The sequence below is a fragment of the Embiotoca jacksoni genome, unplaced genomic scaffold (genome assembly GCF_022577435.1).
Source record: "Embiotoca jacksoni isolate LCO1_2020_lvr unplaced genomic scaffold, fEmbJac1.0.p SCAF_25, whole genome shotgun sequence".
Taxonomy (NCBI): domain Eukaryota; kingdom Metazoa; phylum Chordata; class Actinopteri; family Embiotocidae; genus Embiotoca; species Embiotoca jacksoni.
Window position 1 is genome coordinate 3,399,183 of NW_027185376.1, and position 142,843 is coordinate 3,542,025.

General features: G+C 41.8%; 6 protein-coding genes and 1 long non-coding RNA gene across 16 annotated transcripts; 3 read left to right on the top strand and 4 right to left on the bottom strand.

Annotated features, from left to right (window-relative positions):
- The first annotated feature begins 5,108 nt into the window (after positions 1-5,108).
- LOC138204408 (uncharacterized) lies at positions 5,109-7,107 on the top strand. The gene is made up of 4 exons (XR_011178795.1): positions 5,109-5,189; positions 6,004-6,048; positions 6,727-6,813; positions 6,981-7,107. It is a non-coding gene; the product is annotated as an uncharacterized lncRNA (long non-coding RNA).
- A 307-nt stretch (positions 7,108-7,414) lies between these two features.
- On the bottom strand, positions 7,415-12,499 carry cdv3 (carnitine deficiency-associated gene expressed in ventricle 3). 2 transcript variants are annotated; one of them, XM_069159656.1, is made up of 5 exons: positions 11,966-12,499; positions 11,045-11,121; positions 9,825-9,961; positions 9,285-9,447; positions 7,415-9,209 (listed from the first exon to the last, which is right to left on the bottom strand). In XM_069159656.1, exons 1-5 carry the CDS (start codon positions 12,197-12,199, stop codon positions 9,083-9,085), a joined length of 738 nt encoding a protein of 245 aa, XP_069015757.1. In that variant the 5' UTR covers positions 12,200-12,499; the 3' UTR covers positions 7,415-9,082. The 2 variants fall into 2 exon arrangements, with proteins under 2 accessions (XP_069015757.1, XP_069015758.1); XM_069159657.1 differs by having other exon boundaries at positions 11,045-11,118; positions 11,966-12,497.
- A 2,910-nt stretch (positions 12,500-15,409) lies between these two features.
- Positions 15,410-65,134, bottom strand: tmem108 (transmembrane protein 108). 4 transcript variants are annotated; one of them, XM_069159664.1, is made up of 5 exons: positions 64,946-65,134; positions 33,449-33,532; positions 21,067-22,347; positions 20,457-20,608; positions 15,410-17,841 (listed from the first exon to the last, which is right to left on the bottom strand). In XM_069159664.1, the coding sequence occupies exons 2-5, from the start codon at positions 33,486-33,488 to the stop codon at positions 17,725-17,727; spliced, it is 1,590 nt and encodes a 529-aa protein (XP_069015765.1). In that variant the 5' UTR covers positions 33,489-33,532; positions 64,946-65,134; the 3' UTR covers positions 15,410-17,724. The 4 variants fall into 4 exon arrangements, with proteins under 4 accessions (XP_069015765.1, XP_069015763.1, XP_069015766.1 ...); XM_069159662.1 differs by lacking the exon at positions 64,946-65,134 and adding an exon at positions 63,467-64,274; XM_069159665.1 differs by lacking the exon at positions 64,946-65,134 and adding an exon at positions 52,634-52,716.
- Positions 65,135-65,408: 274 nt separating this feature from the next.
- Positions 65,409-78,268, bottom strand: topbp1 (DNA topoisomerase II binding protein 1). 3 transcript variants are annotated; one of them, XM_069159661.1, is made up of 28 exons: positions 78,069-78,268; positions 77,778-77,877; positions 77,554-77,688; positions 77,292-77,435; positions 76,928-77,109; positions 76,591-76,784; positions 76,210-76,386; positions 75,968-76,125; positions 75,651-75,814; positions 74,873-75,114; positions 74,440-74,768; positions 74,190-74,362; positions 73,577-73,788; positions 72,979-73,295; positions 72,697-72,882; positions 72,432-72,547; positions 71,783-71,906; positions 71,149-71,301; positions 70,848-70,944; positions 70,553-70,754; positions 69,777-70,009; positions 68,926-69,068; positions 68,707-68,803; positions 68,117-68,280; positions 67,346-67,474; positions 67,144-67,233; positions 66,257-66,418; positions 65,409-66,005 (listed from the first exon to the last, which is right to left on the bottom strand). In XM_069159661.1, the coding sequence occupies exons 2-28, from the start codon at positions 77,862-77,864 to the stop codon at positions 65,877-65,879; spliced, it is 4,539 nt and encodes a 1,512-aa protein (XP_069015762.1). In that variant the 5' UTR covers positions 77,865-77,877; positions 78,069-78,268; the 3' UTR covers positions 65,409-65,876. The 3 variants fall into 3 exon arrangements, with proteins under 3 accessions (XP_069015762.1, XP_069015761.1, XP_069015760.1); XM_069159660.1 differs by having other exon boundaries at positions 65,881-66,005; positions 67,144-67,474; positions 68,707-68,797; XM_069159659.1 differs by having other exon boundaries at positions 65,881-66,005; positions 67,144-67,474.
- A 1,894-nt stretch (positions 78,269-80,162) lies between these two features.
- On the bottom strand, positions 80,163-111,485 carry LOC138204413 (dnaJ homolog subfamily C member 13-like). Of its 3 annotated transcripts, XM_069159668.1 has the most exons (58): positions 111,313-111,485; positions 108,338-108,418; positions 101,981-102,056; positions 101,207-101,356; positions 100,701-100,742; positions 100,377-100,577; positions 100,051-100,260; positions 99,171-99,266; positions 98,823-98,914; positions 98,459-98,625; positions 96,579-96,658; positions 96,301-96,470; positions 96,167-96,199; positions 95,356-95,455; positions 94,647-94,754; positions 94,326-94,481; positions 94,119-94,175; positions 93,894-94,015; positions 93,646-93,721; positions 93,400-93,495; positions 93,157-93,297; positions 92,268-92,285; positions 91,211-91,293; positions 90,890-91,043; positions 90,551-90,654; positions 90,303-90,462; positions 90,131-90,193; positions 89,944-90,045; positions 89,699-89,803; positions 89,117-89,319; positions 88,852-88,936; positions 88,588-88,742; positions 88,317-88,362; positions 88,062-88,216; positions 87,732-87,933; positions 87,527-87,642; positions 87,266-87,344; positions 87,038-87,173; positions 86,693-86,877; positions 86,510-86,584; positions 86,288-86,407; positions 85,350-85,745; positions 85,153-85,266; positions 84,539-84,655; positions 84,136-84,313; positions 83,899-83,990; positions 83,709-83,808; positions 83,543-83,617; positions 83,340-83,452; positions 83,078-83,247; positions 82,886-82,928; positions 82,621-82,794; positions 82,343-82,522; positions 82,034-82,174; positions 81,810-81,953; positions 81,620-81,719; positions 81,252-81,356; positions 80,505-80,592 (listed from the first exon to the last, which is right to left on the bottom strand). In XM_069159668.1, the coding sequence occupies exons 2-57, from the start codon at positions 108,403-108,405 to the stop codon at positions 81,301-81,303; spliced, it is 6,780 nt and encodes a 2,259-aa protein (XP_069015769.1). In that variant the 5' UTR covers positions 108,406-108,418; positions 111,313-111,485; the 3' UTR covers positions 80,505-80,592; positions 81,252-81,300. The 3 variants fall into 3 exon arrangements, with proteins under 3 accessions (XP_069015767.1, XP_069015768.1, XP_069015769.1); XM_069159666.1 differs by lacking the exon at positions 81,252-81,356 and having other exon boundaries at positions 80,163-80,592; XM_069159667.1 differs by lacking the exons at positions 81,252-81,356; positions 96,167-96,199 and having other exon boundaries at positions 80,163-80,592.
- A 2,725-nt stretch (positions 111,486-114,210) lies between these two features.
- Positions 114,211-121,161, top strand: lztfl1 (leucine zipper transcription factor-like 1). Of its 2 annotated transcripts, none has more exons than XM_069159669.1 (10): positions 114,211-114,468; positions 114,739-114,863; positions 114,984-115,178; positions 117,385-117,442; positions 118,191-118,262; positions 118,377-118,442; positions 118,541-118,618; positions 118,915-119,091; positions 119,773-119,876; positions 120,056-121,161. In XM_069159669.1, exons 1-10 carry the CDS (start codon positions 114,466-114,468, stop codon positions 120,072-120,074), a joined length of 897 nt encoding a protein of 298 aa, XP_069015770.1. In that variant the 5' UTR covers positions 114,211-114,465; the 3' UTR covers positions 120,075-121,161. The 2 variants fall into 2 exon arrangements, with proteins under 2 accessions (XP_069015770.1, XP_069015772.1); XM_069159671.1 differs by having other exon boundaries at positions 118,933-119,091.
- Positions 121,162-125,784: 4,623 nt separating this feature from the next.
- LOC138204261 (C-C chemokine receptor type 9-like) lies at positions 125,785-128,518 on the top strand. Its single transcript, XM_069159383.1, has 3 exons — positions 125,785-125,848; positions 125,980-126,035; positions 127,160-128,518. The coding sequence occupies exons 2-3, from the start codon at positions 125,985-125,987 to the stop codon at positions 128,210-128,212; spliced, it is 1,104 nt and encodes a 367-aa protein (XP_069015484.1). The 5' UTR covers positions 125,785-125,848; positions 125,980-125,984; the 3' UTR covers positions 128,213-128,518.
- The last annotated feature ends 14,325 nt before the right edge of the window (positions 128,519-142,843 follow it).

Genomic DNA, 142,843 nt, shown 5'->3' on the forward strand with positions numbered 1-142,843 from the left:
GTCTAAAATATGAAAAAAAAGTCATACTATAACATGTCGTCTAAAATATGAAAAAAGTCACACTATAATATGTCGTTCAAAATATGAAAAAAAGTCACACTATAACATGTCGTCTAAAATATGAAAAAAAAAGTCATACTATAGCATGTCGTCTAAAATATGAAAAAAGTCATACTATAGCATGTCGTCTAAAATATGAAAAAAGTCATACTATAGTGTGTCGTCTAAAATATGAAAAAAGTCACACTATAGCATGTCGTCTAAAATATGAAAAAAAGTCACACTATAGCATGTCGTCTAAAATATGAAAAAAGTCATACTATAGCATGTCGTCTAAAATATGAAAAAAGTCATACTATAGTGTGTCCTCTAAAATATGAAAAAAGTCACACTATAATATGTCGTTCAAAATATGAAAAAAAGTCACACTATAACATGTCGTCTAAAATATGAAAAAAAAAGTCATACTATAGCATGTCGTCTAAAATATGAAAAAAGTCATACTATAGCATGTCGTCTAAAATATGAAAAAAGTCATACTATAGTGTGTCGTCTAAAATATGAAAAAAGTCACACTATAGCATGTCGTCTAAAATATGAAAAAAAGTCACACTATAGCATGTCGTCTAAAATATGAAAAAAGTCATACTATAGCATGTCGTCTAAAATATGAAAAAAGTCATACTATAGCATGTCGTCTAAAATATGAAAAAAGTCATACTATAGTGTGTCGTCTAAAATATGAAAAAAGTCAGACTATAACATGTCGTCTAAAATATGAAAAAAAGTCACACTATAGCATGTCGTCTAAAATATGAAAAAAAGTCACACTATAGCATGTCGTCTAAAATATGAAAAAAAAGTCATACTATAACATGTCGTCTAAAATATGAAAAAAGTCACACTGTAACATGTCGTTCAAAATATGAAAAAAAGTCACACTATAACATGTCGTCTAAAATATGAAAAAAAGTCACACTATAGCATGTCGTCTAAAATATGAAAAAAAAGTCATACTATAACATGTCGTCTAAAATATGAAAAAAGTCACACTGTAACATGTCGTTCAAAATATGAAAAAAAGTCACACTATAACATGTCGTCTAAAATATGAAAAAAAAGTCATACTATAGCATGTCGTCTAAAATATGAAAAAAAAGTCATAATATAGTGTGTCGTCCAAAATATTAAAAAAAAGTCATACTATAGCATGTCGTCCAAAATATGAAAAAAAGTCATACTATAGTGTGTCGTCCAAAATATGAAAAAAAAGTCATACTATGGCATGTCGTCTAAAATATGAAAAAAGTCATACTATAGTGTGTCGTCCAAAATATGAAAAAAAGTCATATTATAGCATGTCGTCTAAAATATGAAAAAAAAGTCAGACTATACCATGTCGTCTAAAATATGAAAAAAAGTCATATTATAGCATGTCGTCTAAAATATGAAAAAAAAGTCACACTATAGCGTGTCGTCTAAAATATGAAAAAAAAGTCATACTATACCATGTCGTCCAAAATGTAAAACATTCATACTAAAGCACGTCGTCCAAAATGTAAGTCATCCATATGACATTTACTATGGTATGAACCCGATTCTACTCGGATGTGAGATTTTCCGGTGAGGATCAGTCATTTCAGCCCACTACCGTTATCCCAGGTCCGCCTTCTTTTTCCTGTTCACCTGCTGTGGTTTTAGGACATCGCCACGGCAACGACCGCCACCACACGCACCCGCACTTTACCACCTGACCAACTGTGGAATTTTTCCAGGGTGAATAAATAAAAGCTACACGTGTTTAAAATCCAATGTCAGTCAGTGTCCTTACTGTCCAAACACTCCTTGTGTCCCTGAATCAAGTTTTCCTCTTAAAAAAAATAATTGAGTGGCCAAACTGGAATGTAAACAACAAACTCATCAATGCAAAATGGACTTTGTCTGAGAAATATCTCTTCTGTCTGCCTATGTAGGGTTAGCCGAGATTTGACTGACGCTCATTTAATGACGTCGTCTCATTGCACCCATTTCTTCTGCTGAGATTTAAAAGAACTTGAGTGGAGGACTTAGCACCACTATGGTACATTGTTTATTTTGATTATTGGCATCTATCATTGTCAGTCATTTCTCTGTATATATATCAGTAAAAGGCTTTGTGTAGTTAACTTATGTCATATCTACCCTATGCCATTGTTTTCCCCCAAATGTCCAAAGAGCACACAGGATTTGTATTCATATATTTCAATATTAAATGAAAATAAATGGCTATTCTTCTTCATAAGCCACATTATTAAACTATGACTAGGCTTATATATATTTGAATTACAAATAAATGTCAACTAAAATGTCCTGATTGCGACAGCCCTAGCGGACAAATGTGAAGATTAGAAAACTTTTAGAATACAATCGATGAAATCAACAAAAAAGGTTGGGGAAAAAAAGTTTGCAAGTGAGTTGGACTTTAAACTACAAGGGAAGCCCAGAATTCAAACTCCACCCCCTGACCATTTTACAAATAAGCAGGTTTATGGGGAGACAGAAGGCCAATTCATTTTCAAGATGAAAGTGCTCATACTGATGATGTTGTTTGGAATTTGTCTGGCACAAAATGCTGCTATTATAAATTTGAATGGCAATGTAAAAAAAAAGTTTACTTTATTAAAATACTAATCAATGACCTTTCCAGTAAACCCTGTGATGACTTTGGACTAAATTAAATCATTTATATTTCGAATTTTCAGTGGCCACCAGGACTCACAACCCCAACGGAAAATGAAGGGGGCTTTAACGGGACAACCAACTCCTCAGAGGTTTGTATACTTTTTGGGACTAACTTCACTATTTTGAGTGTTGGTTGTTCTTTGCGATGGTGGAGAGTTTGATTGTTTTAGATTAAATTTAATCTCCCAATACAAGATTAGGTGGGAGCTCCTGCAGAGAGACAAAGAAATTTGTTACTGGAACACGATTTGTTATGCATGTATATTGAGCTATCTACAGGATCTCTAGGAAGAATGAGTGTTTTTATTAATAATAACAACAGGTGTGAAACAAAAGTATTGATTTTGACACTAGAGTCTGGAATAAACCTGCTCTTCACATTTATACAAGTGTTAAACATCTGTTGAACAATGAATCTTTACATTTTCCTCTTTAAACATAGGACTGTGAAAGAACCAAAACATAGTCAAACTCATACAGACAAAGAGCAACGGGGCAGTTTATTCATTATGTAAATATAGAGTGTGATCTGAGTGCAGGTTTTTTTTTTTTTTTTTTCAGTTTCTGTCTGACACATCCTAGCGTGTGAGAAGTTAGTATTCATTTTCAATGTCATACTGCTGCTTGTTCTATGGCAGAGGTTAGTTTGATTATTTTGCTGCTCTGTTTGAAGGCCAAAGTTGACGACCTAGCAGGATTAAACAAACACACAATTCCAAAAATTGCATTCGGTAAATATCTTTATTCATTCCTGTTAAAGTGCAATGTCCTCCTATTGTAGGTAATCAAACCAAGCAGAGAAAATCCTGCGACTGTAACGGTATGTCAATTTAACTTTCATTAAGTAAAGGAATGACTGACATATAATGAAGTTTTCTGGAAAGGTGGGAGATAAATTAAAGATACATTGACAACATTAACAGACTTGCATCAATTTATAGTGTCGCTGATTTTTTATTTTTTTTCCATCAGTGGAACGGTACCATCGAGGCAGTTGATAATGATAGGGGGTTCCCCCCACGACGACCTGAGAAAGAGGACACCGAGGTAAGAAACTGAAGTCTTCACTTGATGTTGCAAGTCAAATGGCAGCTAATGAGAAAAACAACAACATTTTGTGTACTTACTAACCTAAATAATATTGTTTAGTGTGCATATACTAATGTGCGTTCCGGAAAAGGGTGCAGCATTTAAATAATTATTTTTTTTCTTTTTATCTCAAATATTTTTCATGTTATCTTTTCCAGTGAAATGCACAAAATTGAATGGTGGCAGAGCAAAGGGTTCAACAAAAGTCACGACTGAGATGTAAAGTCATCCGAATCAGGAACCACCTCACGACTTAGTCACTCTGCTGCCACTGCTTTAAAATAAACATTTCTTTAAAAGCTACTGTGTGAAATGTTCCTTTCAGTTCCTCTTTCATTTCCTTCATTTCATTTCATTTTCATTTTGTTATTTCATTTTAATAAAATGGCTCCAACTCTGACAAAACAAAATCCCACAACAACGGAAAGGACGAGATTGGCAATATATATTTACTATTATTTTCAGCAAAATAAATTAAAAAAAAACAAAATCAGCAATAAATTCATCATATTAATGCTGAAGTATTAGTAAACAAAATGTTTTGGCTTGATGAATTTGGAGCCTTCATCTCATCCTTATTACAATGGATGTTTTTATCTATTTTCTGACATTTGATAGACATAACAATCATAGATTAATCAACAACAACAAAAAATCATTAATTGCAGCACTGCATTAAAGATATCTATTTCTACTCAAAACTGTTCGTACAGTTTCGATACAGAATCAGTGTGTTTCCCGACATTTTTTATGAAAAGAATATACCCCATGTTGCCTTCATTGGATTGAACGAACGCTGATACAGACACAAAAAGACTGGGAAAGAGAGAGGGGTTTGACAAACGTGCTTCAACCAATAGGTTAAAAAAGTCTGACTGGTTAAAATATAAAAAAATAAATTTAGACAGTATTGATATTAATATGCGCAATCAACCTCAACAAATGAGCATTCAAAGTGGGTTCCTGTCATCGTTTTCTTGACTCTGTAAAGAATTTGTTGCCTCAGAATGGCTTTGAATTGGAAAAAAACCTTAATTACAATTGTCGTTACAGATTACAGTTAAATAGTTTTTGCTATTAATGTAATGTCTTTTACTTCTAGTGGGTAAAATAACTGTAAGAGTAAAGTTTGAAATTGGGAGACAGTTAACATTCAAAAGTCAACAGTGTGGGGTAAACACATTTCACATTTGCTAACAAATAGGTATTAAGTTGGACTTTGGTATTAAACAAGTGTTGGAGTTATAGAGTGACGGTGTAAGAGACACCACCTACTAAGATGGTCACTATAAAACAAGTGTATGAGCAGACAGGAGACTGATTACAGGATGGGAGGCCTTAAACTACTCTGTTTGCTCGGACTCATGGTTGCAGCTTCGGTAAGACAAGTGTCATATAAAGATCTTCCTCGATGTACTATAGAGGAAACAACTTTAATTGATGAATAATAATTAACACCATAATTATTACTATCTAAAAGCTTTCCGGGTTTAACTTTGATGTATATCTAACCTCTGAGCCTGGTTCTGTCGGAGGTTTCTTCCTGTTAAGAGGGAGTTTTTCCTTCCCTCTGTTGGAGGTTTTTCTCCCTTAAAGAGGAGTTTTTTTCCCCCCTCCTAGTTTATGTGGGAATTGTTGAATTGTTGGGTTTCTCTGTATAATATTGTAACGTCTTGCTGTAAGGACGTTAATGTGTTAAGTGCCATGAAATAACCTATGTTGTGACTTGGCACTATAGAAATAAAGTTGAATTGAATTGAATTGAATTAAACTGCTGAGGAAAACAATTCACTTTGGTACTTAATTTGCAACGATCTCTGTAACTTTATTTGTGTTACTTAGCGCTGCAGGTTATAGCCAAATAAATTCTATATTAATCCATCCAATTTTATTTACCGTGTTGTATTTTTGACATTGTAGGACTAATGTTTAACTAACAGACAGGTTAAATCCAGATTTTGACACAAGTTTGACTTCAATGTACCTTTTCAAAAAAAAAAAAACATTTTTTTTCAAAGAGTCAGCTGCAGCCTGATTGATTATTTTTCTGTTTTGTTTGATATCTGATGTCAGTGACCGCCAAGCAACGGGGTAAACAAACTGATGAAATGAAATAGTCCAAACGTCTAATGTTACACTCAAGTTCAGGGTTGTATACGTTTCAATTTTAAGTGTTATCTATTTCAATTTCAGGGGCTTTACGGAGATGCGCTGCCTGCAGCAAATATACAGCAGGCGGTAGGTGACAAGAAACATCAGGAAAAATATACTTTTAATAACTTCAGACACAAGCCTGGTCCTTCATGTTTACATTTTTAAAGTATTGGCACCAATTTTTCAAACATTAAAAAGATAAATAAAGATTTTAAGGTGGCTTGCATCAGTGCATATTGATATATTCAGGTTGTACCTAATTTAACCAAAGGGCAGTATTCAATCTTAAAACTCAAATTTCTTTTCTTTGGCTTTGGTGTTTAATTGTTACATTTTGTGTTGACTCTTCTTGATAAACAGTTTATAACTTGTTTTGGGAAGTGCTGCATAAATAAAGTTGCTTAGCTGGCTTACATTGAAAACATTTTATGCAGACTTATGCTTTTGCAGCTGTGAAGCGCGTTAGCCCGCTCTTTGAAAGCAGTTCTACAACCGGAAGGAGCTCTCGTTACTAATTACTCACGACAGCGACACCGTGTGGCCGGCGAGAGTAAATGCAGACAGATGCATATTGTGTATATTATTTCTCAAGTAAGACAGTAGGTAACTACGGATGAGGTTTTGAGCTAAATCTATATATATATATATATATATATATATATATATATATATACATACATATGGTTTAACCTTATTTAGACATTGAAGGGTTTGGAGTATAAAGTCCTGTAATTAAAATAATCTAATGTATATCAAATAAAGGACGATGCCAGCTACATCGGTTGGTGGAACAATCTTGGAAATGACCATGGTTTTGGAACTACACCAACTTATGGAGGCGAGGTCGAGGTAAGAATCTATTACAACAGCTACCACAAAAATTTAAATAGCATTTAATCTGTAATAAAATTGAAAACTACATTAAAGAGAGAAAGCGAGAGAAGAGGCAGAGAGAGAGAAAGTGGCAATTAATTGCAAGTATTTGATTTTGATCTGTGAACTTCTCATCTTTGCAGGGGAAGCCAAAATGAAAGAAGAGACACATCAGACGCAAACACCTGAATCCTGACAGAAACAGAAGACTATTGTTCTGGTGGTGTTTCGGTCTTTAAATAATCATTAAAAGTCTGTTATGTGAGAAAAGCTTAGTTTATTTGTTAATATACTTGGTTAAAGGTCATTTGAAATGTTTTTCTCTTTCTTTTAAGCACTGAAAGAACTTTTGATAATTTATCCACCATGTGTCAAAAACACCTACTCTGACTAAATGAGACAACCACAGGAATTAAGTTATTTGCAGGAGGGACAGCAGGTTGACAGAAGCCTTCAGTTTACAAACGGACAATAGCTTTTCTCGGGGGGGGGAAAAGAAAAAAAAAAAAAAAAAGAAAAAAAAAAAGACTTTGTATAAATCCAAATTTCCAACTTTAAAGATTCAGACAAGACTAAATTCACAAGGACCACTTTATTTTTTGGGTTAGGCTCTTCTCTTTTCATCACAAATGTCCCAGCGAGGGTCGATGCTCTGCGACTTATTTTATGGAAAGGACAAACATCAAACATAAATCCAGTTCTTCTTCACCTGTCTAAACATCACTATGCTTGTAGTAAAAACCCATTTGATTTTTAACTGGGCATACCACTGTTTTGTCAGTGGATAGGACTCTGTTGGTTTGATGGCAGTGTGCAATACAGATGAGTAGCTGCTGTAAATTAAGTTATGCACAAGCTGCCTGTTCTACACAGCTTCAATGAGAGCTGAGACGGTAAGATTACCAGTGAGGAAAAGCCTTGATTACAAAAAAAAAAACTGAGAAAAGTCGTTGAAACGTACCACTTTACAGCAAATTATAAAAGTTGCGAACTCAGGCCAAACAACCTCAAAAAAGATGCATTTAAAGTAGTTTCCCATCATTTTCTTGACACTGATATTTGTGGCTACCTGGTGTCAAGAAACACGTTTCAATTACTCCTTTTCTGATGTTTAAAGAGGAAAAGAAAGGGCAGCGTAATGAAACAGTGGATATGAAAGACAGTTAGTAGTTGTAATCATCAGGCAAACTACAACAGCACTACATTCTTGAACAGAAAAGTTTTGTTTCTTTTGCATGTTTTTTTTTTGTTGTTGTTGTTTTCTTTGTTGTTTTTTTTTTTTCCCACAAAGTGGTGAGATCAAGAGGCAGGCAACAGCCCGGGACACAACAAGCAGAGTTCTCTTCAGATGACAATGCGGTTTCTCTCTCTATCAGTAAGGCCACTTTTTATAGAAATTCTAAGTGAGGACCACAACCTATCGCTTCTTGTCCATAGATCTTGGCAAGAGTGTCATCATCATCATCATCATCATCATGAATGAAAAAAACAAAGCTTCAAAGTTTCTACATAAAAGAGCCTGATGGCCATCTTGTATGTGGGGGGGGAGGGGGAAGAGGGGTTGATGTTTGCCCCTTCACCACCACAGCGGAAAAAAAAAACAAAAACCAAAGATGTTCAGTCCACATTGTCACCACCAGCTATTCTGAGGAGGTAGTATCCCCGCTCCTGAAGCCCCAAACGCAACTCAAAAACCCACCTCAAAATAACCATGTGCGATTGGGTTATAACGATCTTGCAAAAAAATATATTTTCACAGAAGTTTGTAAAATCATCTTGCCTAAAGTCATCTTCGATCTTCTGTGGCTTTATCGAAGCAAGTTGAAGTCCAAAGAGAAGTTGCACCACACAAGTGCTGCTCCGAGTACAATCCACAAAAGGACGACTACGTCGCCTTTTGTTGCAGCTGCAGTGTCGTACGTTTGGGTGTATTTTGCTAATTCCGTTTCATTTATTCCCTCTTTTTTTTTTGTCAGCCCCTTCAGATGCAGTCCCTTCAGTTCTGCCAAGCAAATGTATGTTGAGTGTGTTAGTGATCTATTTAAAGGGAGTGTCACCGTATGTGCTGCAGTGGTACTGTTGTGTTTGGGGATCTATTGGGCTGTGTGTTTGTGTGAGCAACCAGTGTGGTGATGGTGGCAGCGTGAGCTCGGTCAGGACTGCAGTCCACACTGCTGGAGTTCAGCTTCCTTCAAGGGGCTGGGCAGGACCGTGCTGAGGGGCCAGGGGACGGAGGGAAGCGGCTCTACTTGTCCCCCAGGATGGCGTACTGGTTGTCGAGCTGCAATTGCTGCATGGAAGCGCCACCGGTCTCCTCTCTGCCACGGTTCCTGTGTTTCACCACCTCAAAGGTCTTCTCCATTTCTCTGTCCCTGAAACACCAACATACGTCACATCAGTCAAACATATCAGATGAAGGAAGCCATTCTCTCTTGAGCTTGACTTACTTGCGCGTCTCAACATGCTTGGCGGTGGCCAGTAGAGAGGGGAACTGTGCGTCACTATAGATCTCAGGAGGACCCTGGGTGTGGACTCGTTTGGTGGTGGACAGTCGGGCTCCTGGAGGACGATATACACCGGAGGGCTTCGCCTCAGGTACCTCTACTTCCTCTGTAGCAAAGGAATATCAATTAGACAAGAAAAGCATTTGTAATTTGTTAAAACTGATTTCGGCTGATTGTTTTATGATAAAATACATTAAAATATTGTAAATCAACCTTAAAGTGCTCTTCATGCATCCACACAAGTCTAAAACACCCCTATTAAGTAGGTGCATAACATAAAAACTCAGTTTAAATGACTGAGGTGAACCATAAAGAGTATTGTTTAGAATCAGTGCTACAATTAACCCAATTGTTTTTAATTTTACACAAATTCCAACATATTTAGCTCAAGCACACTCGCTGTCCTTTTATTTCCCGACTCTAGTGATTAAAAAAAAAAAGTTTAGATAACAAAACCAAGAGTGCTGAAGTTGGTTCACTCACCCTCGGGTGCAGCAGCAGGAGGAGGAGCAGCACCAGACTTGTTCCAGGGTCCGGACACTTTGTCTCCACTAACCAGAATGATCTCTCCATCCTCCCCCACCTCCTCCTTCTCATACTCCTCTTCCTCCTTCTCATCACTGCAAACAACCAGATTGGCAGGTGAACATATGCCGAGCTGCACTGGTTCCCCCGGACAGACAGACAACCTTTATATTCATTATAGCTGACCTTCAGGGTTATTCAGTTAAGTGGTAGGAAAGTCAGGAGCTTCTGTGTTTTGCGAGTAGATTTCTCACATTTCCCCTTAAATTTCCCTTCTGATTTTACATCAAGGCAGTCGTACAATCAGAAATCAACCAAATTTCCCAAAAGAGTGTTGTTTTCTCCTCAATTTAAGGTATCGATGGAACAAATCTTCTTGCTTGTCTCCTTCTGAGCATTTACATTAACTTTGTCAGCAATCATACAACACATCATTCAGTGTTGCTTAAATGTATCTGGATCAAATCTGGGGGGGTCGTCAGATGATTACTGGGAGAGGAATAAGAAAATTTGATTTTTTTTTTTTGGGGGGGGGGGGGGGGGGGTGAGCTATTGGATCATTTAGTGAAATGAAACCATTTGAGAAATTTAGAGGGGGAAAAAAAATAAATAAATCCCTATTTAGTGGTTGTTAACCATTTATGGACATCTGAAATGTGACCCTGATTACACGCCGCTGTTTGTAAGACGCCAGAAGACGAACAAGCTGAGAATCACTGATTTAATCTAAATAATCAATGTGTTGTATTTTAAAATCTTCCTACATTACCCACCGTGTCAAAATCTTCACCTCAACGTAAATCAAATTTGTCAGATGAATTTTGTGGAATAAAAAGGTTCAATATTTCCCTCTGAAATTTAGTGGAGTGAATTTTATTTTTTTTAAAAGTCGCCAGAAATGAAAATATTCAGGTTTGGTAAAAGTACCTCAAAATTGTACTTAAAACACAGTACTTGAGTATATTTACTTGGTTACTTTCAACCACAACCACTGCCCCCCCCCCTACCCCCGCCCCTCCCAGGTGTAGGACAATGGCACCTACACAGAAATACAAGGCGTGAGTGCGAGAGTGTTTCATCCCTTGCAAATGATGCAGAAGCACAAGCCACGGTTCAAATTATATTTCCCCCCCCCCCGGAGATGCAAATGAAACCACCAAAGATATTTTTCCTCTCACCTTATCTGTAGAGCTTGGAGGCGAAGCCCGCTGTAGTCCACTTCTTTCTGCTCAAACTCTTTCCATTCCTCGTCCTCCTTGGCGAAAGGACAGATTACTTGATGTACAACACAAGGTAAATTTCACAACCATCAAGCGTCATCAGTGGGATTTTTTTTTTTTGGTAAAGTGAAGCTCTTATGGGAGGAAGAAGAAGAAGAAGAAAAAAAAAAAGCCTTCCTTACTGTGGCCAATCTCAGAAATGGTTTCACAGGCCCCAACATTTAAAAAAAAATCAGGAACAGACTCAAAAGTGACACATTATTTAATCTACCCGATAGATAGCGCTTTTTCTTTTCTTTCCTCCCCCTCCCTAATCATATAATAATATCACCTCGCAAGCTACAAAAAAAAAAAGAAGCTGTTAATCCTGTAAAAACTCGTGACAAATGGCGGCCCGGCCTTGCTGCAGAGCCACGATTATACACCAGCGAAGGGGAAGACGAGGGTTTTTTTTTTTTTGTGTGTGGTTTTGACAGAAAACACACGCGTATCTCGAGTGTTTACGTCTCGTATTATGGATGATAAAACGGAGGCTTTGAACGCATCGTCTTCGTGAGCTTAAACGTTGTAAGAGAAGCACCCAAAAAAAAAAAAAAAAAAAAAAAAAAAAAAAACGCGTGTCGTGGCAAAAAAAAAAAAAAGTGTCAGTGGAAACCATATGCTGGCGGCCAACCGGCGTTTCCCTCCCCCCCCACCTCACCCACCCCATGTCCTCCCCCTGTCCTCACCCCTCCGTGTCCACCCATCCGTTATTAAACGCAACCGGCTGTGTTTTATTTATTTATTTATTTATTTTAAAGACATGCCGGTTCCTGGGGAGGGGGAAAAAAAAAAAAAAAGAGACGCCAAACGAGGCAGAAAGTTCCGCGGTGGTTTTACCTTCATGACCTGGGCGTCCTGGTTCTCGTTTTTAGTCGATTTGTCCTTTTCCCTCTTCGTCTTTTTCACCGCGGCCGACGTGGGCCCGCCGGAGCCGCCGGAGCCGCCGCCGCCGGCGGCGGCGGCAGCGGCGGCGGCGGCGGCCTCCTTCCCTTTCCCCTTCTCTTTCTTCTTCTTTTTATCCCGCTTGGCGAAGAAGTCGTCCAGGCTCTTCTCCGGTGGTAGATCCGCCATTTTCAAAAGAGCAACGTTAACTGCCGTTTACTTTTAGCTTTTTTTTTTTTTAACCCCGAAGCAATGACAAACGTGAAATTCCGCTCACTTTCGGAGGGCGAGGACAACCGGTGGGGTGGGGGGGGGGGAAACGACAACGAGAGACGGAGTTGCTTCTTTACTCTGACAGCGTAACTTCTGTTACGAGCTGATTTAAAAAAAAAAAATGTCCACCCGGGTGCCCCTGTCTGAATCGCTAGCTATCCTGTCAACCATGCCATGCACGGGCTATTTGACAAATCCGTACCGTCACCCGGAAACACTTCGACTCTGAACCGGATGTCACATGACGTAGGAACTATAGAGTCACGTTACCTTGTCTTTTTAAATAATTCTTTCAAACTCATTGCAAAATTTAAAAAAAAAAAGTTAAAGCAAAATGTCGTTTTTACATTTACTCAAGCGCTTAAGTATAATTTAGAGGTAGGCTACTTGTACTTTACTGTAGTGTTTATGTTTTTATTTGAAAGCTTTAGTTACTTTTCAGATCAACATTTATAGGCTGCCTAAAATATTAATTAATATTAATTAGTATTAATATTAATATACTCAAATTTGATGCTTCAATAGTATCATGGGTTGAAATTGCATCGATGAAGTAATATTCCATTAATTTATATACGATAAATATAACACTTTAATCTGAGCCATTTTGCCTAACAATGAATACTTTTATTTTTGATACTGTAAATGTACTTTAACTTAAGTAAGATTTTGAAGACGCAAATTCTGCTTAGTAGTTGACTGGGCTATATTTTCATTGTTGTATGCTATTTTCACTTGAGTAAAGGATGTGAGTATTCCTTCCACCTTTGTGTAAAGTGTAGATTCTGCGGTGGTGACAGAAATATTCAGGTCCTGTGCTACAGTAAAAGTAGGTCTCTAATACCCCACTGTGAAAACACTCCACTACAAGTTAAGGTCCCGGATTTAAAACCTTTCTTAAGTAAAAGTATGCAAGTATCATCAGCAAAATGTACATAAAGTAGCTTTTTAAAAGTAAAAGTACACACTGTGCAGTAAATGCTCCCTGTCAGTGTTTTACTGTGATATGTTTTTGGTTTAATGTTACTGTTGAATTAACGTGCATTTTAGTGCCGTAGTTATTTACAGTTGTGCTCATTTTAACTACTTTATTGGTTAGTTTAATCTACACTTCAGTAAAGTATCATATTCCTTAAGATTATCATATGTTTATATCGTTTCTGTTCTGTAAGGACCACATATCTCTAAAGTCTCAAGCTCAACAATGCATGTTCCAGCAAATTCAAGTGTGTTTTAAAAAAGAAGTAGAAGCATGAATCTGCATAAAATACTCAGTAAAGTACAAGTACATTGAATTTGTAATTACGTACATTACTTGAGTGAATGTACTTAATTACAGTGCACCACTGAGTTCTTTATGAAACATCTTATTATCATATACATAAATGTAAATTTATAGATACAAAACATGCTTTATTGCCTTTAGCAAAGAGTTAAAAAAAAATACAACTATTCAACTCAACAGTCTATAAAACAAGAAGCAATTAAAACCGTTACCAGCTTGCACAGCCACAAATACTTAAAATTATGAGATACTAATTCATGAATGTTGTATGTAATTTTATAACTTTATAACTTGTCCTTTTGACTTCAACAGTTGCTTTCATGTTTAATATTGTAAATTTGGGTTACAGGTAATTTTTCTTGTCGTTTCTCCCTTTAATCATTGTTTCCTGGCAAACTGTGGTTTCAAACATGCTTGTGTTTTAAGATCAAATACTTAAAGTAACATTACAGTTCAGCTACAGGAAAAAAAACACGTGTGTTGTTTTGAAAGGAGGGTAAATCAGAAACTCCCAATAATGTGTTTAAAACACGAGTTGGGCAATTTAAACTTCTTAATCTGACTGAATAAAACTTCCATCAGAATTTTAATAGCTGAAACCTCACATTCCTGCAGTACACCCTCATTAAAGTATATTTGGACTAAACTAGCCAAACATGTGCCCACTCATTTTATTTATAAACATTTAGAAAGATATACAAAAAAAAAAAAAAGCAAAGAAAACTTTTTAATGATCATGTTTTATCAGATTTGAACAGGCCTACAAATCTGTAAATAATGCTCACATCAAATTAAGCCTTTCCGCTGCAGCAAAGCAGGCTTGTAAACAGATTATTGAACTGACGTCAGATTCCCAGAGCCAGAGGTCACTTGACCGACGCAGCCCTGGTGCACAAAGAGAAACATTCCAACTCGCTTCATCAATAGATGTGCTGTGGTCGGCAGTACCGGTTACACTGCTCTGTTAAACCAGTAGGTATGATATCTGACTCGCGCATGCTGTAAAGTAGCTCTAATGCTCGACATGTGAGAAAATGTCTGCTGACTAAATCCAGTTTTCAACAGAATTAATCAGCCAAAGAGAGTAATCCAAGTCTTTTTTTTTTTTTTATTTTATTGCTCAGCAGTAAAAAGTACAGTGTATACTACAGTACAAAAAATACATAATGTTGAACACTGCTCCACCGTGCCACTGAACGTTTTGTAAAATATCCACTTTTTGAGCGTGCAAAACAACAAGCCCAGCTGTGAGCATCCGATGCAGGAAACATCAATATGTTTAACTGTGTTATTCAGCATCACCTTCTGACTCAGTGACTTCAGAACAACATCTCATAATGCAGAAAATCTTTAGCGACGATAGAGGCAGGCAGCATTGATTATTGAATAAAACGGCAGCAATGCAAAGTAAAAACAGATGACAGAAGGACCACAGGTTCATTAATGAAACAAAATATTCAGACGCACTTGAGTTAAACCGCCTCTGTATGTGCTCACAGTAAATATTCATTATTTGTCTCAGTGTTTTTATTGGTCAGGATTTCTGACAGCCTCAAACACATATGTGGTCCAGCAACTTATTCACAATCATCCAACACTTCAACAAACACAGTTTGCATTGACGGACAAACACGTTGTTGATGGAGGGAGACACTTAGCAAGGTCGGTCTAATTGTTTCCGACAGCAGTGGGAAATTCTTTCTCACACTAACCAGTAGCCACTCCACGATACAGACAAGTGACAAACAGACAGACACACAGAAACAGACGCACACAGAGAATCAGATCAAACTGAGCTGAAACTGAAACAAAGTTTTCTTAGACTTAAAGGAATCGTGATATTTGGTTTGGGGGGGAAGGGGGGCATCTCCACTCATCTGCTCACACACACAAACCTCAGTGCACACTTTCACAGTGTACCTACATGCGCAAAAGGGACATTCACGCACACATACTGATATATAAAGGGCCAAAAGAAGGAATTAAGACATCTATGTGGTCCCTCTTCAGAGAAGCTGGTGACACATGAGGGGGGAAGCCATTTTAAGTCAGCTCCTTTTGATTGAGAGATGAGTGTCGCTCACAACTTGTTGGACATTCGGACTCCAGATAAACTGCTCGAATTGACCAATAAAATGTCGGCCGGTATTTATCAAACTGCTGAAAGATAATATTCACTCACTTATGCTCCTAATCAAATTCACATCACACTTAAAAGTCTTTTTCAAATATTGTTTGATCTAAAAATGCAGCATGAATAATTTCAGCGAGATCCAGAGGTGATATATATATTTAACAGGATGTTACACTACAGTTTTTCTTCTTTCTGCATTTTTCTTTTATTGCACTTGTCAAAGAGGAACTAAACTTACTTTAGCACATGTAGGATTTGTCAGATGTACCTTATCTACCTGCAGCAGTTTTTCTTTTCCTCTCCAGTTTGGTTACATTTCATAACTTTTTCGATTTCATCCAATTTCCATTCATTTAATCCTTATTTATAACCAGTGGTGGAACGTAACTAAGTACATTTACTTAAGTACTAAAACTTTATTACAATTTAAAGGTACATGTACTTTACTTGAGTATTTCCATTTGATACTATTCTATACTTCAACTTTACTACATTTAAGAGAGAAATATTGTACTTTCTACTCCACTATATATATTTAACAGCTTTAGTTACTTTTAAGATGAAGATTTGACACGATGGATGATATAACAAGCTTTTAAAGTAAAACACACAACACATCGTTAAAGATTAATCTGCGGTTTTCAGCATCTTCTGATGACTTACAAAAATCAAAATGTAGTCAGGGTCACATTATAGATATCTATTAGTTGTTTACAGCTCCAACATATAGGGATTTATATGTTTAAATGACCTGATATCTCACCAAAAAAAAAATAAAAAAATCAAAGATCAGAACTTTGCTTTTTCTTCTTTCCTCTCCCAGTAATAATCTGACGACTTCTCACATTTATTTTCTGTCCCTGGATATAAAACTGGTTAGAAAGTGGCTCAATTTAACTACCAACATGCTTCTGACAATCTAATGCTTCAATATTAATAATCTAATGATGTCATATGTAATTTATAAGCCAGAGGGATCAAACCAGGACTTTAATAGCTTAACTATGTTTTGCTGTGAAAACTTTTCCTTAAGTGGGATTTTTCATGGAGGATTTTAACTGGTAATGAAATATTTTAACTTTACTATAAAGGTACTTTTACTAAAGTACAAGATTTGAACACTTTATCCAATAACGTTTATATTTTATGTTTAATTTTGCACAATTCTGGTATCTAGAAGATATTTGAAAATGCATCGTGTTTTGAGTATATTGGATTGCTCTTCATTTTACAGTTTAATTGTTTTAAAACTTAATAAACATTTCTAAAAAAACTAATAGCACACATTTTGACAGAATAACATCACTGAGTAAAATAAGATTTCTGTCAAAGAATGAACTGAGTCTCTGATTGGTTGTTTCTTCTGTGAGCATACAGGTGATTCATCAAATGATCATTTAAGAGTTGAGGTAAGGTCCTTAAATGTCTGTCTTTGCTTCCAGTTAATTACTTTTTTAGTTAACCTTTTACTCCTTAATTGGCTTTTCAGAGCATACTCATGTATATTTCTTAGAGGTTTGATAAATACAGGTCCTGATTTTAAATAACAGTATTTTTCCACACATCTGTTTCTCCCCCTAAATATGTAGGTGCTATATTCAAGTTCAACAGGCTAAGTATTTTGGGATTGATTTGAAAACAAATAATAAAATCAGTAAAGTACAGCTTTCATAGCACATTTTTCTCTCTCTAAAGCAGATTTTCATGTGGCAACATCCACAGTGTGCTCACCATGAAGCCACTGCCATGAAACAAAACCACATATACTCTGTATTTTATAAAGACAATAAAAACCTTTATCACAATTAAGCCTTTTGTAGAAAATGTACATCAGAAAAATATGCAGGTGCATCCTCATAGTAAATATGGTCTGTTTTGTTTACATCACTCCTCTCTCAGGTTGCTCTTTGTGTTTGTAATATACAGTATAAAGTCAAAGTCTCTGAATATTTACCACATATATAAAATAGACAACAACAGAAGAGGACGACCATCCAACAGTGCCTCTCTTTTTTTCTGTTTCTATATGGCAGAAGCTTTGTCTCTGTTGATGAAGAGGGTCTCCTGGCAGAAAGGGTTAACCAAGACCACGCTGCTGCCGCTGTAGTCTCCATTAGGGGGTAGACAGGTGTCATGCTCCTGCAAAAGCACACACAAGCACACAGAAAGAAATTAGTGCAGATGCTTAAGTGTTAAACAATTGCTGTAATTCATGATTCACGCTTCAGGGCTCACGCTGCAGTCTACTGTATCTAAGCCACTCTATGAGCAGACGGTTTAGCGTGGGAGCGCACAGAATAAAATACAGGGTTTGCTGCATCTGAGAGCTTTTAAAGGAGATGGTGAACAAAGATATGTGATGAAGCCAGATGAGCAGCGATACAAAGGGAGGTGGAGGGCAAGATGTAAAAGCTTCATGAGTGGAGAAACAAAAAGGGAAGAGATGAGTCAGAAGAAAGCAGGAGAGGGACTTAATGTAAAGGGGGGTGGTGATGTAGAAGTGGTTGTTGATGGTGAGTCAGCAGTAATGAGGTGGTGCTGAAAGGAGGGAGGTGTGAAAAACAAAATGATTTGCTTTACAGCAGGAGTGAGGTAATTTTTTTCATCAGCGAGATCCAATCAAATCAAAGTAACACCCTCATTTAAGTTTAGGATAATTTCTCCCGGAGCGCTGTCATTTACCTAGAGCACCAGGGAGGCTACAGTAAAAGGATTCTGCTCTACGCAGACAGGCAAAGCAGGTGGGAAAACAACACCTGGGTGTCACCAAGGGCATCCTACACATGATCCAACCTCAGCCTTCCTCTGCTGATACCCACCAGCGGCAAAGGAATGCAAATTGAGCAACGGCACGGAAGTAAAAGAGAGGAGACACACAATGAAATGGTCACTGGAGAGAAAGAAGACAATACACAAAAAAAATGCAAACAGAGAAAGCAGTGTGATATATAAAAATGAAATAAGTGCCCACTAAAATCTATACCACTGTTATATACTGACATTTCCAACAGATGGCAGTGTAATGCACCAGAAAACTAAGAAGTTGCACGGCTAGATTTCTCTATGTAGGAGAAGTATGGCAATCAGTAACTTAAATTCAATATGGATATTTTCCTCATTATAATCAAGAGTAATTTTCATGAAAAGATTTACCAAAACGTGCGGGCGATAGACAAAAAAAAGTAAACAGCTCATGGAAAAAATTCTACCTCTTAAAACTTACTTTCATTAGTTGATCGGTTATTTAAAAAATACTTTACAAACTAGATTTAAGTGTTTTCAAATAACCCATCTATCAGGATGAATTATGTGTAAAGAGTATTAAGTTAATGGAATGCTATAGCTATTAAAATTTCATATTTTAACATACAAGCGTTGTATAGCTTTAGTTAAAGGCTGGAAGCTAATTCAAGCTAATGCACAATATTACTCAACATGATCATATCAGACGGGCTGGAACAAAACAATTTTAACGATCCTAAAGCTACTTAATGAAAGTATAAAGGGGAAATTGTATATTTAAGGATTAAGCTCTGAACTTCATAGTTAGAAACACTTCCAGTCAGCAGAGTTTGTTGGTTCAAAAGATTTATGGGAGTTTTCAAAGCAACATGAGCATGAAAGAGTTTCTTTATGAGGCCAAACTTTAGGGTGAAAATATCAATGTGTTTGGAGCAAAACGTCACATCAACAACCATCATAATACATTGTATAAGGTATCACAAACACAGAGAAACGATGGACCAAGATATGACAAATATGAGGTTTACAATACATAAATCGCACAATATGTACAGTATGAAAATGTGCTGATCTGGTAACTTACCACTGGTAGACAAACAGTGTATAAAAAGACCTTACAGAAGAACATGTGCTTTATGTGCTTGTTTGTGGTGTTGAGGGTGTTTTTGTGTTCTCGTGTCACAGAAATGCTAGAAATCTGAAAATCATGGAAAGGTTCAGTTTAAGAACTCAGGATTTGTTTGTGTTTCCTCAAAGGTAACATGTTGAGGAAATGTTTTGTTTCGACAAGAAATACCGAAGTTGCATGGTGGCGAAGACCACATATCCCTCATACTACAATGTTTTATGATGATAAAACTCCACCTTTTGATATTCTGTTTTCTTAAAAATATGTGGATCTTTACATTGTTGGTGCCTTGTGAGCCCATATGGAGCGGGTGTCATTTGATGGAGGACATTTAAATTAACCAATCAATCAATGTCAGCTGAAGGTACTGATAAATATTGCTGTTCTTCCACTAAATATGAGCCACCCATTAAGCAGTGTTTGCGGTGCTTTATGTAATGTTATATTTAAACACCCTCAGGACTGTATTCATATCAAATAACTACTTTTACATTATACCCACCTAATAATGCTTTATTACCTGATTTTCCAACATTTAGTTGCTGCTATTCTCAGAAATTGAAATTAAGAGAAAATTCAATGTTAAAAAACTGTCTAAGAATCAGTACTTTAGTAGACATCCTGCAGGGAAATTTTCTTTTTACTTGTCCCAAATAGCATCCCTGTGACTCGCAGTAATACAGTGTCATGCTCGAGGGCGTTCCAGCAGGCCTCGAGGCTTGCTGACAGGCGAGTTTGGACACGGATCCTCTTGTTGTTTCCATACTCATTAAAAGCATTCTGCTGACTGATAGTGAAACATCAAGTAAATGTCCCACCACTTTAGCGTGTGCGGCGCTGAACAGTAATAAATTCGTAGTCACAGTGTGTCAGTAGTTTGTACCTCACTCTCCAGAGTGTGTATCTCTCTGGGCAGCTCAACAGCGTGCCTGCTGAAGTAGTCCATGGTGATGGCGTTGTTCCAGTAACTGAGGTTGTTCTCCTGACTTGACGACTTCTTCTTCCTCCTCATACAGCACACAGTCAACAGCACAGCTATGGCAGGCAGAGGCAGGAGAGGACAATGGGTTAGTACAGAAACTGGAATAGCTGCTGCTTCCAATAGCCTCTGAAGGCACCCACACTGCTCAGGTGGAGGCTGTCATGTTTCAGGACAACATGCCACAGTTCGAATAAACGGTGGTTGGCGGGAAAAGACGAAAGCCACCTTTAAGTACAGTTAGAAATTGGTTGTGTGTCGTGTAGTAATTTTGAGCTGAGCTGTCAAGTGTCGCGGTAAAAAAGGGCATTAACAGGTTTTCAGGAATCAGCTGTCAGTAGCTTAATATTTACTATACAAATGTGAGAGCAGTGTTCATTTTCTCATCTAAACTCGCTGCATTAAAACAAATAGGAAAACATTTTGAAATGCAGAACTATTTCTTTCAATGAAAACAAATGTTTTAACAGAATTTTTGTCTTTTTATATGCATTAATGTTCTGATTGTACTTACAACATGAGGACACAGGCACACTGATAGCCAGCACGATCCACACAATGTCCATCCTGCTCAGGCAGATGGTCATGCGGGACGGCGGGGATTCGACGGTGGGGCCCGAGCTGTTGCCGGGTGTCCAGGGGTCGTGGGTGGTCGCCGGCACCTGCCTGTTCAGGAAGTTCCCGCTGGGCTCGGAGCTGTTCCCCCGAGCAGGCGCATCCTCCACAGAGCTGCTGTTGGAGAACAGACCTCCATATGCAGTTACGTTCCCCGGGGGACTGCCTGTGCCGTTACCTTGAAGAACCAGACCACGACCCTCCTCAGTGGTGGTCTCGCTGGTAGCGGTGTGGTTGACTGGGATGTCTGTTGGATTTGGTGGCTTGAGGCTCGGTTCAGCGGACAGGGCTGCGGTGGAAGCAGTGGAAGGTAGATTCTCCGTCGGGCTCTGGGCTGGGGGAACAGACGCTTCCTTTGGCTCTACCACCAGCTCATCTGTGGGGGGCTCGTTCACGCCATGCACCTCCCGCTGGGTGATGGTGTGGTGCGCCGCCAGCTCTGGGGATCCTTTAGCATGCTCCCTGAGTTTCAGGCCTCGTGCAGCTTCACTGTCCACTGAGGAAGAGGAGAGGGCAGTCAAGGATGAGGGCTGCAGATCTGGAGCAGACTGCTGCCTGGGGTCACTGGGCTCCTCTACACTCAACTTCTGAGGCTCTGTGTGAAGTGGATCGAGTGTATCCCCTCTGTCGGATCCAGAGTTGGACGTAAGAGCCAAGGGGTTTGGAGCAGGTTCCACATCTATATTTGGGATCGCTGTGCTGGAAAATTTAGGGCTGCTGCTGTTGCTGCTGGCCTGGTTAGTACTGACAGTAACTAGGTTATGGACTTGAGGTACCCTGACAAATTTGTGCATAAGGCCTTGGTTTACATCATCAGAGCTGGGTTTCTGGGGCTGATTCACAAGGCTGTCAGTGCTCACAGTGTTTGGGGTGACAGTATTTGTGTCTGGGATGGGAGGATCCTCATGAGCCAGGCTGGAAGCTTTGGTGGTTTGAAGCAAGGCCAGAGGGGGAAGGGCAACATCAGGAAAAATTATATTTGTGGCTTGAGTGCCTGAGGATGACCATTCCCCGCTACTGGAGCCTTCTTGATGCCAATCCAGGGGTAGAGGTTTTGGGGGAGATGGGGGGTTGCTGTGGGTGGCTGCCATGGAAACAGAGTCCTGGGACGTCTGGCCGAGGTACAGCTCCTGTGCTGATGACACCAGTCCTACCTGCAGTGCTAGGAATGCGAGGACACCTGCAGAAAAATCAAGAGAAAGCAGATTAATAGCATCATAATAATACCGAATACTCTTTTAGCTTCCTGAAATACTGGATCATTTCCCGTAAATGTGCGTCTTCACCATGTCTGTCTGCCTATGCATCACTTCTCGGAGGCATCCTGCTTCGCAAAGCTAGTCAAGAGTGATGGCGAGCAGCTGAAGCCGACTGCTCATGTGTTCAGTAGAGACGTGCAGCCTTTGTCTTGCATTCATTATGCTTCTCAGCCTTTAATCTACTGAACCGCTGTGTCACTCACCTAGTTTAACTAGATTGCTTTATTACCTGCATTATTCACTAGGCGACACTGTGTGTAACTGTGCATGTGCTGTATAAGGTGGCAGCTGGGACGGAGAGCGTGTGTCTGTCTGTGGACCCAGAGATCAAACAACAGAGCAGCAGTTGTTATTGTGCAGAAATGCTGTGGAAATGCTTTGAGAGCTCTCTACTGAGGAAATAAAATAGCAAGCAATTATCTAACTCTATTGTCCAGATCGAGAGAATATTATTCCTACTAATACAGTCTCAATACATTTCCTCATTTTAAGTCTCAAGACATCCTTTGTTATCCTGAAATCATGTCAACAGACTCCAAAAAACACTTTTATTCTCAGTCAGAATACCTTTGAAGATTCAAATATTTTTCCATGCTCAACAAAACAATCTGCAGAGACGTTTTTACAATGACTGGATAGATTCATGACAAGTCTTAGTGTCAAAATGGCCTTACTTAACATGCTAAAACCATCACAGAGAGCCCGACACATTCGCTTTCTCAAGCTCAATCCCATAAGGAGGCTGTGTAGTGACAAGCCATTAGCAGGTGCCTGTGGGGAATATCGGTCCTATTAGGTTATCCAGACAGCAAGAAAATCATAGAGGGAGGAACGTGGAAGGGCTTATTAATTTCCCCTTTGCTCCCACCTCAACATCCCTTATTGACACTTGTAAACACAGCTAATGTGTCACATTAGCAGAGCTCCCACTGGGCGGTTTCTATGCATTCGGCTGAGAGCAGAACATGCATCAACGCCACGCTAACATCATCTAAGCTCCTGTCTGAACGAGGCTGTGGTGTGTTTTTATCACAGGATGCTGAAATGAAGATGTTAGATGTTGTGCCGAAAGAACATTTGCTTATTAACTAGAAGGAGGAAGCTAGCTTTATTTAATATTTATCTTATTGTCAACAAATACCATAAACGGACCAAAACCAGCATCGCTAACCTGCTTGTCTCACAACACCTCCTGTCTTTTTAAGGCCCTCGGCTCCAAGGCCATTCGTTCCCACTGAAGATGTAAATCTTTGAAAGGGGGACGCACATGTTTGGTTTCAGTTTTCTAAAAGGCAATTTATTTAAACATCTGGGCACTGAAGGAAAAGTGCATTAATTTAGGTATATTTTCAGGTCAGAAGTCACGCATATTTGTTTATGGCTGCAAGACGTTGTGTGTTCGAGTGATTTAAACTAAAGTTTGTTGGTTTATTTGAAGTTTAGTAGGCAATAAGAGAGCAGCCTTTGTCGCTCAGTGCAGCACTGAGGCTCTTTGATATGTTCTGTTAGTTTTTAGACAACAGTGGTAGAGAAGAATGAGCTGTATCAGCCTTTAGCAGGATCAGTTCAGATTAGTCAACAATAGAATTTTTTTTTAATAATATTTTCAGCCCTATCCTCTAAATACTACTCACTGAAAGAATGTTAAAGACTGGAAATTATTTCTAAATATAAGATTCATAAATTCCACAATGTACAGCAGGTATGCTGTTAAAACACAAACATGGACGGGCATCTTGCTTGTGACAAAGATAAAACCTCCAGGTGATGGGCAAAATGAAAAGCATGCTGACTCGAACCAGACAAAGAAAAGCAGAGGTGAGCTTCAATAAGGTCTTTGCATTATTGACCTTTCGAATTAAGAATCCAATATTTTGACATCCACATCCCCAAAAAACAAGAATATATGACAGAGTCTCAAGCCACCAATGTAACCGAGATGTTACGGCCATAGTTTAACTACAGTGCTCCCTAGGTAACTATGGAAACCAAATTTCCATCTCCAAGAAGGGCTAAAAAGGAAAAGAGAAAAGAAGTGTGAAAAGAAATCTGACTGACATGTAGAAAGACAAAATGATATATATTATATCAGAAAAAAATAACTAAAACCAACAGCCAAAGCAGCAGTTAATATCAGTAATAGCTTATTTCTTTGCCAAATGAAAATTCTCCATCTTTCAATATTGTTGACAGATGGATTTAAAAGACACCACAACAGGACCCCAAAGCTGACTATTAAAACTCAGCCTCTGAATCATTAATCATGTTCCTCCATACTCAATCACAGACTTCCAGGATAGAGGGTCCAGGCCCCCCATCTTCCATTAACCAAGTCTGTCACATCTCTAATCCGCAGTGCCCACTCCAGACCCATATCTGGGGAGACAACACACGTGGCCATTGCTGATTTATGACTGCTCATTCTTCCCTGAAATGATGCTTTAGGCAGGGGAATGAAACAGAGGAAACACCCGGCCCATCGACGGAAGAGTGTCTCGGCTTCTCTTGATCCTGAGTGATGTGAATCGTGGAGAACAAATTTAGAGGATGAGGCCCTTTGACACGCTCTCAAGACGTTCCATTTTACAAATTATTCTATACTGATGACAGTGCAGGAATAAAAAAAACTTCTAGGACAGAAAGATGTCAATAAAACTTAAGTTTTTTAATGCAAAAAAAAAAAAATGATGAAAGAGTTGATAGAGGATAATCAAGAGGGAGGATGCGGTCGTGATGTGATCTGGATTGAGTCATGCTTTTAATCACTGTGCAAACCTGGCAACCAGACACTCTGCTGCGAGGGAATAAATCATACCAACCAGACTCCTCTTTCTAATAAAAGTTATATTAAAACTAAACGCTCAGACACACATCTTCCTCACTCGTTCAGGTGATCAGAAAGTTATAAAACGTGTAGTTTCACTCTGATCTGTAAGCAACACGGAGATTAATATTCATTTGGGACTTTGAAGTTTATTTCAATTATATTTTATTAAAGATCACATCTAAAATGTTAAAGGGAGGGGATGACTTTTAAGTACAGCGAAAACAGATAAGTGACTGCCCAAATATTCATTAGTGCTGAATACAAAGTGAGGATAACACTGGCCTTTAGGTTCTGTAGCATACGCTGTATTGGGTCCGTCTCGGGTTAATTAGTTTAGAGTTTGTGAGTGAGACCTCTCATCCATCTCATTATGGAGGGTCACATTAAGACAATACGCAGGTTTCCAAACAACTTATCAGTGAGTTGCACACACATATGAAAATTATAGAAGATGGATGACTGACAGTTTATGAGGAGATCGACATGTTGTTGTTGTTTTAGTCCCTTAACCTAATGAAAATAACAGGTGGAAAATGTTCATTATCGTGAGAGGGAAACTTAACGGTTAGAGAAGAGTACAGCATTAAATATAGGCATATATTCGAAGCCCTGGCTCTTTCAATGAAATGGAAGCTGGAAGAAAGTTTCTGACAGAACCAGGAAATTTAATAGATGTTAGAGATATTATGTTTTATCTTGTGTGCGCAAAAGAATCTCTTGGTTGATAAATCATATTTATCAAACCCTGAATAATGGGTGAAGCCTGTATACACGGAATCTAATAGTGATATAATACTGACAATATGAATATAATATTCTGAATGAGGGCGCTGCATCAAGGTAGCGAATGAGGCTATTGAGTGTATAATGCTCCTTAAAAAAACGCCATAACCGACTATTCTATTAAAAAGTTTTCCATGGTATAGGAAAAGAAAGTTTCGGAAGGGCGACAACGAGGGTCACATACAAATGTATCTGGAAATAAAGCTGCTTTATTTCTACAGAGTCAGCCTGCTAATTAAAGTGGGAAAGTAACAAAAAAACAAAAAAACTTCACAGGTAATGACATGGCATGGTTGAAAGAAGCTGTCATCAGCACCATCAGTGTAATGGAGTGTCTCAGGTTAGCCTAAATGGGCAGATTTAATGGGAAAACAACACATGGCAGATGGTGAAAAAGAAGTATGTCCATTAATTTTCTCTAAAACATGCTAAAAGTGCAAGTCAGACAATAAAGCTCAACATTTATCAACCCGGACGACACAGAAAAGTCTCCAAATGCGAAATATATGGAGGAGTTATCCTGTTTTCTTTCTCCCTTTGCACCTGCATCTTGTTTGCAAACAGGAAATCCATCAATTGTGACCTCTACACTCTGCATTATATTGCTGAATTTCTGTGTGTGCGCGCAGTGCTTACACATATGTCTCTGTTTTTTTGACACATACAAACGGGTGTAATTTGTCACAGCAGTTGTGCGTCTGGCTGATGAAGTGAGAGGGAAAGCAGGGGTGAACGCGTACAGAGAGCCCCGGCTCGGCCTCGACAAAGATGTGCGGCGGAGAAGCAGGGAGTGAATTAACAAGAGAGATGAATGAAAAGACCCCAGAGGTAACCTGAGCATTATGAACACCCATTACTGAGTTGAAGCACCGGGAAGAACATGTTAAAATTGGATGGGCAAGGGGGAAGAATGGCGAGGTCGGATAGGGTAGGAAAACGTGCACAGATGAGGGCAGCGGTACAGCGCAGAGTGTAACAAAGGGAGATGTGTGGGTGTTTCATCAGGCTAAGACACAGATAAAGGCAAAAAGGTTGGATTAGACACCGAGGGCCGAAAAGGACATTCAAGTGAAAATAAGGTGAAAGGAGCACATAGGAGGCACATTGTGAAACATTTGTCTTGTTCAGCAGCTATCGTCTACTCAGCATGATTTTTTTTTTTTCTTCCACCATCGTACACGTTGGCTGTTTTTAGCCTGAAGTGATATCTTCTCACAAAAAACACAAAAAGAGTCCGACCAGGGGTGTAGCGCAAAATTATGGGCCCTGTACGTGAGCAGTCTCTGGGGGCCCCCTTCTCGATCCATGTCTTTAACACGTTTTAATGTGACGTTTTTTTAATACATACTTTAGCCAATATTTGTACACAAGAATCCTTTCATAACAACCCTCAGGCCAACGGGAAATGTCTGCTCCTGACGGACAGTCTGCAGGTAGCGCTCACCTTTCTTTTGATAAAAATTAGCAACTGTTTTTCCTCAGTTTGCTTTCTTTCTTTTGTTCTTTTTTGGTACCCCAGTTTCCTTCTCTTGGGGAAAGACATCGCTCATATCACAGCGAACCTTAGTCTTTGACAGGATCAGCATTCACGCAGCTTGGTTAGTTGCTTTTACATCTGAATCCCAGGTGGACTAAACCATTTCGGCCTTTTGACAGGGGGGGGAGAAGAGTGTCAGAGAGCCTACACTTTTGTTTTCTTGAATTATTCAGCCAATTTTTATTCAATCGTAACACTAACACAAACTATTAATCCAAAATTATAACCCCCCCAGCACTCCCCTCCACTGGTGGTCCCACTTTTCCCCCTTTTACAACACCCCTGAGTCAGACCGTTCTCAGTATGATGCTAGCAGTGAGGAGGACAGTTTTAATCTTTATGTGAAAGGGACAAAAAAAAAAAAAAAAAAAGATTCAATGGTGTCATTGATCTGAAAGTCTTTGTCCTTCTACAGATTTTATTGGGAGGGAGGGCGAAATACATCTAACACTGTTATCACTCACGCCAACCTGTTGCCCTCACTATCTAAACCACCCAGCTGATCATCTAATAATAGCACATGCTGATACCAGAGACCAACAATACCCAGGCAAAATTACAATAAGATAAGGCCCCCATATATCTGACTAAAGACGTCTAACTGTTCTCCATCATCCAAACACAGGATGGATGGACGGAGGGGCAATTTATGCAAGAAACCTGCTGAATTAGGGCTCTTTTGAATGCATGGGAAATCGGTGACATTCGTTGAAGTCCTCCACTGATGCCATCAGGGACATCAATAAATCATGTTGCAAAGCAGGATCCTGTGCGTTGATCCAAAGCAGGCTTTGTCCCACCAATCATTCACAATTACACTCAATGTCAGGGGCCCGAGCCGGCGTCACCGGCTCTACAGTAACACTGCTGGGATGGAAAACAACATAACATTTACTCCTGCTGATGAAATCCTGCATTAAGGTTCTGGATCCACCCGTGAGCTAAGACTCCAATCCCGTGGAACAATATTGTTCAGGCGCACCGCATCATGAATCTTCCAGCCTAATCAATCATACTTGAGCACTTAGTGTGCGGTATGCAGGCTATCAGTGCTTAGGCACTAGCCTGGCTGCATGATCAATCCTGGGGGTGGGGTTGGGGGGGCTACTTACTGTGGAGACTGGGATATTTATCTTTTCTTCCAGGGGTCACCTCACGCTACGTGCGATGGAGAGCGATGTGGCTCCAACGAGCGCAGCGACATTCTGCCTATGAGGCGACTTCTGCAGCCAGACCGGTTGTGCCGCATCATCAATGGGCAGCTGGCGATGGCACTATTCGAACTCGAGTCTCTACAGGAAGCCAAAAATAGGAGCTGCAAAATTGTCCGTCAATAAGGCTCGTTCGTCAGGCTGTGCTTCTGCTCTGTCATCTCGCTGCTCAGCAGCATGACGGGAATAAACAGAGGAGTATGTGCGGGGGACAAATACAAATCTGGCCAAGGTCACGTCTATGAATGACAAAACCTGAATTAAGATCAAATACCTGACAGTACGACAAGGTTCTCTTTCTATTTTTGCTCTGCATGCTATTGATATAATTCAGATTTATTCACACCTGAATGTTATTTGTGCACAGTAAAATAAGCAGTACAGAAATGAAAATGATGTAACATTTAATTGTAGTTGGTTTGTGGTTTGATGCACATTGTCAAGTCATAGAAATTTACAGGCTTAATAAGCATTATGTGAACTATTTAGGCAAAGGCATGAATATAATAAAAGTTTTTCTACATGTAGGAGGATTTGTACGACTTAAGAACTTTATTTTTAGGGACTAACTCCTCTTGTTCTAATCTGATATCACAAACAGGCACGAGTTACTTCTACTGATCTCACCCAAAACATTTTAATGCAATTAATCATTTAAAACCTCACCTCTAGTATGCCAAAAACAAAATCTAAAATTTTGAGCTCTCTCAAACTAGTCTCAGGTTGCTATACGGGCTGATACATCAAAAACATTTCTTTGTAAAATGATTAATAACTTTTGTCTGTTTCTGCTCTCAGTTTTCCAGAACCTGCAAAGATTATTTGTTGATTTATCTGACAAATAAAAACGATGGTGTTTAAATTATTATCATACTCAAACAATCTCTGTACATTAAAAACTATGTCAAAATGCCATTGAGCAATACGCAGACGTTCCGTTTGTGCTCCCGCTGTAAGTTTCTCTGAATAAAAGTATTCACTAAATGCCTGAGATGTAAATGTAAGGAGATTTACTGTCTGTCCATAATGTGTCATGATCTAATGAGATAAACATGCATAACTGCTGGTTTAGAAGTCCCTAAGGCACCGAACCACAGCCGATAATTAAAGATGTCCTGCTCACCGCCCGGCCAGCCTTCCTGTGGCATGATTCACATTTAGCCTCGTTTATGCTAATCACAACCACTCCACGGTAGCCGACAAACCTCTATAGGATTCCCCCCCCAAATCCTCTGGGGCAAATGGAAAAGGCTTTATATCTCCGGCCCTCATCAGAATACCAATGAGTCTGTATCACATCAGACCGGCACACACACTGCGGCTCCGCTCCCTTAATGCAAAATGAATCCATATCTCACTTTTGAGGAATAAAGGCTGATAGACCTGAATCAAAGTAATCATAAGACTTAAAAGCGGAGTTTTGTTGAAGGTAGTCCGAGCCCTTTAAATTAAAGCCCTGACGTGCTGTCAGAGCAGAGTTGCAGAAACAGATCAGATCCATCAGCTTCAGGTGGACAAAACCTTTTATCAGCAGGCCGACCGGAGCGCTGTCTGACTAACTGCTGGTATGATTGGATTATCACGCCTGGACAACGAGCTATTGGCACCGACTGATCCAGTGGAACCCACTGCTCTTCTATAACAATTACCACTACAGGACGACCGTGGTGCCACTACGACTGCTAACATAAGTTCCAAGTGCAAACTATTAGTACCACCAAAGTACTACAAGTACTTGTATCTTTATCAAAATCACCAATAAAACTACTCATAAAGTTGATAACAATACACTTATTAATATGAATATATGGGCAGTGTGGTGGTGGAGTGGTGAGTACTGTCGCCTCACAGCAAGAAGGTTCAGGGTTTGAGTCTCGGCTGGCGATTGGTTCAAACCTTGACTGAGGTGTGGGCCTTTCTGTGTGGAGTTTGCATGTTCTTCCTGTGCCTGCGTGAGTACTCTGGCTTCCTCCCACCATCCAAAAACATGCATATCAGGTTAATTGATCATTCTAAATTGCCTGTAGGTGTGAATGGTTGTCTGTTTTCTTTCTGTGTTGGCCCTGTGATAGACTGGCAACCTGTCCAGGGTGTTTGATCCAGTAGACAAAAGATAATTTAATGTTGTGAGTAATAACGCTGCACTGTTTTTTTGGGTTTTTTTTTTGGTGGTACTACTAAATACTTGTGATCTTTTTTTTCAGAGTCCCAGGTGACTTTGGTAGAAGGCTGGAGGGACAATGAGGGATATATTTGTGCCCGGGTGTCTAAATACAGCATCATCTTAACAGTGGCACAAACAGAAAAATTCCTTTGGTTTGCTCCTGGGTGTGTTCGTCTGCCGTTCTGGGCAGTGTCTGTCCCGAGAGGGGAAACAGACAGATAGGGCACATCCTGTAGACCGCTGGGACCATCCTGGAGGAGGCCTGGATGGGTGGAGTGGTGGAGAGGCGGAGCGGGGAGGAGCCCTACAGATGGGAGCCCAGAGATAAGAGGCAAAGCTTTCGTAACGGGATAATAGCTTCCTGTTTGAATGCTCCGCAAATTGTTTGTCAGGTTTCAGCGGCTTTGAACAGCAACGTGTTTATCTGAGAATCGGGCGGACGGAGAATGCGAAAACAAGAGCAACAAAGCGTCCTTTTGCTGTTTACTGGGGTAATGATTTAGCTACAGCGACTGTGACAGCAGCAAAGGATCTGACAGGAAGGGGAGACATTAAACAGGAAGTTGTGTGGAGTCTAGGGAGAGCACTGAACCGCAGTTATACTCCAACTCCATTACAGTCACAGACACTGCCGATATTTACTGAGAATTTCGACATTTCCACTGGTGACGGCAGCTTTAAAAAGACCACAAACTATTCTAACAACACAGTTTAAACACACAAGACAAGGCAACAACAGACTGGGAAGATTACTCAAGCATTGTGTACACATTTACACTTGACAGCAACTGGTCTTTCAAATTATTATCTATTTCTTCTTGAGCTCATTTCAACATGCAATTTGCACCATCTAAAGACATCTAAACCTGTCAGATGTTTTTTTAAGCTGCAAGACAAAACTTAATTTGCTAGAGACAAATTATAACTCTTCTCTACTGTTCCAGATGTATTGTCAGGACAACATGCTCACAGTACAAAGCATTGACATGGTGGAGGACAGAAAGCAAAAAGGACAGAACAACAAATGAGAGTGACCTGGGGAAAAGAGAAAAACTTCCTGCTCTGACATCTATTGTGATACAGGATTAATCCGACTTAATTCTTCTCCATCCGCAGCCTCTCTTCTCTCGCCTGAAGCCTGAAGACGTAAAGGCGCATCTGTCTTCTGCAGATGGCTCGCCCAGAGAGAGAAATGTGAAATGTCTCCGTGTTGCACAGACAAAGAGATCTTAGGTGGGTGTCTCAGCTCTGCAAACTATAAAAAGGAAACCCTAATGGAAGTGTAATGTGCCCGAGAAAACCCGCTAAAGTGAACATTGTGGTTTCAAAGACAAAACCAAAAAATATTCTCTGAAATGTGATTGTAATAGAAACTCTGTACAAAGCTGGTCCGCAGCTTCGACTCAGACTTTCCCTCTCTGGATGAAACCGCTGCATTGTGACCTCACTCCACCTCTGCTACAGCTTAAAGCACTTGGCTCACAGCAGTCCGGTCCAAGTTTATCACTTCTGAGGGATTGGGGCAGATTTGTCAGAGACAGCCTTTGGCACCGCTGCCCCAAAGTGGAGCTTGGAGGTGAATACCAGATATCATCAGGCTGTTTAACTAAATGTCCTGGAGCTCGCTGGGTCTCAGTCTGACCCCCATGTTCCATATTCATGTGACAATCTGTGCTGGTAGCCTGCCAGACCTTCGCACATCAACTCCCAAAGCTTTGATCCTACGCTGTGAATGTAAAGCAGCACAGACTTGAACTGTGACAAAAAATAAGAGGATGCAGCACTGTACGTATGGATTTATGTACAGTATCTGATGTCAACAAACTGGGGTTCCCTGAAGGTATTTTATAAGGTCTTAAGCAATAAAGGAATATTTTTTTCACTTTTTTTTAGGAGTAATGAAAAAGTTTCGAGACCTTTACTGTTGCGTATGTGAACAAAGCACGGCACAGTAAAGTGCACGGAGCAGGGGGAAGCCATAACCTTCATGAGTAAGTATTTCAAGTTACGTTGCACGCATGTTTTTGTGACCACAGGTACATTTGTAATTTTACCACAGATCTGAAACTTGAGAAAATCTACATGATGTCTACAATCTGGGACTGGGAAACTCTTGACTTTGTCTAAAAGCTCCTGGGAACAATCACAGCTGCCTGAAAACCAACTCCCAATCTCAGTTGTGGCTGACTGGTGCCTCGGATCTAATACAACATAACATTTGTATAAATTTGGCACTGTAAAAATACAAACAAGTAAATTAAATAGATTTAAGAACAATCTGGGTATTTGAATATGTATACTGCAGTGATGCATATATTCTAAAACATTTTCAAACACCAAAAAAAAAAAAAAGTGGAGTTTCTTCTCAGGTAACAAGAAGAAGCATACACTTTCTATTTTCTCTTTGCATATGAAACGTCCGCTGGCATGCTGATCCTCCGCATTCTCACCCAGGACAGCCCATTAAATGCCCCCGCCTCCTCTCCTCGGGTCTACTCACTCAGCAGCTGGCAGCGCAGGACCTGCAGGCTTGTCTTCATGGTATCATGTGGTCCGGCTCCTCCTCCACAGTGCTCATGGTTCTCTAGGAGAGAATGACAGGGAGCAAAAAAGATGAAGAGGAAAGGTGAGACTCAGTGCTCAGGTGTCAAAATCAGATTCAAGTCACGTTTAACTGCCATCAGTGTGATGGACTGTCATTATATCTGAGGAGGTTTTACAAGAACAGACACAGAAAAGGATAAAGGGATCCCGGACGAGATTGTCCAGCTTGACCTCGGCCGTTTCATCGTTGTAATGACGGCCACACAGCAGACAGCGCGAATTACACCCAACTAACGCGTCACAATGAGAGACCAGGTGGGACTGCAGTGGTGGTCAGCCACAGCTGTTCGGCTTCAAATCAGCATTGGCATCCTGCAGGCTGCGCTGGTCAGTAAAACCAATTACAGAGCATTAAACATTGACCAGTGAGCCTTGTTCTGAGACAGCGGCTGCGTGTGTGTCAGCGAGACAAGTACCCAAGGGGGCTCTTCAGGGGAATGACTCACTGATGGTCTTTTGCTAAATGAAAGGCCACACGCACACACACACACACACACACACACACACACACACACACACACACACACACACACACACACACACACACACACACATGTCTTTTCACCCCTGTATGAAGGTGTGCATGTGTGTGTGCATGTTTGCTTCCCTTTGTGAGATGCCCCTGGCAAACACAGTTGTCTGCACCACTCACCCACACTAATCTATAATACAGACAAATAGTTCTAAAGCAGTGTATGAGCAGATATACAGATAAACACACACACACACACACACACACACACACACACACACACACACACACACACACACACACACACACACACACACACACACCTAAGCACCCTTCACCCTGCCTGCATGAATTATGTGTGGTGAATGTGCCATGTGAAATAGGATTTGCGCCCCCCAGGATGAGAGGATGAGAGCTCTGGTTGCTGGCAACCTGTGTAACCGTGGGAGACGTGGGAGATGAGAGACACACAACAAGAGCACATGGTACTGATCCTTTCATAAGGCTTTATTTCTCATAAATGCCGCCCCGCTCTGGGGACTGAGAGGAGGCAACACACTACATCTGAGTCATCCACTTTATATTGCTGTCATTGTGGCAACCTTTTGATGCTTGTGAAGTATGTGGAGACGTAAATCTGAATTCAAGCAGAGACTATTTCCTGATTTTTGAAAGCTTAATTTAACTGCAAGTGATACTAAATGTGATGAGATGTTTGAACAGCCTCCACTCAGCTACAGAATTGGTTTTGCCTGGATATATTATTAAGCCCAGACGAAATGGGTTGCTAATAGAAAAATATTCAACAAATTGTAATATTTTTCTTTTGTTAAAGGGGCATGAAGAGTACTGAGGCAGCTGTAGAAATTCATCGGTATAAGTGCAGAACCAGAGCCTGTAAATAATAGTGGACGTAGTCTGCGGGTCTGAAAAATAAAGCCAAAATAAAAGTGTCTTCAAGTGCAATACCACTGAGGGCCACAAGGGGCTGGCAACAAAAAAAACCCATCTGGCTCCAACAGATTCCTATTTAAAGAGCATCAAACTCTCTCATGAAATACAAACCCAATAATTTATTTTTATAAGTCGTTACGTCGTTATGAGTCATTGGCTAAATGCATTCCTTCTGATCAGTGTTGTGTTGTGGTGGTCCTTCTGAAAGTAATTCCATCATTAATTAGATATTAAACGTCAAAGAGAGGAATGGGTGGCGTCACTGAAGGCTGCCACTCGTGCACAACGCAAAACTTCACCGAAAATCTTATTAGACTTCTGGTATTGTTTGCCTCTTAACAAGGAACAATCAAAAGCATCAAATAATGCCAGATGAAATTGGAAAAACAGCCGTGCTCAAATTCCTCTTCTTGTTCAAACTCTCCTACAAAGAAGAAATTGAGAATAAAATGAAACAAAACTGTAATGAAATAAACAACTAAACAGGCTGTCACAACACACTTTTAGATGACACATGCACACAATTTCGCTGTTCCTCCAAGTGTTTAGAAATCGAAAACAGAGACGTTCACCATTTTGCCGCTCTTAAAACACAGCTTTCACTAAAATGGTGCGCCTCAGTTATAATGTGGTAATTGCAGAAAAAAAATGAGGCTGCAAGAATACAGTATTAGCAGCAGAAAATAAGATTTTCCCAGCTTCAAATCAGAATAAGTGGCATGACAGCAGATGCGACCGTCCCAAACCCATCCTGAGATAAACACCATAGCAACGTCTTGATGCTCCAGCGGGAGCATCTCCTCGCCGCTGCAGCTTCACTCTGTCCCTGTGCTTTAATTTCTTTGAGCATCATGTTCTTTGCCTAATGAGCTCAACGGCGAGGCGCAAAGAGAGCAGCTGAGGCTCTCTACGGTTATTACGCCTCATCAGCGCGACCAGACCAGAGCAGCGCTCAACGACACACTCTTTAATTTGCAGGGCACTGAAGGGTGAAGCTGTGGTTGGGAGGACGGTGGGAAGAAGAGATAGTGTTTCATGCACACTTGTTATCACAGGCAAAAGGAGGGTTTTGTTGAAACTCTTCAGGCCACCTGCTGAGAAGCTGAATTCAGAGCTCTCAGATGTTGTGCGCAGGTTGACATTCAGAGTCGCAGCCCTGCCAAAACCTCCGACAGGCTGAGAGGTTCCCTGGCAGCTGCTGACAGTTTTGTTGCCGCGATGCTTTTCCACTCGCTCACCAACGCAGAAACCTGCAGTCAGTTCTTCCTCTCATGTTGAACTGAGGGTAGACTGAACACGCCGCAGCGACTCACCGTACCATCTTGTGGTACAAAGTGGTATTACGAGACGCGAGCATGCTAACTTCAGTCTTTGTAACACAATACTGGACAACTGTGACAAAACATCAACACTGATTTTTCTACACCAGCTGCACATTCAGGTTTGTATTTCGTTGTCTCACTTGGGCTTAAAACAACACTTAAAACACACTTTTGGTGAGAGTGCCTGGTAAAACCCATGGTGCGATCAACTATGACATCACCCATTGGTTTGTAAACGGCCGTTCTGAAGCCTCAAGTTCGGCATTTTTGCCGTCGCCATCATGCTAATTTGGAGCCAGGAGTGACCATATTTGGACAAGCTGGGGAGGTGCACGCGGTGAATTTGACTCCATCTGATTGGGAACCTGAGGACACGACCCCTAGTGGCCCTCGATGGTATTGCAGTTTAAGCCACTTCTGCATTGGCCTCACTTTTCAGACCTGGAAGCTACGTCCACTTTTTTTATACAGTCTATCGCAAAACCTGGAGGTGAAGAACTTCATGATCAACATGTGTTCATGCAGTTATGAAACTTCTCACTGGCGAGGGTAAAGAAGGCACCTCCATGTGTATCACAAAAGACAGATGGACGCCTGCATCCTCCCTCAGTCAACAATAGTATTAACAGTGACAAGGAGTGCAGTGCGGCTGCTCAATACTTTGCATGCAGCCGCCTAGCATTTAACTGGAGAGGAAAGAAAAAAAAAAAAAAAAAGTTGCATGGCAACTGACATGCACACGGACGGCAGCCGTCACCATAGCAACCCTAATGGTACATTATACTCAAATTCATCCACAAGGACATTCTGGGGCTCAAACGGAACGGGGAAAAAAAACAAAGAGGAGATTTGGATTTGTAAATTCTCGCTCACCACAGGTATGCGAGAAATCCAGCAGCACTTGGGGGGGGGGGGGGTCGGGGGAGGACTAGAGGCCAAAGCCAAGGTCACCCGAGACGGGCTCAAATTAAATAAGCCTGTCATTCCATTTGTTCTGTGGCCGGCAGCCGCGGGGATAACAATGCTTTTAATTTCGGACTTCCCTCCATTCTGCGGTTATGTATAGGGGTTGTGATAGCAGGCTGGCTGCTTGCCCACAGCGGCTGCAGCCTGAGAGCTTTTCCATAACAAGAGAGAAGGACGAGGGAAGGGAGGTGTGGGAGTCGATGAGGACGGTGTGAACCACAGTGTTGTGCTCTCACAGTCAACTGATAACTGGAGCTCCAATCACAACTGATGCTTCTCTCCTTCCAGTTTTTATGCTACACTCTCACGCTTTGCTTTCTCTCTCTGTTATTAACCTGAATGAGACGGAGAAACAGAATGAAGAAAGGTAAAGTGCGAAAGCTGTGGTTTGGAGGTAATTTGGACAGGTACATGCAGCACAGCGATCTAGAAATCTGGTTCTTTTTATCTTTCAGCATGTACAGCAGACTTACAGTCGGATCACCCTGTGCTCTGCCGTGTAAAAACCTGGTTACATCAGTGCTGAATTAATTGCATCAAAGTCCCTTTTGCTTGGCTCGGCGTTATCTCGGAGAGTCTAGCTCCATTTCAAGTTGTGCAAAACCGACTTCCCTCAGCGCCGCCCTTCCACAGCGACCCAGGGGATGTTACCCACACAGAGGGAGTCCATTTTTTATTTTCCTTTGATGTTGTTTTACCCTTTGATGGAAATCAGCGAACAGTCTCTGATCGGCTGCAGTCGTGCTCAGTCCATGTGTTTCCTGCGTTTGCATTAACGACGTGGTTGGACACTGACTCAGGAGTGAGGATTTACATCTGGGGGGGTGTTGACGCCATGTTGGTGCAAAACAACCACCTGCTTGGCATCAGTCGCTTAACATTGTGCTGCATTGTGCAACAGGAAAGCTGATTACTGATGAGGAATAATTCTGTTGTAAAACCATTTTTCATCAGTGGGACGGTGCAAAATCAAACGAGACAGTCTGTGGCTGACCTGCAGGGCTTTGATAACTTCATAGTCCGGCCAGGATACACAAAACAACTGAATGATTACAAGTATTGATCGGATGCAACAACGAGTCTAAATTAAATGCAAGCAGCGAAGCAGGTCCCTGGGTACGTTTCTAATCGTTCCACCCCTGAAGGCAGCCATATTGCCGAGTCACTGTGCTGGGTGAGAGCTGTCAGCGATGGTAAACCCGGCAGGATGAGTTGCTGGTGCTGCGTCACCAAGGCTGGCAGAGGTTGTGCAGGTTATCAATCAACACGTTCCCTCCAGGAACACACCAGCCATTAAAAGAACATTAGGCTCCCAGCATGCAGTTCACTCTGACTGTAAAGTAGTGACACATCACTCTCTCTCTCGCTCTCTCTCTGTCCCAACCAGTCCAATGGTTAAATATCAGTGAAAACACTGTTACACTGCATGTATGCACCTGGAAAAATTACCATGTTATCTTAAATATTGTATCTTTAAACAAACAGAGATTAGATGCCCTGAGGCAAACAGTAGAAGCACGCAAAGACGATGACAGGCATACAAAATGTTTGTCTGGAACTCCTTCAAAACGAAGTGAGGTTGATGTCGGACGAGTGGCGATAATTTTGGCCCTCGTCTTCGGCCTTTCTGTGCAGAAATGTAACCGCAAATAGTGCACCAACAATGTTTAAGATAGACAAAGGTGTACATATTGTTATACAGGTAATACAGGGGTCATGCAGGGGCGACCTATAGAAAAAGCAACTTTGAAATTTCTTCTAAACTGCTTCTGTGTCAACTGATTATTAAACAGGAGTGAAAATCCTGAATGTGCCAACGTCTTTATCGTAGTGACTAATGGACACCTGACCTTCCTATTATACACACAGAGGAGCTACAAACTGATAGTAATGAAAAGAATAAGTCTAACATGAGAGACGCCTGCAGCATCACACTCGTACGTCTCAGATTCCAGCATCACGCTCATATGGATTGATTTTATGTGCTCAGTGAGCAAGCTGTCCACTCGTATCCACGTCTTGGCCATGCTCCCCAGTTTAACATATTGTACATGTCAGTACTGAACAACCAGAACAGTGTAGCATTAAAGATGATGCGCTTGTCAATAGTCATTAATGTACACGGGAGCACGTCGAAGCATTTGAGCAGAAACCTACTTTGTGTGTTAGTTGCTATGTTATTGCAGATGTTAGTGGGATGGCTTTTTTTTTATTTTTTTTATCTTAACTTTGATGCCTCATTGCCATGCATGACAATACACAGAGTCTCCGCTTCATATTCACTTCACATCAACAATGAAAAGAGTTGCTGGAGCTCTTACAGGATGAATGAATTTGAAACTCGTTCAGCGGAGAACTCCCACTCAGAGAGAGCAGAGCACCTGTGCTCAGGGGGGCAACTGAGGAGGAGGAGAGCAACATCACCGGCCTCTTCATTACTCAGCACACACACACACACACACACACACACACACACACAATCACAGCCAGGACCAATGACTAAAGCAATTCATCAGAGGAATCATGGCCAAAAGCCCGATCTGTGGGTGTGTGAACACATGTGAGACACAGACAGAGAGATAAATGGGAGCCAACTAGAATTCCTGCCGATTTCTACAGCTGCCATAGAGTCCATTTACAAGCAGAACGTTTTACAGCACTGGCTTCCTGTGCAGTTCGGAGCAGCTTTAAAATCTCATGGGGTGGGGCCAAGTCAAGTCCCAGCTCTGTCAGAACAAGTCTAAAGTGAACGCTCATGTCCGTCAGCACCTGTCCGAGTCATACGCAAAGTGCAAGTCAGGATCTTTGAAGTCTCAAGTAAGTCGAGTCTCACATCAGTCAGGATGTAGTCACGTTGCAAGTCTTCTGTTTTGTGAGTTAGGCCCAACTCAAGTTTAAGTCTAAAGTTTAGTCCTAAAAGAAGTCTTAAGTGAGACAAGTCCCACAATGATGCAGTCAAAGTCAAGTCTCAAACCCTTACGCTGCCTTGAGTCTTCAAGAAATCCCATTTCAGAGTAGTCGAGGCATATTTGGCCTGACTTAATATGAAGTCAAATCTCATATAAATCGAGTCCCACAATCGTCCAAAGCAAATCTAAAATCCTCATTTTGTTAGCTACAGTCTGACACAAGTGTCTCAAGTGTTAACTTTTCGAGTAGTCAAGTCTCACAGCAGTCAAATTCAACTCAAGTCTTAAGTCCTCATTTCATTGGCCCAAGTCCAACACAAGTCAAAGCCTCACAACAGTCAAACACAAGCTGAGTCTTCAGTAAATCAGTTCCAAGTCAAATCTCAAGTCCTCCTTTGTTTACCATATTCTCAAGCAAGTGAAGTTAAATCTTCAGGGAGCTTCTTGAATACCTCAAACCTGTGAAGTTTCAAGTCCACCCTGCGTCAAACTCTCAAATAATGTTTATATTATTATTAGGTAGCTTGTCAAATCTGCTGCTTCTGTGAAGTCTCAAATCTCAAGTCTTGAGTCATGTCTCTAGGAAGCCAAGTCTCAAATATGTCAAATCACACTCACCATAATTTTGAATCAAGTTCAGCCTGCTTTTTAAGGCTTTAAGGAGTTTAGGTTTAAGTAAGATGTTTCAAAGCAGTAAAGTCAGTCAAAGTTAAGTCTCAAGTTCAAATCATGTCCTCATAAATCCAACCTGAGTCCAAGTCTCAAGTGGAGTGAAGTACGAGCATGTTGTACACTTTTTTTTTACACCATAACAGAAGGTGTCAGAGTCCTCAGGCAGCCCTGCATAACACTGGGAAGTCATTAAAACCAAGGAAAGGCCAGACTGTCTGACAGACAGACGCGCTGGGTAACACACACCTGAGGTCGGGTTTGGTACAACGAGTGAGAGAGGTAACAGAGCCCAGGGGAAGGACCTGTGACAGACTTGTTATATCACCGGAAAGAGGACACCGCACACTGACAATCAAGCAGTCGGAGTGATTGAGGTAGAGGAGCTGTCAGTGGACGGATCTGATTAGTGTTGGAGTCGGAGCTGATAGACAGGAGACACTTCATCAGTGAGGACCGTGTGCTTCTGTGACGTTATGACTTCACATTATAATAATGGAAAACAATGGTGGAGAACTGTCACTAGAGTCTAAGAGCAAGAGCTGATTATTGAGCACAAAAGTTCAACAGTAGGCGTTTTCTACAACAGCTCTAAAGACTTTCTTGAAAGGAATTATATTCCCAAAAGAGTTCGCCCGGAACCAAATAGGTTTTGAGGCCTTTTGCAGTTTGCATTAGCAACGCCGGTAGGAACTCTGAAATGACATACTATAGCATGACATAAACGGAGCGATTTTTGATATTTCTCCTTGTTGAATCAAAGTCGAGGGTTTTTTCCTCGGATGTGTTCAGGCTTAATAAGGCCTGGACTTTGTTTTCTGTCCATTTCCCAGTATTTTGTGCCTCCAATAGAAACTCTTATCTCTTCCGCTCTAAACAGCTTCATTCATCGCTGTAAAAGTAAAAGTACCACAAAACAGAGTTATAGGAACTTAAAAGGTTCGACGTTCCCTCTGTGCAGACACACTGAAAAAGGGGAACTCTCTCCCACCGTTCTTAGGACTGTGAGATAGCTCCTGCAGTCCGAAAAAGCCTCATCATCGTAAAAGATACCAGAGCAAAAAAAAGTCCATTACTGAACATCATTCCCAGATAAACTATTAGATGACAGCTAACACAGCATCCAGTCTGATCTCCAATAACACCTCCAGACTGGGTGATATTTGCCGTTTTTTTTTTTTTTTTATTTGCGTTGCCCAGACACTCACACACCTGAAGACCTCGAGACCTGCGATACCTGCAAATCTCTGCACAGACTTCTTCCAGCTCCCTTGAGAGTTATTGAGCCAGGCAGTAAAGGACCAGACATTGGGATGCAGCTCAGCCTCGCCACTGTCTGAGTCGTAAATATCCTCCTCTTCATCACTCTCTCCCTGTCTCGCTTTCTTCTTCTCGTCCTTACGTGACCCCTGACTGAGTGACTGCTGGCTCGCAGATGATGAAGAGCAACGTGACAATACATCGTGTCACGTCCCGCTACGCTTGTCACAAACCGATAACCGAGTCAGAAAATAACATCGCTGCAAAATAGGTGAAAGGGTTCTTCGCGATGACAGTTAATTTCACCACCCGTACTGAATGCGTAATGACACTTTCCTGGAGTGATCCAGTGTTTGATGCATCAGTCTGAGCACAATCCAGACACTCAGGTTGAGACGCTTGAGGAAATTTGCAGCACGGTCCCACTGGAAATAAAAATAATTATCCATCGTTTTCCATCCAACCACACCCCCTTGAATATAAATATTTGATCACACTAGAGATTATGACGTAATTGATATTCATGAAAAATTACGTAAAAAGGCACCAAAATAAATCGTTTTGAGTTCTTTCTAGCTTTGGTTCAGTCTGTTTTACAGGAGTTATTTGATTTATCTACGTAGTTTCCTTTGTGATTCCGAACCAATGAAGTGAAACTAGATGCTGTGTCGACAAAAGTGCTGCTTATTGGTTTGTTCGACAAAAAGAGAACAAGACCGGAGACAGAGCAGGTCAAAAGGCAGGATGAATAATGTAAAAAAAACAACTATCTTTTACAACAAGGCTTCTGATCAGCAGGCTTGAGAATAAGTGAATAATTAGCTGCGTACAGAGCCGAGTTGCCTTACCAAGCTAATACACCAATCTTTGCCCTTTTTTCTCTTTCAGATCTAAAAACACCTGGGGGAAAATATTTGATCAAAGACTCTTCTTTGGCATCTGTCTCGCAGCCAGATCTCTGTGGACCATTACATCTCGCGGTGCGGCCAGACATGTCGGGGCCAGCAGACAGATTGATATGTAAAGTCTCTCCTGCTTCGCCACATCGATTATTGGACCGGTATCGCTCGATGAGGCCACAGCAACACATAACGAGCACATGATCCTCCACGTAATGGCTGTCAAAGATCTAAATTTATACCAGGAAAATAGGCAGGGTGAGCTTTGATGAAGTATTTGACCTGATTGATCAAAGATTTTATCATCGCTGGATAGACGCGGCTCTGTAGACTCTCCGATCTCTAATCTTCTAAGCGTTATCGAGAGACACTATTTTCAGAATTGATTTAGTTTTGACTAATGTGGCTTTGACTGCTGCTTTGATTTAGCTTCCCACAGGCTGAGTCGACCAGTTTGTTGAGCGTCTGTTTGGTGATAACTTTACACTTTGTTTAAGTCACTGAATCTGGGAAATGTCAGGAGGGGAGGATGTTTCCGCTCTGTAAAGTGATCTCCATCACAGGACCAAGACCAAGATTGTTGTTGTTAACAAGACCACTTTATCCATTTCTTCATCTGGGATCTACCTTGAAAGCTTTTGATTCAGACAGAATTCCAAAGAAAAATGTAAACATTCAAAGAGTCAATGGGGAGCTACAGAAGAAACTCTACCAAACCCTGAAGACATAAACAGCATCACCTCAACACTGCAACTACAGTTCAAGAAGGCAGATGACGCCACATTGCAACACTTAATACTCATCACCTTGAAAACAAATTGGTGTCTTGAGCTATTTTGACAAAATGAAAGTGCTCCCGGACACTGTCACATTTATTCACATAGCTGAGCTCCACCAAATCAGCTGAATTAGCTTCTTTTATGTGAACAATAACAAATTGATACTCAACCAGTAGCTACTGATTGGAGACCCCTAATTTATGTGATGTCCTGTGATGAATCTTGTTTCATTAAAATTGTATTTGATTTCTCTGTATGCTGATGATGTACTGCTTTTTATCCAGGATGTCCCTCAGTCTCGTCCCCACCCTGTAAATATATTCAATAATTTCACCCACATCTCAGGATATAAAGTTAAATTAGTTAAATTAAATCATATAGATAAATCTGTTTTACTGCCACTCACATATGACCTCCACATCCAATATCCCTGTGGCTCAGATCATCAAATACTTCGGAGTGTCAATCCACCCCACAAAACATTATAAAAAACAAGGCACTTATAGCAGAGGTAGAAGCAGATTTACAAAGATGGAAAACTCTCCTGTTATGGTTTCCATTGCATATCTCCATTATTAAAATTAATGTCCTCCCAAGAATCATATTTATCAGCTGAATTACCACCACCTAAAGACAACTGGGAAAAATGTCTAGGTTTATAAGTGTGATTTAAAAGCCTAGTGTGAAACTTTAAACTCTCCAAAGACTAGTAGCTGAAGGGGGATGTGGTGTACCCAACTTGCAGTGGTATCACTGATCATTTATACTCTCCAAATGGACACCTATGGTGCGCCTTGGAACAGACCTCTCTCAACACATCAATTTCACACAGCTCTCAACAATTTATTCCATCTTGCGTAAAGCTAACCCCCTGATTAGAAAATTAATCTGGCAGAACATGCAGCTGTTTTCCCGGACCCCCAACCATCAGGTTATTAATCTTAATTTCATACACAGAACATCTTGACTTCGTATAGGTAGTGTGTAACACTGGGGCCGCCAATATACAGCAGGCAAAACCAGAAAACATGTCACACTGGAAAGAAGTTATTACTATGTGAAAATCCTTTATATAACTGTTGTCAATGTCCATAAAGTCCGGAGTTGATGGGGTGGAAGGAAGCCAAAGGGAAAAGGGTTGCAAAACAAATGCTCTTATCTCTTCTTGCTTGTCAATCTTGTGCTTCATAATATATGGACTTCTGTGATCATCTACTTCATTTCGGATCTATCAACTTGTAATTCCCCTGCTATATGACCATGTTTAAATACTAATAAGAATTGACAGCAGTTCTAACAGGGCCTAGATGTGGTAGAAAACCCCACAGCTGCATCTTCCATCTCTCTCTTTGCTCCCCACTTCTTTAATGTCATGTCATGCTTTCATCCGAATAAGTATCTTCCTCTATTCCCCTTCTCTCGTCTTTACTTCAAACTTGGTCTTCATGCTCTAAGTCCCTTGAAGCACAGAAAACATTTAAAAAGCAAGTCTGGAAGCTGGAAAATGGGATAAAAAAAGAAAAAAAAAGAAGAAGATGAGGAATAATTTAACATCTACAGGAAATCTCAACCTTTATGTTTTATTAATACGACGGGTGTGGGTCTGTGAGCAAGTGTTAAGGGAGCATACACTAACACTTTGGTAGTTGATATAAGAGACTGTGTTGCATTATTGTAGTGTAACAGGAGAAGATACCAAACAAGTGCTGATGGATGTTAATCAGTCTGTGACTTCAGGTCAGTAAGATATTACACTTTGATATTTTAAGCCCCGATAAATCCCGAGATCTGTGGAGCGATTTAGCGCCTTTCAGCTCATTGTTTTGGTTTTATGACTCCCGACTTGACTGTTCGGTTAACTCTCACTGCTCTCAGAATAATTTTCAGCAGCAGTAGGCAGCTGTTCCCAGTAATAAATCATCAGCGATCACTGACACCAGCAGCCGTAGTCCTCTAGTTTTCTGTGTTTTAGGCAGAGATTTTGACTGTATCTTATTTTTCTCTCTTCAGTTTGTAATTCTTTGGCAAAAGAAAGTGCAGAAAAACTTTTGATTGGCAGCACAAATCTGTCCGTGTGCATATACTGGGTTGTATGTCTGAGTGTGGAGGTTAGTACTACATCACATTTCCTGTAACGGCAGTGACGTGGTTTTCCTCCGTCTGACAGCCCATCTGCAGCAGGTCGAACACCTGTCACACCTCACTGTCCTTCAAGCGAGGTGGAGGCAGACCCGCCGGTGGCCGGACTGCCCTTCAGGGTAAACTGACATGGTTAGAGAGAGTCCATCGGCAAAGGCAGAATGACTCAGCTGGAGAAGCAGCACTTAATCAGAGAGCTCAGCATGAGTCAAGCTATATTTCTTTCCATCTCTTTCAAAAGGCTGAATCATTACATTCGTTCAATTTTGGGACTGACATTTGAGTGCGGCATTAATACGAATCTATTCATGCGTAACCGGTGAAAATTTCTGAGTGAATACACGCCCAGCAAAAAAAAAAATCACTGAACGATGCTGAAAGAGAAAAGAGACACTGTTCCTAAATAGCAGCCTGCACCCTTGCCTCACTTTGAACATAATTTCAGCACAGGAGAGGAAAGAAAAGGAAAATGGAAAATGTTCTGCATCTCACCATCTCCACTATCACAGAGGAAAAAACACAGAGACCGATCTCCGAATGAGGACTTTATCATTAAAAAAGGGAATCTTCAAAATGAGTCTGTTGCTAAATTGTGAATTTGCCAAGTACAACTTCAGATCCTGATTTTGATGGAAGAATAATAAGCTTCGTTTTCCTATTTTAGATCCCTCTTTTATCCGTCAAGTCGATCGTTAGCGACCTCCGGGAAATCACATATTGCTATTCCATCTGTTCTCTCCTCTGATTGGTCAGGCAGAAGGTATTTTTAGCTCCAGCCATTCAATAAAAGCAGACACTTCTCTTGAGATTTTAAATTGAGACAAACAGACAAGCCAAACACCACAGTGAAAAAACAGCATGACACGGCAGCAGCACTGCAACGCCAAGGGTGCTGTCAGCTACTATCCATCCTCCACCTTCCCAGCAGGCACCACAAGGCCTCCCTGAACGCACTTCACCCTCTTACACCGAGCAGGTGAATCGTTAAGGAAAGTCAGCGACACTTTATCACGGCGAGCGAGAACACAGGCGCAAACTTTGAGACAAACTTTTGGCCCAGTGTCACTAGAAGCACTTTTAGTGCACTGCAGCACAACTGCTGCAACATTAAAACTGAGAAGGATCATTTGTCCTGTGCTTCCCACCAGAAGTCCCCTCATGTGAAGCTGTTTCTGAAGCTAGGAGACTTAAGACTCCTCAACTGGCCTCAGAAGAAACGATGACCTGTACTTCGACTGACCTGAGCTGCCTCTACATCCAGACCAACTCGGCTAAAAAGACGAATTCAAAAGTGAATTCTCATAAGAAAGAAGGGCACAGTTTGCACTCAATGTCTAAATGATTCATGCCATCTAACAAAGTATCATGAACATGAAAGCAGTCTTATTTTCTTTGAGGGTGAGAGATTAAAAATGTAGTGAAAGATGACAAACAAAGGGTTGTGCCTTCTGGGCCATGTCCTGCTCTTTTTTTCGTTTTACATAATGCAAAACAAGAAGCCCAGGGTTGCCACCGTCACAGAGGGAATAATACCATAAACAAGCTTAATCCCTTTCAAATCAACATAAAATGTTAACAGGGCGGGACCCTTTCATGTAAGGGGGGAATGAGGGACAGAAAACAAATTCTAAGCAGTGTCAGTTTGAAGTCTGAAAGGACGCAAGTGATTGATTTCACTGTTACTATTGATGCTGCAAAATTTCATCAACTGAAAAGCAATGAAACAATGGACCTCAACCTTCAGGTAGGCAATCTGCATGGGGTCACTGTGTAGAGAGGTCATGACTAACTGGACTGGAAATAAGAGCGGAAACACATTTTACTTCCTTTTACTGTGAACTACCGAGATCCAGATAAAAGCTTAAAAAACAGTCCAGTATCATATAAGTGTGTAATATACCCATCAGTTCACTAGAGGATACCGTGTCAGCGTCACGTTTTGCATCACTGAAGCGTGAAAAGTACACGCACGTCTGACCAGGGGTGAAGAAGAAGGTCATGTGACAAAGGCCAAGGAGTGATAAAGTCACAGAAGGGAGCATTAACTATTCAACTTCTTCCACAAGTCATAATGGTGCAATATTGCGAAAGTCACTCCTTCTTATCAGACGAGCTGGGGAGGAGCAAGTGGTGGATCTGACTCGATCTGATGGAAACCCAATGACGTTACGTCCCGCCCACCGATAGCCGTAACCTGACCGCACAACAAACAGAAACGCCCCCCAAAACACTGCTTTTTGAGGCTTATTTTCTAATTAACGACAGTATTATTTTCAGATTGTCCACCAAAAAAAATAAATAAGCAAGAGGTACTTTAACTAACAATAACATAAGAACTTTTGGAAAAAAATGGAAAGACTTTGTATTTCATGAGAGAAGTTGAATGGGAGTCTGTGGAGCTGAAAGCTTTTTGAAACCAACCCCCAGTGGCTCTTGGTGGTATTGCAGTTTATGGCACTTCTGCATTGGCCTCATTTTATCAGAACTACGTCAACTTTTATATGAAGTCACTTTCCAAAGCAATTAAATGTTTTAAATCAGAGGAGAACAAAACTCTTTAACTGTTTGCAACTCATAAACATACAGATGTACATCACGTCATGTGATGAGAGGCTGATGCTGAACTTTTAAGGGACATGACCCTAAAAAAGTAAACAACTATAACAGAACAAGTGTTTGTCACAGTTGATACTTGAATACAAGTAAGGGAAATTACATAACCATGACAGGAAATAACTAACTTAGGAAGTCCTCGTGCTCCAGAACAATACCTTCCTTTGGAATTTAAAGATGTAAGTGAGCAAAAATCTGACAATAGGCAGTGGAATTCACGCTTTCCTTTGGACGCACTAGCCGACAATTTTACTGAGAGTATCTACGAACCTCACATGAGCTGCTTCCGGAGCGAGACAGGAAACAAGGCCCTTTGGCACATTCAGGAATGTCCATGAGGTAGACTCAGTAAGCCGATGTACCCGAGAATTTGCATTGCAAAGGAGGAAATACACATTGTTTGCACTGTCTCTCTACATTTCCTGCCTCAGTTCACGGGCTACAAACACAGCCTCTAACATAAGCACTAAAGCACAAACCTCAGAAACTCCAGGACCTTCCTTAGTCGAAACACACACACACACACACACACACACACACACACACACACACACACACACACATCTCTAATTTTACCCCTTGACGCAGCCTCTTGTCTGCTGACAATAGCAGGAATGAAAAAGGCGGTAGGAAAGGATGTTTTTTGAAGGCGTAGGGGGGGTGTAAGGTACCTCGTTTCCTTGAGCGGCGCAGCAGAGACCGCTGAGAGACAGCTGGGACGAGGGAACGAGAGGAGCAACATCCGTACAGAACATCCAAGGTCCCGAGATTTCCCGCCGAGCAACGACCACGTGTCCCGAGCCCAAAGAGCAAGAGAAACGGAGGGAAAGATGTTGTATTGTTCTCCTCTCTCTCCTCCTCCTCCTTCTCCTCTTCCTCCTCCTCCTCCTCCTCCGCATCAACCCCCACCATCAGTGAGACGGATTAACTCTGAGAGCTGCTATAGTACCGAGTGTGTCTGGCTCGCTGTATGGCAGACACACACACACACACACACACACACACACACACACACACACACACACACACACACACACACACACACACACACACACACACACACACACACACCAATTAGGCCTTCTCCATGTGATTCGGGTTGACGGACAAAGACAGATGCACTCTACAAAAACACAACAAGGACAATTGGCCTGAAACCGGAGAATTTACTTATGGATGAGCAGCACAGTTGCTCAATTCTCCAAAGAGACTAAAGGCCTAATAAGCCAATTACACAGAGTCTAGATAGTGTGTATGTGTGTGTGTGCCTGAGTTTGTGATCGGCACACTCTGGAGGTGATCCGGCTTCAGAGTGATGGAGACGGTGGTGACCCTTCTTCTTCAGCGGTGATTAAAGCGCCGGTGTTTGTTTTGAGGCTGGACATTTTGAAGGAGAGCGTAGCCGGAGCAGCTGTAATGACTTGAGCCTGCATTCCCCGCGGCTCTGGGACCGATGTTTACCTGGAGATGACAGAGGATATGACGGCACGGGGACCTGACAGGGTTGACATTTTAAAGTGAGATCCGACTGAGCCCGGTCCAGTGGGAGTCCGGTTACAGTGGAGGAGGTGTCGAAAGGGACAGAGTTGTGACACATTTTTTGGATTAATATCACGGAGCAGACGGCACCCCGTGTTGCAAGTTACTGTCATCAGGAAAGCAGCAGAGCACAAATTAATGTGCCAGTATCCCGAACAATGTCATCTCTCTAACGACTGGGATGACAAAGTATCAGGCGGACGAGCGAAAAAAAACTAAAAAGAAATAAAAATCCTGCACAATGTCGATCACTTGAAATCATTTTATTACTGTATTACATTAAGGTGATCAACAGTGTACAGGATTGTTTGGTTCTGTGACTTTTTGGAAAAGAAAAGGGTTGAAGATTTTTTTTTTCAAATGGCAATAAAATCTAATGAATAAAATCAACATTTCCAAACTTACACACACACAAATGAAAGATTTTTAGTTAGACTCAACCTTTTGTTCAGATATATCTTTGCAGTCTCTTTTTGTTATTTATAAAATAGTCTATTTGTTGAGTTATTCTTCACTAAGTTAAAGTGAAAAATGACCACCCATTTTTCAAGACCAGAGGTGACGTCTTAAAATTGTGTTTAAACCGGTCTGCGATGCTGCACTTTAAGATAGATTATAAAATAGAAAGATTTTCATTCACTTCAAGTAACTAAAAAAAAAAATCACCAAATGAGGCAACACAATGTTGATTAAGCATATGAAAGCCTTTATATTAGCAGTATTACCAACTGAATGGGCCGGGTGTCTGTGTTCTCCATCAGTCTGCAGTGGTTGCTCTGCCAGAGAGGGTGGGCGGAGCTAATGCAGCAGGCTCGCTCTTCAGCTGCTCACCGACTGATGTCACATAGGTGACACTGTCTGGTTCTCTGTTAGGTGAACCAAGACTGTATATAAAAATGGACGTAGTGTCCAGGTTTGAAATGAGAAGCCGACGTGGAAGTGCCTGAAAATGCAATACCACTGAGGGCCACTGGGGGCTGGCTCCAAAAAAAAATCCATTGTCATTCAAAAAACTTCCACTCCTCTCGTGAAATGCAAAGTCAATACATTTTTTTCCACAACTCTTTATGATGTCATGAGCTAAATTCACTCCTTCTGATCGATGTTCTTGGTGATTATTCTGAAAATAATTCCATCATTAATTAGATACTAGGTCTCAAAGAGAGGTATGTTTGGGGGCGTGACTGGTTGAGTTGACATGCCTGGTGTGCAGGTTGCCGGTAAAGGTGGGCGAGCATTATATCCTCCTTCCCAGCTCGTCAAAGTATAGTCACTTCTGGCTCCAAAAAACAAGATGGCGATGGCCAAAATGCAAGACCGGAGGCTTCAAAACAGCAGTTCACAAACCACTGGGTGACGCCATGGTTGATTGCTACTTGAAAGAGAAGAAAAGTCCAAAAACAATGCTGCAATTACTGCTTATTGCCAAAAGTACCGCCAAAGGGAATAAAATGGAGAGCTACAGGATTGTAAAATCTTGACCAAAGTGCTAAAATGCAGGAATAATGTTTTCCATGTTCACCACCTTTACTTGGCGTTTAGTTCACTCGAGTGTCTTGGTGTGAAACAATCAATCAACCAATCATTTCAGCACTGAATTCAAAGCACTAATCCGGACGTTAACAATCAAAATGCCCTTCAGAAACATCTACCGACCCTCAGTTTCAAACGCGCAAGTTGGCAATGTGTGAAAGCCATAATTACTCCCCGCCACTAATATCTTGGTGTGCAGAAATAATCCTTATGAAACTGGCCTGATAATCGCTGCTCACATCGTCAGGCTGAACCACGGAGAACAAAACAAGCCTTCTATTCTGAAACCGTTTTGAAGTCCTGAGCCCTGCTGATGAACCTCTGTTTCACAACACTGCCGACGAGCTTCAGCGTGTTGATGGTAAGTAACACACTGATGGTTATTCAAATTGAGGGTTTGGTGTTGCATTGGGTCTGATGCAAGGGGATGAAGCTCAGTGTGTAAGCTCTTTAAAGGAACATAACTTCAGTGAGTAGCCTTGTTGTTTATGGGTGAGAAGTGGCCGCAACATTTTAAAAGCTTCATGCACACAGAGCGTAAGAAGCTCATGGATTACTCTCAAACATGCAACATCCATCAAATATCTCTCAACACGCCTATCAGACGAATAATGAAGCAATCAGTGCAACCACTCAGCACGCTAATTACAAAATCCTAGCCCGGGACACCCACCGGCAGCTCCCCAGTGTGTGTGTGTGTGTGTGTGTGTGTGTGTGTGTGTGTGTGTGTGTGTGTGTGTGTGTGTGGGCGCGCGTGTGTGTGTGTGAGTTTTTATAATGCTTACCAGGAGAAAAATGTCTCACCAACAGACGTTTAATTACCAGAGGATGAGGAGCTTTGGTTGGCCCGTGCCATCATTCATGGCTGAATTCATGAATAGGTAAACAGTAGAGGAACAAGCCGGACTCAGCATGGTTTGGATGAGATCTGCCACCCCTCCCTCCCCCGCCACACACACACACACACACACACACACACACACACACACACACACACACACACACACAGTGAGTCAGCAGTGTTTACCATTATGGATGAAGCGGTGGTTCAACGCCACGGCAGGTTGGAGATGGAGCTCCGAAGAAGAGCAGAGCTGGTGTGTGATTTGTTTGGGGAGCTTCGGAGAGTCTGTGATGAAGTGATAAACAGGAGAGGATCCACACCCCTCAGTTCTTACATCAAACAGCTGAAAGAATGAACAACGTAGCGAGAATGATTGCAGTGTTTCATCAGAGACGTACGTGGGATTATCATAAATCTTGGCCTCCACCCATCGGAGGCTGAATTAATTATGAGCGACAAATTAAAGAACAAAACAACATGAAGAATCTCAGTAGGTCTCTGCACAACAGCTGCATTGAATCTCAGTGGGGATTTTTAAAGTAGCAGGAAGAATGAGCACCATAAGACATGTGATGATGGTGGTAGAGCGTGATGTCCAACAACTCTTCAAAATCAGGTGAAAGCATGAAAGCAACTTAATTTAAACAGAAGTTACTTCAATCTTTTAAAAAGAATCTTTCCAAAGCATGTTTTATTTTAATTTCTTTTTTTATATCATTTCATTGTTATTTTTTTACTTTCCTGTTCTGTAGTTTTAATTATCTGTTTTTGAATTATTTTTTATTTTGCGTTATAATCTTCCACTCAAATGTGCCAAATAAATGGTATATATTAATTCACTATTATTATATGATGTGATCTTTTACCATATAAAAGCCCAGCGGCCATAAATAATGCATTAAAAGTAGTCATATGTTTGTAAAACTTGGTGGACTGATCCTTTATCAATAGCTCCTGTTGTCACAGTATCTCTTAATGTATTTCATAATTCTTAATATCTACTTTTGTTATTATTGGCAGTTATTTTTTCCCAAATAAAATGTCAAAAAGCTGGATTTCTTTGTTTTTTGGACTGTTTGTCTGTCTTCACCTCGTTCTTCTGTGACCTCCAGTTTTCATTGTTTTAGTCACCAAATGAAGCTGTTTTTCAGAAGGTTGCAGACAGTGGCACATTCAATGAGGCCGCCTGGTGCCACTACAAATAAAATGGTTGCAGCTTTTTGTGCTTCGTTTGTGCCGCATCACATTTGTTTGAGTTTTAGCTTAGAATTTTTAGAACTGGTTCAAACATCAGCCGTGTCACTGGATTCTCTGTTATAAAGGCTGTTTTTTTTTTTTACTCTCCAATCAACAGTTTGGGTTAGACAGAAGTAGTTTTTCAGATGTCACTGTTGCCCGGCGATCGGGACAAAGAGACTCATTGTATGTCCAAATTATCCCATGTGTCTTTTATTCATAAAGCCTCATGTTGTTCATGTCGGCCTCAGGCAAACAGGGTTCACCTGCAATTAAAAAATAATCCTTAGTGCACGCACTGTGTTTTGTCCAATACTGTTTTTGCAATTTCTGCTAGTACAAACAACTATTGTCTTTACCTTTTATTGAAAGTATGTTGAGCTCACAGCTAAACAAAGCTGTGCACCTACGCACACAGTGAGGGCTGAATACTGAGATACTTTCCCCGAACACAAAGTTGCGTTTTCAAATCACTTTTGTTCAACACCTTACACCTAGATATATTTACATTTAATGATGTAAAACAAAGAAAAGCAGCACATTTTCACATATGACCACCAGCAAATGTTAGCTTTTGTATTTATATCACAAAAAAAAACCTTTCAATCAGAAAATTTGCTGCCAACACCTCCTGTCATTTTTTTTAAAAGGCAAAAACGCATCCTGTGGGGTTCAGTGCTGGTTTTAACCCAGGGAGTGAGCAGAGTTGCAGACAAAAAAAAAAAATGTGCCAGACAAAATGAATGTCAATGGCATTCCAGTGGCCTGTTTATGACTTTCGTTGTTAAATGTCAAATGCTCTGCCCCTCCGGGAGGCGGAGCTGGCTGGCAGAGAATTCACAGGTGTCTCCCACTCCATCACTCTGCTTCCTCTCCCTCTCTCTCTGCAATGTTGGACATGGGACAATATGGCGGGAAGTATAATTAGTGGAGGAGTTAAGAATGGGGCGAGGGCCCAGGGGAGTGCAGAGGAGGCAGCCAAATCTCACTCGTTATTTTAAGAGCTGCTGCCGTGATATTTTCTGCAGGAGATGAGTTTCTGTACCGCAAATGACAAAGCCGCCTGTGCGTGGAAATTTAAAGGACCATTCCAGTGGTTTTTCACTTTGTTGTAGATTACTGTAAATCACTTTAAAAAGACCAAAAAAAAAATAGCAAACCATTGTGTGAAAACACGCAAACTGAGCTATTTGTCTACCATCCCAGACATCCGGTGGTTTCAAGCGTTTTAATCAGTGTGACAAACTGGCTCAAACAATGCAAGTAGGGCGTCCAAGCAAGAGACTTAAATCAAACTAAAAAAAACTTATAAATAAACTAACACAAAAGGAGAGACAGAGTGAGCCTGGATGGGCCTCACACAACCCCCTCTTGGAGGACCTGTACTCCAGGATCCCCGTTATAAGGTAACTAGTATCATAGCATTGTTGATGAAAATAACACAGTATGACATGATGCACAACACAAAGTATTCCAAGCTTATAAATGATTTTCATTGTTGTGCTGAAAAAAAAATACATTTTTACTTTAAAATAGTCACGCATACAAAATTTGTCAAATCCCATTTTTGTGACCATTTCTAGCTTTTAACACAAACAGACATTCAGTGTATGTTATGTGCACTACCTCTCTTCTGTACTTTCCATTGTTAGTAGCTATGTTTGCTCTGTACCAATTGAAATGCCCAAACACATCAATACTCCCAGCACGTACTGGCCATGATGCCGTATAACTGTGTCTAATTACACTGTTGATTCTCAATTTAAGCCTTCTTTATTAAAACAGCACAATAACTCAGGTGGGCCCGCAGTTTGTGTCGCAGCACTGTAGACGTAATATGTATATATTTACATATATATTCATAGCTCTCAGGGGTGGATACACATTTAATCATAAATGGAACTCTGGGATATGTATAATTCATTTTGTATTATTACCAACACACTTTCTGTTATTGTCCTCTAATCACTTGTGTCACCAAATCAACCGGGCAAGTTCAGCACTTGCAAAAACGCCAATATGATCCTCGAACAGTGCAACCATAAAAGAAACAAGAAAGCTCTGAGTTTATTGTAACCGCACCAGATGCATAAACTCTCGTCTCAGAGCTGCTGAAAAGCGAGCAGGAAAATAATTGCGGCCGCTACAGCATGTTTGACATATCGTGTGCCACGGCGAGCTGCAGTGTTTACAGCACAAACAGCCGGCGCAGCGACTGGCGTGGCCAATTTATTTGCAGCTTCTGACAAACCCAAAACGTCAAGTCATCTTTTCTCCCCAAAAGGACAACAGTCTCCTCTTCGGGGAGGGGGGGGAGAAAGGAGGAGGGGGGAGGAGGTGTGTGTGTGTGTGTGGGGGGGGGGGGGGGTCAGTCCAGCAGCATCAGCAGCAGTTTCATTTGGCTCGTGCCACTCTCAGTACACACGAGAGATAATGTGTGAACGGGGAAATCTTGTGGATCAGCTGTCCTTGGCAAGAAACATGCGGCGTTATGAATGTGAAAAGGACACTTTCGAGATGCTATGTTTCCGAGAGCCGGTTTTTTTACGAAGCCAGAAGCCTATCAGGTTACTGTCCAGTAGGATTTAGTTGCTGCGATGTTGCCGCCAATCCTGTCACTCCAGCATCATCCCTCCAAGATAATGCCACTGTCTCCATGGTGACGTAGCTGCCACAAACCACCATCCCTGCCACAAACAAACCACGTTAAATCCCACTGGGTAATTTTTCAGCTCCGTGTATCAAAATTGATTTGCGGGGCCCACGCCTCGCTGCGTTTTATTTATTTACTATTAATGTTGTCTCAGATTACCAGGCGGCTTTCCATCGTCCCGGGAACGCAAATCTCTCAGACCAGAGAGCAAGACTGAGGAAGAAAACTGGAGAGAAACACGTGTACGCTGATGTGTAATTGGGGGAGACAAGTCCTGATGCTTTCGTATTTGAGGAGTTCTCCCAGAGGAGGTTAATGCAGTGATTACAACGAAATGTCAGCTCCCGTGACACAAAGGAAAACATCAGCAACATACTGCATCTGCATTCTGGTTTGCACGTTGGCTGCGTTCCAGTATCCACACTGCCATCCTAATTAATATGCCAGAAAAACATTTAGTATGTCACAATACAAAAGTACCAGGATGTCCAACTATTTTGCAGTCTGGCTGTTCTGAGTCACAGTCCTCTGTGGGGCGGATGATGGATGATACGTCACGTCGACTGAGACGCCGAGACAGTTGGTGGCGCCGATGCTCCGCCCACAAATGGAAGAAGTAGTACGGACTACAGGTTCCCTTAAAAAGTATGTACTGTTGCATGTAGTGTGTGTACAATTGGGACTTAGTACTTCATCATAAAAATGCGTCTTGAACTTTGACCCACTTTGTTGTTTGCAGTAGACAGAAAAAGGATGCGATTTGGAACGAGTAGGCTTCCTTTCACTGCCTCTTCTTCTTTCCTCCTCTTTCTTCCTTTTGCTGTATTCAGTACGCAGGGGTAAGAGCCAGTTGTAAAACCACATTTCCTGCGCTTTTGTTATAAAGGGCATTTCTTCCTCCTCTTCCTTCCATCGACTATATTTCCTTTTACCTCGCGTGACCCGGCCGAGGACTCGGCTCTCGCCTCGCAGAGCGCTGTCGACGAAGAGCATCAGCCGAGGCGCTCTTCAGCCCATCAATCAGACTCTCCGGCAGCCATGAAAACGAGCCATATTCGGCACGGAGAGAAAACAATGGTTGGATGTGCTCAGAAGCTCCTTTTTTTCCGCGGCTCCTCTTTTTCTTGGAATTAAAAAAGCTTGAGCAGAGGTAAGTCACGCAAAACAAACGCTGGTCTTGGCAGGTAATTATAAAAGTGTGTGATTGTGCTATTTGGAGAAAGAAATACTTCCCTTTGCAAAGCAGGGAAAGGTAAAGTAAAGATGACCAAGCATTAGAAGACAATGTAGGGCGAGTCGTTTTCTACTCGTCACCTCAATCCACCACAACAATTAGCTGCTGACAGTGACATAGCAGCCCAATAATAAGCTGTAGCGCGGTAGGAGGAGGGGGAGGAGGAGAGGGGGACTCTTCATTCCCGAGCATATGGTGCCACTTTAATCTACAGCCTCCATCAGACGAGTCTGGCTGGTAGACGAGGTTTGACTCGAGCTGAAATTAAGACGCTTCAATCCGAGATAAGAACGGATGACGCAGAACTGGAGCAACCGTGAGACTGGCAAGTATTCAAATGAAAAGGCTCTTTACGCCTTTTTCGGTGTCACGAGAAGTTCAGCGCTGATATTACAAATGTCAAGACAGAAGAAGTTACCAAGGAAACCGGAGACTAGAGCCTCTCTCGTTTCTTGTTGGTGCTTTTCTGAGATGATGAGAGGATGATGATTTGCTTCCTCGTTAGCTGCGGTGACAACCTGCCATCCATTGGAGGCTCTGAGTAATCCTCATAGGTGAGCCCGGCCTCAGACCCCGTAATCATCGGGCTGATACATGCTGGCATTGCTGCCCCCCCCCCCGCCCCCCTCCCTCTCATCCATCACATGACCCCCAGGGTCCGGACCAGGCTGAGTGTGCAGGGGTAACGCCTGTCTCCCCCAGGACTCCTTCTACGACTCCCACCAGGCCGTCTAATAATCCTATTACACCCAGTCATCTGCACGTCATTAACAAATGTGCTGATTGATCCTAAAACCAAGAAACCTCTTCATGCGTCTGGAGGTCGCCCAAAAAGGAGAACGCAACTCTCTCCGTGTTTCACTTTTCACATGCCGGCGTTACTCAACGTGAGCTTCCTCCTGGGCGTATTTTAAATAAAACAAATTTCTTTATCTGACAAAGACAGTTGGATTAAAGGCGCTCTCAGATGTTAACGACACAAACAAACACTCTTCAAATAGCATGAAGCAAGAAGACAAAGGGGTTGTGCAACTGGCTGTCAAGTTTAAAGGCCGGTGGAGAAAAAAAAAGAAGTTTTTTTATAGACTGCAGGGCTAAAGACTAGTTAAGCCAATCCTTATGACTTCCTTGTACAAGAGAACATGAGATTTTTTTTTTTTCAGCCTTTGCACAGAGCATTTAGTACATGACAAAAAAACAGTCCTTTGTAAAAGCTGCTGATTCAGTTTTATTGTCAAAAAAATAAATCTTAGTTGAATACTAAAGAAAAGTTACCATCATTACTTAGCTTATTAACATGCTTACATTTGCTAATTAGCAATGAATACAAACTATGAGGATGATTGTAACTTTTTAAGGTATTTGGACATAAATTTAAGTCCTAAAAGAACCGAAATTTTGACCTATAAATTGTCACAGTTCATCCTCAGGGGAACGTGAATGTCTGTACCAAACGTCACAGCAATCCATCCAATAACTGCGGAGACATTTAACTCAAAACCACAACTACACAAGGTGTAGCTAGAGGAAACGTTAGGAAGATCACAGAAAGTCATTGTGGATTCATCATCTGGGAACCATGAATAACTGTATAAGAAGTTTATACCAATTCAACCAGTAAAAACGGAGCTATTTCATAGAATAAGTGAAAACTATCAGTGGTTGGCAGGTTGGATACAAATTTGGGCCTTTTCAGAGTCATTAGGATTCATCATCTGGGGACCATGATGCCCGTACAAAAGTCAATACCAACCCTACCAGTAAATATCGAGTGAAAACAATGACTTGCTGGTTAAAAATTAGGACAAAATCATGAGGATGCATCCTCTGGGAACCATGAATGCCTATAAACGATTACATGGGACTTACAGACCAACCCAGTATCACCTCAAAGCATGTAATACACGTGCCAGTCCATTAGAGGGTAGCATGTTAGTGTGGTTGCCCCGTGTTGGCCTGAAAGTCCTTGCGGTTACGATTAGGGAAAAAAAACTCCACATTAGCATTACTCACCAAAACTACACCGCTTTACAGAAATCAAGGTTACCTACCCCTGAATTTAAACGAAGTTTGTGACTTGTCACGTGTTTCTAGCCAAAAGTGAGGCCAACCATCACAAAGATATTTACCGGCCTGTACAGACGGACCAACCAGCTTCTTGCTGTGACGGGGATGTTCCACAAACTATCGAGAAGCTTTTCCATCCGAAGAGCTCCGTCATTTTGCAGCGGACGGATTGTGTGGAACGCGAAAGATTTCAGGTTTAATCTCTCAAGTCTTTCATTCAACGCTAAAATAATATTCATGTGGCTTTTAGCTCTCCGGGGACTTGCTGTATAAGCTCTTTCAAATACCCCCCAAAACTCTCTGAAGCAACACTCCAAAACAAAATAAAAATAAAAATAAATCACCTTACATAACACATTTGCTGCAGCACCTCTGGTTTGTTTCACTGAAATGGAACCTATGGGCCCTTCTTTGGGCCCTTCTTTGGGCCCTTCTTTGGGCCCTTCTTTGGGCCCTTCTTTGGCCCCTCGGGTCCCTCTTGGCAGTGATGGTAACCATCAGTGGGTGGAAGTGCAGATTGGAGTGGCATGGCTGCAGCAGAGGAATGTGAGGAATTCCCCTTGTAAACACCTCATGCTCCAATGGTCCCTGCACTCTTATCTCCCCCCCCCCCCCCCTAGTACCCATCGTCCCCCTTTAATCATCAAGATGGTTAGTTATTCCTTACCAACCCCTCCCCGCTTCCTCTTCTATCTGCCTTTCCTGTGGTCTCTGTTTGCAGGTGGGTTTGCCAAGAATGCAAGTGTTTTGTTTACCCGAGGCGTAGTATATTATTTACTCTGATACCACCCCCCCCCCCCCCCCCCAACGGGCAAACAGAGCAGGTTCTGATCCTACTGTATACAGTACAATGGCTTTCAAATGTCAACACCTTGAAAGAAAAAAGGAGGTCGGGCAGTCCTGCTCGACTCATCGAGGCCCCTTCTGGTCCGATGGGAACACTCTTTAGCTGATAGCATCAAAAGTGGCTGTGGGGGAATTTTGTTTTATTTTTCTTCTTGGTTGAATAGCTTGCTTTTCAGCACCACTACACCCCCTCCCTCCCCCCCCTCCCCTCCCCTGTATTTCCTGTGCATGAGCCCCCTCTCAGCTTAAATGAAAGTCATTTTGAAAGCAGCTGAAGGGGCCTTTGTTAATACTGCATGGCATTTAGAAAACACAGGAAAAGAAACACAAGCTGCCATTCCTCCCCTCTTTTTTTTTTGACCCTGAGGTCAAAAAAAAAAAAATAAAAAAAAAAAAAAATCTCCTGTTTTGACAGCTTGCGGTTTTGTCAGGCTGGATGAAGGTGCGAAGTCCATCCTGAGTTCACACTGTGAGGCACGAGGGGCCGTGGTGGTGGTGGTGGGGGCTCTTACATTCCACCTCATGGTGTACCACTCCCTACCAGTCACAGTCACGAGGGACGCTTACTTACAAGCACCAAAACCCGCTCACGTTGTCGCCGTTCCCCCCCCCCCCCCACCACTTTCCCATCAGCTCGGACTTTCCGCCTGAGTCACAAACCAGATTTTTTTTTTTCCCTTTCCTGGAAATTCCCTGGTAAGTTTGTTTAAGAGAGGTCTGCTGCTCTGGATGGGATACACCATACGTTCCGGATGTTTTTCAGCGTTAAGGTAGACTTTTCGTGACCTTCCTGATAACAGATTGTTCAGCCGCTGACCTCCGAAAATTCCTCCCACTCAATAGGAAGGTGTTGAAATGACTGACAACAACTTCGGCCTCCGCCGTACTACAGTCTGCACATCAGAAAGAGGTGGCGCTGCTTTGTCTCGGTGATAATCTACGAGGGAAATCCTGCACACCCAACGGGGCTCGTGTCGCTCACTCGTGAGGTTTTATCTGGTTTTAGGGAGCTTGCAGCTTACAGAAATAAAGGCTTTCAAGTCCGTTACAGATTGTAAAACCCTCCGAGATGAAATTGAGATTTCGGTGGTATCCGCAGCGAGCACATGTTCTAATTGCTTTGTTGGTCCAATCAAGAGTCCAAAATTGAAATATATTCTGTTGAAAATATAATAAAACAAAGAAAAGATGCAAAAGAATTTAAAATAAATCATGGTCCCCAGAGGACGGCTCATACTGATTTCAATGATCTCTGAACTTATTTCTGTTGCACCGCGGAGAGGTTGACTTTTGAATATTTCAGTGAAACATCCTGATTCTTTAGTTTAGGAACTATTTACCTGTTAAACTAAAAAAAAACGTCAGTTGCTCATTGGACTTGCTGCTAATTGGCAAATGTTAAACTAAGATGGTCCAAATGGGGGAACAATTAACCCGCTTGAACGTTTGCACCTTGGCGTTGTCATTGTGACCGTGTTGGCGTGCTGATCTTAGCATTTTCCTGAAAGCAGAGCTGCTACCATGACGAATGCCTTCAATGACTAATCGATTATTAAAACAGATATGAAGGCGATTTCCATTGGATCTTCCGACGCTTAACTAATCGATTAAGTGCCTACTTTGAGTAGTATATTTCAGATACTGTACATAAACCTAATTTTTGCTTAAAGTTAACCTCAAACTCAGTAAGTAGATGGATAAAAAAACAAAACAGGATTTTGAACTATTAATGCCAACTGAAGGCCTGCTTTAAACAAGCATTCAAAATGAACTACCGCCTGACACAATTCATTTTTATGTCGCCTCTTATTTGCATTAAATAATTGATGAACAGCAGTATTACACATATCTCCTCTGGATGTACAACCTGTCCCTGAGCAACGTGCACAAACCATAAATGTCCTCATTAGTGTTAAGTGCTTTGCTCATATGTTCCCTAATACCCATTCACGGTATCACAGCATGTCAGCTCAGTCCGAGGAAGCTGTCAGCTACAGATGTCAATACCCCCCCCCCCCCCCCCCCCGCTGACCCCGCTCACCTCCCCCCACCACTGCACACATGGCACCGGAGGATTGTCCCCCCCCCCCCAGAACAAAGGAGCTGGGGGTGGAGGGTTCTGTGGAGAACAGGCAACCAAACATTCCTACCACAATGGGGGAGACTGCCCAGCAGGTTTAATTAGTACACACTTTAAACTGAGCTCCATACAAACCCACTGGTCCTCCAAACAAAGCTGAAGCTCCACACTCACACGGGGCTATTTGGGGATGCTTGTTTGTTCGTGGGGCTCGGAACATTTTTAAGAGAGTCTGCTCCTATTATGCGCTTTGTTGCTGCCATGTTTGCCTGAGAAATAAACCACTGGAAGGGCACTTGGGGCAGAGATCTTCAGGTTGAAGGATTCATGGCTTCCCAAGTCCTCGAAAAACTTCCATCAGCCCACAGCCAACCAACTGCAAGGGGTCTTTATTCTCTCTAGGAGTTAAGTGTCACCCAATGTCTAATGAAACACTCGAGGGGACATTTCTTTAATGGGACAAATTCATTTATTTTTCAAAGGATTTTTTTTTTTTTTAAGACTTTGGGGGCTGAGATCATCACAAAAAGTATCAACCAAAAACAAAATGATTCCTTATATCCTTTCCACTGAAACTGTAATTTTCCAGAGAACTAACTAACCAATCCAACCTGTGATGAAGACACACTCCGGTCTTGATCTCGTTCCCACATCATGCAATACATTACGGATGCTCGGAGCTGACAGGGTATCAACTGGGAAATGTTGCAGTGACATGTTCTGCAGCACTAACAGTGATTTGACGCTCAGACCTTCACGTCCGTCACCCTCACGCTGGATCTCAAACGAATCGGATGCTCAACATGATCAATAAGCAGAGGTATTCTCAGAGGAATCAATAAACCAGCCCGGAGGGTGAGCTGTCTGATCTGAAGCGGAGAGATAAACTGATGTACTTACCTATTACACAAGGTGCGCCGTAGCGTCGGGTACTTGGCGTATCCGAGAGAAACGCAAGCCCGGAGCCGCTGTGTCACACTTCACACCGTCCAGGCGCACATGTTGCCAGTCCCCCGCCGAGAAGTGTCAGAATCATGAGCCGCGAGCGGAAGCCAGTGGAGCCCCGGCAACGGACTGCAGGCGCGGATCGTGTCGTTGTGGGTCCCTGGAAAGCGACACAGTGCGTCCAGGAGTAGATGCGCAGGGCGCCACCCTCCGCCGGACCTCTGGACCTCTGCTCCCACCTTTTCTCTCTCTCTCTCTCTCTCTCTCTCTCTCTCTCTCTCTCTCTCAGCCCCCCCCCGACGCCGTAAACAACGGGACACGCGAGGCAACTATTCCGCCTCGAGGCAGCGTGATCCGCGGCCAGTGGTGACGAGACCGTGATCCGTGATCCGTGATCGCTCCTTAATACTCGGTGCGCAATTAAGAGGCGCGCAGGACGCCGGTGCCACCCACTACAGGAGGATTTCGTAGTGAGTGTACGGACAGGGAATTCTAATGAGGACTGCTGCAGAGTTTCCTCCCTGGTCGGAGAGTCGTGCTGAAATTCACTCGCTGTCCCATCAGCAAAAACCTTAAAGTTACCTTCCAGAAGAGCAGCGAGTGACGCAATGGCGAAACAAAGCGTCAAGGAAACTCAACTGTTGGCCACCGGCCAGCCGGCAGAGCGGGTTTTCAGCAGCCCACCTCTATGGGACACCTGTTGATTGGGAATAAATTAAGACATCCTCACCCAGTGGACACGCAAACCGACTAAACCGGAGTCAGCTGGGCAGTGAGACCTGAGAATCATATTACACCACTTCACTCCTGCAAAACCTTTCAGAGCTCTTTGTGCTGCAGGAACATCAGGCTGCGGGATTTTTTTTTTTTTTTCATAGATAGATAGTTCAGAGAAAGAACAGTGACAGGACACGCAACGTTTATGTGTGACGGTTGTTCAAATAATTGCAAATGCAAATATTTGATTGCATATTTAAAAAAAATGGTTTGCTCAAATCTATGATTTTTGGCTCTTGAACAGACAAAATTTCAGACAAGATTTGGGCTCCAAAAATCTTTTGTTGGGCACAAAATATACATTTTCATATACGCTGATACGTGAATAGAAAAACTATTAAATATCGTCCTGAAATGTGTCCTTTTCAAGGCCATACCTGTTATGACATCTGGGTCATATTTCAGGTAGGTATGAGGAACAAATATCATGGCTATTGTCTACTTATTTTTTTCAATTTATTGATCAATTAAGGATTTTAAATATAACAGTCTGAAAATCAGAGATGGAACTTATTCACAGTATGTGAGAAGGGGCACCGGGAACATTTCAGTGAAACACGCAGCAAAAAATCTTGTGAATCACTCCCATTGTTGAATAACTGACGTGACTGTGGGTGGAGAGGAGAGAAACTTTTTAAGGAGCCTAAAGCCACTCACTTGTTAAAGATCCTCGAGAGGCTCCTGCAGTCTGAGTCACGCTTCCCTCCAGTATCCTCAGTCAGGACAGGACGGCTCTTCCTCCTCTAATCCGACACCTCTCCAACAACAGCTCAACCCTGAGTCCGCAAGCTGGTCCATCTAATATGAGGTTAAACCACTTATCCGGCCATATGGGAGGGAACATGAGCCTCAGCTGGCACCCTGGTATGAAACAGCACATCGATGTACCTTCAACAGAGTAAACAAAATCTGGTGTTTACCGGCTGGGCAGATTAAAATAACCCCCCCCCCCCAAAAAAAAACAAAAAACAAAAAAAACAAACAAACACAAGTGGGTTTGACCAAAGTTTAAGAGAGAAATTTTAGAAGAAAAACAGTGAGGTTTTGACTTCTGGTTACCAAGTGAATAAGAGGAGAGACACAAGAGCCGCTGGCAAAAAAAACAACAACACAGTCCTCATAAATGTTGAGGCAGGTTTTATTTTGAAAAGACAAACAAAAATGTATCAATCATATTCAAATTCAAAAATGAAATTTGAAGCAGAAATACTTTTAGTTTAAATAAAGTGTAAATATGATTCCCAAGCAAAGTTATTAAATACATTTGAAATAAAAGAGCACATTGGAGTCTCATGTTCCTATCACAGGCAGAATGATTTCAATGATGATGTACTGCCCTCTACAGGCCAAACAATATCACTGCATCCAATTACAAAACGTGACTCGGCATTCTCCGGAGGAGACCATCATTGTGACATCCATCACAACTTCAGCAGCAGTGCATTGTATGGAAATAAAAATGCCGAATTACAAAGTCGATGCTACATTCATTTTATTTTCAAACAAGACATTAAAAAGGAAATCCTATTTAGTTTTTTTCCACAGAGATGCGAGTTATGACGCAGATTTTTTTTAGGAATTTTGGGTTTCAGTTCAGACGGCTCTTTTTAAGCTTGGGCGTCTCTGCTGCTACTTTACGTTTACGTGACGGTGTGCCGGAGGCTTCCTCAGAGGGATTCTCAGTCAGCTGGTACAGATCGATCGACGGGATTGGCTCCTTTAGGAAAGAAAAAAAAAAAAAGAGGCAACGTTATAGCAAAAAAAATAAAAATAAAAATCCCATTTTTGACATTTAATCCAGTACGGAGCATTCATTTCTTTCAAGAAAATATCATTTGAAATTCTGAGATACGTGAAACTGCCTTAGAAATTCAAAGTATCTCCCCCCGAGTTGACGTCTTTTAGCTGCTTTACAACAGTAGGAATATATGAGTAAATGTGACGATGCGTGTGAAGATCTCTGCTCACCTGCATGAGGTAGTCTGCGATGTACTCCGGCTTCAAGCACGTGACTCCCTGAGAGGCGGCCTCCGATACGTCCACTCTGAAGTCTCCAGGTTTGAGCCGACTGAAGTCCGCGAACAGGTGTGTGGTGTCTCTGTACGAGGACGGGGAGGGACTGGGCAGGACCTGCAGGGACAAATACAGGTGACGACTATTGTTTTACCGGGCATGTAGAACATTTTTTTTAATTTCAAAAGTCAATATTTTGTTTTAAAAAAAGAAAAGAAAGACGAAGAAGGGAAACTAGCCGGTTTTGTCTACTTCCAAACAATGTTGTTATTTAAACCTTTTCAATTAAATTAGTTTAAAAGAATCCTGCCTGTTTGCTTGACGGATTTTTATGGTCAAAGCTGAAATCCCTCAGATTTAATGATAATTGCTTCGGGGATTCTCACAGTGCTTTATAATCATAAAAAAGGAACACACACTTTTATTTAATAATACATTAATTAACATTCATGGAAAAAGAGCAGCGGCCCTGCTGTTTAGGACGTCTTCCGCTACTTAAACAAATTACAAGATTTTTGGGTGTTTTTTCACTTTGGCTAAACTTTTTCTCGGGGAAAATTAGATATTTGTAAAGATTAGATCTCCAAATAAATGCCACCTGACGACTGAACTAAATAAAACTTGGTTTGGTAAATAGCATGAAGAGGCCAAGTCTTCAATTTGCAGCTCATTTGAAGAGAGAGATGCTCTACCCGAGACTCTTTTTTAAAGAAGAAAAATGCTGTTGAAGCGCATTTCTCTCTGAAAAGAAAAAAAAAAGTTTCTCTCGTTTGAAAACCGCATCAGTCAGTGAGGATTAAATCGTGTTGGATGCGGCTCGTAGAAGAGAAGCAGCGAGGAACCTTCGCCCCGCCCGACTGCAGCAACCGCCTGAAGCCCGATTCTCTGCTCTGGTCGATGTTCAGCATGACCGTCCAGCCGCCGAAGGCTCCCTGAAAAACACAAACGCCCGTTCAGGGGAAATAAACGTCTCGCGCTCGACAGCGGCGAGCGGCGCCGAGCACGCGTGGCGGCGCCGTGGCCCGTGTGAGCCCGTACAGTCACCTCGTGTTCGGAGCGCCCGTGCAGCGCTTTTCTCCAGCGCATCGCGGCCGACGCCAGCCTCTTCTGTTGGGACGTGATGGAGGGCAGCGCCTCCAGGATGGAGCTGCAGCCCCACTCGTACTCATCCTCCTGGATATCGCACACATCATATGAAGACGTCAAATGTCATTCGGCGTTAAAAAAAAAAAAAAAAAAAGGTGCCGCAGATCAACGTGTGATAGCTCAGAAAAGGTGAAGTAACCTCTTTAAAAACCGTTAAAACCTTTTGTACTAAACTTAAAAACATGTTGTGTAGTTGAAGATGAGTATATGTATTTATCTATATGTATGTACAGTATATGAATTGTATACGCTAAACATGCGGCAAACCTTTATTGCAGGTTAATTAGCACTATGGTTTGTTTGTGGGGTGATTTTCTCTTCCAGAGTTTGTATTTCCTCTGTAATAAATAAGATCATTTTTTCGCAAACTGCTTCAGATTGTTGCAAAGTTTATTGTCAAAACTATTTTAGATTAAATATACAGAACTAAATCTGTCTGACACGGTCCATTTTAAAATGATTAATGTGGCCAATGGAAACCATTAAAATGGTCAGACGGAACAACGAGGACACGAACTGATAAGACACCGTTTTTTTTACAACTAAAAGATTTGAAACCTCGATATTTCCAACGTTGATACAATGATTAAACACCCCCATCAGTTTCCTCCGCTGCAGACACAATGAACCACCGAGGACTTGATCTTTATGTTTGCCTGTCTTCCCGACCTGAATGAAGAGGCCGGCGGCGCGACAGGCCTCCAGGTACCGGCGGTGCAGGATCCACTTGCCGGCTGCCATCGCTGCCAGATACTTCTCGTTACGCAGCGGCGTCCCTACGATGATGTGGGAGCAGCTGGGGTCGAAACACTGCTTGTCCAGGACGACACCGCCTACAGGACCAAACGGAGAGAGAGAGAGGGATATAGAAAGTATACATCATATATACTGCATCTGTTCAGGGTTTAAAGCTACAAACCTGATGATAAATGGCACGAAAATGTTCCCAAAATGGAGCTCCGTTGTAAAAAGCCAATAAGCTTCCCCGTTTGTTTTGACGTTTCTAACGTTTGTGAATTACGCGTTCGGGTAGAAATACACAACATGAATCATTTAAATTGCGATTCAGCAGTGAAACTCTGATTCGTACGTCGACGCCGGAGCTCGCAGCATTTTTGTCAGAGGAACGAATGTTCCCAGATCCCGGAGGCAGAGCTTCAGCGTTTTGCCATCAGGGATCATGTCCTCTGACTTCAGGCCTGTGATGTGCTGCAGCACGATGAAACCCTGTCGGAGCCCTAACGAGGCGGGAGACTCACCGAGCTCCTCTATGAGGTGACTGTAATCGATGCGCTCCTTAGGGCTGAGGGAGGACAGCTGAAATCTGGGCGGCTGCTTCTCCTCCTCTCGCTGCTCCTGAGAGACACAGACGACTTTTTTTTTTTTTTGCACCAGGAAGGGATGTGTTTTTGTTTTTTTTGCATTAAAGTCGCATTAATGCTGCACATTTAGTCGTTGGTGCACACGTGAAGCCTGACCTGCGGCTCCGGCGCTGCTGCGCGGCTGGCGAGAGGAAAGGCGATGCTCGGCGCGTTGGGAGTGAGGATGGCGTCTTCTGGCTCCTCCGATGGAGGCGTCACGAACCTCCGGGCCATCTGCTGGTCGATGACGTCACAGGCGGCTGAGAGACAAACAAGAGCGGTTGCAGTGGAATCAGTGAAATTTCATCACGCAAACTAACTCACTGGTTCAAATGAAACTCGGGTGTTTCTCCGTTGTTCCTCTTTTCTGCAGGGTGAATTAACGGTTTGGTTCAAATGAGTGTGGTGGCTTTGACCAAAGAATAGATGCATATAACGTCGTGTTTCTCGTCGTAAAGGGCTGTCTGACGGGGAGGCAAAGCAGTAAAAATATATATTATATATATATAGTGTACAATTAAACTGCTATGGATGTTTTTAGGTGGCGTTTTGTTGCGGACTCACAGCAGCACAGTGCTTCACTTATGTGCTGGCTGCTTCTCAAAACTGCAGACTTGCAATTTCTCATTATAAATCCATTCATTGTTTTGTTATTTGGTCATTTAGTCAAATGTAAATGGCGTCAAACCTTGTGATTTTAGACAAATTGCGTAATTTTTGTAAGACATCTGGTAAAAATCTTCACCGTTTGCAGCCTTATTAAACTGCATCTATGTCCAATGTCTACGTTATCGTTTCAGTCTAAATGTCTCAGACTAGCAAACATTACATTTCTCAGTAGACTCAGTTACAATTACAGCTGGCAGCTCGCAGGTGTAAACTATTCTCCACATTAGAGCTAGTTTATGTGCTGCAATTGGTTTTAATTGAGTGTAAATGTAAAAAAAAAAAAAAAAAACATCTCTCACCCATCTCCATCAGCTCCGAGTCGGTCATGGAGTCTTTGAAGTGAGGTCTGTTGTCGGCGGCGGCGGGGGGAGGTGGAGGCGCGAGGGGATCCGAGTGCTGCGACGGGCTGCCGGGCCACTGGAGGTTATCAGCCAGCTTGGCCCTCTCCTCCCTGGCAGTCGGGTCATCCCAAACTATCTGTTCACTCTGAGACGGCTCCGTGTTTACGTCCATAGCTGCGTGTCTGGAAACCCTGGAGTCAGGACATAAGGACATAAGGACATAAACATCTTGCAGTTTATTGTTATTGTAAAAAATACAATGAAATTAAGTTGGCAACTCATCAATTCATCAGCAATGAACAAGGTGAAAGATATATATATATTAAAAAAAAAACTAAGATAAAACAAGACATCACCATGTCATGAACAATAGACATGTGTAATAAATATATAAAAGAAAAAAAAACAACTCAGATTTTTACCCGGTAACGGCTCGCGACTGTAAACAATCACTCATCACATCTTAGATATGTCTAATGAAATGAGAGCATTCAGGAGTTGTTGTTTTTTTTGCACTCATCGCAAACATTCACTCAGCTGTCTCGGATTTTAAGTGGTAACTCTGCATGACGTTTAAAACAAACAAATATTTAAAACAAATAAAATCCCCCCCCCCCGTACAGATTTATTTATGGCACTACGACAGTCCTAAAAGTGTTGCCGGGTTTCTTATATCTTGCATTAAAGAGGATTTGTGTTTCCTAGTTTAAACATAAAAGTGGCATCCTCGCTACCTCAGAGCTTCCAGAGTTCGTCTGTTCCCGCTGCGTCCAACCCGGCTGCCATCGGGCGTGTGGGTCCCCGAGTCGGCGCCTCCCGATCCCGCCCGAGTGAGCCGGGCCGAGGTCCGCCTCCCCGTCGTCATCTTGGTGGCCGACATGATCTCCTGCAGCTGTCTCTGCAGGTTCTCTCTCATTTCCAGGGTCTCTGAAATACCTGGAACGGAAGACACAACCCACATGAATCCACCGTAGTTCAGCGCTGAAGCTCGGCGGAATTAAAAACCGACAGCCGGACAAACACGCCCACCGCTCCTCCCTGCGGCGTCGGTCGTCTCGTCTTGATCGACGCTGCCGTCGCTGACGCGACGCAGAGACGCGGCTTCTTCTGCGGAGTTCAGCTCCGACTGGAGGAAAGATAATTAAAGAGATAATCACACGTAATGAAATGAGATATCCCCGCATTAAAATGAGATACTTTTTTTTGTTTCGTTTACGAGACGTCGTAAACGACAAAACAGCATTGATTCCCCCGGAGAAATCAAGTCTAAACTGAGAGGAGGATCTAATCCTGCGAGGCCAGAGCTGCGACGCAACATCTGCAGACCCACCTTGTCGTCCTTCGTGATGTCTCTGCGCTGAGTCCGTGTCAGAGGCGGAGACCTCTGGGAGCTGTTGGGCACCTGGCTCAGGTTCAGGCTCATCTTGGGGTTGTAGGTGAAAGGGTACAGAGACTCGGCGACGTGCCTCTGCTCCTCGGCACACTGAGCGAGACGACACGTTCGGCTTAAAAGAGCTTTCGAAGTAATTCACCGAACGGACGATTACGAGGGGAAACGTAACCGAAACGGCAATTTGTCTTTAAAATTAACACATCAAAGCTGTTTTTAATTTGCTATTCTGTTTCTGTTGATGATGATGATGATGATGATGATTATTTTCCCTCCGGGCGAAGTGTTCTCAGAGAATACTGAATGGTATTACACAACAAAAATGAAATCCCAAATTACAGTGTGTCTAAATAGGATTTTATTCATCTTCCATAATACATAATCTCTTTAAAAGCTTGTTCAAGCGAGGGAGACAAAATATTTTTGCCAGATGAGGTTTCCTGCGGGTTTTTTTTTTTGTCGATCAATTGGTCCTGTGACAGACTGGTTTTAATGTTCGTGTGCGTGCATGATCAGTGAAATGCTTCCTGTCGCCCTCTGAGAAAAGGTTGGAGTTAAACTAGTGGAAACGTACCGCGTGCAGCCAGTGCTGGGAGACCACGTGCAGCCCTCTCTCCTTCACCCCTCTGTACTCCCGGTTGTTGTCCCCCACGCGGCCCTGGTAGACGTAGTGGGTCACTGAGTCGTCACAAGCCCACCTGAAAAACAAGTCCATAAAGACACGATTTGTGCTATTTTCATCCACATTCGTGGGAAGATTAAAGGGTAGTTTCGCACTTTTCAGGGCGTTCTTTGATCCTTTCGCGTTACTGTTCGTCGTAGTTATTCCTTTTGAAAGAAGTAATTTTAGTGCAAGTAATGGGGAGCAATTATTTATAGTCATTCAGTGCAAAAAAAAAAAAAAATACATTCGCTCAGAAAAGATTCAGCCAATCAGAAGAGAGGATCATTGATATCAATGCACCTTAATGACAAGAAACAGCCTGTTTTTGAAAAAGCTTCAATGAGATGTAAAACTACATCAAGATGTTTTTTTGGTACCTAAAACTACAAAAATATCTTCTCATAGATGTCAAGAATGCAAGTACAACACAGGAAAAATGACAAATATGGGACCTTTAATGAATAATGTAAATACGTTAAAGGGCACATCAGGATTGTTTTAAAAATGCCCTGGAAAAAAAAAAGCAAACTTAAGTGAAGTTTGTAAACGTGCTGAATACCTGAAGTCAGCTCCGAGCGAGGCGGCGACGGCGTTTAGTTCATTCTGCACTTTGCTCAGTTTCTTTCCCACGCAGATCACAACACCAGTCAGAGGAGCAGCTTCTTTCTCCGGCACCTTGCATAAAAAAAAAAGAAAGAAAGAAGATATCTCCAGTGATACAGTACACACTCTGTACTCCGTGTGCTGTGTAAAGCGTTATGTAATAATATATATATATATATATATATATATATATTTCATTGATTCTGACTATTATTGTTTACCACTTTCTCAGTTGTCTTTGTAAATTGGGGGCTCGCAGACACTTGCTGCATCTCGGAGACATTATTGCGGCTGCTGTTGGCCAGAGCCACCTTCAGGTTCCTGTTGACGAAATCAGTCAGCGGAGTTTCCACCTTCTCGCCTGGCTTCAACCTCCCACCCGGAGTTTCCAAAGCCCCCAGTGCATCCTAATTAAAAAAAATAAATAAATAAAAGTATTTAGATAATTATCTATCAAACGTCAATGTAAGTTCTAATTCTGCTGCTGCTCAGCGAGTCTCCACCTTGATGTTGAAGGAGGGCCTGAAGAGCTGGTCTCTGCTGAGGAAGCGAGACGGGGTGTCGAGCTGCAGGGAGGGCTCCTTCTGAAGGGGGTTTCTTCTGCCGTCTTCCTGGTTTTGTTTCGGGGTGGCGGTTTCCTCTCGGGGCTTCAACTCGTCCAACACGGAGCGAAACACTTTGCTCTGAAAGCGACCCAAATCCAGCGGTGTGACGGCCCTACCGCTCTGAAGACCCAGCAGAGGCAGCTCTGGAGATAAGCGAGCCGGCGGAGGCATTGATGGTCTCTGGGAACCGCCGACGAAACTCCCTTCGTCCCTCTCTGAGGAAGAGAAAAAAAAAAAAAAAATTCACACTGTGGCGATCGTTAAGCACTTTAAGCTGTATTTTTACTCAATTTTAACGTCAGTAAATTTAGCCAGGTCACTCAAATTAACCAGAGAAATCTATTTGACCTAAAACATCAGCGATATCGTCATTAAAACATACAAAGATGCCGTTTATATCGCCACGATTATTGTTGTTCTGACATCACGTCCAATGCAAAAGAGAAACAAATGACGTGCACCTAAAATCATAGATCACCAGAAACAGACGTCTGACCTGGTGAGGGTGGCAGATCCACTTGAAATCTCTTCTCGTCTGCCCTGCGGCCAGTTCGAGCAGACTCCAGTATCCAGTGCATGGTAACGGCGGGGAGCCCCCACTTCTTGGCAGCCTGGTACTTTGTGCCCTCGGGGGTCTGCAGCACCAGGTGAGAGCTGGCCAGCATGCCTTTCTTCTGGTTGGCCAGGCGCACAAAGTAATCCTGGACGCTGCAACAGGGAGAGAAGTGTCAACATCCCGGTAACCAGGAGCAAATCCAGCTCCAAAAATCTGTATATAATCGTACAAAAACAAACGCTTTTACAATGTCCATGCTTAACAATCTTGGTAATGCTATGAGTATTGTTACTACATTTTATTTTGTATGAAGGCTACACTTTAAAATTCATAATCTAATTATAGAGCACACAACAAAACAATAGAAATAATAAGAAAACAACGAAAAGAAACCCAAATAAAATGTATCTTTAATTTACAGCTGATAATAAAGCTATCAAGGAATAAAGCTTGTACGTAATGATACACCACAACACCAAATGCTTCTGAAGCACTTATTTATTTTGATCGTTTAGCCTAAATAAAACTACTTGTAAATTAAAAGTAATCCTACTCGGCTCCGAGGTGCTTGGACAGCTCCACCAGAGACTCCCGCTCTGCTCCGGTGAACTGGCTGACCGAGAGGATGCAATCTTTGAGCGGGAAATGTCCGTCCATCACAGGGACAGGGGTGAACAAAGGGTTGGAGGACAACCGCAGAACACACTCCTTCTCCGCACACATGGCCTGAAAAATGGATGAATAACGTGTATCATCCTCCACTCTACACGGGTCAAAAGAAAAAAGCCTGTCTGAGATCTTACCAGCCAGGTATCAGTGACCACCTCGTCCACTGTCGCCTCCACTGAGCAGCCCAACAGTGGGACCACGGCGTAGTCCGCCACGACCCGTGTGCGGCCCACCAGCACCCTGCCTCCATGGTCGGTCACCAGCTCGGAGAGCTGCGCTTCAGCTTCAGCACCAAACCCCACGAGGAGGAAACATTTCCCAGAAAACAGTCCCGCCTGGCTGGCTTCCTGCAGGGTCGACTCTGGTTCTGGTCCTCTGGAGTGGCTCGGTGCCCACGGATCAGGCTGTGGCTCCGCAGCTGTACTGATGGACGTCCTGCTGGTCCTCTCTGCTGCTGCTTCAACTGGAAGACAAAAGGAAAATGATAGATATAATCACCGGACTTCAAACGTCTTGTCTCCTCATCCGGTGCTATTTGTCGGCGCTGCCTCGTCAACAGACACTTACTCACTGTGGGGTCATCATCCATGTATTGTGACAGCAGCTCCTCCTCTGCTCTCTTCTGCCTGGGAGTGCCGGAGCTGGCAACAGTCCGGCCAGCTGAGGGACGGGAGTTGTTGCGAAGGGCCGGCACAGATAGAGCAGCCGGAGCGGGAGGCAGACAGTCGGGGTGGAGGTATCCTTCTTCTGGGAGCAGACTGCCTTTGGAGAAGCTGTCCAGCAGCCACTGCACCGTGACGACGTGCGGCCTGGGAAGAAGCATGCACTCAGTAACATGATATTTATCTAATATATGGTGAAATGAAAACGGTCCTCTTCACCTCCTCCTACTGCATCTCGACTGTAGTTTCCAGTCTCGTGTCATTCCATTGTGTTTTGCAAGCTTCTATTGAATTTACTTTGTGACTACATATGATACTGAACAAAAAATTCCTCCTTTAAGGACAAAGAATATATCCTGAAGTTAAATTTAAGACGGAACTTCAGTCAAATCTCTTGTTTTTTCTTTTTAATAAAGACATTTCCAGCTCTGTATAACATCTTCTATATATTTTGTATTTTCAACAGATGCATGTTGAGTGAAACTGTCAAATATAAGAAGCTTCTTAAATGACCAGCTCCATAATATCAAATTTCAAATTCTATCTGTACTATTCTTCATATTACACACATTTCTGTGTAATTCAGCCTAAACTATGTTGAAACAAGCCGCATCTTAAAACTTATATTTTAACTTAGGTGGACTGTGAAAATTATGAGGAGTATTATTCTCTGAAATTGAGACCTGTGAGTTGCTTTGAAGAGAAAATTCTTGAGGTCCTGGTCCAGCTCGCCCATGATTGCATGCGTGAGTTCCTCACTGGGCTGGTTGAAGCGCAGACCTCCCGCAGCGTTCACGAGACGCCGCAGCTTCTCCAGTTTCTTCCCGGGCAGGCCACACAGATACAGCTGCACAATGTTAAACACAAGAGAAATAAATCATCAAATAAACATTTTACAGAATCAACAAACTGTCACAACAACATGAATGAGGATAGCCAAATCTACGAAAGAAAACTGCCTTATTCGTTATGAAAAGAAAATTAGAGGCCGTCTGTTTACCTTGCAGCCGTCCAATAAATCATCAGCTGGGCACAGGGAGATGTCTGTGGGGTCTGGGGTTTCCAGACGGCTCATGGTGCTGTTGGTAACGGCCGTGTCGTTTACTGTCATGCTGGCATTGACAGAAATGTGGCTCAAGCCCAACAGAGATGGACCGTCTAGAAAAGAAAAACGTAACCGTTTATACGTATTAAAAAAATAAAAATTGTTTTAAAAGGTTTCACTATCAGTGTGTGGCTCACCAGCCGTCTTGCCGGTGACAGTCGGAGTAGAAGTGTGAGGTCGGGTGGTTTTCGACGCCGTGCGCTCCACAGTGTACCTGCTCTCATCCTGACAGAAGCCCTTCTCTATGCTGTCAAACAGCCAGTGCAGAGACACGCAATAGACATTCCACTTCCGGGCGCACTCGTACTTTTGACCTGCAACCAAATACAAGTACTCAGAACAACACTGATACCAGTGATGCCATCATATTCAAGAATACAGGTAGAACCAGTTATTGTTTTTATTTTATTTTTTTTAGATGTGTTGAAACATTTGTGTTGTTTTAACCATTTTCCTGTTATTGAGTCTTACAGAAGTATTTAATCTTAATAAATGTCCTGAAACGGCTGGTGTCTTACCTGTTGGTTCACTAACAATGAGGTGTGTGCACTCGTTCATTTGGAGCTGCCCGGTGTAGTTGGCTCCATGCTGCTCACAGAGCCTCTGGACCTCTTTGCGCTCGGTGCTGGTGAGGCCCGTCACACAAACAGTGCAGCCCCGCAGCACAGGGCACAGATAGTCCTCCAGGGGCAGGTCTGTATACCTGAAAAGACTGAAAAAAGGAAGAAAGAGACTTGGTGTTTTTTTTTACAACTACACAGAAAAGATTAAGATTAATGGGATGTTAAACCATGTACTGTTATCACTAGTGACTGTTGTGGAAATGACACAAGCGGGTTAATAAAAGTAACATACCTGTCCTGTGATTTCTCCCAGCAGGCTTTGACCCAGGAGGGCAGCATGATAGGTTTACCCAGGCTGGCAGCTACCAGGTATTTTTTGCTGCCGACCTCTCCTGCAATCAGGTGTGTGACAGACACATTTAGATCGAGGTAGACCCGTCCACCCATGAGCTGCACCAGATCCATCATCTCTGCCTGTAGAGCGACACACACATGCAAGTTGACACTTTGGCGTACAGTGTTGCTTAATTTGAATCCTTGTGACATTTGTTTGACCATTGAATTTATATATATATATATACACACACACATTGTATCAGAAAATGATTACCAGACACTAGAAAAATTCTGCAAAGCATGAAATACAGTGAACGAACCCGCATCGCTTTGTCCAGGCTGGTGCAGGAAATAGTGACGTCGGCCATGGCCATGTTGAAGACGGGCTTCTCTGCTTTGGGGACACAACGCTGCTGCTGCAGGCAGTACAACACCAGCAGTGGACTCACCACCCTGCAGCCGAGCTGTATGACAAATAACAAAGAATGAAAAAGAGAAGATCTCTGATAAGTCAACAATTTCTCAGTAATTCAGGATCCAGGTTGTTGTTATTGTTGTTTTTTTTGTATATTGAGTTAAGACCTTCTTGCAGTGCAGAAAGCCCGGAGTGGTGAAGCTGCTGAACACAAACAGAGACTTGTCCTTCTGGTCCATCTGCAAAACATCTTCATCTTCGATGGTTTTCACATACTTTTCAGACTGCAGCTCCAGAATGGCCTTCAGAGACACGAGATGAGACAAACACGAAGACCAAACAGCGAGCACAACACTAGCAGACAAGACTGAATCAAGTAGTGGGAGTTTACCTCGTAAGCTTTGACGGCATACTCCGTTTTGGGTTCTTTACTTTCCACAAACTTCACAAGGAAGACTTCCTTGTCCCCTTTAGACATGGTGAACCTGAAGCTGCAGAAATACCGAGAGAGAGAAGACGGGACATTTGTTACTGAGAATATACTCTTAACGAGACGTCTTGGTAAAGGTGCAAATACAGGCTGTGGGCTGGTAAAGACGTTGTACAGACAACATCAGCCTGCTAGTAACTTTAAAAAAGAAAATTAAAAAAAGAAAGAAAAGCTAAACTGAAAGCTACTCACCTGCTACTGACATTCAAACTGGTCTTTTCAGAAGTTGTATTTAGACGTTAAACATCCGCAAGAAAACATCCGCAATCATAGTATCACGAACGAACGTAAGTGTCAAATAAATTTATAGAAATGTTACGATCATTTAATTGTTATAATTAGGAGAAATTCGTATGTGGCCTTTTGTTGTTGATATTATTCGCGCCATTGGCGTAACTTCCGGTGTGACGTACTAATTTGACCGTGTGGAGACCGGGATGACTCTTTCGACAGATCCGCTGCTGGAACCAAAACATTCAATTTGTAGTTTGACCTTTAATTGAATTGTATTTATGTTATACATTTATTTAAAAGACTATTTATTTTCACATTTCAGTCCGTTTTACTACTTGTTATATCCTTTTACTCCATTTTAGTATATTATTTAACTTTTAATCAGCCTCTGGGTGTTTCATTGTTACAGATTTGTGTGATCTATGGCCAGCTTTTTCTGAGTTCCTCTGTTTCTGGTTAAATAATGTAATGTAGTCATTTATAGCTTTGCGCGTGTAGTTTTTTATTGTGTAAAGCACTTTGTGTTGCATCGTGTTTGAATGGAAAGTGGGTGAAGTGGGAGCGTGTAAAGAGAATACTTAGTTGGTAGGACATGTGAGGCGAGTACAGACTTTCTGCCGGGAGCAACGTATGACTCTTATATCACCATCGAAACCCAAGTAGTGAGTATGTGAGGACGGACTTTCTGTCAGGCTGCAAGATAAGTTTGACACATGGTAGGTCCACATGGAGGCACGACCAGGTACAGGAGGTTGAAAAAAATTAACTTTTCAACAGCCATCGTTTTTTTTTTCTTTTTAGAAAAGGTGTAAGTTGATCTTTCTGAGGCTTTTCAACACCTTAACATTAAGAACTACAAAGATATTTTAAAGTGCATAAACAAATTTATGATAATATACTATAATATTAATAATAATACAAATGAAAATATAAGCAGAATTAAAATAACCAAAAACTACTATTATATGCTCAGTCGCACAGGAGTGGAAGCTGTCTTTAAGGTTCAACACTGATCATATGATAAGATAATTTGGTTCGGTATTAAAAGTACCAACCGACACTTTGTGATTACTTCTCTCAGACAATAAATGTAGTAATGTTCTGGTTTAGCAGATATGAAATAATTTACAGACCTACTTCTCGACAAATGAAGAATAAGCTGCTCAGTCTGTTGACAGTTTGACAAACACGAAGGTAAATACAAAAGAACAACACTGTGGGTTCCCTTTTATTCTTAAAATTTTATGTACAAGTGTGACTGATTTTTTTTAAATTTTTATTTAATGTACATTCAATATAGAAAGTTTATATACGTAATATTACATTGAACATTTCACAAATTGCACTAGTCTTTCACATAGATTCATAATCAGAGTCAACGTCATTCGTCGTGTCAGCAGAAGCTCATTTCCGGTGGTTATTAGTCACTTAAATATTCTAGTGCTTTTTGCATTCTGGGGAGGAGAATTACTTTAAAACAAAATGTGAGGCAGTAAAAGGAAGCCTTCAAAAAGAGAGAGAGAGAGAGAGAGAGAGCTGAATGAAGAATGAAGAACGAATAAGATCAGAGGAATAAGAGGCTGGACACGAGGAGAGCAGATCTGTGTCATCTTTAAGAGAAATGAGAGGTCCGCATCAGTCTGAGGGTTAAAGTGACATTTTCTCTTGAAGAAACGGGGCCGAGAAAATCAGCCAATTTTCGTGTTTCTTATGTTTATTTTTTTCTTTCTCATAAGATAATCCATTGTGTAGACTAGTAAAAGACATGTTAATGTGAGAGGAGGATAGGTCCTGTGCAGAGATGTGTCACAAACATAGGCCGAATACCCTCAGTTGGACTAGATGTCGGGTTTAGTAGAGCCAATCAGGATATGACAAAGTGGAATAAGATAATGATGAGACAATTGACCAACAATGAGCCTCATCCTTCCCATATCAGTCTTATGAAAAAAAAAAAAAAAAAAAAAAAAAAAAAAAAAAAAAAATCTAGAGTAAAAAATATATTCATACAAAAAGTAAACTCTTTTTTTTTTTTTTTTTTTTTTTCTGTCATTGGAAGAAACAAGAAAAGAAGCACAGAAACAAAACGAATGTGGTCATCTGTTAAAATGCTTTTGAAGACTTGAGTGCCATTTGTAAGGGAGGGGAGGGAGGAAAGGAGGGAGAGTGATACTGCAGGAGGTGTCGCAGAGATTTTGGTGACGGTCAATGACGGGCCTGCTCTCCCCTCTCCCCCAACTCGTTCGTCCCTCCGTCCCCTCGTCGGGGGAGCTGAACAGTCTCTCTCTGAGCTGCAGGGCAGTCTGGGTGCCTGAGCGTGACTGTGTGTGTGTGTGTGTGTGTGTGTGTGTGTGTGTGTGTGTGTGTGTGTATGCGCGTGTCCTTCAGCCTTGGTCTCCAATGTCGTTGTCCACAGGGGGTGGGATGCTGGGCATCACCGTGGTGCCAGTTCCTGCTGTAAGGTAACCTGCTACTCCCGGACCTGTAGGCGACAGGAAGACGGTGCACGTGAGACTTGTGAGGAGAGTCAGAGGTGAGCTACGGTGATGCACTAAACCAAGACATCCACTCGTGTATGTATGGGGGGGATGATCAGTACACATGCTGCAGGACTCTGGGTTTGGATGCTTTGCATGTGCATGAGGAGCATAAATTGGTTCAAACACGATGGAAAGCGGAGGTCTCCAACTCGTAGCTTGTGAACTATTTAAACTTTAACTGATTTTAGATGCGTTTTGGCCTTCTTTTTTTTTTTAAAGCGACAACTTAACTAAAATAAATATAAAAAATATGTGATTTATTTAATTTGTATATTAGCACATCACTATCAAACTAGTAATAAGTTTTGAACAGCCTTCTACTCTTGTTTTTTTTTCTTAGAAACTCAGAAACAAGGTATTGATACATTCATTGATTGGTGGAAAGTCACAGTGTTTCTTTGAATACTGGCTTCATACTGACAATCATTTCACTTAATTTTCAACACTAGAATGTGATACAGTGTTAGTGATTGGGCGTAAAGATGGTTTGACGTCATTCTCAGCACTGAGATGAAGAGGAGGGAATGGAAAATGGCACGTGGAACAAAGGATGGAGTTCAATGGGGAAGGAATGGCGGTAGGAGCCAGGTCTACAGTCTACCTGCATCAGAGCAAGAGAGAGGAGGGCTGCGAGGGCCCAGCTCGGGAGTCTAGAGCCCGCCTCGCAGTGGGCTGCTGGCGGCCAGGAGAGAAGGAGTGGATACCCCTGAGGAGGAAACGTGGAGGACAAAGAGGAAGGGAAGGGCAGAGCGAAGGGAGTTACAGGACGCGGACAGAAAAAGGGGTCGGCGGGTTTAAGCAACAAGGCAGCCACAAGGTGTGTTTTATTTTTTTTTTAAGGGTAAAGCAAAGCATTAAGAATCATCAAGAGCTCAGAGAAAGACGCTGAAGACTTACCTTTCAAACACTCATAGAAAATATTTTATAAAAATGGTTTAGTAGCAGTCTGTATATACGTAAACACTTTACCTGTCAGGTAGCCGGCAGTCGTAGACTCTGAGATGAACAGATCGTGTTTCTGGTCCTTGAAGGCACTCCACACTGAGGACCTTGCTAGAATTTCATTCACCTGCAAGGAAAGTGATTTGCAAAGGGTTTCAAATTAGACAAACACAGTGTCATTTTGATCAAATAAACAACTAAGCGAATCTAATCGTACCTGCTCTCCGTACTGCAGACTGCGAGTCATGGACTTAAGAGCTTTTACTATCTGGGCTTTGGTAGCCGATGGGTTGTCTAATGTCTCCAGGCCGATTCCTTCCAGTAACTTCAGCAGATATGGAACCAGCTCCACTCTCAGAGCCTGTTAAAGTAGTAATAAAATGTTATAGTTTCACATCAAACACGGTGGCAGAAAAGTAAACAATGATGGTGACAGGTTACCTGGGCAACCAGTTCTGTCTGCTCCTTCTGGAACATGCGGTTGAGAGCTTCACAGGCCAGTCCGGCCATGTCCGCCCGAACCTTCATCCCGGCCATGAGGGGGCCGATTGTCTCCAGGGCGGCCATGGACCGAACACACAGCTACACACAACAAGGCAGCAAGGATGAAGTTTGAATCCTCAATAAAAATGTAAAACTACAGTCCTGGGCTTTCTCTAATTTATGTGTTGCAATTAGCTCGGAGTTAAGAAATGCAATCGGAGGAAGTTCTTACACCAAATGCGTAAATGATGCACTTGCATTTCTTACCTCGTTGTCTGAGAGCACGTGGATGAGGCGGATGGAGCTCTTGGGAACGGCGTTGTTCTTGTGGTTGAGTGCTGCCAGGATACGAGGCAGGTGACCCAGAGGGGGAACCTGGTCGGCCAGTTGGCTCTGCGTGCTGAAGAGACAAACTGCCGCCGTGGTAACCGTCTCCAGGGCCTCACCCTGCAGGAGACCAGAAACATCAGTACGATTTGGAAGAAAACCGAACCAAACAATTTCATTTTGGTAAATTTAGCACTTTTTTCCATAAGGAGGCTCACATTGGGGTTGTTCTTCTCCAGCAGCTCTGTGATGGTTTCCAGCAGCGACACCAGGAACTCTCGAGGTTTGCGAAGCACCCAACCAGGCTGAGCGATAAAGATGCGCAGGAAGACTCCACCCACTTCCAGCTCGCTCTGTCCAGATCCAGAAGCCACTGTGAAGTCCTCTGGCAGCTGAGCACACAGACAAAGAGTTTATTTTCATATTGAGCAATATTCAATAGTGATATAGTGATTTACAGCAACAACACATTTTCATACTTACTTTCCAGTTCACATCAGGATTATCCTTCTGCTGCTTAAAGTGCCTGGAAAAGATTTTAAAGTGTAAAATACCCGATATTAAAGCGTCATATTAGACAGAATAGTGAAAAAAAAATCTCAAACCTGTCACCCTCTACATTATTCCTCTAGCGTCGGGTCAAAAGATAATTTAAATTGACTTCATGTCACATACTCAAGCATCATCTCCCGGACAGTGGTGGACACTTTCTCCCTTGACGTGTCATTCCAGATGAGCTCAGGGTTTTCGTGCGTCCCCTCGAATATGTGAACGGCGGCCTCAGCGTTGTCTCGCATGGCGTCCATGAAAACACCCGGAAGGAAGCGCATCAGCGTCAGACGCACCTGGGGGAAAAAAAAGCAAAAGATGAAAACGGTAAGTGAGTTGAGAATATGTGACGACGCATGATAATTATTTGTTATTTGTGCAGGCTGACCTTTGGCCCAACCAGTTTGTCTGAGGTCATCTTGGAGAAGAGCTCTGCAGTCTGTGTGCGAACTTGGGGGTGCGTGCAATTACAGAAGAGGTCTAGCAAATAGATCAGAGCACCTGTGGGACAGACAGATTAAAATTAGCATCCATGCACCCAAAATTCAGATAAATAGGAGGAGAAAAAAAAAGAAGTAGAATTACACTGACCTTTGGCCATAGCCTCTTTGATTATCTTTGTGTTGGAAGTCAGTGCATAGAGGGTTTCCAGCACTATTTGTCTGCCTAAAGGATGCGACAAAGTATTTTAGTCTGAAGATGCAGCACTAGAATAACTATAACAAAAAGAAGAAACACAAGCAGTTTGACTTCTTACTGGAGGGAAGTGAATGCAGCAGCAACAAAAGGTTGGACAACACCAGCGACTCAGCAATGTTGCTCACACATTCTTGGTTTGATGTCACTGTATTCACAACCTGCAGAAGAAAAACACAGTGATTACGATGCATGGACACGGGGAGCCACAGCAATTAAGATATCAAGACCGAGAGCTGTTGATCTCTAACCTCCAAAACCAGCTGCTGCACTCTGCCCGCTCCGTGAACCCGCAACAAGGAGAAGAGCAGCTTGAAGTGGCCGATGCACTCTGACTCTGAACCTGGAATTAGACAGAGAAGCTCCAACATCACGATACGTGAAGAAAACATAGTAAACACCATTTGTTTGACAGGTTGCTGCTGTTTACATCAGACGGACAGCCGCCTGTTGTTAAAAACCGGGTCAGCCGGAGCGTTGTTTCTCACCAGGGTTGTTCTTAATAACATTGCGGAGAGCCTCTAAAGCCATCTCAGCGAAGCGAAGCCTCTCGGCGTGCTGCTGGGACTCCACCTTGTTGCTCTGACTCATGGCCAGCAGAGTGTGGAGGTACTGAGCCTGGGAGCCCACGTAATCCAGCAGACTGGCCGCAAACGCTTTGGGGTACTGAACACGGAGATGGAAAAACAAATTGTTATAGGTTTATACTGAAAAGGAAATATATATTTTGATAACTTCACTTTTGACATTAACAGCAATGTGTGTGAAAGAATGCCCCTTCGTTTTCTGTCGTGACGATTTACTCCGTACAGATCTGCCTACTTCCTGGTGGTCTGAGGAGAAAGGCCAAACAATAACAGAAGAGGATCGAATGGGGATTCTTCTACTCACCTCCAGTGGAAAAGATGGTTGCTCGTTGTAGACTCGGACAAAAATCTCCCCCACAATCAGCTCTTTGCCGTGATCGCTGAACAAAAACTCTGCACCGAAACTTTCATCGTTTTCTCCCTGTGAAGAAACCAGAGATATTATGATAACAATAATAAGAAGAAGAAATTTATTTTTATAGCACCTTTCATACAAGAAATGCAGCTCAAAGTGCTTTACAGGAAGACAATTACATGCAGTGTTTTACATTAAATAAAAAGATGTAAAGGAACACAAAAACATGTTAAAATTGAAAAATTTAAATTGAGAGAAAGCAAAATGCATTTTAAAGTGCGAGACAGTTGTAGGCATAGCTAGTTAAAGGCTAAAGTAAAGAGATATATTTTAAAGCAGCAGATAATCGCAATGTTCTTATAGGCACATAGTTAACCAGAGTTAGCGATGTAACTTGGTAAAGTACAAAGAGAAAAGATGAATAACTGATTTTTAGATCAGTCATATAGCTTAAATGTCAATAATATTTAATTAAATGTCCAAACCTAACATATACAGATCTGTAAACGTGACTTGGATCAGTCCCATGATTAAGTGTGAAAGCAGTGATGAGTCTTCCTCACCCTCTTGATGTTTCCCTCCTGTTGAACCTCCAGAAACTCCAGCAGCTCGGCTCGTGTTCCGTTGTTCCAGATCAGGTAGGGGTTCTCCGAGTTACTATTCAGCAGCTTCAAGACCTAAAACGCACGGCAGGGAAGGTCAAACAGTGTAGTGTTTTTGACACTGAGTTAAGATACAACCCTCCACCTGGTCCACTGACCTCAGCGGGACATCCCGTCCCCAGCTTCCTGGAGATGTACGGCGTCAGCATGGCGGCCAAGCTCTTGCGGATGGTGGGGTTCTCCGGAGGCGTGCCTTCGTTGCCGTTGGTCTCTGACACGGGGTTGTTGCCGTCCAGGGTGTGCGGCGTTTGCGCGAAGCCCCCCAGGCGGCTCAGGGCTACGAGGCTGAGCTTGGCCAAGCCGTTAGCCACCTCCTGCTGGTTGGTGTCCTGGCTGGTCTGCACGCCGCTCTCCTCCAGGGTGTAGTCGTAGTTGAAGAGGTGGACCAGCAGGTGCCAGAGCACACCGGCGTGGTACAAGTGGGTCTGCAGGAAGAAATCCACCGCGAAGGAGCTGACACACTGAACTGACAGCGCCGCAGTCTTTGGGAGACCCTGAGGAAGCGAAGGAGAGAAAATCAATCACTGAGGAGGAGAAAATCCTCTTTGTAATTGATCGTTTTGGTTAAAGTATAAGACTAACTTATAAGGTGATACATGTTCTCCCTTAAGGGACATGTTATTATTAAAAGTAATAGGCCTCTGAAATGTGAGACTGCTCTATGGTTTAAAAAAAAAAAAGACCTTTTTGTTTTCATCATAAATTGCAGTTTCTAAATGGAAGTTGAAAAGGAGAGACGCTTCCAATTTCTCTATTCTGTTTAGCAAAATGAAAAAGGATGTTTCCTAATTAATCACAAGCCTTATCAATATTACTAATAAGGCATCTCCTTGATTGATAGATTGTCTCAATTGTCTATTTTTCAAATACCAAAATATCACAATTAATGACATTGAGGTTGACATAGACTACAGAGGACCTTTGAGAAGTGTTTTCTCCTTTATCATCCCGTTTAAAATCTATTCATTCTTTATAAACAAACAACAGCATACTGAGAAAAATAATAGAGTAAACACAGAAGATGGAAGATCCTCACCTTTCCGTAGTACAAAATGTGACAGAGGTCCCGGATGATGTTGGGCATTTCGATGATCTTTTCCCTGCATTCCTCAAACTGGGCTGCGACACTGTAGCACTTACAGATGTGCCCGCACACCTGTAGCATGAGTAAGTGTTGAAAAGGTGTTAAGGAGATCAGTACAAGCAGCAGAGGTTTAAATCTCTGAATGCTGTGACTGCAGGTGAATGGAGGTTTTACCTGTACAGCCATATCATCAGGCTTGCTGGATGCAGTTAATACAGCGACACACCGAGAAAGAGCCTCCAACAAAACCTGAAAGAACACAGACAACAATTTATCACCTATGCAACCACAGTGCACATCTGCACGGACAGCTGCAATGTTTCAATTATACTGGCTGATATTTCAGGGCTCGTATACCTCGATGCCGTTCTCGCGGCGCAGCTCCTCCGCATTCAGAGCCGAGCAGTTTACGGTGTGGAAGGCCAGTTCAACCGCGGCCGGCAGGAGAGCGGAGGTTTTAGAGAACAGCTGATTGTCCTCCGTCTCCATGGTGATTGTTTTGATGAGCATGGGGTACCCGGCGTATTTGTACGGTTCAAGTTCTGCGGAAGGGCACAAAGCAACAATCTTTAATATAAGGTAATTCGCTTTCATTCAAATTCACTTAAAGTATACTTGAACTACATTTTTCAAGCTACATTGTGCAAAGGAAGAAAGAATGGCAAAAATCATAAACACAAAAGAGTTTATCGATACACCCACCTTGCTTATGTCTGTTGAACAGGATGCTCTGGGCTTTGAGGATGAGGATGATGTTTTCCGGGTCGGGGCCGTCCAGGATTCGTGCAGACTTCGTGCAGAGGAACTCGTAAGCTTTGTTTACTTTCTCGAACATGTCCTGAAAGAGACACATCAAGTTGCTGAAATCAAACCCCCATTTATTCTAAGCATAAACATACACTTTATCGTGGTCATGGTGATGATACGTACCCTGCCCTCTGGGTTTTTGTCAGGATGGTACTTCTGTGCCAGTCTGAAGTAGGCTTTCCTGATCTTACTCTCTTCGTGCCTGAAGTTAAATTTGTCAAAACAAAAGGGCACATTCACTGACGGTAACTGAACTACTTTTAGGATCTTTTGAATTAATATGAACCAATTAAATTTTAGTCAGTTAATAGAGTCATTAAAATTCATTTTCTGCCATCTATTGCGAATTTAAAAAACAAGATCACAAGAATTTCTTCCACTCACTGCCCCTGTCCTTTGGGGAGGTTGAGGACTTCGTATGCATCATCCACAGACATCGAGGGAGGTTTCTTCTCCACCTCCCGCTTCCACGCTTCAAGAGTATCTTTTAGCAGCTTCACCTGCAGAAATAATCACAGTAATAAGAATCCTTTCTTAGAAAATACAAGCAAAAGGGAAAAAAGAGCTTTAAATAAAAACCCAGACATACAGCGTCTCGTATGAGCCAGTTGGGGAAGCGGATGGTGTCACACAGATGTCTGAGGTAGTAGATGTTGCAGAAGAGCTCGTTGTCCAGCTGAGGGAAGTTGATCACAGGGATGGGGCAGTACTGGTAGAGGGCCCGGGTGTTGCTCTGTAGCCTCGGGCTGAAGTCAGCTACGTGGGCTGCGATCTTCTCAATCATCATCCGCCTGGAACAAAAAGTTCAAAAGGAAAACTATTACAATTCTCCCCCAAAAAAATCCAGACAGTGGCTTTGATCGCCGTACTTCTACATGTATGTACGACACAATTGGACATCATAGAGACCACCTCCCACCTCATCTCACTGCTCCAAATGGCCTCGGGTGTGTCAAACTCTCCCAGGAATATCTCAGAGAAGCGCTCGGCCTCGTAGTTCTCCAAGTAACACACCATGGCCTCGGGCAGCACCGATCCTAGAACGCTGCGCTGCACTATGTCCGGACCCTTCGACTGTGGAGACACCAGAAAAGAACAATGGCAGCGTCAGAAGGATTCATAGGATATAATCTGTGGTGACATAATGTAAAGCTATGAAACAAATGAACTTTACCTCCTCTGATTTGAAGGCTTGTTTCAGGTGAGTGTGCTTCAGGAACCTAAAGAAAGAACATGAATGTCACAGACATCAGTGTCAACACTCTGAAGCCATGTGTAAAATATTACTCTGTGGCCACATGTCTAGTAATATATTTATAAATTTTCAGTTTTTTTCCAAAAGCCAATATTAAACTAATTAAAAATGTATAAAATGTTTAAAATGTCAGGAATTTTTTTTTTTTTTTTTTTAAATGCCATTCTTTAAAGTTGCGATGTGTTTTCACCTGGCCACAGGAAGCACGTTGGAGCCTGTGTACATCATGATGAAGAAGAAGATCCCTGTTAAATAGAGGCGCTGTAGATTGGGGTTGTCCTGCATCACCAGATACAGGACGTTGGCAACCTTTTCTACCAGGATGGGGTCAAACGTCAACAGCAGCTGGAGAGGACGAAGAAAACAACGACAATGGCAGACTGTCAACATGTCGTTTAATTTTAGTTAACAATTCACTGGAGTATGATATTGTGATAGGACACAACTTAATTACCTGAACAATGTGTGGGAGACAGGCATTGTCGGTGATCATCCTCTTGATCTTCGGTAAAGGACGGATAATGGCGTTGTCTTGGTCCCTGGTTTAAAAGTAAATAAAGAGCTATGTTATAGTTAAGGCCTAATAGTTTACGGTTCCAAAAGAAAAGACACAAACAAACATATCGACAGAATAATTATATAAATTATAAACAAAAGACAGGTGGTATCTTTTTTTTTTCCCCAGTAACATCCACAAATCCATTTTCAGTGTTTCCCACCTGCTGGGGTAGTAGGAGCACATGGTGATGAGCATGTTGAGGATTAGTGTAGCCAGGTCGGACTCATTCATCACCGCCTGTCCTGAGGCCAGGAGGCACCATTTCAGCTGAGGGATGGCCTGTAGGGGGCGCCAGCCGTCCATCCCTTGTGCCCAGCAGCGCGTCTTTGCTGTCAGCACGCCTGTGTTCCAAAACTCCTGCATCTGGAGACAACATAAAAAAAAATATATTAATAACAACAACAGACAGGAAGGAGTAATTGCTGGAAAAAACAACAGTAATAAAAATAGATTGAAATAAACTGCATCAACTGCAAGAGACCAACAACAATGAAAATAGATGACATTGATTTTTATTTACTGGCTGTGTAATCCATTATACTGCTATAACAGAGACATGATAATGACATGAAGTCAAAAAGTAAAATTCACAATTCCCTGCTCAGACAATATATTGTTAGATAGTAATTTATCATATTTCCATTCTGTTACATTTTCATAAGTTTCTTTCTATTTCAAAACTGATTTTACTGAGAAATATTGGAGAAATCCTACCAGTGAACATTTTAAAATGATTCCATACCTCTTCAAAACTGAAAGGTCCTCTTCTCTCCTTGTCAGCGTTACCAAAGTACCACTCTTTCTCGCTCTCCCTCTTCATGTCCGGTGACGCCTCCAGCACGTTGCTCTGTGGACAACAACACAGAGACATTAGTTCAAATATTCTCAAAGGTGGGCCACGGAGAATTACAACATCTAGTGTTTTGTTATTGAGTCAATCAGCAGAGAAATCACATTCACACAATTTCTCAAAAGCCATGTTTATACCTGCAGTGGCACAGTAGCTCTGCTGGTATGCAGATGGGCCAACGTGAGCAGGTCCACCAGGATACGAACTCCGTTAGAGTCCATCACCTCCTTCACATTTTTCTGCAGAACAAATAATTCATCATTACGCATCACAATAAACAAGAAATGTAAATTAAACATGTAATGTATTTTCTATACGGGTTACCTTGTTGAGAATGAGCTTGTTGAGGAAGAGGATGAGTCGGTCTCTTTCCAGCTTGTCTGTACACTGAAACAACAGAAGTAGATTTTTAGATTTCAAGATCACTTAAATGACAAAAATGGCATCACTGCTGCAGCTATATAGACACTTGCAGGGACAGATTGGCTGCACTTACCCGGTCCAGCATGCCCACAATGTATTTTGTGTCTGTGAAGGGACCGATTTCTTCAAAGCACTTCCCGTAGACTATTGCGAGCGCCTGCAGGCACAGGCACTTCATCGTGACTTTGGGTGTAAGCAAAAAGCGATGGTAGAGTTCGTTGAAGAACTCATATCTGAGAACATGGAGACAGAGAGACATGAATCATCCTTTCGGGTTTTGGTACTGAATAGTTTCCGGTGTAGGTTGATTTGAAGTCTTACGATCTCTTTATGGCACTCGAATCTTCATTTTCGTCCTCCTCCAGCAGCAGACGCAGGTAATAATCCCCAATCTTGATCTCATCTGAAAGGCACTCATACTTCACCTGCAAAAAAAACCCCACATGCGACAACATATTTAAATGCCAATACATTGATCTGTGTTACAATAAAAACCTGTTTTCTTGTACGGATTTCACCGCAGTATCACTGTATTGTGTTTTTATCTGACACTCCACAGTTTAAATGCCATTTGACTGTTGATTTTGTTGTTGTTTGTTTGCAGATTTATGGTCAAAAATAATTGGCAATGAGTGCAGTGTACTATAACTGAGCACAAACCTCAAACTCCTGGTGGTTCCAGGAGATGACGGTGGCGTTGCCGAGCTCCCGGTCCACGCTGAAGGAACGCATCTCCCCCTCCAGAGCGTCCCGCAGCTCCTCCCGCGTCTTCAGGTTCCAGATGAGGTTGGAGCGAGCGTGGTCCAGCTGGAATCTAAAAAAGCAGGACAGGAAAAGCAGAATGAAAAAGACCGATCTGTGAATTGGAAGTTGATGGTTTTATTCTTGCTGTAGCTGTACTGTGGACATGTGTACGTGAGGGTGGCAAAAATCCGCATCACACTTTTGAACTTTTGGATTCATACTATTAGGATCTTCTACCTGTAGTAGAAAAGCTCCCAGTTGGCTTCAATCTTTATCCGCTGCCTTCTCTTTCTCAGGATGACGGGCTTTTGGTTTGGATTCTGAAATGAAACGCCAAAGTCGAAACTGAGGGACTGCTTGAACATTAGTCATCATTAGTCATTATTCACAGTCATGAATATTTGTCTTTTTCCAGCTCATGACATTAAGAGAGTTGTGAAGTTAAAATAATGACAAGATGAGCAACATTTAGACAGAGAAGGATGCCAGGGATGAACTTAATGTCAGTGAATAACGATGTAACAAATGCAGAAAGTTAGATTTTAGAACAATAAGACAAACACCCAAAAACAATGACACCATCGTACCAACATAGAAAAAAACACAAAAACAGCGTTATGTAATTCTTTCTGGGAGAGACGTGTCCTTAGCAGCGATATACCTTTATGATCACAGTTCTCAAATCTTTTGACTCCTTTTGCGAAGAGGATGTTGCTACTTCAACAAAAACCTTTTCATTTTGGTTCCATAAAGCAAATTTAATACGTCAACAAAAGTGGTGGAAACCAGCATAAAACACTGTTGCAGATGATGAGCACAGGCTGCCTGGCAAACGTCTTTCTATTTATAGTGATTGTACTCCTGCAAATGTGGTCATTATTTATTGATGAGTTTATCCATGTCCTTTGCTGTCAGAACTGATGTGTTCTTTTTTTTTATCTGTTGTAAAATATGTTTTTGCATCGGTTTTCAGACTGTTGTGACATGGTACACGTTTTTCTTGGCTCTATTAATCGTCTTTTTTGTTTACTTTGTAACCATAGTTACAAGATGAATAGGTTGCGTGTGTGGACACGACATCAGTGCCCATTTACCACTAAATCACTCAAGACTCTTGAATCTCATTTAGGTGCTAAGAAATCACTGCCTGGCTGAAAAAAAAAGAAAAAAAAAAAAAAAAGAAAACACACACAACCAATATGTATATGTACACATGAAGCTGGAAAATGGTTTCAGTAAAGAGAAAGAATATGGAAAGAAAACAACATGAATCCCGTCGGTCAGACCAACTTACCAGGTTATTTCTGTCCTGCTGCATTTGTTTGACAGCACAGAAACCAGACAAGACAAAGGGAGGGTGGGGTGGAGACAGACAGAGAGATTATTGTTCCTCACATCAAACACAGATGAATCGCAACACAAGGGTCAAAGGTCACTGTACTATCAATACACAGAGAGACGGATCGTTGAGATTTAACAGCTGACTATCCGTTATATTGTTGTATCTTTACGACCTGATCACTCACTAACAAATATATATAAAAGGATGCATGTGCTGAGGGAATATTCAGAGAAAGAGAGCCAATTAAAAATATTTTGCTGATCAGCAGTTTTGGCTTGTTAAAAAAAGCGTTGCCAGAGTAACAGAAAAAGAACATGCAGGTAAAGTCGGTCTGCAGGTTGTAGCTTTAATTGAAAGTAGAATCGATTTAAGTTGCGGCGACGTCAGAGAGCAGGCGGCGATGACCCGAGCTTTAATGAAACAGTTTAGATGACACCACCAACCTCGACCCACCAACACACCCAACACATGTTCAGTCTGAACCGCCATGCATCCAAATTGAAGACAGGCGACCTTTGAATTTAAAACACTCTCTGCACGTCACCACAATAGACTCAGACTCACACGCACACACACACACCTGTAAAGGAAAATAAATGTGATTGTATCTCGACACATACACGGTGTCAGGCAGCTGCAGGTTTGACACCCCCGTCCATGCAGGAAAAAAAAACAACCCCGGCAGCAACTGAAAAGTGTGTTAATGAGTTTGCGTCTGCGAAACTGTTATAGAGACACCTGAGCAGACAAAGTGAAGCAGAAGCAGCGGCAGCGGCAGCTTGTTTGATGGATAAAAGGTGAATCAGCCCAGAAGTTGTTATCAAAGAAGAGAAATGCTCACCTCCTTCTGGGCGATGCCCATCTTATCTCTCCAGTGCATCAGCACAATATCTGCTTTCTCCTTGGCGAACTTCTCCACCTCTTTGGCTGCTTTGCCTGCTATCCGCTGCCACTCAGGCACCTTGTTTCGATTTAGCTGGTCCTGATGGAAATAATAAAAATGAGATTTTTTTTTTTTAAATAAACCCATTTATTCAATTCTACCTTGCAAAAATGTATAAATGTCATGCGTTCGTCCAGATACCGTAGCGAGTTTCAAGTTGTCCCGGATGTGCATTCTGTCCATGTCTTTCTCGGGGACAGGGTCCGGGCTGTCCAGGTAGGCCAACAAGCCGTTTGGCTACAAGTGCAGAGAGGAACAAGATAAAGTGAAATGGGGAAAGGCATGGGCTTAAATCCCTGTAACACCATTATTAATAACTTCTGGCATGAGTACTGGACAGGCATCAAACGTGTTTCAATTTTGGACTCTGCTAATTTGGATGTTTACCAGTATCCTCTTCAGCAGGTTCGTGGCGACGGGGTTCTCTGCTGTCCACAGTCCCACCAGGTGACGACTCAGTTGCCTGATAAACAACCATCCGACATAAGTCATTTTCTCCATAAGAGTATTAGGGAAGTGCAAAATTGTCACGAGAAAAAAATCCTTCAACAGCTGGAGCCCAAAAAAAAAAACAAAAAATCCTCTTAAATTACTACATCATCATGTGACAGTGTTAGTATTTATTGAGTCTGGACCTGTTGGTGAGCATCCGCTGGTCTGCACTGATGGTGAACAGAGACGTGTGCAGATGCCTCGGCAGAGCTCCCTCACTCAGGGCCAGCTCCTGCATCTTCGTGGCGATCTCCTTGTCTCCCTCCTACGCATAAACAAAGCTGGGTTGATTATCATCATAAATCACCAGCTGTACAAGACGATTAATTCACAACACTTCAGAGCACTCAATCCACAGAGAAACTTACCTCGATAATGGCTTTCATCACCAGGCCTGCTCCCTTTACTATCGCCATAGACGGATGCTAGAAATACAGACAACGACATTCAATCACAAATGCACCTGCTGCATAAATCAGTAATAGTGCTTTTATAATCAGGTGGAAACGCTGGAGTCTTCAATCAATCAGTGGTATTCCTGCTGAACATGTCGACGAATCTTTTATGCTTCTCACCTGGAATAGCTTGAACAGGGTGCGTCCATCGGAGGCAACCATCTCGAGCAGCATGTCGAATTGCTGCCCCTCTGTGGTTTCACTGTATGGGGCGCAGAGGGCAAACGTCAAGAAATCCAGTAAGGAGCTGATAACCAAAGCGCCCGTTCCATGGTCCTAGGAAGAAAATTTGAATAAGAGAGAGAGAAGATTAGAAAAATTGGACACGAGGTGATTTATGAAACTATATAAACACACTGTTTGGAATGTATAAGCACTACATTTCCTAATATGCCTGAACTCGGGCTGCAATCAGCTTGCTGACAAGAAAGAGACATCTACCACATTGGTGATGAATTTTTCAAGGAGGTTTTCCAGGAACTTTTTGGAGGACAGCAGAGAGGCCTTGTTCAGCTGCTCCTGCCTCAGGTCATAATCATCGTGCATCGGCTGGAGGAAGATGAAAGAAAAAATATCTCAGCTGAAACTTCAGGAAAGATGTCAATAAATGGAGTTGTATCTACCGTGTAAATTGACCCTTTTCTACTGACGGTACCGGCTCAACTCAACTTGACTTGTTTTGTTGGGAGGTTTTCCATCGGGCAAAAGTTGTGGATAAAACCTCAAACTACCTTCATTGATGTTCAAACTTAACGGAGCAGCTACTTAAAGGTGACGTGATTGGTCAGAGGATCACTGCATCGCTGCGTCCAGGACACGGGACATCCAGCACAAACCCGCCATTGTTATGGAGCCACGCTACTATAGCAGTGGCATTTTTATTTTTATCCACTGGACTATTCAATTAATGGCAACCTGCAAAACCACATCATAGTCAACTGAGGAGGTGCAGACGTTCCTCTGTTCGGTCGCCAACAAAATGATCCAGCGAAGCGTCCGCGGCGTCGCTATAGTAACAACACTGCATCAAGGGGGGATACACAGAGAAGTACCCGATACCAAAAGCGAGTCGAGTTGAGTCGAGTCTGTGCCGGCAGTGAAAATAGAGCTTCTGCTGGGTTGATTATGTAGATATTCAGATGATACTTACACACATAAGGGCACAGAGCATGTCTATAGCAGCATGTGTCACGCCATTGTTGTTCCGTTTTAAAGCTTTTACCGTCTTTACTCCCAACTTTTCCCTGAACCTGGAACACACAAAGAAGTCCGCGGATATAAAAACTGAAAATGACCGTGCATTTGAAAAAGTTAAGGAACATACAACAGAATATAAATCATACAAATACTCTTATTAAAAAAAAAGAAAAAGAAAAGAGGTCTGGGGTTGGATACACAAAGAATTCATTGCTTCAGAAGCGGCTTGTTGTTTCTTTTGCTTATCGATTGTCTAACTGTGAATAATAAAAGAGTAGATTTATTGTTTATTTATAGTGGATTGTGATTGTGTGGAGGAAACGCCAAGCAACGCTTGCAATGAATCTTTCAGGAAAACCAATTCTGGCTCATTTGCTTCACGGGGAACAAGGAACAAACAGTAAATACAGTTCCTCTCATACATCTCAGTGACCCTGAAAAACTGCAAGGCTCCTGTTTATAACAGATACACAGAACATAACGTAAAGAACATAATGGCCACAGCAGATAATGGAAGAGAGGTGAAGGCCCAAACGAGGGGACGAGACGGTGATGGTGGAAGGTCAAGACAAATTGAGGTAGACAGCTCGACTGAACAAAGTGAAGTGGCATAACCTAACTTCTGAAGTGCCTGTCTTAAAGGCTGAGATGAAAGCAGAGGAGAGATAAAAGAGAAGGCTGATAGACAGCAAAAAAAAAGATCAAGAAGGATCTAGAATACAGACAGACAAAGGGCAGACTGAGATGTATGGATTCATATTTACGTTGCATCTGTGAGTCCAGACCCTTGACCAGACCTTGGAATGACAGAGCATGCCTGTTACAAGCAGCTCAGCAAGAGTACACATTAAAGAAATAAAAACAGGTAGTAGGAGCGACATATGTGCTGCAGTCTTACTTGGGCAGCTGAGTGAAAGCCTGGAAGCCAGCCTTGGAGGCCACCAAGCGTCGAATGGCCTGGAAATGGCTCTCCAGCTCAGCGTTAACAGCCGGCAGCTCGGCCTCCTGGGTTAAAAGAGCCAGGATGGCGTTGTTGATGAGCTTCTCTTTGTTCTCAGAGAAAAGACCCTGAAGAAAGGGGGGAAAAAAAGAGAAAGAGACATCGGGAGAAATGAATGTGAATGCTGCTCAGGCAAACAGATAGACATAAATCAGGCTGAAAGTGAACACACTCACATCCTGGGTTACTGCATGCAGCACTCCACTGTACGATATGTTGGCGTTGAATCTGAACACCGCATCCGCAAAGTTTCCATCTAAGCAAAGGAAGGAGGGATGGAACAATTCAATAAAATATATCAAAATATAACCTGACAATTTGAACAAGACGAGAGCTGGGCTGCGGTCAGAACTAGATCTTGAGTTGTGCTGTGTTTAAGGTAGTTTCACACAACCAAACTGGGGGGGGTTGAATGAAAAGCTGGCCATCAAAAAAACAAACGAGGATAGCAGTGAACATTACCTAAAAAAAAAAATTCTCTGGGGAGACATTAAAAGTGTTGCATTAGGTTGTACATCCATGTCTGACTTCCACGGAATTTAATAATAGGTATTAAGTGTATTTTTAATAACATTTTTAAAAGGATATGCAGGAATACATGTATTTTGACTATGCTGCTGTGTGTCTACTGTATTAGTTTGTAAATTTATTAAAAGAGGAGTCGAATTCCTTGTATGTTTTCATAAGCTTGGTCAATAAAGTCGACTCCGACAGAACATGAAGTTGTAGCCATGACGATAGGCATTGATTAAAATATAAATGTTTCTGCAAACAAGCTACCAATTCTTAAATGTGAATGCTTCACACAAATCTTCAACCTGACAGCACAACAGATCTTTACAATCACCACAATTCAGCATCCGACCAAATGTTAAATACGGTCACAGTTTCTCCTCTATGTTCCTGTGTTAGTTAATGGCCAGAAAAGTGCTTTTGCAAAACATGATTATACAGTGAAATTGACTTTTTGGATACAAAATGTCACTTCATTATTTTATCCCATTAAGGCATTTTATGTGATGTTTTGTTGTGATTAGTGTATAAATTCTTGAGTTATGGCCACAAACATGTTTTGTAAGTTCATCTTTGAGTCCAAGTGAAATTCTCCGGAGTCGTTTCCTGACATATCGACCTCAAGAAAATAGGATGCAACCACGCGCTGTCCCCGGTGTGGAGGCTAAAAAGAGTTGATCACAAGGGTGAAGTGGGTGTGAATGAGGGTTATAATGATGTGTGACACAGACGCCTCTATCAGATGTGGGAGGGAACGGAGTTTTCGATGCTATCAAACTATCCGAAATGCATTACAGACAGACCACAAATTCCCCCGTTAGTGTCTCTGTGAGACTGTGCAGACACATCGCAGCTCCGGTTTGTACCTCATGTATTTCAGTTTTATTAGAATCAAGAGAACTCAGAATCCAATTTTCCAAAAAATAAGCAATCTACAAAAAATAACAGGAGGACATAGAATTATTATTATTATTTTTTTTTTAAATCGACGTAGTTATAAAATCTTTGATGATTCAGGAAACATCTTGAGAACAGCAGGAAACTGGGTTTATTTATCATTTCAAAAATCTTAGCACGGCTCTGTGACTTGAACAAAATGTCTATACATGAGAGGTACAAAATGAAGCAAGGCATGAAGATAAATGTTAACATGCTCATATGGTCACAGTTAGCATATCAATCATTTTAATGTTTAGCAGTATTACTGTAGATTTTAGTTTTACATGTTAAGATACAAATATTTTATCATTAGGACTAAATAAAAAGAAAGGCATTAGACATATTGAAGTGAGCACGATTCTTTCTTAGAGGATCATGAATGCCCATAAAAAAATTAAAATAAAATTAATATCCAAAAATCTGACAGTTGGAGCAACAGATTGCTGTTGCCTCAACTCAGTGTGGCTAAAAAAAAAATTGCTGCCTAAGTGTAAACCGCTATCAAACCCATCATAATCCAAATATACATGTTATCCATTTTAAACATGATATAAAATCCAATTCATGTTCATAAATCTCATGAGATGAAGAGCTTTTGACTTACTGGGAGGTGCCGCCAGGAATTTGAGATGCAAACTCTCCACCTCCTCGTCCACGGGCATGCTCAGTAAGCCCCACCTCTGCCCTCGCTGCGTGGGGGCCATCTTGACGCACACGTCTCTGTTGCCCGATGCGCGGACTCCGTCGAGCAGGCTGGCTAGCAGGGAGTCCCTAAAGACGCACAAGCGAACAGACAGACTCAGCTAAATGCATCGCCGGTGATTTAGTGGAGCACCGACGGCGTGTCAATCAAGAGTCATGAGTCACGGCGATGCGGAAGAACACATCCACACAAACGACTTACTCCATTTGTGGTGGAAAAGTACAGAAAACATATTAGCACATGCACAAAGGTGAAGGCTGTGTACCTTTCTGTTGAGGAGTACTTCCTGATCTGACCCCTGATGAATTCCAACGTGAACACCTGAGGGTTGTCTACATCACAGATGAGAGCGAACACCTGAAGATGAGACGAGAGCGTGACAACAAGAGAAGGAGGGAGGGGAAGGTCAACTCGTATCACATAGACTCCAGCGCTTGCGTCCGAGCCGTTAACGTGCAGTGATGCGGTTCGTACATGACGAAACAACGACAGGCAGTTCAATTGACGTTTATCCTCGCAGGAGTACGAGTCGACGGGACGCGGTTTTGATGGAGTGAGAAAGTGTTCCGGCCTGAAATTTTTATGACTTTATGGTGCGCGAGTTAAGACTCACCTCTCCGAAGGGTTTGATGGTGACGATGTTGTACGAAGCCGGGTCTCTCTCCACGAGACATGTTTCTGTCAGGGCCAGGATGCGTTTAACGGGCTCCTGAAGAGACCACAACGCACAAAGGTCATAACACTGATAAATACCACAAACTAATGAAATAACACTAAAATAGAAGATAGTGTTTTTTGTATTTGTATTTTTGGCTGTGTTGCTCATGAAATATCAACTCACTCATTACAATCCAACTCATCAAAATACAGAATTTGAGTTACTACTTATCTTAATGTGATCAAACAAGAGTAGTATACAACTACTAGAGAAGTATGGAGAGTTACAGTGAATAATAACGAGGATATTTGTCTGGTTATTTGACTTTTTGAAACTACATGATATCTTTTAGAAGTCTAAATTTAGACAAATTTCTAATTGTTACAATGATGTGACCTTTTCTGGAACTAGAAATATAGTAAAAACCAACAACCGGCAACTTTTTTTTAAACAAATTCTTTGTTGATAGGGAAAAACTATTAAAATGACTAAATCCAAAAAGTGTAAAATAAAGAGGAAAAAAAGAGCTACATTAAAGCCAACTACTTTAGTACTGAAATGGTATGAAAACAGTCTATTACTATAGTGTGTTACTACCCCATCATTGGCACAAGGAAAAGTATCAGTGCTCGATGAAATGATCAATATTACAGTCCAAACTGCAAAGATACACAACAACCTAATTCTCTCTCTGCCTTCTTTTCCTCTCACTCTCTACACTGAAAACATTCAAATAAAAGGCCTAAAAACTAATCTAGAAACTATTCAACGTGTCAACCACATCTATTTAGACAGACAGCACTGAGAAGAACACGGGAAGGCAGAGTGTTCTGACCGGGTGTCGCGGCGGGGTGATCTTCTGCACCACGAACTCGGCCAGAGAGGTGATGCTCTCGTCCGAGCTGTATTTGCCCAACCTGTCCGTCACGAAATCCTCAAAGGTCAGCGATTCCTTCCGCAGTCGTAGCGTGATGCCGATGAAGTTGCCGGCGTGTTCGATGGCGCAGCGGATGATGTCATCTCGATGCTCTGAGGCAAACATATGCTGAGAAACAGAAGGTGATGAGGTAGGGAAAGGAAAATTGTAACTTTTTTTTTTTTTTTTTTAAAGACAAAACACAGGAAAACAGATGAAGCACACCAAACTCCGTGAACACATACCAGCCTGCTGAAGCCACCGTAAAGGATGCAGAAGCCTCCCTGGTAATCGGAGACCTCCACGAAGCCCTCCACATTTCGGTAGTCGTAGGAACACACCACCCGGTTGGTGTGAGGGTCGATCTGGTCGATGCCGCCCGGCGTCACCTCTAAGCTAACGGGCTTCCGCGTGTCACTCCAGTGATGCTTGTAGCAATTGTAGCGCTGCGTGTTGTGAGATGGTCAGTGTTATTCAACTTCATCGCACAAGCAATCATATTTTGAAACTGTTAACTTTTATTTTGATATTCATCTACCTCTTTTGTTTCAGTGAATATCAGTACTTACCCTGCCAGTTATCTTTCCCTCTGAAAACTCTGTTCTGAATCTCTGTTGAAAAGAAACAAATAAGGAAACTTTAGGTTACAGAGGTAACCCCGGTTCTCTGAGTGAGGTAGCTGTAGAATCATCCCTGCGTTACAACTATAAACATACTGTTTTTAACATTGCGAAATTAAAACTACATCTATGGGGAAAAACTAGTGCCTGCCATTTTGAAACACTTCAGCATAACCTCATTTCTTTACAGCAACTAACTATCTGATTCACATCTGTGCTAAAAAACATACAACAAATCAAAGAACGCATTCCTGAACAATTTTCTGAACAGCACAGCAGAATCTGTGACCACGAGACAATTAGAAAGCATGAATAAGCCACATCAGACACCACGTCTGAGATCTTTTTTTTTTATTTATTTTTTTTTTTTTTTTAAGAAATATGTGTACGAGGTCTGTTCAGTCACAGTGAATGATGGCGGAGCCGTCGTGCAGCTGCGAGTGCTTCTTCCTCACCAGTGCTTCTGTGAGCAGCTCCGTCCGGTGCTCCGTTGAAAACTTGAGTGTTTCGGACTTCTTACCGCTGCCTTTGCGGAATGTGAGGTTGAACTCTGTCCCCTGACCTTTTCCTACCGGACCGATACCACAGATGTCTCCGTAAGGCCACTGGCAACGAAGACACAACAACAACAGGAATAAACACATTGATATAAACAACCGGTGACCAGTGAAAAACAAGTTTTAGCAACACTTTACTGAAAGTCCCCCTACTTGGCATTTAGAAGTTAGTACACGAGCATTGTTCAGTACAGATTGAGAACGCTTCAGCTGGCAGTCACAAAATGGGCCTTCTACGTAATATGTTGGGTAAATTGCGCTCTGGTAACGTAACTCCACTATAAGTACTTGTTTTTGCCACTGACAGGCTCCGATTCTTAATATAACTTTATGGAAAGGATCCCTAACCTAAAACAAAAGTCTCGCTCTTGTCCTAAAGAGGCACTCTTACTAAATAAATGAAGCAATTTAAAAAGAAATTGTCAATTAGACCCAAAATTATGCAAAATAGGGTCCAGGATCAAAAATGCCTATGTTTTCCTTTAAAGGCCGAGCAAAAGTTATTAAAACTTTCAACTCTTAGCAAACAAGCAATGCCCTTCATGTGGATTTTTAATAGTCACATGGAGCCAAGAACATGACATCCCACAAGCACCTGTGAGGCACTGATGCTACTGCATGGACCTGAAAGACGACGGGGGTTCCTCTTCGACACGCTGCACGCATACTGACCTGATTCGTTACTTCTAGCGTGGTGGGGTTGTAAGTGGTAATGCCATGCGTCCCCACTGAGAAGACTCGCTTGTACCTGGAACACAGAGAGACGGCGTGAGTCGGAAACGTTGGCCTTCCCGTCATCGCCGAGCACACCAACACCGGCAGCCCCATAACATTAGCAGTGAATGTGGGAAACGGGGGTGAATGCGTGCCAGTCTTGTCAAAATGTAAGACACAGAACTGGTTACCATGACAACTCTGAACATCACTCGAGGTTTTTCTACGTGCCGTGTATCTCGCAATGTTAAATAAAGCGTAATTACATCCGACAGAGGGCAGGAGGAGGCGAGATGTGCGGGTCCATTTGCAGCCCCATCGTTGCCCTCTCGTAAGCTCGCGATGAGTCAGGGAGGTGTGACATCACCAGTTCTCGGTTACCTGATGATGTCATCCACCTTCAGGTTTAGTATTTCAGTATTCTTGCCGTCACCATTCAGTGTCGACGTTTTAATACCAAACTGAAGAAGCACAGCTGTGATTTGTGAATATTTACCAACGTCGCTCAGCTATTAATACGACAGAATCTGATAGTTTTATTCGACATTTTTATGCCGAGTAACATCAACACGAAAGGTCACAACTTATCTTACGTTAGCGGTTTTGTATTGAGTCACTCTTTGACACTGACGACAACGGACACTAACTATTCAGAACCGTTATGAGAGCGCGGCTTTCTCACAAAGTAGGAAGGAAGTGTAAAAAATGTGTTCAGTCAATGCTTTGCCAGTTACGCTGAGTGACAGAGTGTGTACGAGCAGACAGGCGTGTGTGCGCGTATGTGTAGGCGTGTGTGCGTTGTGTGTGTGTGTGTGCGTGCACGTGTGTGTGTGTGTGGTTAGACTGTAGGGTGGTTAGGCAACAGTTACAATTTGGCCCAATTCATGAAGTTTGGCCGAGTGTGTTTGATTTGATAAATGGCTCATTTGACGCTTTTAGTTGTGTAAAAAGTTACGTGTAAGCATGAAAGAGAGTTGACGTGTTAAATATGTATTGTATTTGGTATACATGTATGTTCATCTGTGTGCGCCAATGTCCTTTCAGCGCCCAACACCTTTTTTGGTCTGAAAACCAAACGTGCCAAATTTCCTTTTCGCAGATCATTGTTAGCCCTGGATAACAAGGGGTCTGGTGAAGTTACCATTTAGGAACCTGGTCCATTATCCGGTACCGAAATACAGAGCAAAGAGAAGTCAAATAGAAAGGTTACTTCCACATAATGCATTTGTACTTGTGTATGCATTACGTGACTAACGCAGGCCGACAGGACAGGCAGCAGCCTGAGGCGAGGCCGGAGTGGACCATTAGCTCAGCTCCCTTCTCAGTCTCCTCCCTTCTTCACATTTATACAAATGTCATGTCGGTTGGGGGTCCATTCCCCCGTTACAACGACACTACAAACGCACCATCTCTCTGTGCTTCTTTGTTTTCATTTTGTTGTTATTTTGGGACAATAAGTCTGAGGGTGCTGCCTCTTCTACAACGTCTTGACCTTGGTGCTAAGTGGCCGGCTGAACTTGGGTGTCAGAACAAACCTAGTTAATTATTCATTTTCTTTGGGCTGACTTCTTTTTTTTTTTTTATTCTATCTTTGTACACAGCCTGGAAATATCCAGATTTACCTGACAAGAGTGTGTTTATGAGGCTTAAAAAGGACAAATTGTCACGTTTCCATACATCTTATATTCAGTACTCTAATTTGAAAGATTTAGTAGGTGCAGAGTCTTTGAACTTGAATAACAGCATAAAGACGATCTGTGATCATTACAGAGGTGTAGCTGAGCTGGAGTTTTGCTGTATATAGGATGTTGGGATGAGTTGCAATCAATTGAGTTGAATTGAAACAACTTTACCCATGTTTTTGGATGACTCCTACAAATTATGCATGATTGAAACAGCTGACCATTTTACAACTCATGCTGCTGTTCAGATTTATGATCACACAAAGATAAAATAAATAAATTTAAAAAAAATCAGCAGAAACCTCGTGATAGTAAACTGCTTATATCGCTTAAAATCGTTTGACATAATGAAAGAGAAAACACGTCAACTGTCATGAAAAAAACAAAACAAAAAAAACAAACTGGTTTGCCTTGAAAAATAGTCACAATGGTCCTTTAACTTTACCATAAAGGAAATTTAGGAGGAGAAAAGAGCACGTTGCAAAACAAGCTTTATACGCACAGTTGATAAAAAAAAAAAAATGTGTCAGCTCTAAGTAAAATACTGTACAGCATGTCTTTAAAGCTCTTTTTTCCACTCTTACGGTTTCATAATGTACCACATTAGGCAACTTCCTGTATCTGACTGAAGTCTCTTCACAACTGCCTCTCCGCTTTAAGCAGAATGTGCTTCGTTTCTCACAAAGTGGACTGAGCTCCAGATTTGCTTGACTTCATAAAAAGCTGCAGTAGGACAGCACGACATAATCCTGCACACAAGACCGCACACAAAAGCCAGATTTCAGAGTCAGAGGATTCTGAGTGTGAGAACCAGACTGACCATACAATCAAGGCAGCTAATGCAAACCTAAATACAGAATTTAAACAGGGCATGAAACATGGTTAGACCACATCCTGTGCACCAGTATGTAAAATAGCTAGATTTTCTTATTGTTTAGGTGATAGCAAAGTGAAATATGACAGCATTCAAAGAAGATTTAAAGTAGATTTATTTGCATCTTAATGCTTTAAAAGACAGAAGTAGAAAGAGCGATACTATAAACTAAAAATGTTTACTGAATGAAAGGGACACGCACACGAGTGGATCTAATTTTCTCTACAACTAAAGTCACAAGACTTGAATTAAACATCATGAGCACAGAGAGGCGGAAAATGCTGCTGTAACACTAAAGCGGTGCCACACCAGTGAAGGTCTACTGTAATCCCAACTGCTGTGTCTAGGGTGAGATCTGACTGTAATTAAGTCTCTCAGACATCTATTCCTTTTTGAAAATGTGATTCTATCAGCAAACACTTTGAAACAGTTGTTTTAGACATATGAAGAGGAAACCAGACAGGAAATAGGGGGACACTAAAGCAACACCACATCGTCACATTTTTTTTTTAATTTCCCTTCAAAGCCCTGCAGAAAACTCCTGATCAATCTGCCACACAGTCCAATTTATGAAAAAGTCTGCCACAGACACACATGAACACTTCTGTCAAACTGAACAACTAGAAGCTGCAGCCTGAGTCTATACAGACATTTTAATTAATGTAAAACTGGACCATTTTAAATCAAATCTGAGGTTGATATAAGCATTCAGAGTGAAATGTCCTTCGCACAGATTTAGTGCTTAAATAAATTGACAGATTAAAGTCCCTCTTCTGTCATTGATTGAATCCTAAAAACTCATCCCCGGTTATTAAAAGTTGATATTTAGAAGTTTTTGTCCACGAGAAGAAAATCCTAAAATATAACTCTCCACCTTTGCTGTCATTCAGTACATGTAGATCTGTGAAAATGTAAACAGTAAACCGCCTCACCGCCCACCCATTCATCAACAACACGGAGCGCTCCAGTTGACAGGACTAGTTCCTGAGGCTCGTGACATATGAAACCTCGGCTGTCTCGATCGGTGTTTTTCATTCTAAGTCTGACTTCCGAAACAGAAATGTGCAGCCATGACGTTGGCAGCTCAGTTCGCTCACGATGTGTCTTCCAGCATATAAAAACACACCACATGGACTTGTTAACAAGGAGCGGGAGGACGCTGAATAGTCAAACATGCATATAATTCACATGACAAAGGTATCTTAGGCCATAAAGGACACACACTCGTCACATACAAGCCTATTTAAAGTTTGCTTTTGGGGACGTGTTCTGTGTTCACAGTGAAGAGGTGTTTTCCTTACTATAACAAGAATAGAATAAGAATAAGAAAAATGTAATCAAAGATCACATTAACTGGTAAAAGTCAGGATAAGATTAACAGGATACGATAATTACTTCTCGTAATCTATCACCCACTAAAGAAAAAAGCAGCCCAAAATATGCAAGCAGGGTTTACCTTTCTATTAAAACACTGAGGTGCAGCACCCAGGTGGGTTTTTTTCACAGCACCTTAGTCACTATAGCTTCACTATAGTTATTTTACCCATGTTTGGTGATTATTATTTCAATGGCAGACAGTGCATTGCATAACAAATAGTCCAAAATTACATGAATTTGTTTAGTCAAATTACTGCCCACGACTCCCCACCTCCAGCACAGCATCTAAGTAATCTAGAAACCAGTGGAAAACCGTGTGTAAGATTGGTATACAGTGAGATATATCCTAATGTAAGACTTTCTCTCTCTCTGTTGGCCTATCAAAGCTGTGTGTGACAGATCCACTAAATCGCTTTTCACTTAAACTCTGGCTGCCAGATTTCATACACTTGTGTCAGCGACAGTCGTTGCACATCACTGATAAACCACAGGATTAGATTTCACAACCGGCGAATTAAGTTTCATTTTTTATTGCTCCCCGCTCACTTTCTTTTTCACGGCTGCCCAATCACACACGTCGTTCTTTTCGCTCTCCCGACTTTCTTTTGTTCTCTCTTCAGAGGGTCAGTAAAACCACCTTCAAATGTTGATATCAATAATTTAAGTAACTGATAAAAAAAAATAAAAAAAAACACCTGCCCGCTAAAGCAGTTGTGTATGACCCACATTCGACCCAGGTCTCTGACGTACATCAGCGCTCGTTTCTGCCGGACACTTCAGGGACCATTAGCAGGATGAACCCCTGATGATGGCTAATGCCCCCGCAGCCCTGCTTAAGTTACAAGAGTCGATGGCCGGCGTTAATGGGACAAAGACATTTAGAGAACAAGTATTGGTAATGTGATCCCACCGGCTCAGTGCTCAAACTGGAGATTCTATTAGCTTCTAGGTAGGGCCACCAAGTACCGACGTAGTTTCTAGTTGCAGACTTTAAGTGGCCCGAATGTGTAATTTATGGATGGGATAATAACTCGTATAGAGTATAATGTGTCATCTGCACATGATGCACATTCAGATATAATGTATGTTTACAATCATAGATGCAGTTTGTTGGCCCCGTTCTCATATAATATAATATCAATTCACATTGTTTTCTGTCATCATTTTTACACTGCCTAAATGTAAGGTCAATATAATAATAATAACGCCACTTGACACTGTACATACAAGCATTATCTAAATTAGTGGGTACGTGTACACACACACACACACACACACACACACACACACACACACACACATCAAGCTTGTAGTTTTTGTAATTTTTCTTTTAAAGAAGATAGTACACATGAACGAAGACCTGTTTACCGAGTAATATACTGTATTAGATCAGATGTCTTGTGACAACAGAATAAGATTGTTGTTTTATAGCGCATTCAAGTTATAATACACTGTTTACAAATGTTCAATCTATAGACCAACACTGATGTCAAAAGTGAGTCGCCACTTATGGTCCCTTTTATGAAAACAGTCAGCCAAGCATCACGCCAAAGCATGTAATACACTCGCCAGTCCACTAGAGGAAAGCGGGTCATTTGGCCCCGCGTAAGCTTAAAATGACGTGACACCGTGTCATGTGACCAAGGTCAAGTGATGGAAGTCATTTGACAAAGTACACAGGCACCAAGGCAAACATTCAGAGACGGGTTGGGGTGCTGGGACGGAGTAAAATAGCAGACTTTCACCCAGGAGAGCAGGGTTCGAGTCTCTGACAACGCGATGTGTGTTTCTTTAACAGAAATCTTTTTCCAAACACTAACCAGGTAATTTTGGTGCCTAACCCGAATCCTGTGGTTTTCTTTTCCTAAACCACGGCAAGTCAAAGCAAAGCCGTCACACTGACACGCTGTCCTCTAGTGCGCTGGCAGATGTACAACACTCTTTGGTTTGATTCTGGGTTGAAATATTACAGTGACAAGATAGAAAAGGAATAATATCTGTACCCTTGGGTAAAGCAGCTTTTCATACTTTACTCTCCAAACAACAAATGAATGTCAGTACAAGGACGTCACACAGCAGAAGACTAGTTCTGCCCTGTGTTCACTGCTAGTGTCTGTTTCTTTGGGGAATATTTCATAAGACAGTGAAGCTCTAAAAACTAAATAAATACACTGAACCCATCCGATCGGTGACTGCTCACATCGGTCTGCAGACCGTTTAAGATAAGGAAGTCAACACAATGGAAGCGCTGAGTCAGGATTTTCCCAAAACTCCTTTAGATGATGATTAAGAAAAGAGTTCTGGTTAATTCTGCTTTGTAAGTTAATACAAAGAAGATGTGAAATAGACAATACTACAAGCCCTGAAAAAAAAAGGTCTTACTTTCCCCTCCAGGAGTGTTTGGTGGTGTAGAAACAGGCCAGGTCTTTGTTGTCTTTGACGACATTCATCTTTCCACAGGACCTACAACACAGAAGGAAAGTTATGATAAGGAGGATAAAAGATTAAACCCTTCCACAGTGAAGTAAAAATTAATATTTGAAAGATCTGAATTTCGGCATTTTTAAAAGTCCTACATTTTCAGGTCTATAATAACGAGACACAAAGAAACTTGCACCCTGACCTTTACAAGTCATTACTACATCAAGTTTATGAAACACATATTCCACTGAACCGCGACGCACACTTCACACACTCATTCAACATTTTTTTCAGCTCAGAGGGAGAGACTCTCACCAGACAGTCTCCGAGCTGCAGACCTAATAGTGAGTAAACAGTGATTATCCAGAAACCGTCCATCGCTCCATGACTGACTGATTCTTCACTGGTGTCACTAAGTTATAAAGCATGGCGTTAATACAGCTGCAAGCATGTGATTTTCACCTTCTTATAACGGTGCCTTTTCTTTCTTTTTTTTTTTTTTTAAATACATCCTCACTTTCTCTATCACGGTTGCATTTTTGCAGGCTCGCTTGGATGGAACTTGCTCAGCACAAACAGAAAGGAAGTGGACATCTCCACTCCGTGCTGATATCCCAGGCACAAAAAAAACCCAGTACAATCAGCACCAGCTGAGCATGTGTCAATACAGTCTGGCGTAAAGGCAGCGTGGATTATTGATCCCCTATAAATAAGCAGAGGTTGGCCTTAGTCTTCGTGTTTGGTCAGGTGCCTAATTTAAATTTTAAAAAATCATTGTAATTTAACTTTAAAACTGGCTGCTTAGTGGGATGGTTTAGTGCGATAGCTGGTGACAGAATGGTTTTTATATTAAAGGTGAAGGCTTCAAAGACAAACCAGTCACCAAAACATAGAAGAGCAAAAGGAGGGAATAAGCACCTCTCCTATCCATAGTGCAGTAATTTGCTGGCGGCTGCACTGTGACAAGGGGAACCTGTGTCAGCACTCTGCCAGGATCCTGGAAAAAAAAAAAAAAAAAAGAACGAAAAAAATCTGACTCCAGTTTTCCTTCCGCTCCATTTCAGAGTGCAAATGAAGCAGGACGAAGCAAAATAAGACCAAATTATTCTCTCATTCGTTCACCTCGGGGGACAGGTGTTTGGTGTCCACAGCGGGCAGGCCTTTGGTAGAGAATCAAAGTTCTGCACACACCACAGGCGTGTTTTATATCAATATTATTTTCCTATGCACAATGCTTCACAAGTACTGCGGCTCAAAGAAAAGACTGACGGCAAACTGGACATGTTGGCATCAAGCATTGCATAGTTTGCGCTTTACTGCAGCACAGTCGTGCAGCTTTAATGATATTACTGTCATGAGTGTGCTGTGATGAGTGTTAAAAAAAAAAAAGGGGGCAGATTCCAGGACTGGGTCATGTGATTGCCCCTCCCTGTCCATCTTGCTTGTATGCAGATCAATAGCAAATTATTCGTGGGCAATCCTTGACAGATCTGACCAAAACGGGAAAAACATAAACACGAGGACGGTAAAGTTAAAACAGATGGAACACAATTTACACCAACTTTTTCCAAAAAGAGCCCAAAACCTTTTCAGGAACATCAACAAACACAGTTGTTTTTTTTGGTTTTTTTTTTATCATTGTTACCATAACATTTGCTGTTATGTGGATATCTGTGACAGTTGGTGCAATCCCAAAGTGCACACTGGCTCTAGCTTTCAATCAAGTGGCTCCGCTAATTTAATTATTTTATTTAATTTAACCGACTAACTAGACTGCAGCTACAGGTTATGCAGTGTGTCGCATCACAGTTTGGTCCATTATACCGTGTAAACAGCTTCTTCTTTTTTTTTTTGCTCTTCCTATTTATGTGGCTTTAATTTGCATTCTCACAGCTGTAGAGGGGGGAAAAAAACAACAAAAAAAACAAGTGGGATCACCTGTTTCCTTAAGAAAAGTAGAGATCATTGGTAAACTGCTTCAGCATCAGTGTTGGGTACAAGGGTCAAACTATCATGTGCCTTTAACATCAGTATACGACCCAGTTAAAATGGCCTTCACTCTGAAGTTATAACAATATCTGAACTGTAAAGTTAAAACGAGGTAAAAGCATTGGCTGACAAAAAAAAAACACACATCTGGAGCTTCAGGATCACATCAGATATTCCTTATAGGCACGACAAAGCCAAACAACAAACACCATGCTACTAAATCTTTTTTTTTTTTTTTCCTGCCCTGAAGATATATTGCAACCCCCCCCCCCCTCCCAAAGTATGTGAAGCAATCTATCTGCCAAGACAGGAACTACAAGGTCAATAACTTACACCGCTTTATCTTCTGTAAACGATTTCACGAACCTACTTTTTTCCTGCCGAATGTAAATACGGAAGTAACAAAACAAAAAAAAAAAGCCGTTGGGAATATCAAACGGATTTTTTTTTTTCTTGAGTTCATTTTTACACTGATGATCCCCGCTGGCATCTCAAAATCCGACGAGTAAATAAATCACCAAATGACAAACGTTACCTGGCTGTAAAGTCTCGTTTCATCGCAGCAGGCCGACTCGGTTAACGGTCTGGCTCAAAACAAGCACCCGAAACACGGGGTTGTTTTTTTTTTTTGTTTTGTTGTTTTTGTTGTTTTTTTTTGCGATGTCGACACTATTCCTCCAACCTGACCGGAACAACAACAGCCCGCGTTACCTTTTGTTATCTGTTATTTGTTTACCAGATGCAGGGAAAATAAATAAAAAAGGGGGGGAGCTGCTGCTGCTGCTGCTGCTGCGGCCAAATTGTCGGGTTAGCCACGAAGCTAGCGGCTAACTAGCCCACCGGTCCGGTTTCAATGGGAGAGCTAGCTCGGCGACGTTAGCAGCGGGGCTCAAATCCAGCAAACATCGGAGAAGAAGACAGTGGCAGGTGCTAACGGGTGGATTTACCTGCAAAAACGCTAACGGGTGTTATTCGTAGCCGTCCCTCAGCCCCCCCCACCCTCCTTCTGAGTGCGGCCGGTGCGTCTTCAGTTTGTCCCCACTCTGATGGCGAAAGGTGCTCAGTTACGCCGTATTTCAGCCCCCCCCCCTCCAACAGGACTCAGGACGCTGCCATATTCCCCGATACCAAAAAAAAAAAGTGCGCTGCCGCGCATGCGCGAGGCCCGCCTGTCATGCGGCCGTCAGCTGATTGGTTTAGTCGGTGAGGGCAGAATGGTCGAGATTCCCGATCCGAGATCAGCTTTGCGCTCTCGCTCTCCTCCGCAGTTTGAGTTGACGGGCGCTGTCGAAACCGATCTCAGAACAGTTAAAGTGCAGCCGTCCTGCTGCGGGACCGGGTTTTAATAGGGGAGTATTTCCATTTGAGCTGCCTCGAAAGAAGAGGATGAATAGGCCACCACGTGAAGACTGGACAGACGAAACGAACACATTTTCCATTTACCAAAGGATCAACTATAAACGGACTGAAAACCTAATTACTACAGTCACGTTGCTGACATGGTTTTGGTCAAATCAATCCCAATCAACTAGAAAATGGATTACATCTGGCTGTTTCTTCTTTTTTTTTTTTTGCAGAGGAAGAGTTTGAAATACTGCACAAACCGCTCAATTTAAGTCACTCATTTTACAGTTTTTTTTAATAATTTTTTGCACTGGCATCAGTAGCCTGCTAAATAAATTGTTTAACCTGGGTTAAAGATGACCATTCTGCCCTCTAGGGACTCTGCCCCATCAATGCAGCAGCACGCTGAGTTCAGAAGTAGTACAGTAGCAATCTATTAAATATAGCTGGCTTGGGTCTAAATTAAATAACAACCAGGACACTTTACTTTACCAAAGAGAAACAACTTTACATAAACATAAAAAATAAATGCAAAAAAAAAACAACAGCATTTTCTTGTCCTACCTTTTCCACTTCCCACCAAACAGCTGCCAGCAGCCCACAATGCTTTATTGTTTCTGCCGCCTTACTTTGTTTTATTGTTCATTATGCGTAAACAAATTTTTTTTTTGATCATATTTCATTTTTTCCTTCACATGCTTCCAGCCAAATTCTTCTATAATCAAATGTCTTTGCTGACAGTTTGCCAAAACACTTCACAGAACAGAACAGCCGCCGATATCACATCAAAATTAGTTAATTGGGTTCTGTACAATTCTACAGTTGAATCATAAAGAGACACAACCAGAGAGGATCCGAAACAAACACTTACAATAGTAATCTATGACTCGTAACTTTTCAGCATATGGTTTTAAACTACTGCTGTTTGCTCTCTGTCTCAAATTATAAGAGACTCACCTCGAATGAAGGTAAAGGGGAAACATCTTGGCCTCTGTTAGTGACTGATGTTGCACACTAAACTTGAGCAGAGCAGCACAGAATGCTCACGTTATAAGGCATCTGATTAGGTGACCAATCATGCGCTGCCCGTTAGTCTAATTTAATTACAGCAAGAGAGACATGAGGAAAAAAAGTTTCATTCTTTTTTTTCTTAAACCCCTTTCTAACAAACTGGAGAGTGAAGTTCCTTATTCTTCAGTGAAGGAGGATAAGAGGACGGTGCCACAGAATCTTTCTGAAGATTTTAGTTGGTTAACGTGACGTGAAATAAGTTTAACTGATGGAGAAACAGCCACGTAGAGTCCCAACAGACAGTCAACTGAATTATGAGTTTAAAGAATATAAGTATTTTAGCTGTGAATGTGTAAATCAAAGCGTGGCTTGAATTGCTTTATCAGTCTGTTCGCTGGAGGCTTTGATCTGCCGTTAGAAATTTGAAGATTTAATACTCCTTCAGCAGAATATAATAATAATAATAAACTTGGACTTTATTACTGCCACAGTGGGGAAATGTAGTTGTCACAGCAGCATAGAAACCCAAAAAAGATGCACACAATATGAAACAAATTTACAAATACAAACACATAAACTAAGATAGATAAAAATAACTATTTTAGAAAAAAAAATAAGCACAATGAATAAATAAATACACACACACAAACTATATGCACGAAAACAAATCAAATCAAATCAAAGTGAATAAATATTAAATAATAAATACCCCCCTGGAGCTGTGACAACATTATAGCAGAGCCAGTTACTCAAATATCTAAGGGACCAAGTATGACAGGAAAAAAAACAGCTTATTGGAGAGGCGCCCAGTGCTGACTGCTGACAAGGAGCAAAGGTCTTTTTTACTTTTCTACTAGCCCTATACTGCCATCTGCTGCTGCACCCTGTACACTGAAGCAGGCCTCCTATCTGGTTGGTGACAGTGGCCTGCATGCTGCACAGTTATATTAACTCAGCTGTACTAGTAACATGACTATAAATTACATTACATAATTTCAGATTCACAAAAGAAAAGAAAAATTGTCGATATCTTTAATTCATCATTTTCACTAGAAACTACGTTGACAAACTTTAATAGGCAAGAGAGAAAAAAAAATTGAGTTAAAAACATTATTAGCTTGAAAAAAAAATGTAATCTAAAGTGCAAACTAGTATTCACCCAGACGAATAGCAGGATAGTGCTTATGATGCATTTACGGATATTAGACAAAACATACATAGTTTTGTAATTCGACTTAACATAAAACAAAAAAATAGACAAAACAACTAAATAAAGTTATCGACACATTAAAGAACAAATAAGAGGTGAAACGTCACCATTTATGAACATGAAATTTGTCTGCGATTAAAACGGCTTCTGAATTAACATATTTCACACGTCAGTAATTATTAAACCATATTAATATTTTTGCTCCGTTTTGTACGCAGCGCTTTTGAACGCACCTCTCGTAACCAAGGCAATGACGCTCTTTTCCGTTACCAAGGCATTCTCAAGGCAAACACTAGCTGGATAGCTAAGCTAGCAAATCTGCTACATAATCTTACCGCTATGATAACCTCTGTTTAGCCTCCTTTACTTAGTGGAATATAAGCACAAGGGAGCTTATTAGTTATATAACCTCGGGGCTTCACGTCTTTTCCCTGCGTGGCTTTAAATTAGAGGCAGAAACATCTTTTGTTTCTTCTTTTCTCGTGGTCAGCCTACGAGCTAACTTGGGTACGTTAACGTTAGCTCCATAGTCATCATGGTGAGTACCTGCCTGTTCAGGGCCAGCTGTTTTGCTTTTTCTTTTTCTTTTTCTTTTTAAAGTTTAGCACGCTAAAAAAAAAAAAATCCCCGAGTTGAATTTGCGAAGACTCCGCAGAGAGCTAACGTCAGCGGGCTGATGTGGGAAAAGGCCCCCTGGTTGCATGTCGGCGAGAGAAAATCCCCTTCAACGTAGCTCGATCTTTTATTACCTGCGGTCCTTTTGCCCTCTAACTTCTCTTCTTCTTCTCTCTCCTTCCTCTCCACGAAGGCTGAATTCGGTTTCAACGAGCACCATCAGAATGAAGTCATCAACTACATGAGATTTGCACGTTCAAAGAGGCTCCTGAGGCTCAAGACTATTGACTCCTGCTTTGAGGAGCTCAAAGATAGCAGGTGACTGGTCAATACACGTCTTATTAGATTATTATAATTATTATGATTTATTTTGTAGAGCAAATTGAACTTCATTTCAGATCCATAACATGTTTTTTTTGTGTGTGTTTCTCTCTGAAGGCTGGTGGAGGAAACCTTCACGGTGGACGAGGTCCGGGAGATGCTGGACGGGCTGCAGGCGGTGGTTCGTGGGGAGATGGAGATGGAGCTCATCAACACGGCCCACACCAACGTGCTGCTGCTCCGACAGATCTTCTCCCAGGCCGAGAAGTTTTACCTCCGGCTGCAGAGCGACATCTCCGAGCTGGAGAACAGGCGAGCTGCGACCAGAGGAGCGGGCTTGAGGCTTTCTCGTTAGATGTTAACTCAAAAACACATAAAGATCCAGCAAGCGTTGAACAGGAGGAGACGCGTTTGTTCCCGGAAATATACAGCACCTCTAAAGTCACGATAATAATATTTTAACACAATTTGATCTTGTTCGCACAAGTTATTAATGGAGTGATTTTTCAGGCGCTCTGATACGATGACGGTAATTCACACAATAAATTGGCTGAAACGACATTTTTCAAATTACAATGATTTAAAATGATGTGCGAGTTTAAGTTCACACAGACTGTCACACCAGTTTAAGACATGATACAATATGTAGAAGCGCCTCCACGTTATATCATAGGCCACTTCCTCCTCAGTGCTGTTTAGATTTGTATCTCTTTCATGTCGTATGCCAGGTAGAAAGGTCACTGACAAACTTTCACTTGCCTAGATGTGAATTTAACCCGTGTTTCCATTACACTGGTTTCTATTTTAAGTGACGTTCAGTTAACTTAAATACCATATAAAATAAAATGTACTGAGACATTTTATTTTATTCCAAATGAACGTGAACCATGCAGAGACTTTACTGATATTTTTTTGTAAGATATCCTAATATTTCTGCTTTAAGCACAATACAATCTTGGTACATTAAATGGAGCACTGAATGCTAATTCATCTGAAAGCATTGAAAGTGAATTTAAAAGGCCTGATGAAAAATGTACCACCTCAGAGAAATGCACGTCCTTGTTTCGAAGGAGGATTTGCAAAGGACACTTATCGACGAAAACCGTTTCGAGTCAGGCATGTGAGTGACAAGGCCATATTTCTAAATGCATTTCTGGATAATTTTAGTATCAGGAAAAAAAAATCCAGAAGTCTCAACGATTCTTCTCAAAGCTTTTTAGACTCAAATTAATGGTAAATGGAAAAACAAAACAAAAAAAACATAATTTAAACTAATTCTTCAATCCTTACTCCTTCTCATGAGTGTTTGTGGCCATGTGGAATACAATTAAGTGTATATAAATTAAACCTAAAAGGTCGTTTTCAATGAAAGAGCGTGCCGAGAGTTTCCTAGTGTTTTTTTGTTCCTTTTTTTTTTTCTTTTTTTTTCATATTACAAACCAAAACGGAGCGGTGTGGGTGTGTACATGTGATACCACTAACAAAGATAAATAGAATTTGAACTCAGGTGAAATTGTTGCACTTTTGACATTTTGACAAAAAAAAAAAAAAGCATTCAGGTTATTGACGTGGGAGACTCTGAGACTCTTACAGCGACAGAAGTGGTTGTATAAAATTAGAATAATTCAAAGTGCCACAGTTTTGAGGAATCTGTTCCGAAATTAACATCTGCCACTTAAAATAAAAATATTTGATATGCAAATGTTAGCATCGTACTAAAGCCGAAACGGCACGTCAGCCTGTTCCTCTTTCTGCCTGCGAGATGGCCAAAAATATTTTTTTTTCTATGTTTCACACTGATCACACGGTGGGAAAAAACAAAACAAACATGCAAATCATGCGACTTAATGCTGTTGATGCGTTTCAATCAATCTGAAGCTCCGCAGCGCATTATACATGTACACAGGTGGCATGCTGGGGTTGAACTTCATGTAACATTTTGACCTCAGCCACCTTTCACCTCGTTGAAGCCCCGTGTGTGTTTTGGAGAAGTTCTTTTGTTTGTGATGTTGCATTCGGTGGGAGGATAAACAACCCCCGAACCTTTTACTTCACAGGGCTCAGCCATACGTGACTGATACGGCGTCTGAAGCTCGGAAAACGCCCCGTGCGACGGCCTACGTGTCTTTAGCTGCTTTTAAAAAACCCACATTTAAAGGCTTTCAGAGAAGTGTTGTGTTCACCACGAATATGTGTCTTACTACGCGAGCTAAACTGTCACAGGAGAACCAAGGTGTTCAGTTTCCTTGCCAAACAGTCATGACCGCCAAACAAGTAGATCGTTGCGATGCCAAACAAAAAAACAAAAAAACATCAACGTTGTGGTGACAAGATGGCGGTTGTGAGGTCACTGTGGAGATTATTTTAATAGGTTTTATTGCAGAATTCAGAGGGCGATAGCTTTACGTGCTTTATATTTACAGATAATAGTTTGTTTTAAACTTCAAGCTTTTCTGTCGGCCCTTTTTTTTCCCGTTTTCCTCTGGTCTAACTCTTTGTTCTTCTCTCGCCCGCATAGGGAGCTGTTGGAGCAAGTGGCTGAATTTGAGAAGACTGACTTCAAAACCGCCGATAAGGTGAGCGTGATGCATAATACGCAGCTCTTGTCACACGTCGCCATCAACGCAGCCGTCGTTAATCATTTCGCTCCTCCCATATTCACACCTCACATGAACTGCAGTAACTGGAGCTGCATTCCTGTGCAGTTTAAGCAGTTTTTATATGTCAGGCCACCAGTGCCACACATCAGAGGTTGACTCGTGGTTTCATGACACGGTTTGAGAAAAACAAAATCGACTTCTGTAATGTGATGCCCTGCTCTTTCACGGGTTCGGCTGCTCACACTTTTTTTTTTTTTTTTTTTTTTAACAGGTACACGCTGCAAAGGAAAAATACAACAGATGTATAAGTGTTGTTTTCCTTTTGAGCAGTTATACCTCAGTTTCAGTTATAGTTTGGTATAATAATACCATGTTTTCGACTTTCATTTCAATTCAATTTAACTTTATTTATGTGTCCGCCAAATCCCGACACAGCGTTATTTCAGGGCACTTAACATTGGAAAGTCTGTACGATAGAAATTTATAGCATTATACGAAAAAATAAAAAAAAACAATTAAACAAATCACACGTGAGCTGCAGAGAGGAAAGAAACTCCCTTTTAACAGGAAGAGAAAACTCCCTTTCAAAAGGAAGAATAATCCGACAAGAGGCCGGCGGCCGTCTGCCTCGACGGAAAAAAACAGCATAGCAGAATTCGTTAAATGAATAAATACAAACTGTTCTTTTATTGCTTCAGTTGTAAAGTTTTACCTTCATCCTCAGATAAACCAGGAAACAAGCAAACCCAAGTTGGCGCCACTGAATGAAGGCGGAGTGTCTGAACTTCTCAACAAGGTAAAGACATGCAGTAGATCACATGGATTACATGCACAGTGTATATATATATATATATATATTAATATATTATTATATTACGTGATAACTACTTCATCTCTGATGCTCGTTTAGGAGATCGGGAGACTACAGGAGGAAAACGACAAACTGAAAACCAGGCTCCGGACTTTAGAAACCCAGGTATACAAATATATTTTTAAACAAACAACGTCTTTTCTCTCAGCCAGTAACAACGGTTGTGTTTTTTTTTTAATATTCTCTGCCCGGTTGATTTTTAGGCCATGAGTGCGCTAGATGACAAAACCAAAGCAGAGAGAGCTCTGAAAGACATTCAGAAGGTGCAAGGTGAACATCAGGTACGGTTCCAAGTCTGGCTTTCGATCAACATCAACTTCACGTGTAACGTTTAACATTTGTTCTCCATTTTGACACTTTTATGTCTGCGTAAATCTGAATTTTTCACTCGCTGCCATTTGCTGCCGTCTCCTAACTTGAACCGAAAACGGTAGGTATCCACCCGACCGGGGCGCTGCTTTAGTCTTGCTGTTAAGAACAGAGCGTCTAGACGCTCCGTAGTATTCAGATGTCACGGCAACGACCGCCATTCGTTCCATCTGAACTCGGACTGTTGTTTCTTTCCCCCTTTTTGAAGCTGACCACCCAATCCCAGGAGATCAACCATCTGGAGGACACGGTGGCAGCTCTGAAGGAGGACTACGAAAGGTCCATCAGCGCCAACGCTGCATCCCACAAGGACTTAAAGGAGAACCTGATCTCTGCCAAGCACGAGCTCCTTCGAGTGCAGGAGCAGTTGTCTTTGGCAGAGAAGGTATGTGACTGTGCTCTTATTCTGCCCGTCATTGTTTGTAGCCACTTGTGATAATTTAGGTTCATATAAATTGAATCTCACAATCTGTTGCTACTCCTGTTTTTCTGAACCTAAAGAGTAATGCAGGGATAACAAAAATAAATCCCATTTGGACTGTTGTAAGAATATATTTTGTGCTAAAGCAGTATTAAGGCTCAAGTCTCAAGTCTGTGGTTAGAGCACTAAAAGTGCTTACGTAGAACAACAGTAATTCACTGTCAGCGAACAGGAATCTCTTTCTTTTCTTTTTAAATATCAAAGGAAGTTGTTCACAACCTTAAAGCACGTCAGCCAGTTCCTCTTTTTGAGATGGAGGAAGCACTACTTTTCCATGCGCTAAAGATCATGCAGCTGACTTGTTTTGTTTACTGTGAGATATCCAGCATGTTTACATGCACATTAGTCTCATCCTGTTCTCATCATATTGGGCTTGACTGTTTTGGTAACCTGCAACCGACAGTAACCGACATGAGGTTAACACCCACCAAACACCAGGTGCTTGGTTATTATTGAGGAGTTGAGACGATTTTTTTTTTTAAAGTTTTTTTTTAAAGTTTGAACATAAAGTGTGTGTGTGTGTGTGTGTGTGTGTGTGTGTGTGTGTGTGTGTGTGTGTGCGTGTGCGTGTGTGTGTGTGTGCAGGAGCTGGACAAGAAGTTCCAGCAAACTGCGGCGTACCGCAACATGAAAGAGATTCTAACCAAGAAGAACGAGCAGATCAAAGACATTAGAAAACGATTGCAGAGGTGAGTATTCCTCAACAATTGGAAAATAATTCAAAGTATTAATCAAGTACAGAAAACACAATGTTAAAAATCAAAAACACTGAGAAAAACAACAACAACATTCGTATGTGCCTCAAGTGATTTTTGTTCTGTTGGTGACATTTTTTCAAATTTCCGATTGGTGTTATCTTCTGTTTCAGATACGAGTCCAACGAATGAGATCCACCCGAGATGGCTGCTTTGATGATGACAACATTGTTTTTTGACACTTTTATGCCAATAAAGTCCCTTTTGAATCGAATTGGATTGAAGATTGGTTGAGCAGATGACCACCGGTTAAGACAGGACCAAAATTTACAGCCGTGGTTTTTGGACATGAGACCGTCGTCTCCACTGCTGTGAGTCGAGAGAGGGAGAGAGAGACAGGAAAAAAAGCACTTCCACGAGGAACGGCCTATTTCATGCTTCGTCTGGTATCTTCAGTAGTTATCGGCTGCAGTGAAGAGCCGGAGAGAGGGAGAGAGGTCGGCACAACTGAACACACAAATGAGGTGGTGACGAACGATAGCCCTCTTCAGCTGTGCTTTTTTTTCTACGTCTCCATTCGTAGCTCACTTAGTCGCTCGCAGACGTCCCCTCGGTGCTCTATGCAATCCCCGACGTGTCCCTGTTTGAAGAGGCCTTCTCTGAATTGGACAGATGCGTGCTGTCAGCCTGACTGCTCTGCAGTCTAACCTATCAGATGGTTACAGGTAATATTTAGCGATCTAGCGCCAGGTGATTGATGACAGATATTTTACAGTGTTAATTTTAGAAGCCCCTTTTATAGTCGCAGTCCAATCATTGCTGAGTTTGACCAAGCAAACGGCAGTAGTGAAGTTTTTTTTTTTTTTTTTTTTTATCCTTTGTGGTCACTTCTGCTTTAATTTGCTACCGAAAGATTTCAATAGCATTTCACAAATAAAATATTTCCAATGATCTGATAATGTATGAAATCCTGATCATTGAACATATTACAAATTTAAAAAAAAAAAAAAATTCTGCTCTTGCGTATTGAATGACATGAATAGTGATCTAGAGTGATTTACTTCCCCTCACAAAGGGCATAGAATTATTTTTGTCTGGACTCTAACTGTGTATTTTTCGTATTGCTGTGGCTGATGGAGTGTAAGAGAATCAACGTATATATGAATATACATGATGTTCATGAAGTAATGCTCTTGTAGAGTACTCTACATTTACCCTGTATTACACTAGATGTGCATTTGTTCGTATTGTGCAAAGTATGGGGTAATAAAAGCTGTTACTAAATATACGCCTGGTCATTATTTATTTGTTTTTTTTGTCATCGTCACGATTCACTTTTAAGTTTGGGGCATAATTTTCACCCTTAACTTCAAGTGATATGACATGAAATAGCTTCTAAAGATATCACTGTGGCCTTCCCATGGTGAAAACAATGAAGAAAAGTAGAATATAATATAAATGGATGGATCACAGTGAACCTAACTAAAGAAATGATACCGTTTATGGAACTAACTGATGCAACCAGAGGGCGCAATACTGCAATAATACAACGGGCATGCACAAATAATCTTGAAAACTCTGCATTTGGGTAGCAAGGACATGTATGAGGAAATTACTTTATGTGTTCTCTGATCCCAGCAGGCGATCACTAACACATGACAAATATATTATACCATTTTCTAATTAAAGCTCCAATACTGCTTATTGAGTTAACCACTATATGGTTTATCAGGTCAAAGAAAGAAAGATACATCAAAGAATACTCCAGTGTCATCGTATTTCATGATAGTCAACCAGGACACACCATACCTATGTTATAAAAAGGGACATTTTTATGTTTGGACAAGGCCTTGATTATCAGGTGACATGAAACAGACAAAGCAAAAAAAAAAGCATCCCCTATTTTTTACCAGCAGAGGTCAAATGATTATATCACTTGCACAACATGGGTGTGTGAGAGTTGTTTTTTAGTTTTGAATTCATACTCATTTACTGACATCATTTGCTTTCTCAGAAAATATCTAATACAGAATTTTTTTTTTTTAGTGAAGGAGTTGACGGCTCTTTCTCCACGATTTATTTGGGCAATATTCCAGCTCATTTATTAGTGCGAGACAAATATCTTTATAAAGACATTATTAGCAGCCAGTGAAAAGGCTGGAACATGGAAATGTCGACAGTCTGAACCTCCAACAAAGACTGACTGGACTGATGTTGTGACTTTTTCACTAAATCTGAAGGTTGAATACTGGGAAAAATGGATTGTTATTTGAGATGACTACTGACCCCTTAATGGATGAACTGGCGTGTATTTCCATCCTTACAACGTCTGAATGAACGCATAGGTGACCAACTGTATGTTTTACTGTGTTGTATGTTTAGTAATTCTTTGTTTCTCTAGGGGGGAAAAAAAAAGTCGAAAAAAAAGAAAGAAAATAAGCCTTGGCTTGTTTGTTCATTTGTACTAACTGAAGTGGTCACCTGTCAGTCAACCGCCCCCTGTTGTTTTCAGTGAAACCATTAAAGCCACAGCATCCTAATTTAAACTTCTTTTAATTTAGCGTCATGTGCAGCAGTTGTAAGTGTGATGTCTTCCTGTACGTGCAGAGAGAAAGGGGGCAGAAGCACGTGGTCATCTGATGACACTGATTATTCTTTGAAACATTTGAACACAGCTAGGATGTGAAAATAACTTTTCACCCGCCTGTTGATTCATTTAAGTAAAGATGAAAGAAGATTGTGTTGCGTGTCGCACTTGCGCGCGTGTGTAAATAATTAAATGCTTGCGTGCATGCGTGCGCTTGCAGCTGAAGAATAACCAACGAACTGATGATAACTTCAAATAGGATGCAGACGGTAAACAGTTGTCTATCAGAGCGTGAAATAAATCACTGCGAGCACATACACAGGAAGTGGTGAGCAGCGCCTCTCGGTACCAAACTCGGGCGCTGTGCCAACAGCAGTGACAGTGACAGTACTTTCCCCTCAATATGGGGCCAACAGCTAATACGTCTCAGAGTACCGAATTCAGAGCGGCTTCTTGCTCACTGACGAGTCATCAAAGGGGCTTTCTTGGTTTCACTGGCACAGTGAGCGCTTCTGTTGTTTGGCTTTTCAACAGAATCATCGAGCTGACGTTTGCTGCCGAGAATTTCAGTAGTAAGAGGATATCTAAGGCACAACACGATGACGTTTGGATGTTCAGAGAGAAGATAAGAGCCCAAAGAAAAACGCTGTGCTGTCATCTTGGGTTTTAATATTAGGGCTAGCATATTAATATCCACATGGAATCGGGTCTCTACAGTGCAGAGCAGCGCTCCTGTGCATTTTTAAGGAGATGTCAGGGCCGCCTGCCCTTCACTTTGCAGTCATGTGGCCTCAGAAGTCACACATGGCACATCACAAGGTGGCCGTCAGCATCTTCAGCTGCAAATGCAGCACACGTGGCCCAATGAGACTGTTTGCAAGGTTTCCCCTTTTATTCTCATGGACAGCTGTTATGTTGTAGCAGCTAAAGTCTCACTGCCCCTCATCATCCCATGCTGGCAGCTAATCTGTGGCACCTCAACCTACAAATTCCTACAAATCAAACAGGACTAATTGCTTCGTCTGCTCCAGTAACAACATGTATCGTTGCAGTGAATACGTGATTCAGCAGTCAGAGTAATCCATAAAGTGTTTACAAATGAAAAACAACAACAAAAAACAGTGTCTCAAGGATTAAAATGTCTGAAGTGTATCTCTTGCCCTCAAACTAGAACGGCTGTTATCTATTTATGTCAACCAATAGTACTTTCATTTTGACTTTATACACTCTGTAATGCTCCCTTTTCTTTCTAACCCGCAGATCTTTAACAGTACAATAAGCTGCACTTCGGTACTTCGAGTGAAACCTTCTCAACTTGCTAACCTTTTTCAACTGCCTGTTCCCAGAAGGAAAACACAGACATGATCATGACACAGCCGTTTCCTCGCTGCGATCAAAACCGAGAAACGCAACCGGCAATTGGTAGAGAATCTGAAGAGCTGCCGGGCCACACGCTCATCCTCTCACACGTGGTTACCGAACACTGAGACTAAGAGCGTTGTGTCAGGTCAGGAAGTGAAACCTGTGTGAGTACTCAGAGGGTCGAAGGAGAGCCACAAGAGTGAGACACCTGATCATAAGGAAGCACAACCGGAGGGCTGATTTCAATACTATTAACTTGTAATGATTTCGAGCCACGTCGTTGTTGCCTTTTTAAACTCTGACTTGTTGATCAGAATGTATTTCTTCATTGATCAGAATATCGTCATTGACAATACGATGCCATCTCTTTGTCACCTTCTATCTCACAGGATGAGTTTGTTGTTCGGGCCTCAGATGAATACCAGGTACTTTCTGGTGGACTGTGTTTTGTAACAGTGTGGTCAGACACATGACGCTTTTTCAAGTAAATGCTGCCTTACTTTTGGCAATACCCATTAACTTCCACTTTCCTGTCTTCACAGAAAGTAATTTTCTTTTTCGGGACTTGCCGGATGAATGTTGGCAGCAATCGACACAGGAATATGTGTATTTTCTTTTGGGCAGTGCCAGCGATGCCGGCAATCGTAATTCTGTTCATACCATGCGTACATTTTCTTTTTATGATTATATCTTATCTTTGGACTGCTTCCACTCACTAATGTTATGACCATTGACTGTATATAAAAGTGGACACAGCTTCCGGGTCAGAAAGAATGAGGCTCCAAACCGCTTGGCACAAACGGTTTGCATAGATCCTCCTGTTTTGCTTTGTCTTAACGTTGTTTTTAATTTCTTTCATTTTGTTTTGTTGCTTATTTTGTCCTTAATGGCTCAAACATTTCAAGTCTTTCGGATTGTTTTTAATTCTGTTTGATGTTGTCCGGCACTTTGGCCAACTTTAGTTATATTTACATGGACAATACAGAGAAAACTTCTTGCCAAGATTTAGGGGAAAAGATCGACTGCCATTCAGCAGCCGGTTAGTTTAGCTTAGCATAAATGCTGGAAACAAGGGGAAAACAGCTAAAGTAAAATCTGACTTCCAAAAGCACCCTGAATGTAACTACTACATTTGTTTGATTCATCCACACAAAAACTGAAGTTACAGTAACTTAATGGAGTAATGACCATCTCTTAGCGCCACCTGCACAAATACCATTTGAGGTATCTATCGTCTCACGTAACACTCAGCGACAAAGTCAAAATGTTGATTTATGATGTTAAAGTTGTCACAGTTTACATCATCTTGTTTTCTGAGGTGCAGGATGTTTTTCTATGACGCCATAGAACTATTTTATCACCGCTTGCTTGAAGGTGAAATCACTAATGAACTTCCCTCACACTTTATTCAGTGAGGGAACATGACAACAGAAAAGTGATTTGAGGGTTTTTAGGCCTGCCGAAACTACAAAAAAAGATGCTGATCTCAACACGGACCACCCCTCTTGGCTTTCGACTTTAATCGCACTGCGCGGTTTTCAGTTTCATGCATCACTCATCTTGCGGCGTTAAGTGCTCCACCTGTGTATACAAATTGTGAGAAAACCAGGCTACGACTTGATAAAACCCGATCAGCTATGGAGGGGAATGGGGGTGTACTGTTTTGCCTCCAGCCTGACGGCCGAGGTTCAGTGCCTTCAGTGTAAAAGAAGTCACAGCTTCCCATTTTGAAACTCGCGCACTGTTTTCACTGCTCCAAAACCCACTTTGGACACGAGTTTCAAGCTCATGCACGTCTTTCTGCAGCATTAGCCATGCTTTGACACGGAAATGAACGGTGTTTTTCTCCTCTGCCGGCCCGAGAGAGATGAAGTGATGAGGATCGACACGTGATCCTGTGGTTAAAGGGAAACCATATAAGCAAGTGAAGAGGAGTCTGGTTGTTGAAGCTGACAGCTGTCCGACACAGATAAGGAAACAGCACTGTGAGGTGTCTCTCTACATCCCGAGTGAACTGGTAAGTGATTTGTTGCACAAAAGTTAGCTTTTGTTTCAAATGTATTTTCCTGATGTGATATATTTGATCCTTGTTAAATTCTAAAGGTTTTTATGTGTTGCCTTATTTTACCATCCTCTGGTTCTTTTCAGAAACCATGGATGAACTAACCACAGAGATGACTGAAGGGACTTATTCTGTTCAAACTGTAAGTATTACTTTGGGTGTGACTATTTGTAGTGATGAAATCACATACTGATGCCCTTATTCTTGTTCATATACTGTATTTTTAAGAAGATTGAAACTTATCTAAAACTTAGATGTCCTCCTCTATACATCAGTATTTCTCAATATTCCAATTTTCTAAACTAGGTACTTTCATTGCATGCGTCCCTGGTTAATGGTATTGACATATTAACACATTTCTGACCTGCTAAAAGTAGCTCTGCCACTTCAACAGAACTTGTCTGGTGTTAATGTCAGTTTAGATGCAAGTTTAGAGATTAGCTGTCATTTCTGTGTCTGTGTGTGTGTGTGTGCGTGCGTGCGTGCGTGCGTTTACGCAGCCTAGAAAGTAATTGTGACATTTCAGGTGCTGACTAATTACAATCACAGAGAGGGGAAAGTAATTTGCACTACAGTGTTTGTACTGTATTGTGGTGTTATGATTTTAAATATTTGGGATGGTATTTAAATATGACAAATCAGTGTGTGCATTAAACACATACTTCTTATTAAATTATGTAAGTTTTGCATTTATTTATCTGTTGTTAAATGTGTATAGTGGATTTATCTGAAGCAGACATCTGTAGGATATTAAATGCTACCTTCAAGAGTCGCATCGGCATAGAATTTTCCATTGTTCTGCGAAAAAACCCAAAGCCCCCACTTTTTTTTTTTTTATCTCTGCCCTACATCTAAACCTGATGCTTGTGGGGGTACTGAGCTGAGCGCTGCAGCGGGCCCCGTTCTGGAGCCCCTCAGGATGGTTCAACCCCTCCCTCCCCTCAGGCTTGGATAGCAGCAGGAAACTGTGCAGTAGTGTGGTTTCTCCTGCACAGACACAACACCTGCAACTGACAGTTTTTTTTTTTTTTTCTTTCTCATTCTGGTTAGCTCCTTTGATGTACGTGCAGCATTTGATGTAATTGTACTGTATTCCCACATGTGATGCTACGAAGCTCTACAGCAGTTAGTGAGTTGTGTAACGAGACCGGAAAAACAAAATAAAAAAGTGACAGGAAACAAAAACACAGGAGAAAAGAAAGGCAAGTGTATTTGTTGCACGCATCCTTCTTCAATATCCATCAGATAATCTGTTTGTGATCGCAGGACCTTTCTGACGACTACTACGACGTGGAGTCGACTGTAGACTCCGGCTTCTGCAACAGAAGCTGGGTCAGGCTGTTTCGCGGACAGTACGAGCCGCCTCTCTTCTGGATCATCGTCCTCCTCGGCGGCATGGGTAACCTGCTGGTGGTTTGGATCTACACCACTGTGCGCAGCCGCCTGAAAACAATGACCGACGTGTACCTGCTGAACCTGGCCGTGGCCGACCTCCTCTTCCTGTGCACGCTGCCCTTCTGGGCCATCGACGCCACCAATGGCTGGGACTTCGGCGTCTATCTCTGCAAGATGGTGTCCGCCGTCTACAAGATCAACTTCTTCAGCAGCATGTTCCTCCTCACCTGCATCAGCGTGGACCGCTACATCGCCATCGTGCAAGTCACCAAGGCCCAGAACCTGAAGAAAAAGAGGCTCTTCTACAGCAAGCTGGCTTGCCTTTGTGTCTGGTTTGTCTCCACTCTCCTGGCCCTCCCCGAGTTCATCTTCGCCCAGGTGAGGATCGACCAATACCAGAAATCCACCTGCGCTATGGTCTACTGGAACCACGAGTACAACCGGACTAAGATCCTGGTGCTGTGCCTGCAGATCAGCATGGGCTTCTGCGTTCCCCTGCTGGTTATGATCTTCTGTTACTCGGTCATCATCCGAACACTCCTGCAGGCCAAGAGCTTCGAAAAGCACAAGGCCCTCCGCGTCATCTTCGCCGTGGTGTTCGTGTTCATCCTCTCCCAGCTGCCGCACAACAGCATGCTGATCGTGGAGGCCACGCAGGCAACCGATATGACCATCACGGACTGCAAAATTGTCATCTTTGTCGACATAGCCGGACAGGTTGCCAAGAGCCTGGCGTTCACTCACGCCTGCATCAACCCGCTCCTGTACGTCTTCATCGGAGTTCGCTTCAGACAAGACCTCCTGAGGACCGCGAAGATGTGCACCGGCGTTCTGCGCCAAGGAGGCCTCAGTAAAATCCACGTGGTTCCCAAACGTCCCTCCGTCATGTCAGACACTGATACTACCCCTGCACTTTCCATATAAAAACACATTTTTAATTAAAAAAAATCATTAACTGGAGCTCTGAGCCAAGTTCAACATGATCATCATTTTCAGCATTACCCGTTAATAGCAGAGCAACAGTAACATTTACAACCTTGAAGGATAGTTTATATTCATCACCTATATTTTTTTCATAAATCACTGTATAAACTGTATATTTCCTGTAAATACTGTTTTAAAAGTGTTTTGTATTTTTTACAGTCCTTCCATCATGTATATCTTGTGTGCTGCTGCAACTGAATAAAAACTTGTATTCCTGACTTGCAAATTGAAAAATTACAATTAAAAATGAGAACAAAAAAAAAGAATCACACTGCATATTTTGTCCTCCATAGCAAAAAAAACAAAAAACAAGCAGAAAGGAGATTTAACAGCAGTTTCAATATCATGTATGAATAGCAAGGCTAAGTGATGAGATCAATAATACATGTGTGGGAAAGTATTTGAGTGCTTCGCTGTAACGTACGCAGTGCGGTGAAAAACACGTTTGCATGTGGCAACTTCAATCCACAATGTTTTCAATCTGACTAGACGTCCTCCTGTTGACAGACTGTGACATCGTGGCTGATGACCACATTAATTGGTGTCTGCATTTGGCTATGACTTGGCAGTTTCACTGTGAACGTTAACGGATGCCCATTCAGACTGGCATGGAAGTAGTTTCCCACACCGGCCGGGCAACGGCTGCTGACAAGACAGACAGAAACGCAGGTGTCACAGCCTCAAAAACTTTCCATGTTTATTACAGTTTCGCTTCACAAAAGCTGCACGCTAACCGCCTGATTTACTAAGATCTCAAATACAGGGTACTAAATTGCAATCCAAAAGTTTGCACTTTTTTTGCGTGTGATTTACTAAGAGTAATTGCGTCTTTGAAATCAGGTGCAAATCGCTGTATTTAAATGAGGGGTCTGCGTGTGTTAAAGTGATTCCAGCAATGGAAAAACAGAGCGACCGCAAAAGGAAAAGGAAATCTGATCCCATTGAAATTAAGAAATATAAATATAACGACAACAAAACGCTTTATAGGAGATTATCAGCAAGGAAGTCGATATTGTGGGAAAAACAAAAAGGCCAAAAAAAAAAAAGGCTTAATAATAAAACGTCAGCAGATAAAACAGGAGGGACGGTGGATGAGATCTTCTAACAAACACCGATCAGCAGGTCCAGATCTTTCTGTGATGAGCAGGTGAATTAGTTTCATTCAGTGCCTCGCGAGCGCCGGTGAACCTTATGAAGCCGTGACAGCACACCTGAATAACGGGACTGGGCGGGACACCCAAGCAGCGATACGCTGGAACGACCCAGAGGCAGGAAAATGCTGAGTTGTAAGAAGTTTTGACATTGCTGGTATTTCGTGGCTCCTCCATGTTGTTGGCTGTCAATCATCATTCAGTTGATTCAATAACTCAGAAATGTCATCGCTGGACAAACGATGCGTCTGAATAATTTTTCCCTGTCATCTCAAAAATGTTTCCACGGGTGTAAAACCACGTTCTCTGTGTATTCTTAGGTTTCTCTCCGTCTCCTTCTCACCACAATAAGAGCAGCCGTCTCTCCAGATGTGCACACATGATTAATACGTTGCTTTCGTACTCAAATACACACGTAATCACTTCTCCTATTTCTACTTTCAGGTTTAGTAAATATCATTGGGAGTACTAAATTGTTCTATTTGCATGTTCCCTCCCAGTATTTTGCACCTTAAAGCAGAAGCGTCCAATATTACATATGGATGCAGGCAAACACGCAAAATGGACAACGTGTTAAATTGCACATTTGAAAGACGCAATCCTCACTGCACGTCGTTAGTAAATCTGCCTGGTTATCTTTGGGCGGGTGATGTGGCGTTTGCATGTGATTTTACACACGCAAGCGTTTTGTAAATCAGGCCAGTGCGTGGAGGTTTTAAAAGATAAATTAAGGCCACACATCTGCATCAAAGTCAATGCAAAACACAACAGAAGAGCTCGTGTCCCCAAAAAGTGATGACATCAAAGCCATTCAAGTCTGAACAGCAGGCCGCTGGCCTGTTTTCCATTCCTCTCTGACAGTTTCATGACGCCCCCAAACAGGAAGTGCCAATATCAATGTGAGATAAATCTGAGATGGGTGAAAACAGACAAAGACTCATCGCTGAGATTTGAGGATGGCAACATGATTTTCTCTCCCTGTGTTACGATGGTGAAGGCACCCGTTGAATCGTGAATCGGGTTTGGATTTTGGCCGGTGCCATCTTGGTAGTTCGGAGCCGGTAGTGACCACATTTGGACAAGCTGGGGGAGGGAGAGACCGGTGGATCTGACTGTCCCGCCTACCGATAGCGGAAACCTGACTGCACCGCAGACCTGTCAATCAAACAAGACATTCCCCCATGTCTTTTTGAGGCCTAATATCTAACTGATGACGGGATTATTTTCAGATGGACCGCCAGTAAACTAATAAGAAGAACTTTAGCTAACAACACCGACATAACTTGTGGAAAAAAATATTGACTTTGTCTTTCATGATAGAAGTTGAATGGGAGTCTATGGAGCTGGAGGCTTTTTGAAGCCAACCTCTAGCACTCGGTGGCATTGCAGCTGAAGGCACTTCCCATTGGCCTTATTTTGCAGACCCAGAAGCTACGTCCAATTTTACATACAGTCTATGAATAAAACACATCTATTCACGCATTGAAAGACAACAAGAAGAAGAGACAGGCGGCAGCAGAAAAATACAGAAACAATGCAAAGCACATTGCTGTCGCTGTAAAAAACAAAACCTGGGGTGTTATTGTGGTCACTGAGGTTTGCCCCAGACAACGGCTGCCTACCTGCTAAATTCAGGTGAGACCGCAGGGTTTTTTTTTTTTTTTTTTTTTTTTTTTTATCTCCTCTCTTTGTATTGCCTATTCATCTCACGACAGGAAACCATCAGTCAAGTCAATAACAGCATGTTCCCGTTTAGCAACAGAGGTGAGACCTCACTACTGATGTCCTCAGTGTCCCCGGCACATGACGCGAAAAGAGAACGAGAATAAAGTAATGCGGGTGAGCCCACAACTTTGTCACAATCAGAGGTCATTTGTTTAATCCAGAGGCCCTGCTTTGATTGCAATGACGCGATGTAAATGTGACTCGTACCGTCGAAAAGGAGAAGTGAACCCCGTGCCTCTTTAAAAAGAGGAAACATCAAACATGCGTCGTATCCTATTGCAAAAGACATTAATGTGTTTTCTCCGTTTCTGAAGTTATTTGTGAGAGTAATCAGATGGACTGCAGTCTGTATTGCAAGAGAATTTTTCCGTATGCATAAACAAGAAACTCCCCCCAAAAAATCTGAATTTGACCCAGATTAAGTACATTATGAGAATAACTATGGCGAGTTCAATGACTGATTTCTTTGGAAATTACTGGGTTTTTTTGCACTGGAGGACAAAATAATAGGGAAAAAGTTTACAATACGATACATCTCCAAAACCGCTTTGGTTTCACTTTCGTCACATGAGAAAATCAAATGGAAAAGAAAATGAGTGTTGTTTTAAATTCCCTTATATCTGTGGTTCCCCCCCAAAAAATTGTTTAGTCCTATTAGATAGGCTTGAGTACCACTTTTCTTGTTCCCTGTCAGTGATTTTCTTACTGGCTGTGTTGGACCCTTGGCTGCACATGTGAATCTCTATAAAACATTGATATCCAGGATTTGCCCGTGTTTGGCTTGATGTTGGTTTTTTTTTTTCCCTTCACTAGACAGTCAAGATTTCATTTATAACTCCTTCATTTGAAGCTATTTGAGGTTTCAATCATTCATCCATCATTTTTTTTGTTTTAGGTTTCAGGGGGCTGTAGTTTCCAGGCACCTTCAATCGCAACATACTGTGAGGAAAACTTATTCCAGCTGACTTTGGTTGGCAGAAAACTGAGGCGTGCAGTCAGAGGGATTTTGTAGTAGAGATCAGAATCCAATGGTCAAAGAAGTACTAAGTTCATTCAAGTAAAAGTTCTCTCAAGAATATTAACAAGTAAAAAAAAAAATCTTATATTTCAAATTCTACTTGAGCAAAAGTGCAGAAACAATATCAGAAAAATGTACATATACCAAAAGTACTGCAGAAAAATGTCCCCTGTGACTGATATAGTATTATATATTAGATGCATTCAGCAGTGTTGTAAGCATCATTTTACTATTGAAGCGGGTCAAGGTAGTTTTAAGTTTTGGAGTTACTGTAAGGTAGTTTAGTCCTTCATAAGGTTCACTGATTTATCTGAGGGGACGTCAAATGAATAATGAGGTACGACACAAGAAAAAAACAAAGCTCTCTCTGACACAAATTTGAATAGGTTACATTTTGAAAACTTTGAAATATTGTATAATCATATATATTACAGTCTGAAATAATTATCTAAAATAAACCACGTGAGAGGTTTAGAGCAGTGGCGCCTAAATCCTTCCTTATTAAGAGATACAAACTGAACTGGATGGAGGGCTGCGGGCCAAAAATGAATGTTTATGGTATGTGAAATTACATTTCATTACACACTCAACATATTCTACACAAGATTGATATTCTAGATCTGAAATTTAATTTTGCAATGATTAAAACATTAGTCTTTAATTTGATTATTAGTAATGATAGTATTTTGCAGAAATTATTGTCACAAACAGCATCTGGGTGCTTCTTTTTCGGAGAATGACCTTGAGGTTGTCGAATGCCAAAACAAAGAAAGCAGGCCACAAACTGGACAGTTCAGGCTGAGAGGGACGAATCACTCTCTGCTGGAACAAATAAATACTCAAAGTCATTTGAAACTTTTTTTTATAAGAGTATTCAAACCTAATCATTAGGACCACAGGTTGAATTTGTATTGTTATGTTAAATGTTATATATATTTAATGTTTTTAAATGTAACAACTTAATGAGAAAAGTAACTTGTAACTACAGGTGTCACAGGAATATATATATAAAAATACAGTATTCCCCTCATATTGTGGTTACATACTGTACGGATGAAGTAGCATGAAATAAATGTCCTCAAGTAAAGTAGCACTGATCTACAACTGTCTGAATCCCACCTATTTGTGCATTTAGTTTTCTCTTACACACAAACATTAATATGTAAAACTCCCTGAAACCCTCAAGCAACTGCAGGAGCACCCACTGTGGCAAAAGTACCCTTTAGTTGTGAATCACTGCCTTACACTGTGTTTGTCCACCACCTATCACCGGGTAGATAAATAAAAAAAAGTATCTGATAACAGTATCAGACTGTTAGAACGTGCAACAAAAGCTTTCCTGTATTTGATCACAGGCTCCTGGTAACTTCAGCCACAAGGTGGTGTAGTTTGCACAGCAGAGAGAGCCTGTGGTTTGGCTTTCAGTGACAGTTACCAGCAGAGAGAGAGAGACACACACACACACACACACACACACACACGCGTTGGAAATGATGCTAACCCCACCTAGTGGAGGTTTGGATGGGAGACCAACTCTGGGGGGCTGCAAAGTTCACGAGTTCTGTCCGCTTCTCGCAAAACAATCTTGATTCCCAACGAGCTGCTAATAGACAGGCAGATTGATAGTATGTTATGCGTGTCCATGTTCCTCATTAAACCACAACTCTGAAGTATGGCGGTAATCACCACAGGGGAAAAACAGTAAAAAGTAAAAAAAAACAGCAGGTCTGGGCTGCATAGTGAAGAATGCAAAAAGACCCACAAGTAGAGCAGCACCTGTGGTTTGGGAACACCCCATCCATCTTTCTGCACATGGGGAATTGTGTGTGTGTGTGTGTGTGTGTGTGTGTGTGTGTGTGTGTGTGTGTGTGTGTGTGTGTGTGCATGAAGGAGACGTGTGAGAGGAAGAAAAAGAGGGATAGAGGGAGGACATGGTGGAGTCTATGAGTAATAGGAGAGACAGAGTAAGCATATGTGACCCGCTGACATTGAGCAGGCTGCAGTCTGGTTTCAGCGGGCCCACGGTCTGGTTCTTGTGGACAACGGAAAGCCTCGGGGACGGTGGCTCGTGCGTCGGCCGCGACCCCGCCGGCCGCGAGCGCCATTTAACAAACACGCTCATCGTGGAAGTTGAGAGTCGTTGTAAACAAAATTTTAGGGGCCCGTTGTGAAGAAAATGGCGCGTGGAATAAAGGAAAAACGGAAAAGGCGTCCTTGTATCCGCGGTAAGCAGGATCTTCGTCCCACTCTGCCGCTGCAAATAAAAGAAATGTAATAGAACTTGGACCTCCACAATTCCAGCCCAAACAGGGAGCGCTCCTATCATCAGCCATCTCTCCCACAGCTAATATTTCACTTCAGCTCCCGGGCCGCAGAATGAGAGACGTTTCCATTTCATGTCAGTCATTTCCAGGCCTGTGTGTTACCTGTGTGGTGATAAGTGTTTGACTGACTGGGAGTGTCGTTAGTCACTGTCCGGCTCCGAGTGACAGCCACAGATTGACGCTGCTGATGATGAGAGGGGGGAGGAGGAGGAGGAGGAGGAGGAGGAGGCCCGGTGTGTTTAACAACAACAGAAAAACACAGCTGAAATCGGAGGGGGGGGGGAGGGGGGGGTGGCGCATTTACACACCCGTAATGGCAAACAGAGAGCCATGCATAAACACGGTGAGCACAACAAGGTGTGTTAAAGGAGACACGATCATCATGCCGTCCTTATTACAATAAACTGTTTAGTTCCGACATTATATCTGTCAATAATTACCACCAAGTTACGCTGGCAATAAGTCACTGGTTAATAGTATGATGACGCAATCGTTGGACCCGTTTGGTGACATTATATTTTGTAGGTTCTCTAATTGCAAAGTAAAACTCCAGAGAAGTTTCCCGTACAGATCTATGTTATCTGACATGAATTACAGGGACGAGAAAGACACAGATCTGATTTTGTCTTTCGAATGGAGCGTCCATTTACCATGTTGCAGCTACTTGAGAGAGGCGGGACCGTCCCCACAACTGGGCGTGGCTTCAGCGCCTCCAGCAGACACGCCCCCCCCCCATCGTTTGAGAGCAGAGCACTCATTCTCTCACAATTTTGAAACCTGATTTAATATACTTGTCAAGTGTTTTCAATCATTACATTTTTGGCTGGGCGGTTAACACAATCTTCTGTGTAGTGAAGAACTTCAAATACATTTTTATTTCGACTTTAAAGGTTCGGTGTGTAGTCTTTGGAAGAAGGGGTGTGGGGGGGGGGTTTACTGGTAGAGACTAAATGTAATATCTGCAAACCAAACACTGGCTCTCGAGGTTTTCATGGTTTTTGCAAGCGACAACCTTCAGGGCTGAAAAATGAAGCCAACGCAAAAGTGCCACAAAAAAAAAGAGACATGTAGTACCTCGAATGGCCACTTGAGGCCGGCCCTAAAAGCCAGTAAATCCCCGTAGAGACTGCTCCTGCGGGACCGTGACGTACGAGGAAGCTCAAACCTTCGGAAAGCAAGCGTTCAAAGTTAGCATTGGGCGCATTTGTGATGTCACCATGGATCGGAAACACGAGGGAAATTTTGCGTCATTGTGCTGAACATGAAAAGTCTCAGAGCTTTTCGATCAACACTCGTAAGACATCCCAACATTACAGCAGAAATAAACATGTTTACAGCCTGGTACAAAAATGTTTTTTTGGGTTTTTTTTTTGCCTCTATAACTAAATTCCCCGCTAATGACAAAGGTACGGAGGCATTTAACTGTTTGCCAACCTCACCAATAGATGCCAATAAACTACACACTGCTCCTTTGACTGTGTTGACTTTGAGTTTTGGCACTGTTGTTTAAACCCACTGATATTTTTGCTGAGTGTGGAACAATTTCTACTATAAAAATTCCTCTTTTTCATGTATACTGATGAAGTAGAAAAAAAAAAAAAAATCAGGTACTTGCTCGGAAATTTAATGAAAGTATGCGAGCCATAAAATAAAGTGTTAAGCTAAAAACCAGACCATAGCTGCGGGGAGACATTATAGTCGTTTGATGACAGCAGAATAGCATTTTACCAGCTGCATTTCTTAACGATGACCTATTAAAATTTTTTTTTTAATTTACGGCTTGTTATTGAAAAACTGTTATGTCACACAAAAAGCAGGTAATGAGCGTAATATTTACCAAACAGAGACGTCCTGCGGGAATCTTTGTTGCTGTGGATGTTCATGCTGTCCACACCTGCAAAAGAATGGGGCGGGGCTTCCTGGGAGTTGACCAATCAGAAGAAAGTGGGCTTTCAGGGAGGGGGGGGGGGATTTAAAGAGACAGGAGATGAAACGAGTCGTTTCAGACAGAATTTAAATAAGGACTTCGTAAAGGGCCAGTTTCAGATAAATAAGGAGTTGTTTTTTTTTAACTGTGAATGGTGGAAAGCGTCTCTGGAGGGGTCTCAGAATATGACTTTTTTTTAAATTTTTTTTTAAATGAGCGTAATAGGTCCCTTTTTACTTTATTCTTCATTTGACTGCTTCCAGCAGCTCGTTTCAGTCAGGCGTATTGACCAACGGCTGCTTACATTATTACTGTCCAAAGCTAATGTGATGCCAACACAATATTTTCATCAACTATTGAATTGTTGAGCAAACTACATCGATTACTGTATTATATGCGTACTTCCTTGGGGACTTACTGTTGATTGTTCGCTGGTGATGCTGTTTCTTCCTACTTAAGGTTTGCTCCGACTAACTATTATTTTTTTGGTCATGAAATCTGTAACCCTATTTTCACAGATTTATAATTGCTTCCATCAACATTGTGAAAGCAATCTGGTGTCTTCAACCTTTACTAGAATTGTGTTTAGTTTTGTGCACCTACATGCACAGTTAGGGATTTAAAGGAAATAAACATTAAAAACATACTATACATCTATATTCTCATTTTGCCTGTCAAATTAGCCCAATCATAGGAAGCAGCAAATGTATTTACTTGTATAATCATTTCATGTTAGAGATGATGGTTCGGACGTCAGTGAGGAATGAAGTTTGCAGCACTTTCAAAGACAAATTACAACACCATTGTTTCCACCATTAGTCTCAGTACGGGCCAAACCTGGAAAACAAACAGGAAATAATCCAGCACCACAAGGCCAAGAAGTTCAATCTCTGGACATCACTGGAACATGTTTTCACCCTCACAGTCTCTACCCTTCCTTTTACCTCCTCCTCTGAAAGCCGGGCAGTAAGCCGTGAGATGGATGGGCTGAGCGTTGCAAGGTTTCCAAAAACTGAACAGAGTCTGACTGCTGCTCTACCTGAGGAGCAAAAAACAAAAGAGCCATCTCTACCTGTAGGACTGTGGGAGTCGAGGCTTTGATCTGGACCAGAAAGAGAGAGTAGTTTGATGAAATATTGATGCTTTTTTTTTTTAACTGTGTCCTGTGGGAGCTCAGTCTGCTCTCAGGATGTGTGCGCTGATCCACAATACTGCTCCGCGCCTCGCTAGATGAGAATGGACTTGACTATGAGGCTCAAGGAGTGTTATCGGGCCTAATGGGCCTGATGATGACCCCCCACTCTGGGCCTGAACAGTTGAGGGACTTTTTTTTTTCTTTTTTTTTTCTCGTTGATCAAAAGAAGACGTGCGTTTAATCAGCCGGCACCCGTTGCAACATACTGTACGTGCACTGGTGATATGGGTCTGACGTCTTAACAGAGTCTTGACAGCAGAGCTTGCGCAACCTAAATCTTAATTTGCCTTTTTTTTGGGGGGGGGAGGCGGTTATTCTATTTCGCATTGGCTTCAATAGCGACAGCTCTTAGAGGGGTTTTACTCATAGAATCTGGGGTTACAGTACAAAACCACAAACAACAAAGTGTACAGTGTTAAATGCAAAAAAAAAAAAAAAAAAAAAAAAAATATATATATATATATATATTTCCCGGGTCCATTGTGGGCTAATAAGGCAGTCAAGTCAAAAATGTAAATCATGAATTGACTGTGGTAAATAATAGAAAATAACTGTGCTGGAAACTTGTTTAAAGCAGTCAAAGGAGTCTTCACAGTGATGATGTTTTTCCCAAGTATTCAAATACTAAGGCCTTGTTAATCCAAGTATCAGACCATGTAATATGAATTCAACTGGGTGCTCAGAAAGTTTGATTTGAGTTTGTATGAAAGTGACCCACATTCTTCAAGCAACAACGATCTCCACGGAAGGAAGAAGAGGAAAAAAAGAAAAAAAAATCTGAATATTGATAACTTGCCTTGAGTGCTTTTGTCTGAAAGTTAAGAGGCCAACACACTCCAATCAAGGCCGGAAAAAAAGAGTGTGAAAAACGAGGGAGGATTTATCAACTCTCCCATGCTCACGTTCATACACAGATAGACTCGGGCGTAATGACTTCTGTAGGAAAAAAAAAGAAGAAAAAAGGCAGAACGATTATTTCAACTTGAAGGAAAGAGGAGAAAGAGGCAGAGAAACGGGTCGAGTGGGGAGGATGGGGGGCGGGGGGGTCTTAGGAGGAGCCAGGGGCACGAGATAGTCTGGGAAAGGTCTCGCGTTAAAGTAGAATTAACATGCCTTTCCATTGGAGTCCATTAGATAATCATATTCATACCACACAAGGCTCAAAAACCCTCTCTGTTTCATTATTCCCTTTTAATCCAGCCTGATAAGGGGGTGCAGGCGTCGTGGTTTTATTATGTCGTCATTTGGAATCCACATGAAATCCCCACGGGATGTTATCACGGGGAAATTGCTTAAGTAGCCCAAGTGGATATAGTTTTGCGTTTATTATTTCTGACGGATTCAAAATAACTGCAAATATCCTTTTTTTTTTTTTTTTCCCCCCTCCGTGATTATTTGGGGGCTAAGAGTCTTATCAGTCATTCACACTAATGGCCCACTCAAGCCACCCGATACCTCCGGCAAGGGGAGGGAGGGGATGTGAGGGGGGGGGGGGATGCTGGGAGGGAAAGAGGGGAGTGCTGTGTTTGAGAGAATGAGTACAGGTACAGTACATATGAGAAATAGAAGAGAAAGAAAGGAAAAAAAACAACCTGAGAGAGATGGAAAGAGGTGAAGGAGATTTTTTGAACTTTGTCAAGGATAGAAAACACATGAAAACACTCCTGACAGGAGATTCTGCTTTTTTGTGTGTGTGTGTCTGTGTTTGTTTGTCCCTAAATCCTGAGTCTCCGGCAAACGGACCAAATGTCAGACTGCTCCAGCCATTTGTGGTTCGAGACAATTATGGTCTGAAGATTAAGGGACGGCAAACGCTTTGATTGTATGTCAGGGCCTCTATTAGATAGTGGAGAGGAATCACAAGGGGGGTGAAACATGAGGGCAACAAGAAAGAAACCCCGGAGTTACCCGAGCTTACACCGATCACCCAAAACATTAAAACCTCAAACAAGGTGAAGCGTTTTGTATGATAGTACCCAATTCATTTAAATGGGAGGGGGCAAAATATTAGGAACAACCCATCAGTAGAACACAACCAAGTTCAACAGCACCACAAACTACCGTCATCAAAGTCAACGCGGCTCTCAGTCAGACTGAATAACAACTAAACATGAAGGATTGCTGGATTTATGCTTCATTTTTTTAGTGAAAACTAGGTATCTCCTTATTTGGAGATTTAAAAAAAAAAAAAAAATATTTTCATGTATGAAGGATCTAGTTTTTGTCCTTTACAGGTTGAGAATATTCTTGGACTTCTAAAGCTACAAGAAACCTCACACAAACCCGCTGAATTATCTGAACAACAAAAACAATGTTTTTTTCTCAGCTCATGGAAATACATGGTTTTGCAACTTAACCATTATGACATCAGCACAGGAAGTAAATTGCTCAAGCATTTGTTCTAACTTGAGTATGAATAATATATTTTGCAGTTTCCAAAAATCCAAAATCTTCTAATTCACACTTCTGGTCTTGCTCTTATATTTTGCTTTTTATTACCTACAATTTGAGATAACTGTCTCTGAGATTTGTGCCTCCACCTCAACACAGTTGGGCTGAATGCAATTTTGTTTGTGACGCTCACAGCAGAGACAAATTATGTTTCACTTATTAACAGCAACATGTTCCACCAGAATGACTGGTTGTGGTGAAACAAAAATCCCTTTTTTAAAAAAAATCAAATAAGTTTCAGAGTACCTAAAAGATGGGAAACATTGAGGGGCAAAGAGTCCAAACTGAGAACACTGCAGTTAAATGGTGAGCGTATTAATCATTGGGCCACCAAAGGTCCTGCGATTAATAATCTATGAGATACTGTCAACACTGTTCGTGGCGAGTTTCTCTCTTTGGTAGAAATATGTTATGCTGTAATATAGATGGAATGACCCCTTTAAAAATATATATTTCTTCAAACAAGTCGGTTGTTCCAAGCAGATATTTTTTAATTATTATTTCCACTTGAACCATTTTCTGATAAATATGAAAAATCTAGGAAAATTAAAAAAGCAGCACGTTAAAAAAAACAACAACTCGCAAGTACTTTAAAATTATATTGAGAGTACATTTACTTAAGTACTGGACTTGAGTAAATTTACCTTAAAGATATCGACCTTGACAGTACTAAAGTGCTGCTTACACATAATGATACAAAACATGATGATAATAAAACCTTCACAGTGGCGCTCTACACAATGAGCACGATTACTTTTACGAGTACATTTGGATGCTTACACTTCTATTTGAGTAGAATTTGTGAATGCAATACTTTTACCAGTTACCAGTATTTTTATACTGCGGTATTGCTACTTATATTCAAGTAGAATTCCACAATGCTTCCACCACTGCGTTTCTGACACTTCAGATATCACTTTATATTTAAAAAAAGAAAAGCCTCCCTCCCCGGCAGTGAACGGGAACCTCTGTCATTCCTCTGCTTCACGCAGCCGGTGCATTTCTTGCGGTCACATCTGTGTGGATATAATATGCTCATTCTGCTGTATCCATTTCACAGTGACATCTGTCCAGCGGCGCAGAATTAAAGGCGAAAATCCGAATGCCCGCACAACATTTCTGCCGAGTATTGATTTCCTGTTACTCGTGTAACATACGTGGACAAACGGAGCGCCACATATTGTTTCAGTGAGATCATCTGAAACTGGAAAACACGCTCCGTCGGTCGGTCATCTGAAAAATGAGACTCGGATGCTGATCTTTGAATGTGTGGCTAAAAGTGACAATATGTGTGTGATTGGCTGTCACGTGTGCGTGTGTGTGTCTGCGGGCACGCAGCTGAGTGTCTAACCTTAGCGAGCGCACCTCCCTGTCTGCGGATCTCGAGGTCTGGAACAAACAGTAGTTCCCTCTTAATTGGGGTGAGATCTGGGGCTTAAAGGGGGCCAAGAAAGGACCTGAACCCCCTTTCTTTCTCCTCCAGAATCGCTTTGGCTACAGAGGTGCTTTTGATGTGTGCTTTGGCTCTGCGAGTCCTACTTTGGAATATGTTCTTGGGAGACCATTGGTTACTTGCCTCCAGGCAGAATCTCAATCCCCAGGATCCTGGCCCTCTTTGATGAAATACTTTCGGGAGCCGCTAACCCTACTGATGCCCATGTGTACCTCCTCCCTCCCTCCTTTACCCTCTTGTTCTCTTCCCCCAACCTCCCCCTCACCCCTCCATCCACCACCACCTCCAACTACCACGTTCCTCAGATTCTCTTTGAGACATTCATAACAAGGACTTTATCTCTGTGTAGTCCGGGCCAGATGAGCACTGCCTGACAAACTGACAGGAGAATTAGTCGTGTCTTACAGAGCACCTTTGACGGTCTCCTCTCTCTGCAAGACTTCCTGGATTTTCATTTTATGGACACTGATTTATATCACACCTCGTATTCTATTGTTGTGCACGTGTAGCATTTCTACATTTCAAATTTTTACCTCATAACCTTATTTATTTTGTCTGCATTTTTCATTGACTGCAACAACAACAACAAAAAAACTGTCTGTTTCTGCAGATTTATTGAAGAATAGAGATGTTTGTGGCGACTCCACCCCCGTCCTCCACCGGAATATTTAAAGCAGTTGTTGACACTCATCATAGTTTGTAGTTTTGTCAACTTGCTCAACTTTGACATGCAAAAATCCATCTTCACACTGCGACAAAGTCAGAATCTAACATTTTATTTTAATGAGGACAAAGATGTTGACAGTCGTGACAGGAGATCTGAGGCTCTGATTGATTAAGGCGGTAATTAGTCAATGCAGACTTTATCAGCATAACACACATCAGGAAAGTGATTATAAAGACGTCCTTTAATGACTGAAATTTTTCATCAAATCAAATCATTTCTTCATTTGCCACAGCGGCCGATCGGATGCGTGTTAAATGGACTGACTAGGTCTTGATGGACTTGACCTCTCGGCCACACACACACACATTCAAATCCTGGTTAAACGATTAACGGGCGATTTTCCTTCCCAAACACCCACCTCTTCATTGATTGAAAGTGCACCCTGAAGACCTCTCTTACCACATAATTTCCCTGTATATTGATTATGTATATTGATTACATCTAACCCTACAGGAGGGCTTCCCTCATGCTTTGCCGCTGCGTTAGGTATCCCTCTGAAGGTTGAGCCCTGGAGACTTTTGTAGCCCTAATATACTGTAAATCAACACTTTACAATATAGAAGTCATAAATTCTCCTTAATGCAAATAGTGTGTTTTTTA

Coding starts and splice junctions, on each gene's coding strand:
- lztfl1 (XM_069159669.1), top strand. Junction 118,263..118,376: donor TGTCTGAACTTCTCAACAAG/GTAAAGACATGC, acceptor ATGCTCGTTTAG/GAGATCGGGAGACTACAGGA. Junction 119,092..119,772: donor AGTTGTCTTTGGCAGAGAAG/GTATGTGACTGT, acceptor GTGTGTGTGCAG/GAGCTGGACAAGAAGTTCCA.
- topbp1 (XM_069159659.1), bottom strand. CDS start 77,864: ATGTCTAAAGGGGACAAGGAAGTCTTCCTTGTGAAGTTTGTGGAAAGT. Junction 77,110..77,291: donor GCCTGGACAAAGCGATGCGG/GTTCGTTCACTG, acceptor GTCGCTCTACAG/GCAGAGATGATGGATCTGGT. Junction 66,419..67,143: donor TGCAGTCGGGCGGGGCGAAG/GTTCCTCGCTGC, acceptor TTGTCCCTGCAG/GTCCTGCCCAGTCCCTCCCC.
- LOC138204261 (XM_069159383.1), top strand. CDS start 125,985: ATGGATGAACTAACCACAGAGATGACTGAAGGGACTTATTCTGTTCAA. Junction 126,036..127,159: donor GGACTTATTCTGTTCAAACT/GTAAGTATTACT, acceptor TTGTGATCGCAG/GACCTTTCTGACGACTACTA.
- cdv3 (XM_069159656.1), bottom strand. CDS start 12,199: ATGGCGGATCTACCACCGGAGAAGAGCCTGGACGACTTCTTCGCCAAG. Junction 9,448..9,824: donor TCCTGCTGCTGCACCCGAGG/GTGAGTGAACCA, acceptor CCTTTGCTACAG/AGGAAGTAGAGGTACCTGAG. Junction 9,210..9,284: donor AAGCATGTTGAGACGCGCAA/GTAAGTCAAGCT, acceptor TTGGTGTTTCAG/GGACAGAGAAATGGAGAAGA.
- LOC138204413 (XM_069159666.1), bottom strand. CDS start 108,405: ATGAATGTCGTCAAAGACAACAAAGACCTGGCCTGTTTCTACACCACC. Junction 100,261..100,376: donor ACGGTGGCTTCAGCAGGCTG/GTATGTGTTCAC, acceptor TCTGTTTCTCAG/CATATGTTTGCCTCAGAGCA. Junction 98,915..99,170: donor CCATCAAACCCTTCGGAGAG/GTGAGTCTTAAC, acceptor TCTCATCTTCAG/GTGTTCGCTCTCATCTGTGA.
- tmem108 (XM_069159664.1), bottom strand. CDS start 33,488: ATGAAGACAAGCCTGCAGGTCCTGCGCTGCCAGCTGCTGA. Junction 22,348..33,448: donor CCTGCGCTGCCAGCTGCTGA/GTGAGTAGACCC, acceptor ATTTTTCTGCAG/GTGTCCTCGCATTCCTAGCA. Junction 20,609..21,066: donor TGTGCCTGTGTCCTCATGTT/GTAAGTACAATC, acceptor TGCCTGCCATAG/CTGTGCTGTTGACTGTGTGC.